The sequence below is a fragment of the Ursus americanus genome, chromosome 26, assembly GCF_024610735.1.
Source record: "Ursus americanus isolate L20-20 chromosome 26, mUrsAme1.1.p, whole genome shotgun sequence".
Taxonomy (NCBI): domain Eukaryota; kingdom Metazoa; phylum Chordata; class Mammalia; order Carnivora; family Ursidae; genus Ursus; species Ursus americanus.
Genome location: NC_142152.1, coordinates 11,437,819 through 11,580,862, shown reverse-complemented (window position 1 = coordinate 11,580,862; position 143,044 = coordinate 11,437,819). Strand labels below are relative to the sequence as shown.

Genomic DNA, 143,044 nt, shown 5'->3' with positions numbered 1-143,044 from the left:
CTGATGCCAAGAAGCTGGAAGGATGCAGTGCCTAGAGCATACCTATCATTTTCATCCTTTGTTTAAAGGGATAAGGAAGCATCCTGGAGCCTTTATGGTACCACTGTCAGCGTAATTTTACAGATGGAGAGAAACTCATTTCTAAAAGGAAGATTCATCTGCTTGGTGAAGGTATGTGTTATTCTTTCCATTATCTCAAGGGAGGTGTTAATAGGGGTGGTTGTCTTTACCTGGTTTCACCTGCCTGGGGAGGATGAATCAGCAGCAATTCTGGTGTTTTACTGTGAACACAGGTGAGGCTGACTGGGGGCAGGTACAAGAAAGCTCCCAAGAGCTTGGGGCCAGCTTTATTTATTTTTTTCTTTTAGTTCAGTGGCTAAGTTGGACTTTCTTTTATTCAGGGTTCTCATGGCTATTCAGATTATAGACTCCAGCTTCCAAATATGTGACATTTAAACAAAAAGAGAATTGCTACTGTTCCCCTTTGACTCTGTTTCCTTCAGCTGAAATATACAGATGATTATTTCCATATACAATTTTCATAACATACGTCAAAATCTCTGATTTTCTTCGGGGGAAATGTTATCCTTCAAATTTTACATGGATTGGGATAGATTTAATAATCAAAATATAACTGGGTTTTAGATATGCGTTTATTTTATTCCATGTCTAATGTGTGCCCTAAGGATATAGTAAAACTCAGAGCAGACTTTTGTTTTCTACCACCTCAACTCTGAGAGGTGAAGGAGTTTGGAATTTTCAGAGAAGCCAATGGAGTGAGGAAATGGAAGTTAAGAAGCTCCTGTTTTGTCCTGGCTAACAGAGGGGGGTTTACTTCAAGGAAATTCAGGCGCAAAATCCATAGGAATCAAGAAGGTTGGGTAATTCTGAAAAGAGTAGTATGACTTGGAATGGAGAAAGGGAACACAGAAGCTGCACGGAATATTTGGGAAATAGTATGGTGGTTTAAAGTTAAAATTTTAAATTTCATGGGTGCCGGGGTGACTCAGTTAATTAAGCCTCCAACACCTGGTTTCAGCTCAGGTCATGATCTCGTGGGTCATGGGATGGAGCCCCGGGCGTCAGGTTCCGCCCTCAGTGGGGCGTCTGCTTGAGGTTCTCTCTACCTCTCCCTCTCTCCTCCTCCCCCTCTCAAATTAATAAATAAATCTTTAAAATTTTTTTTTAAAAATGCCATCCTAATTGTATCTTAATAACAGGAGGAGGAGCATAAACCACTTACTGGCTGGGCTTCGATTTTCTCATCTGTAAAGTAATGACAATAATAAATATACCTATCTCTCAGGGTTGCTTTATGAAATAATACCCAATGTTTTATATATGAGTATATACATATGACTCAAGGTGTGCTAAGAAACATAATTCTGGCCGTAAGCATGAGGTTACCACCTAAGGGTGGATAATAAATTAGGAAAAGGGGATTGGTAATAATGGCGAATAACCTGCCCAAGGTGAGAATCTGTGTCTAGCTGAACTGGATATTTTGAAACTATGTTCCTTAATTTGTATAAGGTGGTTTTGTGCACTTGAAAGACTGAGTGAGCTTGCTGTGGTAGTGAAAACACCATGGGGAAAGGGTTGTGTTAGGGAAACCGTGACACAGAGAGAGAGCAAAAAACCAGACTCTTCTAGGAAGCTGACTTGGAAAGTTTCCCAAAGGCACAAAGAGGCAGGGAGCCCTACTTTGGGTTCCTACCGAATTACAAGTTCCCAGTCCTTTTTTTTTTTTTTAAGGTTTTATTATTTGAGAGAGAGAAAGAGAGAGAACGAGTTGGGGGGAAGGACAGAGGGAGAGGGAGAAGCAGACTTCCCGCTTGAGCAGGGAGCCAGATGTGGGGATTGATCCCAGGACCCTGGATCATGACCTGGGGTGAAGGCAGACACTTAACTGACTGAGCCACCCAGGTGCCCCAGTTCCCAGTCCTTCCAGTTCCTTGTACTTTTTTCTCTTGACAAAATCTTCTTTGAGAACCAATGAGAAAGTACATACCAAGGTTTGAGGGAACTGAGGCATATTATAAAGCCATTATAGAAGACAGTGCCAAGAATGCAATGGTTATAACAAATCACCTTATGTCACTGCCTAAAAGCTCCATGATTCCGTATTGCCTTCAGGAAAAAGGCCAAGTTCCTTACTACAGTATTCAAAGCCTTTTAAAGTGGCCCCAGTCTACTTCTCTCACCTTGTGTCCTGCTGCTCCCCCTCCCTCCTTCTGCTACCTTTCCTTATCATCACACATTACCTGTTTGTAGCCTCACCAAACTACTATGGCCCTAACCTCACCAAGTTCTTTTAAGTCTTCTTTTTAGCTTTTTGTGTGCTGTTCCCTCTGCCCAGAATGGCCCTTTCTTTGCCTGTTGAGATCATATTCAGTCTCTCAGACATGGTTCCAACATCACTGCTTCCATGAAGACCAAATATTAATTTCCTATTTGAAATCCTATTAAAAACACTTTATTCTTTCCCCTATTATGGAATACAGTCACCACTTGACTACAAACTCATTTAGCATAATGCTTGCTTCCCAGCTATTAACATTATGCCTGGCACATAGTGGACGCTCAGGAATGCTTTTTGATTGATTATACAAGCTGAACACACAGTTTCACTCATCCTTCCAGCTTACCCCAACCCCCCACTTTCATGACCTATTCACTCTAGGCCATTGCTTTCAAGGATTTTAATATTTGAGAAGCAAAACAAACAAAAAAACTTTTAGGAGAAGGAGTTTTGGTTAAAAATATTGTCTTAAGCTCAATATAGTCTTCTTATGCACCAATAATCTATTCCTTAGTCATGTCTCCATGCTGTGCCCACCAAAAGGAAGATTCTGTCTAAGGCATGGATGATTCAGCAAAAACAAGTACCCTAATATTCAATTTAACACCTCATTGCTCTCCAGGAAACGATCTGTAAACTTAGAGTTCAGTTTGTCACCTTATTCCTGGAAGTTTAGCAACAACTTCCTGACTTCAATTGGTTTTATATACTACTTTGTCTTTTTCTTTCATAGATTAATTGAATCCATAGTGGTTTGGGGTAGATGACTCTTCTACCAGTACGGTTTCTTAGTCCTCTCCAACTCAGTTAATACTTGAGATGCCTATATCAGACAGTCTTTCATTATAAAATTTAAAATAGTGCCCAAAATGTAAATGAAGAGGTAAAATGAGAATATTAAAGCTCAGGCATTCAATTTGATTCGATTCATACAATGTTTAGAGTACTTGCCCCATGCTTGCCTTCAAATAGTTTATAATCTGGGGGAAAGAAAAACCGGTGATCACAATAGAATGTAATAATTACACTTAGGAATGCTACTGGGGCCCAGAGAAAGGGCAGGCATGTCAGCCTAGGAAAGGTTGGAGAAAGGAGGGACACAATGTCAGCAAAGATTTTCCAAAGAAGTTGATACTTCAGCAGACTTTAAGAGTTGGTGGACATTAGAGAACATTGGGAAGGGTATTCCCTAGACAGGGGTACAGCATGTACAAAAGTACATGAGGCACAGGGAAACAGGTTTGGAAGCCTGGTGCATAGAGTAGGCAGCATAGATCCAAGAAATGTCCAGTATTTTCATGAGAAGGGTAAAGTTTTGACCCTTATGTCAGGGAGGCTGACTTCATAATTATGCCCAGCCCTGGTGGCAGTTATCATGTGATGAACTTAAAAATTGCTCCATCTTCTTCCTACTATGTATCAGCATCACATTTTCCACCACAGTGGTTGTATGGAGACATACAAATATGGAATCACATCCCAGCTCCGTCACTTACTAGCTGTGACATATCGGGCAAGGTATTTAACTTCTCTGTGCCTTTTCCCTCATTTGCAAAATGGGAATATGCCTACCTCACTGAGTTGTTGTGAGAATTGAAGGAGATAATCCACTTAGCACAGGATCTGATATACGTATTAAATATTCCATAAATGTTAGCTATGTTGATGAAATTGAGTCCAGAGAATCTAATAAAGATATAAGTGGGTGGTAATCAAGGTGTGGTAAATAACTGCAGCCCCGGAGAATCTCGGAAGTAGAAGAACTCTCGATAAGTTATCTAATATACACCAATGCATCTAAGAAGATCAGTGCTTAAATCAATAGCACTTGGCCCTGGCTGCCCCCAAGGGCCCTCAATATATCTGGGGAAAGATAGAGTTGGGAGAGAGAACAAAACAACATCACAAGCAGAAAGGGGGAACAAGAGATAAAGAGAGAAGGAAGCAGAATGATCGGACAAAGAGGATAAGAAATACACTTCAGTGGCACATCCACCATTAGTTGCTTATTCGTGGCTTAAATCTTTCAAAGCAGATGGTGACTTTATTTAAGATATAAAGAACCAAATGGAAGGTTTGGGAACTCTCAGAGGTCGTATATTCAATTGTCCCAGAGAGAGCTAGGTATAAAAAGATCTCAAGTGGAAGGAAGAAGGGCATCTCTGGGAATGTTTGGGAGTGATTTTTTTCTAAGGAGTTCTTTATCAAACTCTGGAGAATATTAGAAAATCTCTAGATAGGTTATTGTGTTTATTAAGACTGTTGATGGGGGTGCATGGGTGGCTCAGTCAGTTAAAGTGTCTGACTCTTGATTTTGGCTCAGGTCTAGGTCTCAGGGGTCGTGGGATGGAGCCCTGAGTAGGACTGTCTGCTCAGTGGGGAGTCGGCTGGAGATTCTCTCTTCCTCTCCCTCTGCCCCTCCCCCTGCTCCTGTGCGCACCCGTGCTCTCTCTCTCTCTCTCTTTCTCTCTCTTGTGCTCTCTCTCTCTCTCTCTTGTGCGCGTGCACTCTCTCTCTCTCTAATAAATAAATAAATAAATCTCAAAACAAACAAAAAAGACTGCTGATGTCATGAGGGGCTCAGAAACTGCTGAGAGACTTGGTCTAAGCAAAAACGTCAGGCCAAAGGTTTACAGATGAACTCTCTGAGAACCAAATTTTAGAGGAGTAGTCAAAGGCAAACTTCCTTGTATTATTCTGTGTAAAAACAGATGAACGCTGTCTAACTCTAGTCACAGGCTCAGTAGGATGAATTTTAGGGAGACCTACCCATCAGTAGTTTGAACAGAATGGTTTTCCATCCTGGAGGTTTCCAACAACCATTCATACCCCATTTGATTTTGACTTGATGCTCTTTGGTAGCATGGCTCTCTGTTAAGTATTTACTCCCAAGAGATGATTCTGTCCTAATTCTTCCTTTCCCACGTGTCTTTCATTTTTCAGTTTGTGTTCTAGTTTATTTTCGGAGCCTAAGCTATCATGACTGCCTGCTGTCTTTTTCTGTTTTTAGGCTTTCTTCCTTCTCCTTTGGTTACTGGTAGTTTAGCAGGGATAATGCTAAGCTGGGGCCAGATGTTAATTAAGCAAAATAAGTCAAGCAAATCAAAACTTCCAAATATTTGATTTCAGGTTAGTCACAGCAGCATTTTTTTAGATGTGATTTTATTTTGTTGGGAGTTACATAAACCCTCTGGTTGGGGCTGTCAGCTTTCTTCTGCGTGGCGTCATAGCAGAGCAATGGAAAGGGTACGCTGTCAAGATAGAGAACAAGGACATTAATAAGTAACAAGGCAGCAAGGCAGAACCACGTGCCAGAGGGTATGACCCAGCCCCCACCAAAAACCTGAGGAGATTTTTGGATGACAATATCTCTTTCTAGGGACATAGAAGATTTTTTCTTCCTACAAGAATGACAATTGGGTGTAAGAAAAAATTTGAAGGTTTACTCCTAGCCTAAGTTTCATTCCTAAACAACAGTAAAAAATATCTTCATGATGAACAAATAATTTTTAGTGTATGTTATGAGTAGGACAGTGGCCAGGCACCAGCTGAACGAAGAGGGAGAATGCGTGATTCGTAGTCAGAGGATTTACTGTCTCAAGAGGATGGGGCATGTACATTTAAATACATACCTTTAACAAACAAAAACTGCCACATACCACATACTGAATGTCAAATGAGTAATGTATAGGTAGCTGATTAGATGCTCCAGCTTGTCCTAGAGAGTCCCAGTTCATGCCTCTTGTTCCAGAATAATTATGCCCCTGGAACTCTCAAACATCACAGCTTGGATGATAAATTATATGTTCGACTTACATACAGACCTGTGGTCTAGAAATTAAGGGGAGAGAGGTTTTTATTAATGATTGGGGTAGTTGGTGGGGAGTTCATGGAGGTGATAGAACTTGAGTTGGGCCTTGAAGGAAGAAGAGGGCAGAGGAGGAGGAGAGCATTCCACAGGAGTATATCAAGAACAGAAAGACCACAACGGATGTGGGAATAAAGACAGTCATGGCACATCTCCAGGGGACACTATTCACGTTATGTTCTCTATGAATGGTGCCCCTTGGATTGTGTAACTTTTGGCTCTAAGTATGTCATATCTGGGGAGCAACTGGAAGATCACTTTGGCTGGAGAAGAGAATTTGTGTAGAGGATTTGTGTGAGAATAGAAGCAAGCATAGAACAGCTATTGGAGGCTATTAAATGCCAGAGTAAGACATTTAAATTTTATCCTGTAGTGGATTGGACTGAAGAGTTTTGAGCAGAGAATGATACAACAAAATGGTTTTGGAAAATTAGTATTTCCAACTAAAGTGTTCAGTGTATTAAAAGGAAAGAAAGGCGAAGAACTCGTTCTAAAAGTGTGGAAAATGCCCAACAGGGGGGTGATAATAGTCTACGGTAGTGCAGTAATAGGGGATATGAAGAGACAGACTTGAGAGAATTTGCAAAGGCAGAATTGATAGAGTGTGGTACTGGTAAGGAGAGGGAACTACCAAAAATGACTCAGGATTTAGAAACTGAGTACCAAGAAAGTGATGGTACCTTTGATGAATGTGGGGAAGTTGAGAGAAGTTAGCTTTTGAGGGGAATAGATGAGCTCCCCCCCAGATATGATGAATTTGAGACATTTGGAAATGTCCAAAAGGAAATATTAAGTTGGAGCCAAGACAGGTAGTAATGGCTAGAGATGTGGATTTAGGAATTGTATGGAGTACTGAATGTTCATAAATATCATAAGATCATAAATAGTAGATAGCCCAAGATTACGGCTGAGGTTACAATTACATTTTGTAGAGTAGGAAGGAATACAGCTTGTAAAGATAGCAGAAGAGAGATTCCAGAGGTGGAAGGAAAGAGGGCAAACTGTATAATCAAGAAGGCCGAGGAATAGAAAGTCTTAAGCTTGAGAAGTTAATCTACAGAGCCAAATGTTGGAAAGCAGTCAAGGAGGACTAAAACTGAGAAAATTCATAGTTTTTGGATGGTGACATGAGTTCTTTGGAAGGTATGATTTTTTTTGTAGTGGTAGAGGTGGGCTCCATGTTACAGGAGTTAAGGAATGAGAGATGGTGATTCAAGGGACATAGTGAATGAGGGTTGATCTTGTAAGAAATTTGTCAGTAAGGGAGGAAAAAAATATGATGAAAATTCAAGGAATAGCCAGGATTAAGGAAGACCTTTTTTAAAGGATATGATAAAGAATTTATGTTCTGGGGGCGCCTGGGTAGCGCAGTCGTTAAGGCGTCTGCCTTCGGCTCAGGGCGTGATCCCGGCGTACCGGGATCGAGTGCCACATCGGGCTCCTCTGCTATGAGCCTGCTTCTTCCTCTCCCACTCCCCCTGCTGTGTTCCCTCTCTTGCTGGCTGTCTCTCTGTCACATAAATAAATAAAATCTTTAAATAAAAAAAAAAAGAATTTATGTTCTGTGTTAGACTGTAGATAGATAGCACTTTATTTGCTTAGAATAAATCTTGATTTTTCAAATTGCTCATAGTACATTTTTTCCTCTGCGTTCCAAGCAAGAAGCTTAGTAGAACAAGGGAGGAAGAAAATACAGATAGGAAAAAGAACTGATAAAGGATTCAACAGTTAGTGATCAATAGGTGATTAAAATGAACCTAACCTCTTCCATGTAGCTGGGTCCCTTTCTGTTCAGGCAGAAACTATATGCGTTTATAGCTAGCACAGACATTCAGGATACAAGAGGATAAAATACTGAGGAGGTTTTTTGGGTTTTTTTGGTTTTTTTTGTTTTTTTTTTTGTGTGTGTGTGTGTGAGGGTTCTCTAAATCCCCCAATTCCCCCCAACCCAGTTAAAAAATCCTTTGGTGGCCTGTAAATTTTCCAGCCTGACATCCATGCTGCTTTCCACTTCCTTGACCACCATTCTAGTTTAGGCCCCAGTTACTTCTTACTTCTCACCCTGGCTACTTGTAATAGCCTGTCTCCTGTCTCTCTCCACTCCAGCTATCCTAGCCACTGCTACCAGATTAATTTTCCTAAAGCACAGTTCTGATCCGATCTGTGCCTGGCTTAAAAGCTTTCAACAAATTCGTATTGTGAATTGAATTAGGTACAGGCACCCCACCCTAGCTTTTCAAAGCCAGCCACAGTATACTTTCGGTTTATCTTTTCTGTCTTAAATTCCACGTTTCCTTATATTCAAACTGACTTACAGGCATGAAAAAGAGAGTGTCACTTGGTCCTTCTATCTGGAGTGGCCACATGAAATTTCCCTGTGAAAACAATGGGAGATTCTCACAGAAAGAAAGGTAGAAGAAGCTATGAGGGTCATATTTCACATCCTGTTAAATATGATCTTGCTGTCTGAACCCTTTACCCCAAATATTTTGTTTGTAATTTTTATATAGCATTTGCCAAATTCTGCATTCTATTAGTCATTTGTGTGCTTCTCCTGTCTCTATCCTATTGGAGTGAAAGCAACTTGAAAACAAAGACCTTATGGTCCTCATCTTTGATCCCCTCCAGCGTCTAGTACTATACCTTGCACTGGGAGCATTCAATACATTAAAAAAAAAAATCCCTGACTATATTGAAAAGAGGTTGTGGACCCTTAAATAACTCTGCTTTTGCCCACCACCTCTCAACATGCCCTTACCCCTCCTATGAGGATACACATGATTTCATTTTTCAATGTAACAACTGCATGTCCTTTACATAGCTATAATGACATTATATATTGGATTATAAGTAACTAGAACACAAGAACTTTTTATTGTTTAACCTAATGTGTATGTAATGCTAACAGTTTTGTGTATATAAGTTCTTAATAAATGTTTTATAATAATTTTAATGATAAAATCCATTTGTAGAAAGTTTATAAATCAAGGGTTTTTTTTTTAATTGCAGTGTAGTTGACATATAACCTTATATTATTTTCAGGTATACAACATGGTTCAATATTTGTGTATATTGTGAAATGATCACCCCATAAGTCTAGTTAACATCTATCACCGCATACAGTTACATAATTTCTTTTCGAGAATTTTTAAGATCTGCTCTCTTAGCAACTTTCAAATATGCAATACAGTATTGTTAGCTATAGTCACCAAGCTGTACATTACATTCCTATGACTTATTTATTTTATAACTAGAAGGTTTTATCTTTTAATTCTCTTTACCCATTTCACTCCCCCTTCCTCCACTCCTGCCCCCCCCCCACAACCACCAATCTGTTCTCTGTATCTTCGAGCTTGTTTTTGTTTGTTTGTTTGTTTGTTTTAGGTTCTGCATGTGAGATCATATTGTATTTGTCTCTGACTTATTTCACTTAGCATAATACCTTCAAGGTCCATCAATGCTGTTGCAAACGGCAAGATTTCAATTTTTTTAACGACTGAATATATTCCATTATGTATATATACCACATTTTCTTTATTCATTTATGTTGCTTCCATATATTGGCTATTATAAGTAATGCTGTGATGAACATGGGGGTGCATATCTTTTTGAATTATTGTTTTCATTTTCTTTAGATAGATAGCCAGACATGGAATTACTGGATCATATGGTATTTCTATTTTTATTTTTTTGAGGAACCTCCATACTATTTTCCACAGTGGCCGCACCAGTTAATGTTCCCACCAAGAGTGCACAAAGATTCCTTTTTCTCCACATCCTTGCCAACACTTGTCATTTCTTGTCTTTTTGATACTAGCCATTCTAACAGGTGTGAAGTAATATCTCATTGTGGTTTTAATTTGCATTTCCCTGATGATCAGTGTTGTTGAGCACCTTTTCATGTACTGTAGCCCATCTGTGTCTAGTGTTCCTAAACTAGGATGGAACTGTACATAAAATTATGTATTAAAATGTCCCTTTTTCCGTTAAGGAGGACATGTGACGTAATGAGCACCGGGTAATATATGACTGCTGAATCACTGAACTCTACCTCTGAAACTAATAATATACTATATGTTAATTAATTTAGTTCAAATTTTTTAAATGTTCATTTTTCCCTGGGGAGAGGGCCTATAACCTTCATCAGATATTCACAGGGGTCTGTTGTCCAGAAAAGAGTAAGAAGCATTCTTATTAAACAATATATTTATGGAAACATTTTTACTTTGTCCCCATCCTTTTCTTGCAAAGGAATTTTTAAAAGTCTCAGTAGATGTTCCACAACAATAGAACCAGCACAGATAGAGTCATTTAGAGTAATTCCTGATGCTGCTTCCAAACCTCTACTCTGTCCCCACTTACGCTAAGAGATTGCCTTTGGCCGGATTGAAGAACTGAATAATGTAATCCCAGATGTGGTGTATAAGGACATCACCATCTGTCACATGCATCTTCCTCTCCCCTCCTTTTAGTATTAGGAGGCCTCTGCTGTTCTCACAGGGGCTTTTTGCCCTGATGCTCACTATTAAAATTCCCAAGTGACCCCTTGTTTCTCATGCCAACACTCTGGCTGATCCCACAGTTTTGTTTAAGAGTTTAGGAGGAATAAGACCTCTTTTAACAGGGCCAGTCTCAAACATGAGGTCACTTTTCCTAGTGAACTTTAGAAAAAAGGAGTGGGAAGTAAACTTTTCACTTATTAAAAGCCTGGGACTCCTGGGTTGCTCAGTTAAGTGTCTAACTTTTGATCTCAGGGTCCTGGGATGGAGCCCCACAGCAGTCGCCCCACTCAGTGGGGGGGGGGGTCTGCTTGAGATTCTCTCCCTCTGCCCCTCTCCCTGCTCTCTCTCCCTCTCAAATAAATAAATAAAACTTTTTAAAAAAGCCTTCTTCTTGGCTAATTTTCTACAAAAGCTGTCTCTTGTTGATTATTAATGGTTTTTCTGTATTTTTCTCCTTTCTCTGTTATTCCCTTTGGGATTCGTTGCCCCCCAGTGACTTAATTTAGTTAATGTTCTAATTAGTGCAACTTCTACTCCAGCAGATTTCCTGAGCTTTCACATCAGTGCTTTTCCATATGATAAACTCCATTAACAAGTCTCTGAACAATCACAAAAAAGGAAGCAGTCGTTTAATGCAATGGGCTCTACCTTATTTGCCCCCATCTTTTGGTCCAACTTTCTTGGCTATCTTAGAGCTTCTTCAGCACATAATTCCATCAACAGAGAATTAGGGCTGAGTTGTGGCATCAAAGCTGATGGCCTAACAGACTCATTTCTGAGTAAGTACTGTCCATGTCATCAGTTAATTAAAAATATATTTTTATACCCAAGGAAGACACCATCCCTTAGAATGGCTTTTTTTTTTAATGTAATTTTTTCAGTAGTGATGTAGATTTGTCCTGATGCACTCATCATTTTCTTCTAATTTCCAATGCTTCTCCAGATACGATTAGGCATATAGTATAATCTAGGCTATGGAAAAAAAAAAAAAAACTAAGTGAACCACAACAGGCTATTTGATCTGACATTCTAGGCAATGGTTCTCAACCTTTGCTGTACATTGGTAGCAACTGGGGAGCTTTTTAAAAAATTGACATTTGTGTCCCATCCTCAGAGATTCTGATTTAATTGATCAGGGGTACAGCATAGGCAGTGGAGATTTTTAAAAACTAATATAGCAGCTCAAGGTTGAGGACCAGCCCTCTAAAGTAATCAATAGGACCAACACAATCAGCTTCAATTAATGAAGCTGAAACAGTGCTAGCTTCATGATGTCATAATACTGTGAAAAGACAGTAGAGGGCAGAGTTGACTTAAACTTATATAGAGATAACCAGTCTAGGAAATAGCAAGTAGTTAATAGTGTAATCTTAACTTTGTACTTTGTGGTTGTCTTGCCACAAAGCTTTCATTTACTGCTAAAGCTGAATTGCTTTTGTATATTGGAATTTATTAGGAGGCCCCTTAGTGATGCCCGATGAATAGGGTCATTGTGTAATTTGCACACTTTTGAAAGGGCAAGGGAATTAATGATTCTGTTGGAACGACAGGTGTAAGCCAGGATTGCCTGAGGTAAACTGGGACATACGGTCACCCTATGATTGCCATGTCTTTTGTGGGATCCAGGAGAAGAGCTAGAATCTGTAACACGGCTTTACTAATTAACCAGTAGTAACTATGTACCTCTGCTCATTACTCTTCAGTATTATTTTTATGTATGCCCATCTGTCATTGCTCAGCATTATACCAGACAACTTGAGCAACAGAAAGGAAACTGAAGACATGCTTTTAAGTATCAGGCATTATGCAATCTAGTTGGGAAGAGAAGGCTAATTAATACATGAAGCTGCTCTGTAAATAAAATGCAAGAACCTCCTCAAAATCCTCTCAGGAAGCAAAATATAAATAAAATAAATGATAAGTAAATTCGTAAAAAATACTATCCCTAATTACATATAGGCTGTCCTCAACTTAAAGCGATTCCACTTACAGTTTCCTGTTGTGGTGTTTAAACACCTCCAGCACTTCCAGCAGGCAAACACCAGTTGACTTCCTGAGCTGCCTGGGTTGGAACTTTAGAAATTCTCTTTGTGTGAGCATAGTTCCTCTCCCAGGTGCCTAGCTCCTGGATAGTTAACCCAAAAAGCCAATGACCCCCCAAATTGAGAATTAGGGAACTAATTTTAGCATATAAGGCATGATACAATTGGTGACAAGCAAATAATATAGAACCAGTAATCTTGTTGTCAACAGAAGGCTCCCTCCGGAAAAGCACAGCCCTGGCTTAGCTTGCTGGAACTCACAGGTATCTGATCCTACACTGAGATCTCTGAAGGCTGTTGCAGCCACACCCCACACTTTTTGAATGACAATAGCTACCATGTTGGCCTGTATTTAATTTACAGCCTCCTGCAACATTTTATTTTCCTACCAATTTTCAACTTGGGTCAAAGCTGTCCTTCGCCATTCTGTATTTAGAAAGCTTAATTCTTCCTCCTTTGCTGAATTATGTATGATTCTTTATTTGGTTTGATTTAACTATCTTCAAATACTTAATTCTGCATGTTTCCAAACTTGAGTGGTGACAATTATCAAGATTGACTAGGCAACATTGGGAAACTTAAATAAAACACAGGAGGAAAGAACACAAAGTTATGGGATTAATCGTGTCCTAAAATGGTTAGCTTTGAGTTGGATCCAGTGGCCAGTCTGATGGCTTGACAAATCTTCTCATTGGGCGTGGGATAAACTGGTGAGGGAGCAAGCACAGGTCAGGCAAATCCATCTCCCAACACTGGTGATGACTGAGATAACTAAGAAAAACAGATCGGCTGAGCCCAATCTGTATAACAAGAACAATTCTTTACTTACAGGCCACGTATTTATTTCATTATCTGAGTGTCGATGAAAATATTTAGGCATTGTTTTCCTTTAGGTTACTGCTATTTTGTTCTTGCCTTGGCCCTCTTGTCTATCAAAACTTGCTCACAGGAAAGGATGTAATATTTGCTATTTACATTTTACTGTATTTTTCCCAAATTGAAAATAACTTTGTTGTTTATTATGAAAATATTCTCTGCTTATAAAATATCCAAACATTATACAAAAATAGAGAAGGAAGTAAGAATTACTCTTAATTCCAACATCTAGAAATAACATTTTTAGGAGTATCCTTTTTGATATAAAATGCTTTCTTTAGTCAAATAGAAATTATTTGATGCCTACTTTTAAAAAAAATTTGGCAGTATGTCATGGCATCTTTCCCCATAAATAAATGTAAACCACATCATCACTTAACTGTCTACAAAGAATTTATATGTAGTGTGAGTGTGAGTGTGTGTGTGTGTGCGCACATGTGTATCTACACTATACCTGGTTTAACCAATTTCATTTTGATGGACGTTGATTTCTGATTTTTCATTTTAATGAACATTATTATAATGAACTTCCAGAATGTTCTTACTGTAGGTGTAAAATATCGAGAGCAAGAGCTGAAAGAGTCCTTGAGACTAGCTGGTTCAGTGCTATCGTTTTACAGAAGAAAAATTGAGGCATAGAGCAGATAAGGGGGAGTAGAATCTAAGTCTTTTGACTACGTCTACTGATTTTTCTGTTTCAACCTGCTAACTTCTTTCCAAAAAATTGCTGAGCTATTAAAATGTTATTAAGCGGCACTGACTTTTTCTTATTCCAGTAGCCAAAAGGCTGTACCTTAAAAGCGTACTCTTCCCAGGGTCATGTGCATTTTAACATTTGTTGTTAGTTATGAAATAAGTTTGCCAATTCCTATATAATCTTTGGAATGAGGACATTCCACGTGGTTTCAAGTACCTGAAATCATATGGGCAAGCTCCTACTTATCAATTTCTGGCAATATTTGGTAGAGGTAAGGACTGGGAGTTGAGAAAGGTTTAGCAGGGGTTGGGGTCAGATATGGGATACTGATGTTCAGGCACAGCTTTGAAACCCTTCCAAAGAGGGCTTATAGCTTTCACTTCTTTCGGTTTCTGCTATGGAAGGTCCAGAGTATATACTTCATTATGTGTATTTTGATGATTAAGATGATGATAGAATAGAATAAGCAACATGGAGTTGCTCCTTGCACGTGCTCAGCATAATTTGGGGCTAAATTCTTGACTTAATTATTGACTTAAAATGTTAGTCCAGGGGCACCTGGGTGGCTCAGTTGGTTAAGTGGCCGCCTTCAGCTCAGGTCATGGTCCTGGGGCCCTGGGATCGAGTCCTATGTCAGGCTCCCTGCTGAGCAGGGAGTCTGCTTCTTCCTCTTCCTCTGCCTCTCTCCCTGGCTCGTGCTCTCTCTCTCTTGCTCTCTCTCTCTCTCTCAAGTAAATAAATAAAATCTTTAAAAAATATATTAGTCTATACAACGGATAATCTACATTAAATATTGTGAGAATGTGTTAATTCAAAAACCATGAGACGGTGCTTCCTGGATAAACAACTCTTTAATGAGCAAAGGATTTGGAGTTCTATGTGATTTTTTTGGAAAATTACTTGAACTCTGAGTTTCTTGGTTTCTTTATCTAGCAATAAGGATAATGATAGCAATTTACTTCATGAAATTGAATAAAAATGATTATATGGCATTTGGTAAAAAGAAAATGATAAGTAATCCTTTAAAAATAGAATTTGCCTTACACAAAGGAAAATGAGGGAAAAATGATGTTTTTGATAAGAAGTAGTTATTCTACAAAATAAATCATGTTTGAGTTGAATCATAGTTTCTTGTAGACTTTAAAGCATCGAAGAAATATCCAAACGTTAAGCAGCTGCAGGAATATCCCACAGAATAGAAAATGAGATGAATTTGCAGAGGTAATGAAGTCTTTTATTGCAATAGCTTTCCAAACTTTATTGAAATTTTCCCAAAGGTCTTGGTTAATATTATGAAAAAAAATATTTTGAATTTGGAAGCTGCTCACTAACAAATAAAAGCAATTAAGACCATTTATGCTGGCAATAATCGTCACATACACAAAAAATTGTTTAATTGGTTGAACTGTAACTCTTGCTGTCATTCTTTATTAACCAACTCAATTTTTAACTTATATTTTCTCCCCTTGACTTGAGTTCCTGACTTGATAAATATCTAAAGGAAGAGAACAAAGCTTCAGGTGTAGGCACTCTCGATTATCCACATACAGATTATACACTTTGTGGAGTACTCAAGATAAGAATGTTAATGTCAAAACAACATCAGTCACTGTTTGTAATGCTTTTTGATCCACCTTCCAATGTTTTTAATCCTGTGCCCTCAAGCCTTTGGCATAATGGAGCGTGGCCTTGCTCCAAGGATGAGGTCTGAAAATGACACTGAGAGGTAAGGCAAATAGAGACAAAATTCCATGCTGAACAATCACCATTGTATTTGCCGTGCCTCATTATGAATGAGACATTGGAAGACAGCAGGCCTTTTCCCCTGTAGGTGAACTTGGTGGTAGGTGTGAACATAAAACCTACTTAATTGGCTCCATTTCTCACCCGTAGACAGTAAGTTAGGTATGAACGTGCCAAGGTGACTGAGGAGCTGGTGAAATTCAGGCACAAATATTGCCAATTATTTCTCAGGGAATGTGAATTCATTTAAATAACCTTACTCAAACATAAATAGGAAATTGGTTCTCCTGAAAAAGAATTCACAAATACATATATATATTTTTAAAGATTTTATTTATTTATTTGACAGAGAGAGAGACAGCCAGAGAGCGAGGGAACACAAGCAGGGGGAGTGGGAGAGGAAGAAGTAGGCTCCCAGCGGAGGAGCCTGATGTGGGACTCGATCCCAGGGATCCGGGATCACGCCCTGAGATGAAGGCAGACGCTTAACTACTGAGCCACCCAGGTGCCCCACAAATGCATATTTTTAAGCCAAATAGAAAGGACTTTGAATTACCTACTTCTTTGGTTGATCTCCACAATTGCAGCTCTCTTTTAGTTTCCATGATTTGTTTGCTCATTAGTTTATTTATTTACTAATCAGGCCTTTATGAAGTACATCTTGTAGTCAGAAATTGTGTTAGGTGCTGCAAAACTTAAAACTATATCCTGAAAGCAATGGGGAGCCACTGGATAATTTAAAGTAGTGGAGTGACATGATCAGATTTCCTTTTTAGAAAGTGTGCTTTGGCTACTGTGTGGAAGAGGAATTGAAGGAGAATGAAACTAGAGAATGGGAGAGCAGTTAGGAGGCTTACAGAAGCAGTTCACGTGAGAAAAGATGGGGCTTGTGTTACGGGCTCAATTATGTGCCCCCCAAATTCATATGTTGATATCCTAAACCCCAGTATATCAGAAAGTAAGCATATTTGGAGATAGGGCCTTTAAAGAGGTAATGAAGGTAAACTGAGGTCATATGAGTGGGCCTAATCCAGTATGATACTCTTCTTATCAGAGGAGATTAGGGGACGCCTGGGTGGCTCAGTCGGTTAAGCATCTGCCTTCAGCTCAGGTCGTGATGTTGGGGTCCTGGGATCAAGCCCGCATTGGGCTCCACACTCAGTGGGGAGTCTGCTTCATCCACTCTCTGTGTCCCTCCCCCTGCTCGTACTCTCTCTCTCAAAAAAATAAATAAATAAAATCTTTTTTAAAAAGAAGAGATTAGGACATAGGCACAGAAGAGAAACCATGTAAAGACAGGGAGAAGATGGCCATCTACAAGCCAGAGAAGCCTCAGAAGAAACAATCCTGCCCACACCTTGATCCCAGATTTCTAGCCTCCAGAATTGTGAGAACAAAAATTTTGGTTGTCTAGACCACCCAGTCTGTGGTAAGTGTTACAGAAGCCCTAGAAAACTCATACAGCCCTAGAGTGCAACTGTAGAAGAACATTGAGCACCTCCAGGCACGCCCCAAGATAAGTCTGCTATTATATCTGTACAAGCTGGCATCCCTTAGGTAACAGACAATCTAATCCTGAAAAGGGAGGAAAAGCTCAGGAACAGCTATGGAAGGAAAGACGCTCATTTATTCCAAAGTCTGGCTAGTGCTTCCGTGGACTAGTTTGGTATTTGCACACCTGCTGCAGGCTCTCAGTTCCTTACAGTGACCATTTTGTTTGAGGCATCTGAAGGAGACGTTTGATCCTTCATCCTCTATATTATAAATGGAAGGCTTTTCTAATTGGTCCTGCCTCTGCTTTGTCTTTGGGAGTTGTAGAGGGCATGGTTCCCCTAGATGTTTCCAGAAATGGAATGGAAATTTTAGCTTAGTTGCATGAACTACATCTCTTGGTGAAAGGGTAGGGGGGAACTAATGTTTTTTTGAGCTTTAGGCACTAGTTTGAAGTTTTCTATATGTTACCATCTGCTCTTGATTCTTCCATTGCTAGCAGGGATTTGAATGAATGGAACATCAGGTAGGTTCAGGTGTATTTGGTTTGGCTTTTCCTTTTGTAAGTAGCTTTCTGATATATATATGTTTATTTCTAAGTCAAAGTAGTTTTAAATTTCAAACAACTTCAGTTCTGTGATTCAGTAAAAGTCTTTTTTTAAAAAGATTTTATTAATGTATTTGACAGAGAGAGAGAGGGAGAGAGCAAGCACAAGCTGGGGGAGCAGCAAGCAGAGGTAGAGGGAGAGGCTGAGCAGGGAGCCCAATGTGGGGCTTGATCCCAGGGTCCTGGGATTATGACCTGAGCCAAAAGCAGACGCTTAACCAACTGAGCCACCCAGCTGCCCCTCAGTAAAAATAGTCTTAATTCAAGGCACAGCAAGTTAGTTTATTATAGTTTTTAGTTTTTTATTTAATTTTGTTTAAATTATTGGCTTTTATAGATAAAATCATAAACTTTAAACTGTCATTAAACTGTAAACTATATTTAAAAGTCTTCATCTTCTAAATTTAGGATTTTATAATTGAAAATTCATATTTTCTTCAATTCTGAGAAATTTTATTCTACTTTCTCATTATTTTTATCTCCTCTACTCTCTCTTCTCTTTCCTTGTATAACTTCTATTAGATGGATATTGGACCTTGAGGATCTTGCTTCCATGACTTTCAACCATTCTTAAAACTTTCCATCTTCTTGTTTTTGGCTCTGTCTTTGGGGAGAACTTCCGTTCCACTAATCTGCCTTTCAACTTAGTCAGTTCTGCTTATCAGCTAATAAATTTTCAATTTCAGGAACAACTTTTTAAATTTCCTTGTTTTCTTATTGCTTATTTCTCATGGATGCAATATCCTTTCAAATCTTACTGAATAAAATTTAAATTTATTTTAAATTTATCTCTGTTTCCTTTTATTAACTTTGTTTCCTCTGATATTACTTCTTTCTGTTAGTTAAGTCTAGTGCTTCTCTTTCATGATACTGGTTCCCCTACCCTGACAAAGTCTTTGGTGATTTGGGTTGTTTGATGATCTTTTATTTGAGAATTCATTTGCCTGCCCATTCTGTTTACCACAGCCTCTCTCCAGGGGTTGTGAAGGAAGGGCACACATGCTATCAGAAGAGAAAGAAGGTTCCCTGTCATTTCCTCCAGTTCCAGGATCTCTGCTCACTTCTTTATCCCACAGGCAAACATCTGATACTTAATGCCAGCAGGGAGAGGAGGCTCCTTAATGAATTATTGGGTCCTAGGGCCCCCCTCCTCCTCTTGTATCCTTTGACTCTTGCTTGGAACTTCCCTAAGCTATTCCTTCTCCTGAGCCTGTTTTGACTTTCTCTTATTTTATTCCTCTCTAGATCAGATCCTGTCTCTTTTTTTAAATTTTGGGATTTCCTAAAGATGCTTGGAAAGTTGCTCAGCCTTTGTCTTATTTCCCTGTGCTATTAAATTCTTATTCTAAGACGTATGTTTTTTGAGATTTGGGATGGAAGAAAAGGTAAATGCATGTGCTGGATCCATCTTGATCTAGTCTCTACCTATTGTCTTTATTAGCTCTATGATTATCAAATAGTACAAGTTCAATGTGAAAAATTCAGAGAATATAGAGGTAAAAAGTGAAAGTTCCCTCTATGTCAGATTCCCTCTATGTCAGATTCCTCTATTGTCCCTATTTACATCCTCTTGGCCTCACCTATTGATATCAGCTGGAGCTGGGTAGGTCATTCTGTGGAGTCCTTCCTCTCACTTTCTGGCCTACCAGCTAACAGGATCTAGTCTCAAATGCACACCTTCCCTTCTGGACCCAGAACTTCAGATTACCTATTGAGAGCTTGCTGGGTAGCTTGGAAGTGTATAGTGTCAACATGAATGGGGGTAAAGGAGGTGCAGCCCCTGGACCAAAGAGAATGTCCTTTAGATAATTCAGGAGGCATTACATACTCTTCTCAGAAAATCGCTGCAGAATTAATCCCTGTTGCCCACGACAATGACCTTGATTATGAACCCATATATTCAGCTTTTCCTTCTTATCTCTCCCCAATTTCTCATTCCCACTCCCTGGGATTTGCTATTTTCCCCTCTCCTTCTTTGACAGTGCCCTTTCCCTCTGTACTTCTAAACTTCCCCTCTCCCTCAGTTCTGATTTATCATTTCACTGTAACTCTATTAGCTGTAAAGCATTTGGGGATGCTGTCAGGATAACAGGCTCTGGAGCAAATGAGGTTGTATTGAATTATTTAGCTTTCAGCTAGAGTGGAGATAACTAAAGCAGCTGAGCTGTTTTGTAAAATCCTAGGGTAATCTGTCCACTGATTTGGTACTTTTATCATATTAATTTTTCTTGTGGTTGAAAATTATAAATTCTAAGGCTACAAAGAAATATGTGTCCAACTTTTCAGTTTGGTGCCACAGACTTATAGCTAAGGAATTAGCTGCTTCATGTAGTATACAAGCATGTAGCCGCAGAGTGGCAACCCTCCGGAATCATGAATTTATTTAGTAAGTTTATTCACACAAGGCTTTTAAAAAACATAAATAATTTCTCACCATTTTTCCTTTCAAAAATAGATCAAGGATTTCTACTTGAGATATATCATACTCTCAGCTTTTGAAGCTGGCCTGTTTTTCTTGAGTTTCCCTTGCCAGAATTTGGTTCTTAAATAATTTTTTAAATGAAAAAGGTCTTTCTGTATCTAACTCAGTAATAAACAAATGGATTCTTAAATGTTATCAGAAGGAGGGGGCATCATTACTAATCCAATGCTATCATCTTTCCTTTATTACTAGTGTCTCTTGAGAAATTGAGGTTAATAAGGGGTGGAGAGTTCTGTGGCTTTGTAATATCTGTGGAGTTTGCCCCACTTAACACATGTCAGTACGTAAATGCCCACTCTGGAGAAGTGTGGCTGCAGCAGGAAGTGAAATATCTTTGCATCTGTTCAATATATAAATGAAGCATGCACATCTGGCAATTAAATACCCTTTTCCTGGTGAATCCTGGAAAACAGCATAATTATACTCCGAAGCAAATATCTCTGGAGTAAGACTGCCCCGTTGTTAAGAATACCAGCCAGTATCAGTCAAAGTTGCAACTCTTTTCTACATCTTTGTGCTTTTAATCTCCACTGCCATCCATAATACCTGAGATCACCTGGGCTGATACCTGGGTGAGACACAGTCCCGGAAACGACCGATGGAGAAAGGAGATGAAAGCTACAGTGAAGGGTACCACTAAGTGTTATTGAAGAATAACCTTGTATCTTAAGAAAGTCAAGAAAATGGACAGCCTTGCAAGCTGCCCATTTTCTTCTGTGACTCTCACTCGGGTGACTCGGAGATGCCTTGTCTTTCCTCTTTGGCACCATTGTTCTAGTGTTTTCTCTGGCCTACTGCATCCCTCCCCATACAGACTCGAAGTGAGGAAGCCCCTGCTCGCCTGGAAAATGGGGCCGGATAGGAGGTGCGGGTGGGCTCGTGTGGCAGTTTGCCTGTTGATTACAGTCCTTGCAATATGCGAGCGCCGTGGGACTGTGGGCTGCGCCCGGTCAGCAGTGCGGGTCTGTCCAGACCACACCAGGTTTGCAGACAGAAACAGAGAGGCTGAGCCCGTGGGCTGGGGGCGGGGGCCTCCCAGCGTCTGTTCACACCGCCTGCCAAGTGAAGTCCGCCCCAGAGCGTGCTAACACACCAGCCCCAGCCCCGGGGAACAAGCTCTCCTTCCCAAACCCGCCGCAGCGGGGGCGCACGGCCGGGGCACCCGCCTCTCCCACCCTACGGTCTAAGCGTGTGTTTTAATATAGTTTAAAAACTGGAGAGTACACAGTGGGGACGCGGGGCGGGAAAGGCTGGAGGGCTCATTTTCGTGGCCAGGCTCAGTGCTCAGGGCATACGAATTAGGCCCGAGCTGCGGAGTGAAATCCTTTTCCCGCCGCAGGGAGCTCGCGGCAGCGCGCGGTTACGGGAGGTGAGCGAGGATGGGGGCGCTGCGGGCGGCTCGAGCTTCTGGCGTCCCGGGTCCAGGCGGCCAGCCAGGAGGCGGAGGCCGTCCGCAGGAGCCCGGGCGGAGGCCTGGCAGGTGCCCCCCAGCGCGGAGGCTGATTGGCAGGTGCGGGAGTGGGTGGGGAAGGCGGGGGCTGGGCCTGGCGCTGCGGGAGGCTGCGGCCCCGCCTCCCCGCCCCCGCCGCGGGACTATCTGGTCCCGGCAGCAGCGATGTCCCCCGGCAGGAATGTCCCTCCTCAGATAATGTTATTTATATCTCTGGGCGGGTCCGCGGCTCGGCAGCACCAGGCGCCCGGCGGCCGCTGTGCTAGGAGACCCGTGCTGCCCTCTTCTCCCTGCGCCGCCGCCGCCGCCGCCCCCGGGCTCCGGGTGGCCGCCGCTACAGCCCCAGCGCAGGTAAGTCCCGGGAGGGCCCAGCGGCAGGCGGGGGCTGGGTAAGGGTGCGGATGCGCGAGGCTGGAGCGCGCGGCGCGAGCGCAGAGGAGGCGCTGGGCCCAGGGGGCGCGTGACGCGCGTGGCCCAGGGGACGGGTGGGGGCTCAGCCCTGGGTGCGGGGCGTGGGGCCCGGGAGGCCCTGGCGGCTGCGGCAGCGAACATCCTGGGGCGCGGGAATCCGCGTGGGCTTTGGAGGCACTTGGCGAGTCGGGCGCTTTGCTTTGGAGAGCCGGATCCTGGAGCGTCGCCTCGGGGCTCTGGGAGGGCGAGGATGGGGGGCGGTGCATGTTTAAGTCCCGGGCCACCTCCTCCAGGACCCCGGCATGGGGGCAAAGGGAATTCTGCCTCCAGCCTGTCGGACCGTCGCGCTGTCCTCTCTGCCTCCGCCGCCCGGCTTCTCAGCCCGGGGCCGCTCAGATTTTCTTCTGGGGAACTTGTACGCGCGCTCCCGGGGCAGCCCAGCGTCCAGGCAGGGAGAACAGGACAGGTCAGCGGAGGGGGCCTGATTCCCGGACGCTGGGAACTACGCTGAGAGAGTGGCCGGGTGCAGACCCAAGGAGGAAAGATCAGAATGCCCGTGGCATACTCCAAGGACCTCCTGTCCTCCTCTCCCAAAGAGTTCAAGCTGCTACGGTCCACTCTACTCTCACCCGCCTCACCAGTTCCTCTTTCTCCAACAAAAGTTGGCCCTGAGAAATAGCAGAAAGTGGGAGAAACAACCGGAGCTTTAAAACCATCCCCAACTCCCACCAGCTCGCCCAGACTTCCCGAGGGTGGGGAAGTCGCTGTGGGCTTGAGTACTGTTTCCGTGACAACGAGCCCCAGGTAGGGCCTTGATTTATAGCCTATTAATATCCAAACCACTGTTTTCAGTGAGCAATTAGAGGCGCCAGGAGTTGGTAATAACGCGCTAAACTCGCTGAAGCGAAATGAAAATCCACTTTTTAGAAAAAAATTTAGATGCATCAAATTTGGGGAGGGGGAAGATAGTGACTATTTTTGTACCGGTAACTCCTGTGAATAACCTAGGCTGTCAGCTCCAGGTAGGAGGTAGATACGCAAAATTCATAGCCTTGAGGTAGTCCTGGTCTGTACTTTAGTTTCTAGGGAAAATGATTCAGGTGGTTCCTGAATGAGAATAGTTTACAAATCAAAATCTTCTGCTGGGAGCCCTGGGTTCGAGAAAGTCTTTGAAAACTCTTTTTTGTAAGTGCAAAATGTTTAAGCGTACTGAATGCCCAACACCCAACACAGCTGGGCTTGTACTTGCCTGGAGGCTTTGGGCTACTTAGGAAAAGGAATGTTGGGAGGCTCACATTGAAGAAGAGCCCACAGCCTCGAAACCAACTCAGGGGTGGATCGTTTATACAGAACTTTATCAAACTCTAGAGTAAAGCACAGCTGAAAAGCATGAATCCTACATTATGAAAACATGGCTTTTAGATCCCTTAGCTGTTGCTCTTAGCTTTATCAGTGGCCCAGTCACAAAGATTGGGGATGAGCCAGAGCTGTTAATCCTAAATTCTCAGAAGACTCAGTCCACTCGTGGAATTGAAAACACCCCAAAACTCCCAGGCATTCAGGACAGTCTTGCAGAACAGGCATATCGAGTTTTCATGAGTGGCTTGTCCAGCTGAGAGCTGGGATACCACCTTTTGCTCTGGTTGTTGCTTCTTCCATGTGTTCTGAAGGTGTCCTCTGGCCGAACACCTGCTAGGTGATTAGCTTTGGGGCGTGTAAAGGTAAGGCAGTAGGTGCGCTCCCGTGTGGGATCATATCTGACAAACTACAAATGACTATTTTAGTCATGAAAGTTTTGAACTAAAGTCAAAATCTGATGGCTCTGCCACAATTCTGGAAACAGACTATTTGGCTAAATAAAAGTAGTAATGCTTTCATTTTTTCCCATCTTTTATGTACTGGTACCTGGCTGGTAGCGGACACTCAGTTAATCTTTGTTGATTTAATGAGAGAATGAACAAATGAATGCTCAGAGGTGCTTTTTTGTTTTGGGTTTTTTTTTTTTTTAATCCTATTGTCACAGTAACTCTGCAAGGTAGTTCATATAACCAGCATTTTACAAGTCAGGAAACAGGCTCAAGGAAATTAAATAATTTGTCTCACGTCATACAGCTGATGAGAGGTGGGGCCAGGATTCAAACTCAGCTGTTAGGGTCCTACCCTCCTTTTAAGGTTAGACGTTCGGCAGGAAATAGAAGAGTACAAGTCGGAAAGATTTGGTTATGGGATGGTCTATTAGCTTCACAGTCTTTCACTCCCAAGACCTTGGGTTATAATTCTGCATATATCAGAGAAGCTTTAAAAAATATTGTCTGAAGATGGTATTGAGCACTTCTTTGCTCAGAAGTGTTTAGCCTGGCCCATTACGTTCAGGTCATTGTTTAAAGGACAGAACTGTAATTTTGGCAGTAGTCAGAGCATGGATTTTTTTTTTTTTTTTGAAAACAGATTTTCCTTTCAGTTGTGGAAGTGGCCAGGAGGGCTTGATGATGCATGGGGACAGTGTGATAGGACAGAGGATGACTATAAAAAATTGATGAGGCAAACGCTATTGGAGTGGGAAGGGACCATAGAGGTCACTGAGTCCAGCCCCTGTTTGTGTGGCAGCTTGCCTAAAGGGGAGACCGAAGTGCAGTTTACCTGGTCATCTCTGTGTAGACATGGTACGTGCCTTCCATGTTTCTTATCATTCTTGCCCATTTCATTCCTGTCTCTCTCTCAAGACCAATATCGGGTTTATTTCCTGAAGTTCTGCCTAACCAAACCACTGAAGTTTTCTTTCCTTTGGGCAGATTTTCGAGAGGATATATTTTAATCTTTGTACAATCTTACACACACACACACACCAGGTTTTGGAGATAGGCAGGTGAGAAGACATCAGTGAGCATTAAACTCTAAACTGTTCCATAATTTTCCCATTGCTTGTTAGGCATACAGATGTATGCATTTTTGTACAATAGGTATGTACATTACTATCTTCACTTTAATTATGTAGCATTTCTGGGACAGGGGGAAAGAAAGGACTTTGGGGGATTATTGGGACTGTCAGATACCTGTTTTAATCTAAACCCAATCACCAAATTGCTCCTGAAGTATGTTGTTTCAGATTTTAAAAGCAAATGCAAAATTATACTCTCTGTATAAGACTCGAAAGTGTAGGAAACATGACCAGCAGGAGGTTTAAAGTGATCTAAAGTATATTTCATTATTCATAATGTTTTTTTAAATAACGTCAGACCTGCAGATTGACGTTTATCAATTGACCCAGGAGGATCAAGAATGCAAATAACTGTATCTTTTGGGCTGATGAGAAATTTGATTTTATGATGAGGACTGGCAGGGACTGTTCATGGATATTGGGTTCTGAAACCACATGGATATTACTAGTCAGAAATTGCTGTGGAAAGAAGTATTTTATCTTAGAAGTAGTTTGTATTGACTCAGTTGTTTTTATAGACAGCTCTTTTGTTGCTCCTCTACTTCCAATGAGAAATCTGGGGAGAAGAGGAAAAAACACAGTGGTCTGGGGGCCTGAATCATCATGTTGCATTTGCTGGGTTTTCAGAAAGATGCTGCTTTTTTCTGCCAGCCCCAAGACGTGAAGGTCACCTGGTTTTGGAGATGGAGATGGTGATCGAGGGAAGGCGTAGGAGGCAGTCAGAATTCCCTGTCAGATCTGGCTCCAGTCACTGAATTGTCAACTCCCCTCGGTAAATATTTAGAAAATGTCATAGCATGTTTCCCTTTGTTGCTGTGCTTATTTCTTAATTCACAGCCAAGCAATCCAAGTTCTGCCATTTTCAGCCAGCCTTAGCTGAATAGCAAACCACCAGGGGATCCCCAGCATCACAGCTCACACAGTTTTAGAGGCGGTCATAGACAGAAAATGCTTCCTCAGTGGAGACTGCTGGCTAGCTTATGACATTCCTAGACCACCTTTCGTTTTTCTCTTTCCTTCTCCTGGTGGCAGGAAATCTTACAAAGCCGTCGTCTTCCTACCTCAGTGAGGCCTTCTCAGGCTTTGCTAGAATGTTTAATTTTTACACCATACCTGTGCAGATCTGGACAAGGGCATAATTACAAGGGCAATTAAAACCCATATATCATGTTCCCAGTGGGGGCAAAAGTGGGGCTTCCTTTCTTCCTTTCATGTGAATGCTGTAAATTTAGCAAATGAAAAGGTTTAGAGCTAGAAAAAAATAGACTTTGCATTGAACTGGGCTCTGATCATCCAGGATAGTTATGAAAGAATAACAGGGCACCTTGGCAGCTAAAGAACAAGAATTGCTTTGAATTATAGTCAATTCAGGAGTTTCCAGCATCATGAAGAGGAACAGAAACTTGAATAATCCTGAAAATGAATAAAGTTGAAAATCATTTCCCTTTGTATTAGGGTGTGCCTCATTTGAGAATTCATAGCACTTCCAATAAAACGAAGCACACTTTAAAGATATATATAACTTATGAGGCCTGGGGAGAGGTCTCTAGCTTCATTCTGTCCTTCTACTTAGTTCCTGCCTGTTTCCGGGAACCCCTAGGAGTGGTCAGTCAGCGGCATCTTCCAGCATATTTCCTCAGGTGTAGAAAGGTAAGAGAAGCCGCTTCCTAATATTGCCTCCAAGCCATAAGTCAGAGAAAGAGCTGGAAAGGCCTGAGAGAGCCATTTGCGAAATATTGAGAGAGAGCAAGCATTGGGCACCTACTGTGTGCATTACACCATTTTATGCTGAGGACTGGCAAAGGATCAGATGCAGACCACCTGGTCTGGTGGGGAAAGATTCTTGCAAAGAAGCAGTGATTCAGCAGGGCGCCTAAGAGAAAGCCCACGGGAGGCAGAGTGTGAATCAGGCTGGTGAGTGCCCAGGGTTTCTCTAATAGAGGAAGGGAGGACGGGTGGGGGTGAAGGCTTAGGCACATCGCCCACACAGATGTGCAAAAAAGGGTGATGGAATTAGGGAATGGGGAGCAGTTCTGTGTGGCTGGAATAAATGTAGGGCGCATACTAGGAATGGGCCAAAATAGGACTGGAAAGGTGGTTTGGGTTCAGTTTGAAAGACGCTTGAACCATTGGAGGTTCAAGCTGAAGATCCGTAAAGGTTTTTGAGCAGGGGAGGGACCGGATCAGATCCTTGTTTCGACAAACCTCACTGGTGGCAGGCGAGGGAAGGTGAACAACAGGTGAGCTAGCACAGGATGACGATCACACAGATGACGGGTAGTCCCTCAGCTTTCAGGGTGCCCGTGTATATGCATCATCAGATTTTATAGTGACCACGTGAAGAAACAGTACAATAGAGAATACGGTATTAGAAACAAACAATGCTTTGCCCAAGCTCCCTCTTGTAGTTTATGGCAGAACCTGACTTCGACCCAATTTCCTCGTTCTGAGGCTGGGGCTTTGTCCAGATCTTCTCCTCAATGGGGTAATTGAATATTCTGGGCCTTCTGGTTGAGACAGTGATTGCTTTCTTTCTTCAGAACTTTCAGGCTCTATTCATTGGTGAGAGGGAGGAGGAAACTTGTTACGGTATTTACTATTTAAGCACGAAATCTCAAGAGTAGCCCCCCAGCATGTACACAGATGTAGTCCCAAAGTAGGAATTAATGTCAGACGTGCATGTGGATTCCCAGCATGCTGCAGATAGATGATAGGTTTACATACCTGTCAACTGATGTGTTGGCTTTTTCACTCCTTTACCCCAAATTTACTGGGTATTATTATGCTTATGCCTCATTTTGGACTTTGAAAACCTCTTTTTGTCCAGTATCTTAGGTGTTTTGATTTGTACTTCAGTCTTCAACAAATATTTACTGAGCTTTCGTTTATTTGCCAGATGTATTCTAGGCCCAGGCGATAGAAGAGTGAAAATGGCAAAAAAATAAAAAATAAAAATTAAATTAAAAAAATAATATTAAGTTTGATGTCGTGGAGCATACACACTAGTTGGGTGAGACAGGAATAAGTAACAACAAACAGAAGAATATATAATTTGCTGTAAATAAAAAGCAGTGTGAAGAGAAAGAGAGGTGGTTCTATCTGAGGCAGGATGGTGGGGAAAGGCCTTTCTGATGAAGTTTCATTTGAGCAGGGAGCCAAACCAAGTGAGGGAGGGGAATGGCTGTGTTTGGGACAAGAGATTTAGATTGAGGGTGAGGGCCCTGAGGTGGGGTCACTGCTATGTCCAAGGAATGGGCAGGAAGCCAGCCTGACTAGAGAGGAGGGACAAGGGGTGAGTGCAGGATGTGACATTGGAGAGGAAATAGGGTCTGGATCATGCAGGCTTTGCAGCCATGCAAGTCTTTGGGTTTTAGCCATGCAATAGGAAGCCACCAGAAGTTGTGGCCAGAGGAGTGATTTGTTCAGATTTGTGTATTAGGAAGATCTTTCTGGCTGTCCTGTGGAAGACTGCCTGTAAGGAACAAGAGTGGAAACAGGGAGTAGAATGAAAGCTACTGTAGTAGTCCAGGTTAGAGATGATGGGCCAGCATGATGGTGGTGGGGTGGGAAATGCAGCTGGCTTCTGGAGTTGAAGATAGAGCTCATGGGATTTGGGAATAGAGGATGAGAGAAAAAGGATAAGTCAAGGATGACTCAGTTGGTTTTGGCCTGAACAACTTTAAGAATGAAAAAGCCATTTACCAAGACGGGATATATCTTGTCAGATGTACTGTGAGCTATTCTTTTTTATTTTTGTTGTTATCAAGGAGTTGATTTGGAATATTTTCAGGTAGACTTTTCATTGAAATATACCTGAAAGAAGGTGTTTTATGGTGGGTGACTCAGGACATCTATTTGTTTTGAAGTAGAGCCTTACATGTGCGGTTAGTTCTGTGTACTTTATAATGCTACTTTTAGGTCATTCTCACAGCATCTCTACTATGTGGTAGAGATTAAGATACAATACAAACAGGATTGAAATATATTTCATTTTATAAATAGAAATGTTTTAAATAGTTTCTTTACAGCCTAAACATCTTTTAACACTTTCTGGTTGTCATATTTAAAAAATTTTTTTAAATTATAAAATGAATTCATGAGCATGATTAAGAAGCATATCCACATTGTACAAGTGTATACTATGAAAAGTAAAAGTCTTCCTTCCCCTACCTCCAGTTCTCCTAAGAAGTTTCCAATGTCAACAGTTTCCTATATATCCTTCAAGAAAAATTCATTGCATATATAAACCTATGGCTATATTTTAAAGTCCTAGCTTTAACCTATGAAAAGCACATGTTTGGTTTCATTTTTGTGACTTAGTAGCCCTCAGGCCTGGAGTTCAGCTTTCTATCAATTAGGGGTCTCCTTCTTCCAAGCCATCCTGTACCCTGTGTTTGTCCTGTAATACCCATTCTCAAAAACCTGCAGTGGTTCCCCTCTGGGTAGAGGTGGAAATCCAAACTTACAAAGTTGACTCTTAAGAGCCATTGTAATCTAGCTCCAATCTCTTTCTATCTTTATCTCTTACCAATTCTCATTACAGACCTTTTATTTGAACCGAGTTTGTCTGCTTCTACTCATTCAGTCCTGAACGTTTCTCCCAGATTTGGAGAGGTTTCCATCAGTCTTCCTGGAACATTCCAGCCATTCTACAAACTTGCTAAAGGGCCAGTTACATAATCATAGACTTCCTTTATTACTATTATTTAACTTTATCTATTATTTGCTCCACATGTTCTCTTAAAGGCCAGAACTGATTTACGAATTACAGTCACAGGTCTTACATAAAGCCCTTCATAATGCTTTTTCACAAAGAAGTTCAACTAGTAATTTTTGGAATATATGCTTTGACAGTCTTCCCGTAACAGGGTGGTGCTGGTGCACAGGGATTATATTAATTAAAAACTCTCCGATGATGGCTGCCAGCAAAGTCACCTTCTTAGTGGGTTCCATGGGTGTCCATTCCCAAGGAATGGTAAATGGACTCTGCTCCTTTGGATGTAGAACTTTCTAAGGGGCCTGGTCTCATACTCTTGTCCCCTCTTCCGAGGGCATTGCAACTCAATGTCAGAAACAAGGTGTTTTCATTTGTTCTTAAATTACGAAGTATAGTTATTTAATGGACATGGCAAACCGTGTAATTTTTAAAAAATGTATAACAAAACTTACCATTTTAACTAGCTTTAAGTATTTGGTTCAGGGGGATAAGTACATGTACATTGTTGTGTAGCCACCATCACCATCCAGCTCTAGAACTTTTGTAATCTTCTAAAACTCAAACTCTGTATCCATTAAACATGAACTCCCCTCACCCCCCAGCACCTGGCAACCACCATGTCACTCTCTGTCTCTATGAATTTGACTACTCTACGTACCTCATGTAAATGGAATCACGCAGTATTTGTCCTTTTGTGTCTGGCTTATTTTAGCTAGCATAATGTTTTCAGGATTCATCCATGTTGCAGCATGTGTCAGAATTTCCTTTTTAAGGCTAAATAATATTCCATTGTATGTATTTTTCACGTTTTGTTTATCCATTCATCCATCTATGGACACTTGTGTCACTTCTATCCCTTGGTTATTATTATACAAATATCTCTTTATACTCTGCTTTCAGTTCTCCCAGGTATATACTCAGGACTGTAGACTCTGGTTTATTGCTGGATCATATGGTAATTCTATTTTTAATTTTTTGAGGAACAATCCATGCCATTTTAATAATTCTCCCAGGTCTCCAAAGGGAAGGGCAAATTTTATTAACATCCTCACCTTTGGAGCCAAACTGAACTTGAGAATTGTTTATTTGAGAACACCGTCTTGGGGGGATAGTTTGTCATCAAAGTTCTTGCATTTGTCCGTATATTAGTTCGCCTGTTTGAAAACTGTAGACTTTTAGAGGACAGGCAGGAGATGTTCAATTTGCTTTGTAAAACGTGTAACCCAAACTCAGGTGGGGAAGGGTGTAAATATTATGTGACGATGTATTTCAACCAAAATATCTCCTTGAGCTGGATGACAAGAGTCTGGGTTGCTTCCAGCTCCTTTTCTCTTGCTGTTTGCCCTTGGGCAAAGAGCTTTCTCTAAAATTTTTTTTCAGGAGTGTGTGTGTGTGTGTGTGTGTGTGTGTGTGTGTGTGTGTGTTGGCACCTTAATATTTATTTTATCCTTAAAAATGTCTTTGCAGAGTTCCTTGTAATGCCTAAGTGTTGCCTCCTCTTCATGGCCTTGGCTGACAGCCCCTCTCCCTCCCAGGTCCTGGGGTAGCACAGGGCACTTCCTCCTGCATGGTTTTTGTAGCATCTTTCTCCTTCCTTTCTTATAGGATGGATCATCTTGTTTTGCAACTATCAACTTGCCTTCTACATCATTAGACTATGCTTCTTATGATGGAGAGCTAGGTTTTTTTTGTTGTTGTTGTTAATTTTCAGCACCTACAGTCATGCTTGGTACACAGAGGGGAGTAGCTCAAAAATAGCTATTGATTAAAAAATTAAAGAGTGGGGGCGCCTGGGTGGCTCAGTCGTTAAGCATCTGCCTTCGGCTCACGTCATGATCCCAGGGTCCTGGGATCGAGCTCCGCATCGGGCTCCCTGCTCAGCGGAAGGCCTGCTTCTCCCTCTCCCACTCCCCCTGCTGGTGTTCCCTCTCTCGCTGTGTCTCTCTCTGTCCAATAAATAAATAAAATCTTAAAAAAAAATTAAAGAGTGAATGTTTGAAATTATATATAATTGATATATATATATGTATCTTGGATAGGAATATTATTATAATGAGTTATAATAATAAGTTAACATTTTTAAGTCTCTCAGCATAGAGACATATGCTGAGAACTTTTATATGTGTTTGTCATTTCTGTTGTTATCCTAATTTGACAGATGAAAAATATCAGGCTTAAAGAAGTTTACTTACCCAGAATTATACACTGAGAAGATCAAAGCTGAACTTGAACCCTGATGTATTTATTCTAGAGTGCTTACTTAGAATCACTGTACCCACCATATTTGGGTGGAGGTCAATATTCCATGGCTCTTAATTCTAACAGTTTCTTTTTTTCTCTTATCTTGCACCTTTAATGGCCTGAAATTAAAGAGGTAATTAGTTGTATACCTTTATATGTTGCTTTATATTTGCGATTTAACCTAATAGGCTTGAATCCCCTTATTAGCTTTTAATAAATAATTAATGTTCTGAATCATATTTTCAACATAGTTCTTTGACATCTGAGGATGAAGATGCTAATTAGTACTGTACAATATACCCACTGTCATAAGGCAGCTCTCCATAGCTGCGCTAAAATTGCTTTAGAAGAGGTCTGATATTGTTAAATGAGGTAGCCTCTTTCCAGACCCGGGTCCCAAGTTCTCTGCAATATTTGACTTTGTCAACCCTCTGGCTTTGAACATAAGCCCGCCCTTGGCTTCTGGGATCCAGGCTCTCCTTTTTCTCCTCCCAGCTTGCTTACATTGCAGGCTGGCTTGCTTTCTCTTTCTTGCCTTCTCTTTTCTTTCTTTTTTGTTCCTTCTTCTCTACCAGCTTTCCACTGTTGGGGTTGCCAGTACGTCTAAATCCTCATCTCTAGCCCAATCTCCCCCTTCAGTTCCAGATCTACTTTTAGCAGTCAGCTAGCTGTCTTCATTTGGTTGTAACAAGATGTCTCAAACTTCTTATGAAGCAATAGGACCTCTCAGTTCCCCTTTTACCCCCAAACCTGCTCTTCTACCTGTTTTCATACCTAGGTTCCTGTTGTCGCCATCGTCTCAAGTACGACCCCCAGCAACTTTGTTGGGTTTTCTTCTTTTCACACTTCTGCATCTAGTTGGCTGCCTGTTCGTTTTTCCTTCAAAATTTTCAGACTAGTTTCTTTCTTTCAATTTTCACTGTCTCATGTTTGAATAATTGGCCTTTAGTCTCTTTCTATCCCATCTTACACCCTGATCTCAGAATTATTTTTAAAAACATGAATGTGAGTCATTCAACTACTTTAAAGCCCTCAATGGTTCCCCGTTGCCCCAAAATAAAGTTTAAACAGACAGGCAGTCTTTTCCAACATCCCTCCTGGCTTCATTCCCTTTCTATTTACTTTACATCGGATGCTCGTGACTGTGTCAGCTCAGGGTGGTTTTCACATCCACAACTTTGCTCCTCTGTTTTCTAGGCCTGCAATGTCTTTCTCCCTTTCGGTAGCTGTGAACTCTCACACATGTATCTTTTAAGGCCCCACTCAAACAGAACAGATTCGAACAGAATCCCCTGTTCCCTAACACACGAAGACATCCAGTCTCTCCTATGAGCCCTGAAGCTGTCACTTTTCACATCATACCCTGGTTGGGTTGGTCGTGTACAGGTCCAGCTCTCCTCTAGATTATGGGTTCCTTGAAGAAGGAACATTCGTCTGGTGCCTGTGTGAGCACTGGTGCCTACCAGCCTCTGGCACATGTGCAGCACTCAAGAAATGTGGATTGAATTGACTGACAGGGCAAGTTTCAAGAATGTTCGGCACTGAAAATGATCCCCGAGATGGCGATCTATACAGCGGATTATGAAGAAGGGTTAACAGAAGACACTCGGTGTTGATGGCATAGGGGTAAGGAATGAAGAGGAATGTTTTAAACCTGGGTGGAGGCTGTCTTCCCACCTCTGTATTCTCCAATTGCTTTCCATTTATCAGACACAAAAGTAACAGCTGATTTTTAACTTACATCATCAGAATATGTCTATTGCTAGAAAAGTTTAGTTATTCATCCAGAATACAGTCACTCCCACCTCATTTTTTCAGTGAATGTTTGAGGCTGACCCTCAGAATGCAGCTATGAAAGGCTCTTTGAGTGGGTGTTTCAAACTGATATACACAAGATTTGTTTTATAATGGTGAAGAGTTAAGAAAAACATTTCAGAAAAAAGATGAAAAGTTCCCGTATAGAGGTGGTTTCCTTTTTCTGGGTGCACATAACCTTTTCTGTTTGTTGTCATTAAGGTATGTCAGAGTGGAAACTGCCTTGTAAAATATTACACCACTATCAGTTGGTTTGTTCTGCCCCCATTTTTGCCTTACCCGGACAAAAAGTGAGTTTCACCAGTGGCCAGACTCACCAGAATACTGCTTGCTCAGGCCTTTGAGAGCATTTTTGTTTCTTTTAACAAAACTCTCTGTTATGGACACACTCCCACTACAATCCAACTGCTCTCTTCTACTGTGTTCTATGCCCAGTGATTGATAGGAGGTGGGTTTTAGCTTCCAAAGGCAGTGAGTGGAGCTGCTAGGCTTTTATAAATATTTAGGTGGGTCTGAGATGAACTGATGAACGGAAGGTCCTCAAAAGGTCTTAGGAAGATGTGTCCAGGATAAAGAAGGGCAAAGGACGAAGTTAATTCTTCAGAGGGACCTGAAGGTAAAGAGACAAAGGAAGGGACTCAGCCAAGACAATTGAAGGCCCTAATGAGTTCTAAGGGGGCACAGTGAAGCCAGTGGTAAGCAGACAGCAATCAGCAAACTTGACCCAGAGGTGACAGCGAGAGTGGGGTCAACCAATAGCTGCCTCTAGAAGCTCTACAATGGCACAGAAGCTGGTGATCATTATCCCATCTCACGGATTACTAGGTGCCATAGCAAAGGTTACTAGCAAGCCGACTACTGGTTAGTAGCCCAGCTGCACACTTTTTGAGAGAACCATCCTTTTCATTTTGGGGGATGGTTTACTTTGTAGTATTTTAGCCATGCTAAGGTCTTGGTTTTGCACATTCCAAATCTAGGCTATTGCTTGTAGGGTCCGTGGATCAGGCTCTCCCTGTCTCTGCAAGGTACTATGTGCATCCTGTATGTGCTTTCTGCAGCCGTTGAGAAATCTTTTTGCCCAGACATCAGGCAGGAGGGTCCCTCACAGGGTGAAGTCATCAGAAGAATGGAAGCTGTTTACAGGTATGGAGAGTGAGATTCTATAGTAGAACCAAAGTGAGCTGCGGCTGGAGGAGGAAGTCAGTGCCCTCTGCAAGACAGAGCCCCATACCTGTGAGGACAAATGAGGTTGTTTGCATTCAAAGCTGTGTGAAGTCACTTTGCCCAGGAGACTGGAAAAATACTCGCCAGGCAGGTTGCTAGATGAGCTGGGTGGGTGCGTGGTAGAGCAGGTAACTCAGTACCGTGCCCTCAATGTAGCAACTCCATCAGCAGCCTCGGTTTAGCTGCTCTCCCTGCTTCTGACCCAGAAAACGCTCAGAAAATGACTGCAGTGAAATGCATCTTCAAGGTGAAGCTCTCGGTCCAGGTGGGGGAGGGGTGCGGAGTCGATCCCAGGGGTTCGATACTTACTTCCTAAGTGTGCTGGGAGTGAGCTTTGTTTATGCTCTGACCCAGAGGAAGTCACTTTACATCTCACCCTGTTTCCATCAGCAGAGTGCCTTCTGCTTGTTTTGCATAAGCCTTGTGCCCGCTCTGCTCTGCGAAAGAGGCACGAATGAACTGGGAGCTATAAAACTCCTGGCTTCATAATTCTTTGCAAACAGCAGAGTCTAGTGAGCAGTGGATTTGGTTGGCAAATGATCATTACAGTCTATGCTTGGTTTCTCTGCCTGTGAAATGGTGGGAATGCTTTCTCATTGAGATGTGAGGGAAGTCAAAACGAAATAGTGTTATGTATTTTCCTTTGTTAAAACCTGATGCTTAAAACATCAAAACATCTCAGAGAGAGACGTTCTATGAGTAAATTGTACTCAGAGGACCTTGAAGACATCGTCTAATAACCTAGAAATCTTCTCCAAAGAGTGCCTGGTTCAATGCTCCTATTTTATCAATAAGGGAGATCTGCAGGGGGGAGGTGATTTGCCTGAGGTTGTGAAGTTAGTTAACATGGGACTCTGACTGGAACCCAGGTCTCTCGGTACATGGCCCAGCCCTTCCTCCCTCCCTGCCTCTCCCCTCCTCCTCCTTCTCCAGCAGATTTTAAAAACTGGTTTTAAATAATTTTAACATGAACGTATACTCATGGTAAAAATTATTCAAACGGTACAAAAGAGTGTAAATGGCATTCCTAATCCCGTCACTGGGGGTAACCACTGTTAACAATTTCTCATGTCCTTCTGGAGATTCTCTAGGCACATTCAGACGTACACACATAGATATAGGTACATAAGTGTGTAGGTGTATATATATGCGTGTGGCTATGTTACATGTATCCACATGCATATATATGTGTGTATGTATGTTATGGTCGTTTATATTTCATTCTGTACTGCAACTTGCCTTTTTCACTTAATAATGAAGCACTTTGGGCATCTTTCTACATCAGGACATAGAGATTGATCTCTTTCCCTCTTAACAGCTGCGTAGCACCTTATGCTACTATTTTTCCATGATGGCTTTAAGATGTATAAGTAGCACCATGAAGTTTGAGTCCTCAATTCATGATGCTGTTGTAAGAATCTCTGTTTTATGTGCCCATCCACGAAGGGGAATGATTTCTGACAAGGTCACATGGTTTGTGCAGTCCGAGACCCCGCTTCTGTTTCCTGCTGCTACTCACTTACGGGCGCCTGTCAGATACCGGTTGCCATGCTAGAGATTCAAACGCCTTGACTCATTTCATTCTCGCAACAGTCCACTGAGTTAGATGTGATTTCCATCTTACTGGTGAGGAAGTTGAGGCTAGTCAAGCTACCTTTGCTTAAGGTCACATGGTCAATTAAGTGCCACACTTCAGATTTGAAGCCGCTTGACCCCAAAGTCTTTTTCTCACTGTCTGAAATCTAGGACACAAGGAAGAATGGTTATGGTGGGTTGGAAGCTCAGGGTTTTTCATAGCTTCCAAATGTTGTTGGTTTAGACCTAGCGAAGTGTCCACTCCATACACAGCAATGACATGGAGGGCCAAGTAGTGGTGGAGCAGAAGCAGAGTGATGCAGGGAGGAGGGACAAGAGATGGCCGCTATCTGGGAGGCATTGTTGTCTGTTATATGCTAGGCTGTGTGGCAGGTACAGAGGAGACTGACTACAACACAGCTCTCTGCTCTTGACAGGCTGATGGTTTTGCAGTGGGGTCAGACACTTGAGACAGAGTGCAGAGCAATGCACAGTGAGGCAGTGCCATCATGGGGCTACAAACTGCTTCAGGTCTCTAGGAAACTCAGACTGGTTTGGGCCAGGGACCCTGGGAAAAAAACCTTCGCAGAGGAGCAGCCATCTGAGCTGATCCTTGAGACAAGGATGTTTTTCACTGGCCAAGTAGGGGAGAGGGCATTCTATGGGGCAAATAGGAACGTGTGGGATAGGAGTCTGGTGTGGCTACACCAAAGGATGAATGAGAGCATACAGTGGTGGAGGGGACCAAGAGATGGGTTGGAGGTAGGTTGTAGCAGGCCTTGAATGCCATGGAAAGAGCTTATAGTTCATACGTCAGGTCCTGGGGGCACTATCAAAATTTTTGAATAGGGGAATGATGTGCTGTCAGGTGTGTTTTAGGATATCCTGCCGAAAAACAATGAAAGGCTCAAGCAGATCTACACCAGGGCAGTGGGAATGGAAGGGAGGAAGTTAATCCAAGCGATTCAGAGAAGTCAAAGTATCTGGACTTTCTGTCTGAGGTAGGACTGACCCACTGTCATTTTTCATGGGTTCTACCACATAGAGGACCAAAGATATAAAATTATCAGTATCCCATATTAAATATAATGTTTTTGCCATCAAAAGCATTTGAAGGGATTTTGGAATTGTTCTTAATTTTGATTTTATAGTCTTAATTGGCACCATTTTTTTTTTAAGTCTTAACACATTTTGAAGATCTGTAAAATTCACTTGTAGGTGCATTGTGCCCAGTGGCACTGAAGTGAGGGGAAGAGAGCTGTTGAATATGACTTACAGTTTTCCAGCTCAGGTATCTGGGAGGTTGGCATTGCTAATTTACTGCGATTTAAGTCTTAAAAGAAGGAGCAACTCTGAGGGTGGGGAAGGGGTACAAAGAAGGAGTTCAGTGTTGACCACGTCAAGTGGGAGGTGTCAGTGGCGTGTTTCAGTGGAGCTACTATAGCAGATGTGGAGCCCAGGAGGGGCTGGGCCTGGGGGCGTCGAACTGACCACCCCAGTCCACACAGAAAGCAGAGAGGATGGTATGAGGGAAGAGAACAAACTTTAACTTTGGGGAATCCTACATTTAGGGTATGGTTGGAGGTAGAGGACCTACAGAATGATTGTGGTGTAACAACATACTGTGAGTGAAGAACCAAGAGAATCCAAAACCAAGGGATCCAGCTTCAAGGAAAGGATGGTTAATAGCATCTAATGTGGGAGAAGGATGATGGGAAAGGATCAGAGGAAGCTGTTAGCTTTGTAAGAGACTCAAGTGACCCTCAAGAAAGCAATTTTAGTGGAGGGTCGAACTCAATTACCAGGAATTAGAGTGAAGCCATGGTGAGGAGGAGAAAGCAGTGAGTGCAGAGCTTGTCTGAGAACTCGATGGGAAAAGGATGGTTTGTGACAGATGTAAGGGAAGTTTTGTGTGATGGAGAGCCAGGTTTTTGGGCTGAGCGGGTGAGGAGCCCTTGAAAAGTAAGTTCACATGGAAAGGCAACAAGGGGTGAGAGGATTGGTGGTTGATGGAAGTCTCTGGGAGGCTGGAAAGCATCAGGTGGCAGGGGAGCCAATCAGCATGCCTGTGCCCTGGATGAACCGTTGTCACAAACTACAGCATTCAGACACCATGACAGGTGGCACAGTGGCATCCCACACTTCTGTGGGTCTTCAGGGTGACTCTGTGCTCCTCAAGGACAGGGATTTTATGTTAACTGTTCTCTGGGCCTTGAAGAGTGCCTGGCACAGAGGATGATGCATGAACGCATGTTTGTCAAGACCCTGGCAGACCTACCACACCTGTCCTGCAACATCTGAGGTAGGCTCCATCCTTTCTCTTTCCCTTTTTAATGGGACATGGGAGGTACGTGACACGCAGGTAAGCTTGGAAGCAGTTATAAAGCAAACATTCTTGCCTTCACACTTTTGCAGCCACTGTCATGCTCCTCCCCTTTTCTCCGTGCCCTGCCATCTTAGGTCCTGTTTCTCTGGAAAATGTGGACAAGTAAGTTTGTATTAGGACGACTCCTCGGCCTCTCATTGCCCAATTCTGGGGCACTTGGACTTTCTGTAAAAGCAGGGAAAGAATATATGATGATCCTTTAGGGGAAACAAAGAGGCTCATTCAATGACTTGGTGAAAGATGAGTCTCCTTGTTGATGGCGATAAGAGAGGATCTTGTTTCCTGAAAGCTCTCTGGGTGTGAATGCACTTTCTTTGCTTGGTTCATGTCACTGGGAGATTTCCTTCATGCCCAATGAATGAGGGGGCTCTTTGGTAGGAAGTCCAGCTCCTGTCATCCCAGACTCTATTTTGGGGAAGGATAGAAGCCCAAGGATCAGGCCATAGTTGTAATTATCTTAGATTCTAGCAATATGAAATATTTTAATAAGCAGGAAGTATCTGACTTATGTTTTTGGCAGTTGTACCTTTTGTCATTGAAATGAGGTGGAAGACTTACTCATAGTCTTTTCAGGGACACTTAAATTTTCCTCTTTTTCCTTTCTATTTACAAATGTAATACAAAGCTTTACTAACGTAAAATTTTGCAGAAGTACAGACCATAGAAAATGAAAGTTCTTCATCACCTCCCTTCATTATTCCCTAGATAATCGTTCACTACAATTAGATGCATATTCTTTCAACTTGAAAAAATATATGTATATTGATAAAACATGTGATTGCTCTTTATTTTTCAGAAAAAGATCTATACTATGAATACTATTTAATAGCTTACATTATTTTACTCATCAATACATAAGGTCATCTTTCCACACATACATACTTGTAGATTTTCCTCATTCAAAATTGTTCCACTGTATGGAAGAATCATACTTTATTCAACCAGTTTTCAAGTGACACTAAATCAGATTGGTGTGTGTGTCTATGTGTGTGCACGCGCGTGTGTGTATCTTTGCTCTACCCAAGAATATGGAGCTAGTTTTAAACTGCTAGGGTAGCTGGTGTGATCAAGCTAAGGGAGCTTGTAAAATGAGGCCAAGGTTCTTGGGGAATGGACAGCTGATCTCCATGACTCACTCCATTCTCTTCTGTAGCCCAGGGAAGTCACCTGTGCCTTCTCCCAAGCAGCACACAGGCACCAACCATTTGTTATGAAGTATACTTAGACCAAATTACACTGCCATTTTGTTTTTGCTTTCGGCCTTTTCCCTTCTTCCACTCCTCCCTCCCTCCCTCCCTCCCTCCCTCCCTCCCTCCCTCCCTTCCTTCCTTCCTTCCTTCCTTCCTTCCTTCCTTCCTTCCTTCCTTCCTTCCTTCCTTCCTTCCTTCGTCTCACTAACTTGGTGTCCAGTTGCAGCTTCCCCTCTAGTTCTCACTTCCAGTCACCTGTGACTGTTCTGGCTCTGCAAGCCTCCCCCTCCCCCAACAGGGCCTCCCACTGCTCCTGACTTTGATCTCATTTTATCCCCTGCTCGAGTTTCCAGTTTCTCTAGATGGGGCCCTTGTTAACATCTGCTGGCTTCCCCTGTAGTCTCATCTGCAAAATATATTAAATCTGCTTCCGCAGTAACACTTACCCTACCCTTTAAAGGATTTAAATACTAACCAGTCTTAACACAGCTGCCCCTTTGCCTTATGTTACCTGGCACTTATCCTAACCCTCTGTTCACTACCCTGTGAATAGTAAATTTCCATTCCTTGCCAGGAGACTTCATTTCTAGTGGAAACTCCTGCCCCGTGGTGTGGCAGAGAGAGACCTGCTTTGGCTACCACCAGACCTGGCTTTGAACTCAGGTTCCGACACTTACTAGCTGTGTGGCCTCAGCAGATAATTTCATCTTTTAGATCTTCATTTTCTTCATCAGTAAGATGTGGAATAGTGATACCCACCTTGCAGATAGGATTGTGCCATGGACTGGACCAAAGTATGTGTCACAGGTCTGGCACATGGTAGTTGAGCAAAAATGAGAGCTACTATTGTCATTATAGCTTGGTTTCTCTTTAGCTAACTTGTTCATTTTTAGCTACTCTCGTATGTTATAAAGGGTCAAAGAATAATGCATCGAATATCCTGTTGGAAAGGAATCCTATAATGATGTAAAATTTTGAATATAATATTTTTTGCCAAGTAATGTTTCTTATTCTTGGCAATAGTAAATAAAATAAAACAAAAATTCGGGGTAAAATTTTAGATGTCTCTTTGAGGTCCCTTGTGCTAGAGATAATTTGTATTTTCCAGAGAAAAGCTGTTTTCATTTACACCAAACGTCTCTCAGAATCTGGATTATTTTTTTCTCTGAGGTGTAGCCAGTAAGTGGAAGGACACTCTTTGTAGTTTGATCATTGCCACAATGTGCAGCAAAGGGTTTCTAAGCAAAGACTTTTCTCCATTCATTTGAGGGTTTGTCATAGATGATAATGGTGTCATAGATGATAATGGTCCACTATCAAATCTGTGGACCCCAGTTGCCCTCAGAAGGCATGCTGCATTTTTGGGTTTCATATTCAGCATTCTGGAGTTACTTGTTTGGAGTCTAGCCTTTGTTTACTGGTTTCTGGTGCTAATCCCACAAGGAGATGCACTGGACCATATGGACAAATGATAAGGAAATTAGAACACGGACTCAAATTTTCTTTGAGTCCCAAAGGAAAACTAAGAACTTTGTTCCCTGCACACAGAAGTGGTGAACTTGTCCAAGCTCCCACAGCATATCAACTACTGCCACCGCTTGCTTTTCATCTCCTAGGACTTGTGGCCTCTCAACAATGGCTCTCCCATACTTGGGGCCAAGTTTCCCTCCTCTGTGCCCATAAGGCAACACATTCTTGAGGACTCCTGCCCTTTAGGCAGAGCCCTCTCTTTGAAGGTGTTTTGAACTCCTGTATGAATGGGAATAAACCCTGGGAACCCTCTATTACCCTGGATCGAGGGATTAGAAAACCAAAGGCGTTCTCTCTGCAAAGTTTGCTCCTTCTAATCCTTTTGGGGAAGGTTGGGTAGTATGATCTCCTTCTTTCCGAATGAAAGAAGGCTTTGTGAGTAAGAGAAATGACTTGCCTAGAGCATCCAGTTATTAGCAGGACTAAATTTTCCCTCCCCAGCCCGGCAGCTCTTGCTCCCTTGCTGGACTTGGCTAAGCCTCTTGAGGGGCATCCTGCTGAGCTTGCTTAGCAGATGGCTCAGAGGCAGGTCTGCAGCGTCGAGAAAGTTGGATGGTCTGGTGCTAAAGGAAAGAACTTGGCCGTGGCTCTGCCTCCCATCCACCAGATCTTCCCTCTCTGGTGGCAGACTGTGGAGAGCCCAGGTGAGGATGTTCAAGAAGGGCTCTTGGCCCAACCTTGTAACATGAGCATCAGAAAGCTCCTCTCTCATGAGGGAAGCTGCCTTATAAAGCAACAATACTCCTGTCTCCTCCCAAAGCAGGATGCCTAGAGAGACAGCCTCCCGGGCTTTACTGGATTTTGCCTGCTTACACTGGTGGCAGCTACAGACCCCAACATTAGCACATGGCTTCCTTTTCTTCCCTCCCCTGAATCAGGCAAGGTGGCTCTGAAGCCAGCTGGGCTGAGTGTGTCTTGCCATCTGCCAGGCCGCACTCCTTGGGCCGGAGCCTGGGCTTCGGACAGTGCTTCCGCAGCTCTGTGCAGCGCCCCAGCCCTTTGAGACTCTCAGTGGCCCTGTGTGGGAGTCCTACCAGGGTCCTGCTCCAGCCCTGCAGGGCAGTATTGCCGGGAGGAGACAGGAAGGGGTAGGGCTCAAGCAGCTCTCTCTGAGGCAGTGGGTAGTGGTGGTGAAGGAGCTCCCGAATTGCCTCCCCTGCTGGGGCGCACTCACGGCAGTCCCCTGGTTTCTTGTCCTGTTTTGTGTTTGTGTGTGTGTTGGGGGGGTGGGGGTTGTGGGTTTTGTGGTCCCAGTGGCTACAAGAGGAATTGTGTGGAAAATCCAAGTTGAAGGCCACTTACTAAGAAGAACTCACATTTCTCTTCAGCCAATTATGTTATGTTAGACTACAAGGGGCAACGATGTCTTGTGATGAAAATATTTTATCAAATATAATCTCTCTCTCTTTTTTTATCTCCTCAAACCATGAAGAATAACATTTTAGAATGTTATTTTCATATTTCATAAAGAATAGTATTTAGAGTAAGTTCCTCTTTGGTGATAGGCCAGGGTCTCTACGTTAGTGCACCCCTACTGAACTGCCCAGACTTTTCTTCTTCTCCTAGGCACCTCGTTGGCTGGCTGGCTGGCTGTCCTGTCCCTCTCTCTCTCTCTCTCTCTCTGTCACACACTTGGATTTCTCGTGCGTGCGTGCACGCGCGCACAGACACACACGTGTTCTTTCCCTCTTTTTTAGCTTTTTCCAAGCTGCCGATGATTTTGGGGTTTATTCATTCCTCAAAGTGTTCTGCTGGTTGGGAAGCCCTTTGCCTGTTTAGAGGACCATCAGGGTTTCCCTTGTCTTCTGTAGAGCCTACTGGTTCCAGGCGTCCCTGCTGTCATTTAACCACAGCGTGGTTGTGAGAGGCTCCTGCTTTCTGGCGAGTTGCCACAAATTAAGGGCAAGGGCCCCAAGGATGATCACAGTCAGGCACCACTTCCTGAAAGGGATCATCACGGAGCCAGGCCCATCTGAGGGGCATCAGCAGCCCTTCTCTGCCAGCCCCTCTCTGTTCACAGAGAACTCATTCGTAGGCAAGTTTCTGGGCTGAGGTAGCACCATTTTGTTCACCAGGAAATAATACCGAGTTTCTCGGTTTTCCCCTTAATGAAGGGCAAGTCCTTGACCTGGAGCAGGGAGTGAGTCTCCTAGCATCCTGGAAGATGGGATGGAAATTTGAGGTTTCTTCCCACCCATGTGGCTTTCTGGGCCTGGTCAAGCTAGTGGAAATTCTATAGGACCAGCTGAGGCATAACTGATCTAGGGAGTCCAGTGTTGTACCCTTTGGGAGAGGGAGACAGAGCCATATCCAATCAAAGATCTGGAATGCTATTGAATGTTTTTGCCCAATGGTAAATATTAAATTCTGTTAAATTCCCACTGTGTGAGAGATCTCAAACTCTTTTGAGTCTTCAATTCTTCTCTCTTTCTCGCTGTTTTCCTAGAGCCTAGAGACAAACTCAGGTTTCTCCCATTAGGTAAAACTGTCCTTTGTCCCTGCATCTCTGTCTACCTACTGTTGAAGTCCCATCAAATATTTTGAAGGAATGGGCTATACATTATTTTGCCCTCTTTTATTCAACTCCCCACTTCAATTGGGCTTATGCCGCCATGACTTGACAGAAACTGTTCTCAGTGTTGTCACCACTTGTGAATGACTAAAGCTCTGTGGGGTTTTAGAGGCTGTTGTTCACTCCCTGCTTCTGGAATTTTCTCCCCTGAGGCTTCCAGATGTGGTAATCTCCTGACTTGCCTTGTTCTTTGTTGGCTCCTTTTTTTTAACATGCCCCAGGGAAGGGGTTGCTGAGGGTCCATCCTCAGCCTCATCCAGCCTCTTTTGGAACAATCTTGCCCATTTCTGGTGTTTTTGCTGCCACCTATTTATGCTGATGACTTTAAATATTCCTAGACTATTTCCCCTGGACTTGGACACCCACCCCCCAAGCTAAGCATTTCCACTTGGACACCCACCCCCCAAGCTAAGCATATCCCACAGGATATCTGAGACTCCTGCTGCCGTCCTTCACATGCTCTTCCCCATTCTTCGCCTGTCAAAATTGTATCTGTCCCATAGGTATCAATTTAAAGGCCACTTGTCTGGAAGACTTCCCATATCTCACAGGCCAGGTGAGACCTCCCTGTTAACCTTTGTTTAATATGCGTACTTCTCGTCTACAGTACTTTGCAATTTGTAAATTATAAATTATTTATAATAATTCAGGGACTATTTGTGTTCCCCACTAGCTGACAGCACAATGAGAGCAGAGAGCCTCTCCGTTTTGCTTCATGGTTGCATACCCAACTTATAACACCATAGCTATCACAGAGTATTTCTGACCCACTGAAATCATCATTCCTTCTCCTAAACCTCCTTCTCTTGTAATTGCCATCTTGGTTGATAGAACCACCATCCACCATCACCCAACCTGGAGAAGTTATTCTGGATGCTTTCCTTCTTCTAACTTGCCATTCCCACTGTCCCACCAATATCTTAGTTTGTAACCTGATCGCTCCTCACCATCTTGACTACCAAAACCCTAGTTTATGCCCGTATCATCTCTTGTTTCAACTACTATAGTCCTATCTTTTTTTTTTTTTAAGATTTTTTTTTAAATTTATTTATTCGACAGAGATAGAGACAGCCAGCAAGAGAGGGAACACAGGCAGGGGGAGTGGGAGAGGAAGAAGCAGGCTCATAGCGGAGGAGCCTGATGTGGGGCTCGATCCCATAACGCCGGGATCACGCCCTGAGCCGAAGGCAGATGCTTAACCACTGTGCCACCCAGGCGCCCCACTATAGTCCTATCTTAATCATTTTCCCTGCTTGTAACTGTGTTCCTTCCCCTTTAAATTGATTCCTTCATACACCTGCCAAAGGGAGCTTCCTAGAAGGCAAATCTAGCCACTCTGTCCACTCTCCACTGCTCAGCTTCCTCAGCACGGTACAAAAGGCTGACTGGGATGTGGCCCTTGTCTGTCTCTCAGCTCTCATCATGTTCCCGGCAGGTTCCCATGAACAGACTGTTCCTTCCTTCCTTCCCTTCGTGCCTTGTGTATGCTTTACTCTTACTTTAAATGCCCCTGCTTACCATGCCTGCCTCTTCTCTATCTTCCTCAACTATACCTGGAAAACTCCTGTTCTTCCTACAGGTTCAACTTTGAGTCCTACCTACCCACCTTGGCAGAAGGTCACCTCTGTTATTCTCTGGGAAGGCCCTGGGTATTTCTCTCTCTCCACATTAGGACCTAGCCTGTTTTTATGACTGTCATCTCCTGAGGACAGGGACAAGGTTCGATCATCTTTGTAACCCCCATGTCTAGCAAAGTCCCTGGCATATATGATGCTTTTTTTTTTTTTTTAAGTAGGCTTCATGCCCAGCATGGTGCCCAACATTGGCTTGAACTCATAATCCTGACATTAATACCTGAGCTGAGATCAAGAGTCAGGCACTTAACTGCCTGAGCCACCTAGCCACCCCATGTTTATCATGCTTTTTGAAGAAAAGAATGAGCTCAAAACAATGGCATTGAGGGACAGACTTGTACTACTACTATTACTGATATTAATAGGTATTTCCTGTGCTCCTTCCAAGTGTTAAGCATTGTTCTAGGTATTCTACATATATGAAGCTTCATATATATAAACCTTCACATCCACCCTGTAAATTCAGTAATGTTAGTGTCCTCGCTTTATAGATGAAGAAACCAAGGCCCCAGGCTGCACAGCTAATTAGTGGCAGAGCTGGGACTTGAACCTCAGCAGTCTGCTCCAGAGCCCTGGCTCTTAATCCTGTCCCTGGATGGCCTTTCCACTAGTGAGATCACATACAAGGACTTTTTTTTTTTTTTAAGATTTTATTTATTTATTTGACAGAGAGGCAGCGAGAGAGGGGACACAAGCAGGGGGAGTGGGAGAAGGAGAAGCAGGCTTCCCACTGAGCAGGGAGCCTGATGCAGAGCTCGATCCCAGAACGCTGGGATCATGATCTGAGCTGAAGGCAGATGCTTAACAACTGAGCCACCCAGGCACCCCACATACAAGGACTTTTAAAAACTTTACATCTAACTCTTTGTGTTGCCTGCTAAGTCTGGTAGGGTTCTCTGTCCTTGGAGGGGGAGGGGGGAATCCAAAAGTGGTCAGCAGGGCAAGCAGAGGGTCTCTCTGGACATTTTTATGGGAAGTAGATTATTACCAGGGCAGTGTGTCAGGTTCATGAAGAGTATGACATGTAGGTAGATAGAAAAATGACCAGATCAGGGCCAGCTGAGTCCAATGTCTCAAAGACCACATTTAATCATCTGGTTCTCTGCCATGTTGTTGAATGAGGGTGAAAGCACATTAAACTCTAGCTGTCATTAGTCCCTCAGAACAGAATCCGACAGGAGGACGGGAGAGTTGGGGAGGAAGCAGAAAGGATGATGGCATCCTTAGGAAAGGAGGCCATTGAGGAAAAGGGAAAGCTGGGGGCACCATTAAAAAAAAACAACAACTACGGGGCGCCTGGGTGGCACAGCGGTTAAGTATCTGCCTTCGGCTCAGGGCGTGATCCCGGCATTCTGGGATCGAGCCCCACATCAGGCTCCTCTGCTATGAGCCTGCTTCTTCCTCTCCCACTCCCCCTGCTTGTGTTCCCTCTCTCTCTAGCTGTCTCTCTCTCTGTCAAATAAATAAATAAAATCTTTAAATAACAACAACAACAACAACAACAACAAAACCTTCATTTACTTACATTTTCATACAGACTGGTAGCCTAAAGAATGAAAAGAAAATACAAAGTGCTGGTGTTCTAACCGGCTGGCTTCTCCCAACTATCGGAACCTTCACTTAGGGGAGGGGACGCCAGCGCCTTGGCCCAGGCTATGGTGACAGCTCAGGCCTGGGCTCTGAATGCAGCCTGGTTTGTGGATGGGCCCTGGGTGAGGGACCTGAAGCCTGGAGATGTTTGCCTGTGTCGTGTCTGTATTGGTGTGGTGGGGGGAAGGTATATAAGAAAAAGCAGACTGTTTTGAAAATAAATCTGAGGTTAGGGGTGCCTGGGTGGCTCAGTCGGTTAAGTGTCTGCCTTCGGCTCAAGTCGTGATCTCAGGGTCCTGGGATCGAGGCCCAACCTGCTCATCAGGGAGCCTGCTTCCCCCTCTTCCTCTGCCCCTCCCCCTGCCCCTACGTGTGCTTTCTCTCATACTCTCTTTCAAATAAATAAAATCAAGAAAAGAAAAGAAAAGATGAAAGGAAAGGAAGGAAGAGAAAGAAAGAAAGAAAAGAAAGAAAGAAAGAAAGAAAGAAAGAAAGAAAGAAAGAAAGAAACCTGAAGTTGAATCAATTTGTTCTGAAATCCTACTGGAGAACTCTAAGGTGGGATTCTAAAGAAGTCATTTATAAGTGTGCGTGGACAGGGTCTGGGGGACCCTTTCCTGCTGTCATATGCAGTGACACATGGTGTCTGACACCTAGTAGGCATTCAGACATTAAATCCTTCTCCCAGGCCTCTTGGTGGGAGAGAAAGCAGGGGTCAGCAAACTTTTTCTGTAAATACTTTTGATTTTGTGGGTCTCGTACATTCTGTCACATTCTTGTTTGTTTTACAGTCCTTTAAAAATGTAGAATCTACTCTTAGCTCAGAGACTGTACAAAAACAGGCTAACAGCTATTGTTTGATGTCTCCTGGTCTAGTGTCATAACCTAGCTTCAGGCTCTGCCGTGTGCAGAGGGAGTGCTCTGTCTTTGAGTAGTAGAGCCCTCATGGCATGAGCTGGATTAGTACTCTAGACCAGGGGTTTGCAAATCACCACACCATCAGTCAAAACTGGAACTCAGGCTTCTAGTTAGTGCTGAAGGTGAGCAGGAGGTTATTGACCACAAAACCCCTCTTCCAGACCCCCTGATTACAGTGGCAACAAAGGGGAGTTTTGGTTAATGAAAACAGCAAAGGTCCCACTTTTCCTGAGGGTGACTTCATACTTGGAATGGCTCTAATCTTAGTGACTGAGATGGGAATCCCTGACATTGGAGGGCAAATGACTTGAAATGAGCAAGATTCCATTCAATAGGTGAAAAAGCAGAGTTCTGCTCGTAAAGAGGAGACACATATATATGACCGTGCCTGGACTGAGTTAGGTCCAAGGGTCTAAGTTTTGATAAGATGGGGCCCAAACTTCCAATTATATTGATTGCCCTATCTCTTTCCAAGGAACTAAATTAATTTAGATATTGCTGTGACACTCATTTGTCACTTACAGAGCAGAGTTTTAGAGGTATTGAGAGCTAAGAGAATAACGGGCTAACCCGCCTTTTGCCTAATCCCTCACTCAATGAATGGAGTAACTGGCTTGTGTTGTTTCCCTTCTCGTGTGAGTCTTCAGGTCCATGGTCAACTTATTTGAAGCCATTAGAAAATAGGTTTTGAATTCAGAATCTTTCAGATCTAACATTACACAGCGTTTGGGGCAGCATCCAATAGTCAAACATGTTATTATTTTTGCAGCAAACTGATATTTACATCAAGGAGGATAAGTGAAGGCCATAAATTAGCCTAACCTCAGCATAATGCCACCAAATGAATTACAAATCTCTTTATGTGCTCAGAGCTTTTTGAATTTCAGAATTGTTGCATAAGGGTTTATGATCCATATGTTTCTTAAATTAGACTAGAAGCCCTGTGAGTGTAGACTGTATTTTCCACAATGCCTACCTAGCATGGTGCATGTACATTGCAGGTGCTCATTAAAAATCAGTTGTTTCTTTCTTGATTAACAGTATTGCGTGGCTATTAAACAACTAGCCCTTATTTTTCCATTTTTCTAATTTCAAAATGTATTTTCAAAAATGTTGGCATTCTCCTATAAGCTCTAGTCAAACCAAAAGCTGCTGTGATGGATCATAGGTTAGAAAGTGGTAAATATAGTTAAAGCCACTGGACTCTGCGCATCTTGGCAGGTGAGTGGATGAGGAACTGGCTAATCTGTGAAGGTATCTTGCAGCTTTGTAATTCAGTAACTGTAATATGCACAATAATTAGCTTATTAACAATAGTGATGAAATATCGGAGAAGGTTTATCGTGGCATAGTCTTAACTACTTATTTAAACCATGAACTAAAAATGACTAAGTGCTATACTAACAATATTGAAAATGTTGCCGACAAGGAGGTCATCCTCTGTGAACATCTGGCTAGCTCTTTACGCAGGGCTTAGTCTCATTGGGAAGCTCCCAGTTCTAGAGAAAGGAGGGGAGTTGGGAGTAGGTATTAACAAGAGTAAAGAAAATAAATGTGATTTTAAAATGGAATCCACAATGAAAGGCTGTGAAGGTATTTGTATTGTGGTATTAAAAAACAGGAGGATGCATGTGTGGAGGCAGGGAGCCTATGGGAAATCTCTGCTGTCCTCTTAATTTTATTATAAACCTAAAATTGCTCTTAAAAAGCCTTGGGGGGAAAAAAGGCAAGAGGAGTGAAAGTGACTTCTTTAAGTATGTGCCTATAATTCTTCTTTGTACTGAAGGTAAAATTGGAGGAACCATCATTTAGTTGTTATTTTTTTTTTGAAGGAGATTTGAGGGCGCGCTTGGGTGGCTTGGTCATTTAAGCATCTGCCTTTGGCTCAGGTCCTGATCTCAGGGTTGTGGGATCCCAGCCTCTCATCAGGCTCTCTGCTCAGCGGGGAGTCTGCTTCTCCCTCTCCCCCTGCTGCTCCCCCTTACTTGTGTGTGTGCGCGCACACTCTCTCTCTCTTTCTCTGTCAAATAAATGAAGTCTTTTTTAAAAAATAAAACAAATAAAAATAAAAAGGTATTTGAATGGCAAGTAAAAGAATGAAAGCAAAACCTAAAACATATGTGCTGTGAGTCACCAGAAGCCATCACCCAAAAGTGTCATGGAAGCCTCCATGACTTAAGAGTGGCCTTAAATATCTTGACCAGTATAAATGTGAGGACACAGGTGAGAGGGATGAAAGCACTTGGAAGGAAAAGGATATGTATGATCACTGGTCAGGCACGGAGGACCAGGTGGAGGGGTGAGGGCTCTGAGGACCAGGTGGAGGGGAGAGAGTGATGTGCAGTGCCTCCCTTTGTCTCAGCCATGGAGAGCATAGCAGTAAGGAAAATAAGGTACCCTTCTTTTCAAGAGCTGGTCTGTGCTGGTTGATACAACAGTAGAGGGTGGGACCGCGCCTTGGGCATGAACTTCATAGTGAGTTGCAAATGGTTTATTTAGAATCTGACCTAAAAAGGAAGGGAATATAATAGGTCAGTATTTCCCACAAGCTGGCCAGTTATCTCATGGAGGTAAATGCTATCATCATAGATTCTGTTCTTGTTGTTTGGGCTGAAGAGTTTGGTAGTTGCTCCCAACCCCAGATTTCTACTTGAGTTGATGTTCTGACTCAAAGCCAGTGTGGCTTGAAGCTGTTGTAGCCAGTCTGGCAAGGAACCTGAAGAGTAGATGAATAGCTTTTTCCCTACTCATCCAGCTACTCCCCAGTGCCCACTGGACACAGGTTGGAAAAGTCTGCCCTAGATGCCCACATTAGGGTCCTCTTAGCAAGACCCTATCCTGGGAAAAGGGCTCTCTGCAGATATGTTCTGCCCATCTTCTTTGATGTGGGCAGAACACACCTCATGTGGCCAGGATGTTTTTTTAGGACTGATGACCAGCAGCCAACTTGGGCTCTCTTCACAGGCCTGTTGGACCACTATTTCCTCATGAATTTCTGTGTTAACTTTCTGAGGCTTTGAGGACTGGATGCCTGTCTCAAAATTAGTTAGGCTTAAGGTTGCAAAGCCTATGAAAAACTAGAGAGATCACACTCTGAAGTGGTTCTACACGTAGACAAGTGGCTTTTATGGCTGTTAAGTAATGTAGGGATGTAGGCTCTACTCATGGATGATTCGTTCTTGGTAGCTTAGTAGGTTGGCTGCAAACCAGCCTGGACTTAGAGGTCCATGGTTTTGGCAAGTGCTTCTCTCTCCAAACACACAGGTTCCTCTGCTCTGAGGCTATGGCTGGAGTGCTTGATGTCCCTTTCACTTTATCAGCAAAATGCTAGAGGAGATTGGAATCTAATTGTTGAATTGACCTCTTGCTGCCAGCATTCAAGAATGTGAAGGACCAGTGAGACAAAGGCCATTTCTGACATGTTTAGATCCAATTTAAACAAGCCATACGTGTGTATGGTTCACACAGTGTCTGAACATATTCAGTTACATCATCTCCCTTTCATTGTCTTATTGTAACAAGATCATGAGTTTTTGTCAAGATAGAGGATACTTCCTTTCCCCCACGATACGTTTCCATGAGCCCTGGAGGTGCTTAGTAAATATTAATCGAATTAATCAGCTGTTACAACACAGGTGCGCACATTTATCTGCCTTGTGTTTTCATCCAGCTACAAATATAACGTGTGCATTCAGCCGCCCTTGCAGAATCATAGGCTCTACACCTCCCCCACCTCTGTACCTGCATAGGCTTTCTGCAGCTGTGCGTCATCTAGACCCCTTTAGCCAAACATGCTCTGCAGAGCACGAGGCCTGCTAACATACACATGGCCTTTGTGGTACATGCACCCAAGCTTTGAAGGTCCTTACAACTCCCTCTTTGTCTCCCACCCTCAGTGTTTTCTGATGTTTCCAAAGGCTTAAGGAGAATGAGGTCCATTCCCCACTCCACTTCTGGGGCAGGGTTTTTAATTACCATGTAGGCTTTGTTCTGTTGAGATCAGGCTTCTCTGTGTAGGGAGAAGGGAATTCCAGTCATCCTGATGCATTATAATCAAGTTACTGACCACAAGTCCGGAGTAACAGTTCTCTGCTTTCATTCTGATCACAGCAGGTGATACAGGAACGTAGCATCTCGTATTTCGCTAGGTGCTTTAGGCTGTTAGGGTTGCAACATTGCTTTACGGTGATGGTTTTCAATATTTTAAGAACCACGAAGCCATTAAAAACTTTATCTCAACTCCATGGTCTACCTATTTTATACATAAAATGCAGAGTGTTTTTGTTTTGTTTTTTTTTTTTAGAAATCAATATTGGCCCAGAATACCTAACTACAAAATATATTCAACAAACAACATGCACACAATAAAAACCAAAATGAGGTGCACCTGGCTGGCTCAGTTGGTGGAACGTGCAACTCTTGATCTTGGGGCCGTAAGTTCAAGCCCCATGCTGGGTGTAGAGATCACTTAAAAAAAAAAATCTTAAAAGTACATACATACCCAAATGATAAACTTTAAAAAGAGTAAAAAGTAGTTTGACTCAAAAATGAAGGCAGTAGATAAACCTATCATCCAGGTGATCCTTTTACAATGTTAGATACATGGATGGGAAGCTCTGATCTCTAAAAGAATAATGAAGTCATGCTGTCAAAAGCTCCTGCTGCCTCCTAAGACTAGTGTCACAATCTTTTCATCTCCAGAATCCTACAGTTTGGTAAAACTTTAAGAGCACAGCACAGTGCTCAGAAAATATTTGTGAAACAAATGGATGCGAATTATTCACAGAGCAGCAACTTTTGTTCTCTTCAATTTCAATTGACAGAGAGGAGGGGAGTGGCAGCTATTTTAGTTGAAGGGCTCAGACTGACAGCTTGGAAGTAGGTGGGCAGTTCCCAAAGACCCATGACACTTGGCCCTGAAGTCCATGCCTGTGCTGTGTTCATGAGCTTCACGTGTGTGTCTGTAATACAGACTCCAAGAAGACTGCGCCGAGTTACCGATATTTGGCGGGCTAAACATCTACTTCTGTTCAAAGGCAAACACTTATTAAGTGGCTATTTTCTGATAAGGGTGTCTACATGCAGTGGGTGTAGCAAACTGTGTAGGGCCCCACAAGAGATAAGGAAGGGGAGGGGGCCAGTTCTGCCATGCCCAGATAATGGGTGGGGGCTCAAGGGTTTCTTTCACACAGGCGGTCCTGGGCTGGCTTGCTTACAGATTACTTTGGGTCTTTCATTTTCCCATGTGTTGCTTGTTTTCCATGTATGTCTAGCCATCTGTCTCTCTCTTTAACAAAGTGGTATTGTTTATTACACATAGTGAAAGCAACAGTTCAAGGACCCGGGACTTGCAGGTCTCATTTCTGGGTGGGGCAGTGGCCCGAAATACTCAGGCCTGTTAGGAACAGCAGCTCCTCTCCATTCTAGAGTAGCACCCTGTGGTCGCAAAGGGAACCAACAGGAGCCAGGTGGCTTTCTAAACAGCAATGTCTTAGATTAGGGGGGATCTCTGGGACACAGTTTGCATGTGTTTTGGAAATGGTTGGCTATTTTTGGAAGAAATAGGATGGGGAAATGGGAGAAGAGTGAATCTGACTCTTATAAACAGGCGGTGCTTCTGGGGAACCCTAGCATCTTCATGTTTCTTTTGAACTGACCCTCTGCTAAATGTCAATGTGAATTAGTGGACTGTTAACAAAGTTGAAATGTGTCATTAGCAGCAATTCATCGAAGAGTTATGCTGTCGGACTTGGGCAGGAGTGTGGAGGTCCCACTTCACCCCTTGCTTCTCATGGTTCTGTGGCCTGGGGCAAGTTCCTCAACCTCGTAAGCTTCAGTTTCTTGAGCAGTAAAATGAAGAAAGTGAAACTCACTCACAGGATTCTATTGATAATGAAATGAGCTATGTGTACCATGTAGCAGAGAGCCTGCCACATACTAAGTCCTCACAAGTACGATTATTTTGATTGTTGTTGCTGCTGTTTTCTGTGGTGACATTCTACAAATGTCTGTTGTTGAAGATACAACAATGCCTGTCGTGTGTTGGGACCCGATCCCTTCACAAGTGAGTAGCCAGTTGTTTGGTTTCCTGGAATGCACGGAGAGTGTGTGGACGGGAATAGCTGTGGACAGTTCACACCTGAAGGCATTCATTCTCTGGTGATCAAGGGACTCTGCAGAAATCAAGGAAGACTGGGTGTTCCAGGCCATGATGTTTACAGTGGGGTCTTGCTGAGCCTCGCGTGCCGAGCACAGCCATCAGCTGTTCTGATGAGGATTCTCCACTCAGTTTGGAGGCACTGTTTGGAGGATAGGTGCACTCTACTATTGTTGGATCTCCATGGCAGCCTTTTTCATTGGGATCTTCTAAAGGACGAGCAGACATCACTTTTCTAATTCAAAATAATCCAATAAAACGTATTAGGTTGGCTGAAAAGAAATACACCTAATTAATAGTGGTTCCGCCTAGGCTAAACAGCTCTGTTCTGGGATGGGAGGCTAGCAGTGGTGATGGAGTGGTTTGGTCAAGGCACCTGAGCATATGTACGTTAAGAAAAGAAGGTCAATGTTGCTACTCTGTGAGCCTGCCACTGACTGTGGAGGGGAAGCTGCCAAGACGAGCCAGGCAGCATTCCCCTTAATGCACCCCCACTCTTCTCTCAGAGCCCAGCTCAGGTTGGCTTGACAACTGAGCACCTTCATCCGGAGAAGGCAGCCACTGGAACAAGCCTGAAGCCTATAATAACTCTGAGCAGAAAGTCACTCCCACCCCTTTTTTCTAGAATGAGGAGCTAGAGATTGTGATGAGGCTGTGGCCAAGTAGAAATGAGAAAGTGAGGAAGTTACTGCTTTGTTTGTTGTGAAGAATTCTGGCAAACATTCAGACACCGATGTGTTGTATCCCCCCAATGGAGTAAAAACATTGCCCCCTCTGTTGGAGGAAAGAAGGGGAGGGGGTGTCACTTGACAAATCTTGAGCTGCAACAGCGCAACCACTCTGCATCTTTCCCCTGAGTATCTCTTCTACACACGTGTCTGGGAGTTCGTGGGAGACGGTTGCTTTCTTAGGCCAGCTCCTGGCACCATGAAAGCCCTGAGAAGTACAAAAGCATAGCCTGCTTGTTTTACTCGGAAATCTGTCATCCAGCATTTAGAGGATCTACACAGATACCCCAAAAGGGTAAGATGGCCAGTACCCATGTAGATACCACGAAAACACTGGGTAACATTTCTGATAATTAAAAAAAAAAATCCCTCAATTTTGGTGCACCTGGGGGGCTCAGTCTATTGATTTCAGCTCAGCTCATGATCTCAGGGTCATGAGATCGAGCCCCATGTGGGGCTCGGCACTGGGCATGGAGTCTGCTTGAAGTTCTCTCTCTGTGTCTCTCTCCCTCTACCCTCTACCCCACTCTCACACGCATACAAGTTCTCTTTCTCTCTCTCTGTCAATTAAAAAAAAAAAATCCCTCAATTTCTACACGTCCCCAGCTTTTAAGTGCCACAAGCAGAGGGGGGAACTAGTTGCTGTTTTATTACCGGAGCACAAAGAGGGCTAACAATTCACTCTTCTGAGCTGTGGAAGCAGCCAGAGACCGGGCACAGTACTGTTGGCATACACGTGTTCAGGGCTGCACTCTGTGCCAGGCACTCTGTTAAGGACCCTACGTATGTTATTTCACTCGATCCAAACAGCAGTGCTGTAAAGTGATGACTATTATTAACTCCACTTTATACATAAAGGGAGGCTTAGAGTTGAAACAAATGGCGTAAAGCCACACAGCCAGGGAGCAGCTAAGTCTAGAGTCCTTCCTGGCATGTCAGTCCAGATGCCCCTAACCGTTAGCCTACACTGCCTGGTTCACTTCCCCAGATAAAAGTCACCTTAGTCTACTATTTCTGGCACTGAATCCCTTGGGGGTCACCCTCTGGTTCTTTCTGGAAGCTGGCTCAAGTCCTTGCTGAATGGAGGAGTATTGCCACCATGTACTAGGGAACATTGAGGCGTGGCAAGCTTTTCGGCGTTGCTTACAGACAATTTTAGCAATGACCACTCACTTCTCTGCACCTTTCAGATGACCTACCCTGGCTTATGTGTCCACTGGCCTGGCCGCACACACATGCCTCCCTAGGAACTGCCGGCACTTGGCAGCTCCTGCCGCCCCTGGCCCTAGCCAAGCTATTTGGAGTCAGGCCTCTTTAAGAGAGGAATGTGGTAGCAGTTACTTTGCAAGCAGCTCAGCCTGATTACAGGGTGAGGCGCTGATGTGCTGTCATTGGAAGCTTCTGGGTAGCCCATTTACAGTGCTCAGAACTGGGGTACCCTTGCCCCAGGTGCTTTCAGATGATAACATTTGCCGCGCTCTTTAATAGATATGAGAGAGTGTTATCAAACTGGGGCACTTTAGAAACCCTTCTGCAAGAAACTCTTTTCAGTTGTACACATTGGAATTTCCCTTCTGTAAATAGATAGATGTGTGTGGTATTAAGGAGGGACCCTAAAAATAGAGTGGGACTTACAAGGGGAACTGGGGAATTAGATGTGAATGGTTTCCTTCTGACTCTGCCACTCTGTCCTGCGAAAGTTATTGTACCTTGCTTCCCTGTCTTCTCTCCGTCTCTGATGATTTGGGGGAAAGGTGCTTGGAGATCCCTGGAGGAAATGTGGGTCTGATGCAGGCTAGAAACCGGGCATATTCCTGTTCTGAAATCTCAAGGTTAAATTAACTGTGACCCTGCGGGGCCTCTTTGGCCTCCCAACATAGATCATCTTTCTTTCCTGTTGCCTTTCTTGATGTTCTTGTTGCCTGGTGTTGAGCTGGTTGTGGAAGAATCTGTCTCAGATGATTTAAACACTGTTTATAAGCACCCTCCTCCTTTGATGTCCACATTCCTTCCTGCAGAGGGCTCAGGTCGGGCAGGGTCTCTGAGCCAGACTGCCCGGGTTTGAATCCTGGCTCCATCCCTTACTGGCTGAGGGACGGTGATCACTGATCCCTCTAAAGCCTAGGTCTCCTCACCTATAAAATGGGGAGGAGAGTGGCTGCCTCACAGCTTTGCTCTGTGGATTCGGTGTGATGGTGTTTCTAAGTCCAGTGCCTGGTGCCAGGTATGCTGTCAATGAATATTTGATGACAACAGCTTTACAGCTGGAGAAATTCACTCCCTCTTATCCAGGTGAGAAAACTAGAGCACAGAAAGGAGAAAGCAGTTTCTCCAGTTGTGCCAAGGAGGAATGTTTAAAATTACCTATGAGCAACTTTAGGACAAGGAACATCTCATTGTGAGCACTTACGTAGCATCCATTCAGGAAATTTTTGGTTAGCTAACTTGATGTGCATAGTGGCACTGTCTCGTTATTTTTTGTTTGCAGTGGACCAAAAAAAAAAAAATGGAGATGGCAGCAAAATGTCAAGGCCATATACAACTCCCTGGTAATACATTTCTTCCCTAGAGAAAGATGATCTCTAGCCCAGTGGTTAGCACATAGATAAAGCAAGGACCTAAGTAGGTGTGTACAGATGAATTCCCAGATGTGTGAAGGAATGGTGAAGAAAGGGCTCTGTGGGTCATGGCTAAGCCAGGTGAAGTGTGTGAATGGGTATTCTCCTTCAAGTCCCATGGAGGCTTCTTGGAATAGCCTTTGTTCTTTTGAGGAGCTGATCCCCTCCAAGAGTGAGTACAGCTTTCTTAATTTGCCCTACAAGGTCTGGAGTCACATCTTAAACAATTTCTGGGTTATGTATATGGCCATGTATATGAGGCAGTCATATTATCTTTGTAACTTTCAAGGCTCTTCCTTTTTTAGTGTGAATAAAGGATATTTTGAGACCTTTAAACCATGAATTTAAACAAATGCCATAGAAAATCTCCCTTCTGTATTGCAGTAGACTTGAATAAGCATGTTAGCCTTGTAGGGTATTCTCAATATCCAGAAAGTCTAGAAGTGGCCCATGCTCTTGGAGAGATCCTAAGGTGGAAATATGCCATTAGCAGTCTCTCTCTCTTTCTGTCTCTCTTATGAGAAGGCCGAGCTTTTCTTCTGGATGGGTATACCATGGAGCAGAGCATGAACCAAACTCTCAGAAGACCTAAGTTCAAGCCTTGACTTTGCCAGCCAAGTGTGAGCAAGGAACTTGATCTCTAAGTCTTAGTTTGTTTAACTGAAACTGAGATGAATAATGCCTCCCCCACCTGTCTCACAGGGTTGTCAGGAGGATCAAAGAGAAATTACATGAGAAAACTTTCAGATAAACGTTGTTTACCCCAACAATAAAATCATCACTCCCTGTGATCAGCACCTAACTAAATGCCATCTCTTCCATGAAAACGTCGGTTTCTCCAGCATTCAGTATTCTGTTCTGCCTCTGAAGTCCCATGGTATTTTATTTATGCCTCCCTTTTGACACTTACCTAATTCTGTCTTGTTATATCATTACTTATATCCATATCTTGGGCAACCTGAGGGCAGAATCCATGCCTGCACCATATTTATATCCTCCATTCTAGTGCCTTGCTTGAGAAAAACCTCTCATTTCAAAATAAATTGTAATAATTATCCTACATCATTATTATCGAAGCAGTTCATAACGGTGGACCTGTACATAGTAGGTACCTACTCAACAAATATGTTTTTAGTATTTTTATTTATGTTTATAATTTTAGTTTTAATATTTTGTTTTTAGGTTTATTGAGCTATAGTTTACATACAGTAAAATTCACTCTTTTCAGTGTACATTTCTGTAAGTTTTAACAAACGCATGCAGAATATAACCACCACCAAAATCACCCCTGAGAATTCCCTGATGCCCCTTTGTTGTCAGCCCTTTCCCCAGCCCTAACCCCTGGCAGCCACTGATTGGTTTTCTGTCCTTATAGTTTTGCCTTTTCTAGAATGTCTCATAAATTGAATCATGCAGTATGTAACCTTTTGAGTCCAGCTTCTTCCATTTAGCATAATGCATTTGTGATTCATTCATGTTCTATGTATATGAATTCTTTCTTTTTTATCACTGAATATATTCCATTGTCTACCATAGTTGGTTTATTTGTTTACCAGTTAATGAGCTTTTAGATTGTTTCTAGTTTTTGGACATTATGAATAAAGAAGCTTTTGTGTGAACCTGTGAGTAGAATCACTGGGTCTTATGGTAAATGTGTGTTTAATTTTATAAGTAGCTGCCAAACTCTTTTTCAAAGTGTCTGTACTATTTTGTAGTCCCACCAAAAATGTTTGAGAGATTAGTTGCTCTGTATACCAACCAGCACTTGTTATTGTCAGCTTTTATTTAAACAAACAAACAAAAGCCATTCTACTGGTGCAGCCACTGTGGAAGACAGTATGAAGGTTCCTTCAAAAAATTAAAACGAGTGGGGCTCCTGGGTGGCTCAGTCAGTTAAGCCTTGGATTCTTGATTTCGGCTTAGGTCTTAATCTCAGGGTCGTGTGAGTCCAAGCCCCACATTGAAAAAAAATTAAAATGAGAAATACCATGTGACCCAGTAATTCCACTAGGGGTATTTACTCAAAGAAAATGGAAACAAATTTGAAAAGACATATGCACCCCTAAGTCTGTTACAGCATTATTTACAATACCCAAGATATGGAGGCAACCCAAGTGCCCATTGATATATGAATGGGTAAAGATGTGGTGCGTTTATACAATGGAATACCACTCAGCCATAAAGAATGAGATCTTGCCATTAGCAGCAACATGGATGGACCTAGAGGATATTGTGCTAAGTGAAATAAATGAGACAGAGAAAGACAAATACCATATGATTTCACTTAAATGTGGACTCTAAAAAACAAAACAAATAAAGCAAAAACAGACCCATAAATAAAGGAGAACAAACTGACGGTTGCCAGAGGGAAGGAGGCTAGGAAGATTAGCAAAATGGGTGAAGGGGAGTGTGAGGTACAGGCTTCCAGTCATGGAATGAATAAGTCATGGAGATAAAAGGTACAGCATAGGGAATATAGTCAATGGTATTTTAATAGCAGTGAAAAAATTCTAATAGGTGTATAGTAGTTTCTTTTGTGGTTTTAATTTATATTTCCCTAAAGACAAATGAAATTGAGCATCTTTTCATGTGCTTTTTTGCCTTCCATAATTTTTTATGAAGCATCTGTACAAATCTTTTGCTCATTTTTAATTGAGGTCTTGTTTTTTAAATTTTTTTTTAAGATTTTATTTATTTACTTGACAGAGATAGAGACAGCCAGCGAGAGAGGGAACACAAGCAGGGAGAGTGGGAGAGGAAGAAGCAGGCTCATAGCGGAGGAGCCTGATGTGGGGCTCGATCCCACAACGCCAGGATCACGCCCTGAGCCGAAGGCAGATGCTTAACCGCTGTGCCACCCAGGCGCCCCTGAGGTCTTGTTTTTTAATTGAGAGTTCCTTTTATATTCTAGATATAAGTCCTTTTCAGATACTTGTTTTACAAATAATTTCTCCCAGTCTGAAACTTATATTTTTACTCTCTTAACACTGTCTTTTGCAGAGCAGACATTTTTACTTGTGGTGGCCAAATTTATTGGTATTTTTCTTTTAGAATACCTGATGTTTTTATGGATTATACTTTGGGCATTTAAAATATTAACCCAACATTACAAAGATTTTCTTCTGTTTTTTTTTTTTTCTGGAAGTTTCAGGTTTTACATATAGGTCTACAATCCATTTTGAGTTAACTTCTGTTTGTAGTATGAGGTATGGGTCAAGGTTCATTCTCTTTTTCATATGATGTCCAGTTGGTTAGCACCATTTGTTAAAAAGACTATCCTTCTCTATTAAATGGTTTTTGCACCTTTGTTGAAAATCATTTGCCCATATATATGTCAGTCTATTTCTAGACTTTATTCCATTGAACTATATGTCTATCCTTTTGCCATACGAAGCTACCTTTATGACTGTAGCTTTGTGGTAAATCTTAAAGTTAGGTAATGTGAGTCCTCAAGTTTTGTTATTTTTTTCAAAATATTTCTATTTTCTTTACCTTGCCATAGAAATTTTAGAATCAGCTTGTTGATTTCTATTTAAAAAAAAATTCTATGGGGATTTTGACTGGTATTGCATTGATTTCTAGATCCATTTGAGGAAAACTGACATCTTAGTAATTTTGAATCTTTCAATCCATGGGCATGGTATATCTCTCCATTTATTTAGATCTTTAATTTCTTTCATTAGTGTTTTGTTTTTTCAGCCTAAGATTTTGCACATATTTTGTTCTGTTTGTACCTAAATATTTCATAGCTTTGTAAAGAGCTTTGTTCAATAAAAATTTGTGGATTAATGAATAAACAATCTCTACTTACTTATGAATGCTTGCCTTGATGCTGTGGTCAAATACAAGATGCTAGAATTGGGTTGGAAATTCATCAAAGCCCTTGGTTATGGCCAGGACAGCAGTGAGACTAAGAGATCTGAGTATAACGTTAGAAGGCAGGAAATATGGGCTTCATTCTGACCCTCTCTCCACATTCTTTAACCTTGGACAGCTCCTTCTCTCTGCCCAGGATCTGCCTCCTAGCAAAAGTTTTACGTTGAATTAAGTCTGTACTTTTCAGGAACTCTATAGGCAGAGCTGGCCGTCCCAAAGATACAATACACAATTGATTGTCTTGCATGGTTTGGATGTGCTGCTCATTTTACCCACTGGCCTGGTTTGGTTCCTAAACTGTCTCTTTCATACCCCTCCTTTGGGTAAGATATTATATTTCTATAAGGCCCTTAGTGAGATGTGTTCCCTGGGAGGGATAGTCTGGCACCTTGGGAGGCTAGATATATCTGTCTCACCCAGTTAACCTGTACCAAATGGTACCTACCAAGTGCAAGGATCTCCAAGGTGAAGATGGGATCCTTCCCTTCAAGGAGTTTACAATGATAGGGAATTAAGCTGTCAAAGTCAATTTTGTTTTGAAGTAGAGATAGAAGTAGGTCTGAAGAAGTAGTTCCTCTTGGATCATTCAACTCATTGGAGGCACCTGGGATCAAGGGATGTTGGGAGAGCACGGGTGCTTAAGACAGGGGTGGCAAGGGAAAGAGAGTTCTAAAAGGGGCAATAGGGTAATGACAATAGACTGCACCTACTGTACACTTTCCTTTTTGCTATGAGAGCATGCATATTGAGCAGACCCACAAATCTGATACAAGGAAACACCGTATATTATTTGTAAATAATAATACCTTGGGGCTGTATCATAATATGGACTGTTTACATCATTTTTGTATAAATTCATTTAATCTGTACAACAGCTTTGTGTGGTAAGTGGTGGGTATGCTAATTAGCGTACCCTAACTACTCAAAGAACTATAAAATAAAATTTTCTTTTTTTCTCACATCATCTGTGAGTAAATGGGTGTAAACCGAGGCAGAAGCTTTACTTCCCCATAGTTATCCAGGGAGTCAGACCCCTTCCATCTTGGCCCAGTAGTCTAAGTTCTAGGAGTTTAGGGAAGGATAAGACAATTATGGGAAGATTTGTATGGCTAAGGCATTGAAGTGGTACATGTCACATCTGCTCATTTAATCACACACACCCAACCACAAAGGTGATAGGAAGATGCCTCCAAGCTGTGTAGAGAGAGAGTAGAAATCCAACATTGGTAGACCCAAGCAGCCTCCACCACAGAAGCATGGGGTGTTTCCCTGGGGAAATAGGGACAGAGTAGTTAAGGGACTTATAGAAGAATACATTACTGCAGGAGTTAGGATTTCAACTGTTTTGATAGAACAGGAGCAACAACAATAATAATAACAATAATTACAATAATAGTATTTAACAGTTGTGAGTGTGGGTATGTATTCAATGGGGCAATATGCACAAAGGTCTTAATAAATTCCAGGTTCCCTTCCTAGCCCTGGGCTTTCCTACACAGTCCTATCAAGAGCCAGGCATTTTTCCTGAGGACCATGGGCAGCAGAGTGACTACATGATCTAGCCGCTGGTGCTTCCCTATTAGCAGAACCTGGGGAAGGGGCTTCATAGATTCTCATGGCTGAGAGGTGCTCTGTCTGTTGGCCCGGGAGATTAGGCACATTGGGACCTGGCTCTGCCAGGCCTGATGTGGCCGTACTTGTTTCTGCTGTAAGACTAGAGCTGCCCCTTGCAGGCAGCTTCTCGTATGTCTCCAGAGGGCATTCCCACTATATCAGGCTTGTGTCCTGGCCAAGGAGGGGAAAATCCTCTAGCCAATATCCATTCCCTGAGGAGTCTTTGTGGACCTGAGCAACCTTTAAAAAGGTTAATTTTTATTTAATTATTTTAAAAGCTCCACCATGAATGAATAATTAAACTGGCACCCATAACTTATATATTATTTATAGGTTCAACTTTTAAAATAGTTCTTTTCATTTGCATGGCAGAGATGTATGGATAGAAACCACTCTGTGACTGACATTTCTGTGACACAAGAAAGAATAAATAAGACTTCTCAGCTAAGTAGGGTAGGGCTCCCTGTCTAGAGGAGTTCTGGGTGAGAAGCTGCTATTTTCATCGGTGTTTTGGGTGAGGAAATTGAGGCGTGGTTGAGTCAGAGCTACTCTGAAGGGTGTCAAGATTTGTAGCAGCTTGGGCCCTGTTGCCACTGTCCATCCCTCACGTCACCACAGTTCAGAAAGGAGGAGACGGCAGAAATGTGTGGGTGAGGGGCGCCTGGGTAGCGCAGTCGTTAAGCGTCTGCCTTCGGCTCAGGGCATGATCCCAGCGATCTGGGATCGAGCCCATCAGGCTCCTCCGCTGGGAGCCTGCTGCTTCCTCTCCCACTCCCCCTGCTTGTGTTCCCTCTCTCACTGGCTGTCTCTCTGTCAAATAAATAAATAAAATCTTTTTAAAAAATGTGTGGGTGAGGCTGCAGGGGCCACAGTGACAGACATCAGGACCTTTGATGCCCAGCTTGAATCCATGGCACTGCTGCCTCATGCAGTGTTTCCAGCCCCCTAGCCACTTTCATCTCCAGATTAGCCTCCAAATGGTGTGTCCTCAGCAGGAGTCACTCTTATGCTCTTTAGGAGCTGTGTTCTGTGTTTCTCAGTTCTCATCTATTTGTTCAATAGTTTGTAGCCTCATTTCACACACCTGACAGTATGCTAGGCTATTGAGACAAAAAGAACGAATAAGGATGTCTCTGGTTTCCAGTAGAGTAGAGTCTATTGGGAAAGAAGAGAAATAGATTATTATCCTACAATGTAGTTAAGCACTTTGATGAACATGAGCACTGAGTGTGATGGAAACCTAGAAGAATCACCCTAGCCTCCCACAGCTGCAAGGGATGGTGGTAGAGATGGGGAAGTTTCTTCTTTTGTTGTTATTTGTTTGTTTGTTTGTTTGTTTGTTTTATTAAGTGGGCTCCACACCCAATGCAGGGCTCAAATTCATGACCCTGAGATCAAGACCTGAGCTGAGATCAAGAGTTGGATGCTCAACTGACTGAACCATCCAGGCACCCCATTAGGGAAGTTTGTTGAAGGAAGTGATGGCTAAGATAAGTTCTGAAGGACAAGGAATTATTTCAAGGGGCACTTGGGTGGCACAGTTGGTTAAGTGTCTGACTCTCAGTTTCAGTTCAAGTCATATTCTCAGGGTCCTGGGGTCGAGCCCCAATGTCAGGCTCCACACTCAATGCAGAGTCTACTTGAAATTCTCTCTTTCTCTCTCTCTCCCCCTGCCCTTCCTGCTCATGCTCTCTCTCTCTCAAATAAATAAAATCTAAAAAAGAAAAGAAACTCCAAAAAAGAGGGAGGGTTTTCTGTGCTTAGCATGTGCAAAGAGCATGACCAGAGAGAGCCACGTTCTGATTAAAGTTCATTATGGTGGGGATGTGAGACTGGGAAAGTTGGGAGGAAGATTTGGATGGATGATGTTCAGTTAAGTGATAAATCATGAAGGGCTTTGACTACAATTTATTATGGGTTTTAAACTTTCTTCTGAGACAGAGAAGAGCTATTAAAGTATGGAAGTGACATCATCATATTTGTATTCTAAGATGGTCTTTCTGACTACAATATAGAGGATGGGTTGCAATGGTAGGCAAAATGGCAAATATAGATCCAAAGAAATCAGCAGGAAACCATTAGACTTGAGATCATGGTGGCCAGAAGTGAGGAGAAGTAGAAACAGAGAATAGAAACTTGAGAGACATTGAGGAGACTGTCTTGGTGAGAAACTGGGAAAGAAAGAGGCATAGAACATGACCCCAGCTTTTGGTTTGGATCATTGGGATATTGGTGGACAAGAAACATGACAGGAGAAACTGGGAAAGGGATGGTCATAGAGTCAGTTAAGGATCATGTTGAGTGTGAGAAGACTGTGGGTCTTCCAGGTGGATGTTCAGAAGGCAGTTGGATGTGATGGATGGGAGTTGAGGAGATAGATTAGAAGCCACTAACTTGAGATAGTAATTCAGTTCATGAGTGTGAAGGGGATAGCCTAGAAGAGTGTGTAGAGAGAGGAAGAAGGGGAAGGGGGCCCAAGGTAGAACTCTGGGGAACATCACCATTCAAGAGACAGGTAGAAGAATTGCCCACAGAGCAGGCCATGGGGGAAGGACCAGAAAGTTAAAAGAGAACAAGGAGCATGTCCTGGAAGACAAAGGATGCGATTTCAGGAAATTTTTGAATGGCCGACAGAACTTAATGCTGCTGAGAAGTCAAGATAAGACCTGAAAAGCATCTATGATTTTAATCAACAAGGAAGGGAGGTTTCAGTGACCTTTGGAGAGAATAGTTTCATGAAGTGATTGGGGAAACCAGATTTCAACAAATTGAAGAGTGAGTTTGGTATGGGATGAGGAAGCTCTCTTGAATGTAAATATACTGTATCTATTTTTACCCTAGGAGCAGAGGTCATCATACATCTCAGTTTATCATCTCATTTTCGAGGCAAGGCCCCTTTTCTGGTTGGTTGGTGGCTGATTGATTTGATTTTCTTTTATTTTTTTACAAGTCTTTTTTTTTTTTATTTAAGTATAGTTGACCCACAATGTTGTATTAGCTTTGGATGCACAACTCAGTGATTTGACAAGTTTATACGTTATGCTATCTATGTTCACCATAAGTATAGCCACCATCTGTCTCATTTCATCGCTGTCACAATATCACTGACTGCATTCCCCATGCTCTGCTCTTCATTCCGTGACCTACTCATTCCATAATTGGAGGCCTACCCCCCCACTTCAACCATCCTGCCCAAGCCCCCATCTCTCTCCCCTCTGGCTACCATCAGTTTGTTCTCTGTCTTTATAGTTCTGAGTCTGGTTTTTGTTTGTTTATTTTTTTAGATTCCATTTATGAATTGAATCATATGGTATTTGTCTTTCTCGGTCTGACTTATTTCATTTAGCATAATACCCTCTAGGTCCACCCATGTTGTTGCAAATGGCACAATCTCATCCTTTTTATGGCTGTGTAATATTCCTCTGTGTGTGTGTGTGTGTGTGTGTGTGTGTGTGTGTGTGTGTGTGTGTGACATTTCCTTATCCATTTGCCCATTGATAGACATTTAGGTTGCTTCCGTGTCTTGGCTATAGTAAATAATGTTGCAGTAAACATAGGGATGCGTATATCTTTTCGAGTTATTGTTTTTGTTTTCCCTGGGTAAATACCCAATAGTGGAATTGCTGGATCATATGATATTTCTAGTTTTAATTTTTTGAAGAAACTCCATACTGTTTTCTACAGTGGCTGTACCAATTTACATTCCTACCAACAGTGCACAAGATTCCTTTTTCTCCACATCCTCCCTAACACTTGTTTCTTGTCTTCTTGATTTCAGCATTCTAACAGGTGTGAGGTGGTATCTCATGGTGGCTTTGATTTGCACTTTCCTAATGATGAGTGACGTTGAGCATCTTTTCATGTGGCTGTTGGCCATCTGTATGTCTTCTTTGGAAAAATGTCTACTTGGGTCCTCTGGCCATTTTTAACCAGATTGTTTGGTTTTTGGGTGCTGGTTTTCTTTTTTCTTTTCTTTTTTTTTTTTTTTTCATTTTCCTTCTCCATTCCCCTCATTACAACCTAGAGGTGGCCATTTTCAGAGTTTAAGAGTTATTAAGTTGTTAAGTTGTTTAAGAGTTTTTTTCTCATTTATAGTGTGCTCTTATATTGTTTTATATGTATGTATTTTAAAATTATGTCAGTGGTGTGTATTAGATCTCCTTCTGTTTCTTATTTATTTTATCCAGCACTGTGTTTTTAAGGTCTTCCAGTGCTACCACATGTCCTCCATGTGTACATTCACCACATTTTACTGTTCATCCCCCAGTGACTGACACACAGGTTATCTCCACCTGCCCACCCCCACCCATAATCAGTATTGCAGTGAGCATCCTTGCATATGTACCCTTTCAGACCTGCATGAGAATTTCTTTGGTCTCTAGGCCCAGGAACAGAGTTACAGATATGTAACCTGCCTGAGAACTGGCAGACCACCCTCTGGAATGGCTAGGCCAGACCACTCTCCTACCAGCAGTGCCCAAGTCTCCTGCTCTGCACATTACCACCTATCCAGTTGAATGGCCATTCACATTATCCAATTTGATAATGTTTGCCTATAGGATCTCACATTATCCAGTTCGATAATGTTTGCCTATAGGAGCTCCTTCTTGCTTTAATCTGCATTTCTTGGGTAACTAGTAACCTTGAGTGTCTCTTCATAGGCTTTTATTCTTTTGTATTTTCTCTTTGTAAGTCACCTGTTTGTATCCTTGGCACATTTGTCAAGAAGTTTGGCTCTGAGAGAGGAGAGAAAATATGGTGAGGAGTTTTATTTAAGATGGGAAAGATTTGAGCATGTTAAAATGAAAATGGAAGGGAGAAAAAGCTAAAGATTCATCTTCCTCCCAAGGTTGGCAGAATCAACAAAAGGCAAGACAGTGAGGATCTGGCCTCACCTGAAAATAGCCATGAGACTCAGGAGGATGTGGGGCTGACCAGAGGGAGTCTGTGCACGTATCACCGTCAGCTTTCCCTGAGCCCATCTCTATTGTCTTCTCCACTTGGATGTAGAGGTGGTGGAGAATCCATGGGGTGGAATAGGAGGGGAGAGGTGACCTCACTCAGAATCTAGGAAAATGTTGTATGTTGTGATTCTAAATGTTTGGTAATTGTTTCAAATTTCCAGGTGGGAAGAAAGATGCCTACATTTCAGCATATGGAACGTGGCACAAATACAGTTGTAGAGGCACCTGACACAGTGGTGGGGTTTGGGGGACATGCATACCCTCTTGTTTGGAGCAGAGTTAGCGTAAAAGAAAGTATGAGCTCAGCATTGGACAGTGTAGGGCTTTGGTAGACTGTGTGTGATAGACTTGTTATAGAATAGAGGCATGTTGTCATGAGAAGGGCCATGCAGGACGGATTGAAGGGGCCAAGCCTGGACAGAGATGGACCATTACACAAGTCCAGGTGGGAAGTCATAAGGGCCTGAAGTGAAGTGGAAGCTTTAGAACATAAAGGAATGATGAAAGGAAGACACTTTAAAGGGCATAATGACTGGCTTTGATGATGAATAAATATTGAATAAGTGCCCAATACACCTAAGTGGGATAACTGAATGAGTAGATCAAGTAATATGGAGTGACAGAAGGGTTTAAAGAGGCTCCAGAGTTTGAGCTTAGTTCCCTAGGAGGAAGAGAATATTGAGTGCCTATATGTCCCAAGCACAATGCTAGACACTGGAATATAATAATCAATAAGACTGACGTGACTGCTGCCTGCGAGGAACACCTGTAGTCTAGGCAGGGAGAAGCAAAAACAAAAACTGACAGATCTATGAGTAATTACTATTATGATGAGTGCTAGGAAGGGGACAGGCAGGGTGCCCAGACTGAAGCTGACAAAGGATTTACCTGAGATAGGGTACTTGGGAGGACTTCTACAAGTGGATGATATCTAAGAGGAGACCTGGGGGCGCCTGGATGGATCAGTCAGTTAAGCGTCTGCCTTCAGCTCAGGTCATGATCCCAGGGTCCTGGGATCAAATCCCACGTTGAGCTCTCTGCTCAGTGGGGAGTCTGCTTCTCCCTCTCCCTCTGACTGCCACACTGCCTGTTTGTGCACGCATACTCTCTCTCTCTGTCAAATAAACAAAATTTAAAAAAAAAATAAGAGGATACCTAAAGGACCAAATATACAGAGACACTCCAGAAAGTGTCCCAGGCCAAGGGCACAGCATGCACAAGAGCCTGAACTGGGGAAGAAATGGCAAGTTGGAAGAACTGAAAGGCTTGTAGGTTGCAGGTAGTGAGTATGGGGAGATGTCCTTGGAGAGGGAGGCAGAAGCCAAACCATGCTGGGCATTAGGGCCATGATAAGGGGTTGACTTTTATTCTAAGTTCCAGTTGTACCTAGGACGTATAACTTTTTATAATAAACTTGATAAAATTTAAGTTTAGTGGTAAGTGAACATTTTTATTGTACAGATTTTCAAACATATACTGAAAGAATAGTATCATGAGCCCCACATGTGTAGATCATCCCACGTCAATAGTTATTAGGGGTTTTCTACTTCATTTGCTTCCCACTTTGTTTAGCATATTTAAGCAAATCCCAGATAACCTGTCCTGTCCCCCCCACCCAACTACATTCTTCAGCATCTCTGAAAAAGGTTTATTTTCTTAGAAAACCACAGCGCTATCACCACACCTAACATAATTGACTATAATTTCTGGTTATCATCCAATATTGAGTCTATAGTTCAGATATCCCTGGTTGTCTCAAAAATGTGTTTTGATAGTCGTTTGATTCAAGATCCAAACAAGGTACACATTACATTAGTTATTATATCTCCTAGGTCTCTCTTGATCTACAGAAGCCCCTACTCTTTGCCTCCTTTTGTATTCATTTGTTTTAATGCCATTGACTTGCTGAAGAAATGGAGTTAGTTGTCTGCAGAATGTCCCAACTTGTGGGTCTGTCTCTTGCTTCCTCCTATTGTCATTTAACTTGTCTTTTGGTCACTTATAATTCCTATAAGGGGAACTTAACTCTAAAGATTGATCAGATTGGGGTTCAACCTTTTTGGCAAGAATGGCATTGGTTGTGATATCCTTCATACTGCCTCACATCAGGAGACACCCAGTATGTATTGTTAGGGATACTAAGATTCGTCAGTGAATTCAAGTGTTGGGAACTTAATTCCGTTGTGTAGTTCTCCATTAACCTATCTAATTATTTTATTTTTTGATGATATTTTTCTGAAGCAATTATTTCATTAGAAATACCTCAACAATTATTTCAAATCAATTATTTCAACTTATTCTTAACCACCTCCAACATCGAGACCTTACTACCTCCTTGACAGTTTTCATCAGAGAAGAGAGAGGTCACTGTTGGTATTGTAGAAAAGTCTTCATGGAAGAAGATAAATTGGGCATTCAACTTTTAATTCAACTACCATAGAATATTACTTATTCAGGGGGTGGGGGAGGTGGGAATGGCTATTCTGAAAGGAAGTGAATTGAGAAAGATAAAAGGTAGGACTGGGTCGTAATAGTTTTCCGTAAATGTAGATATTGAGTCCAAGAATCCCAATAGAGGATAGTCTTTGAAAACAATGTATATTAAGAATATCATCTCTCCTGTCTCCTTTAAACATTCCCAGTGGACCTTTGCCTCTGTGTAGGACGTGAGGTGCTGATAGATGCTATTAAGATAGAGGGCTGAGGTGGCAACCCCTCCCTATATCAATGCTGAGCTGCACCTGTTCCCCAACAAAATCCATATAAGAACTGTTGGGGTCGTGACCCCACCATGCCCCTACTCCCATCCCAGCAGCTGCAGCTTAACTGGAGCCAGTTTTTAGTAGGAGATTTTTCCATGATGAGAGTGGACAAGTTGTGACATGTGGACCTGAAGTCCCTGCCTGGTGACAGAAATCAGACCAGAAGGGTCTGGGTAAGCAGTGGGCTAGAATGGCCAGGGTATTGCAAATGCGTGGGGATCCTTGATGGTGGCAACCATGGATAGGAATCTGGACACTTGAAGAACACCTAACTATACTCTGCCGCTCATGGACTGGCAGCCAGGGCTGTTCGGGATGGAAACTGCAGAATGTGGAAAAGCAAAGTGTGCTGTGGGGAGGGGAAGCAGCTTGGTCCAGGCGCTGCTGCTGATGTCCATCTGCTGGAAAGATCACCCACAGGTGGCATGCTTACCTCACTGGGCCTCATGGTCACCTATGGTCCTGAAACTCCCCTGTTCTGTCCTGGGAGCCATGTGCTCAGGCTTAGCCATATTGAGATGGAGCTGTAACTTCTAGGTGGTGATATCTGGTAGACAGATGGAGGTGCCAGACTAGAGGGGGTGGGCAGGAGGTTAGGGTTTGAGATAGAGTTAGTGTACTCTGTACGGGGCGTCTCATTGGTTCTCGTGCTATTTTAGTATGTATTTGTTCTTTAAGGTATCTGTGAATATGCAGTGAGATTACTACCAGAGGGAGTAGGAGGATGTTCTGTTTTAGTAAATGCACTGGAAGAAAAGTTACCAGGGAAACTTCAGGATTTAATCTCCTGACCTGGGTTGCCATAGTACCAAAACATGTTAAAAGCATGTTTGGGGGTAGCATAAAGGGGCAGGACAAAATAGAAAACAGAGGAAGAGTCCTACCTTACAGCTAGAGAGAAAATTAAAGGTAGGATGGGTCTAAATTCTCTGTTGAAGGAAGACTGCATCGAAGCCTTTGCAGCAGCCTGTGACCTGTGACCCTGCGAAGGAAGAGCAGCAGCATCCTGTATCCGCCCCCCCCCCCGCCCCTTCCCAATCCTGAAGTAGAGCTCTGGGCTCTGTTGCTTCTCATCCATGCCACCCAGGGAAGAGGAGGCGGGGTGGGGAAGAAAAGAGCAGTGCATCCCTCTTCTGCTCTGTGCAGTGCTGCAGGAGGGCTGAAGCGAGTTCTCGCTGGACTCTAGCAGCACCCTGCAGGCTGGAGAGGAGCTGCTGCTGCTGCCATCTCTGCCACCGCTTCCTGGGTTCCTGGCTGCCCCAGGGATTAACTGGGCATAGCACATGAGGTTGAGATTCTGAGGCCTAACACCTGATCTCAGAAGCGGATGAGGTCCTGGGCACACTGTGAAGGGTGGAGCTATGGGTTTCAGCAGTAAAATTGTGAAATCCATTTACCAAGCAGGCAGCCCTATGACTGAGTGCCTTGTGTGATCAGATGAGCTTTTCTGTCCTGAGCTGCGGGCCAGTCTTCTAGGAACCCATCCTGATCAAAATATAACCTGGCATTAAGGGGTGGCAGAAGCTCAGCAGGTGAGGGTAAGCCTCTGGCCTGTGCATTTGGAGACAGGCCTGACCCATTGCGACAGGCAGGTAGTTGGACAGGGAAGGTGGGCTTTCCTGGGCACAGAGACACACAGGCCAGAAAGGACCCACCTATGCTTTGACAAGAGTCTCATGGCCTGGGAGAAGGACTTCTCAGGAGCCTGAGGGTGAATTAGGGAGTGAAAGGACAAGAAACTACTTCTTTTGCCCTTTCTCCTGGGTTTGCTGGCAAGGGAGTGAGGTGCAGGTTAAGGTCGAATGTTGGCCACATACTTGCTGTTTTCCATACTTATGGAAGACCACTCTAGATACATAGATGACTTGTATCCTTAAAAATGTGACTGGATTACCTGAGCTCCAGGTTCCCCTCAGATATCAACTTAAGTATCATTTCCATGACTCCCCATCTGATTAGGTGTCCCCACCATGAGCCCCCACCATACACTGCTCTTTTCAGCCATGTTGGTTTCTTTATTGCCGGGCCTTCAAAGGGCTATTATGACAGTAATGTAAATTGACATGGCTGACACTGGGAAAGCTGAGTCAAGTTTGGTTGTAGGCATTGTTTGGGGGTTTGTTTTTGCTTTTGTTTTGTTTTCCTGAAATAACCATCTGTAGCTTTCCTGTTTTCAGATTTTCTTTTCTTCTGTCTCTCACACCTGATTCTCCAAGATTCCCCCCTTGCTGACCCACTGAGCACACCACCACCCTCCTCCCTTGGCTCCGACGGAAAACTGTCTGGGCAGGCCGCTGGGGTGGGCACAGCTATGAGGCAGGAGAAAGAGGGCTTCCCTTTAGTTTCTGAATCTTCTTTCTTTGGAGGTTGTCTTCAGGGACCTGACGTTCCAAAAACAAAAACCCTAGACTTGTGTATTTAGACACACACATGTGCTTTATCACGTCCCCAGCCAAGCCACTGCCCCGCCGCTGCCTTCTCTGAGCCACGGCTGCAGGAAGCATGGCGTTTTTAAGCAGGATGAATTGCTGTCTAGTGGCTGCTCTTCTGTACCCAGGGCCATCAATCTTGTCTTGAATGCTGGGCCTGCTGGTGTGCGTGCTCAGGCTCATCTTTCTGGGGCAGACTTATTTACGGAGCCATGGCAAAGGTAATCTCACCCCCCCCCCCCCGCCCCAGCCTGTGGACTGGGCCTCTCTCTGCCGCTCTTAAAAATAGCCCAAGACAAGAAGGAGAGCCAGGGTCCAGTTACCTCCTGCAAGCAGGATCTGATCTAACCTCACCTCCTGCGTCCGGCAGCTCGGCCCTCCTTAGGGGCTACTGGACAGGCTTGCGGCCCAGCAGGAGGTGGTCAAGCTATCAGTCTCTCTCCTGTCCGGAACTGGGAGCCAGTAGTACCTCCCCTTCAGGGGAGCTGTGGGGAGCATGGGGTGGAGGGAGTCCTTCCGAGCTCTTTGCCCAACCAGTTGAGTGAGAAATCTCAGCCCTGGAAGTAGTGTGTCCATTTGTGGAATTCAACAGGCTATCTAAGGGATGAGGGTGTTCCTGGGCACAGGCCTGGCAGTATGGGGCATTGTGGGGTGATGACTGGCTTCCCCACCTTACACCTCCCCTTCACTGAGAAGCAAACACCTTTACCAGGTTCTGGAAGCTGAGGAATGCCCTCTGTCCCCATGCACCTGTTCTGCTTAAATCTAATCTGCTTCCTTGAAATCTGCGTAGTAGAGGGGGATAAAGGGGCTACGGTTTGGCCTTTACATTAGCCGTAGTAATAATTCCCTAGACGACCTTGGAGAGGCCTCATCCAGTGTGAGCCCTTGGTTTTCTTCCTTGGCAATTAAGATGGATAATTCTGGCTCTGGCTCCTGTCTTACCTCAAAGGGATGTGGTGGGATTGATTAATCAGCCTGGGGAAAAAGAGAGTCTGAAGTGATTCTGTGTCTGAAAAATAAGGGCGATAGCACTGCGTTTACACTTAGACTGGTGAGCTTGCATTATTTCTTCAAGCATGCCTGTTTGGGTGTGTGAGTGTGTGTGTTAGATGTGTGTGTCCATGTGTGGGATGTAGTGCATGTGTGTGTGTTGGGGTGTGTGTGTATGAATGTGGGAGTGTGATGTATGTGTGCACACATTCATGGAGGGAGTGGTTTACCTCACAGCTCACTGGTTGTCCACACTTGTCATTTTTCTGCCTCGTGGCCTCCCCACCTCCACCCCCTTTTGTTCTCTTGGATCCAAAGGCTCTGGGCTCCCTGTTGGGTCTTACAGCCTTGATCTTTGAATCCCTTTAGCTCCTGGGGAGATGCGTGAAAGGCAGGTATTGGTGAGGAAATTAAGGCAGAAGGAAAACTAGTCATGTTCCAAAGGCCCAAGACATTCAGAACCTAGCCCTGCCCCTCTGGCTCCTGTCCCCTTTCTCTCCCTGACCTTGCCCTCACCCTCTAGTTACATTGTCAGGTTCCCAAATTTTGCCATGTTCTTTCTCACCTTCAGAACTCTGTGCCTGCTCTTTATCCCCTTTGTTTAGACTTGTCCCTTTCCATTTATCCCCTCACAGATGCCTCTAAGCTTCCTTTAGGAACCAGCTTACACTTCCCTGCCCCTGACATCCAGCCCCGGCCATGAGTCCCCCACCATTTCTTGCTCTTTCCCAGAGGTGGCACGCATCATACCTTACTGGAGTTGCTTATTTAATTGGGTGTCTTGCTGCCAGAGTATAAACTCCATGAGGACAGGGCCCTTCCTATCTTGCTCCTAACTGCCTAGCACAGTGCCTGCCCTTTGGTTGGGCTTTGGTACATATTTGAATTAATCACAAATGAATGAGCAAACATGATAAACGACAGGCGAGTGAGATCACAGATACCCCTGATGCCCATGTGCATTGCATAGATGAACACACATGGCTCCACCGTCCGGGAGATCCCCTCACCACCATCCCCCCAGGCTCATCTGGGCTCCTTGGTCTGATTTGGGATTCAACAGAAGACCTTGTCCACATACCTGGTTGCATTTCAGAGAAGGCAAAACCAAGAGCTCAGTTTTCTAAATATTTGCTGCTGGGAAAGCACTGGGAGGAATCATGGGCAGCGTCTGAAAGGAGTCCATTTTCCCCAGCACAGCTGCTGGGGCTGGTGGCATCCGTGGCATCTCTGATTCATCTCTCTCCCCACGTTTGAGCGGGACTCAGCCAACTTCCAGCTTCTCACCTATCCTTCCTATCCCCACCCCCCCTCCAGGTTTGGTCCTGGCCCCAGTCCAAAGGATGGAGCTGCTCTTCTGCCCACCCCCCCAGGCCCCACGCCATCCCCCACCCTGCCCAGCCCCCTGGCTCCCAGAGGAGCCGCCCCTCTCCCAGCTCCAGAGCTCCCAAAGCTGTGGTGGCTGCAGGTTTGGAGGAAGCCGGCTTGCTGTGACTGACGACTCCACCTGCTGGCCGTCCTGACCTTTGTGCATGCAGCTCTCCATCCTTGCCACCACTGTCGCCGTTCCTGTGGCTGCTGCCGCTGCTGCCGCTGCAATATTTTATAACCCAGAGAGCCCGGGTGGGAAGCATGGCCCGGCAGCTGGCATGCTGTGCCGCTCCTGCAAGGACCTACCCCTGTTGGATGCTCCGAATAAGTTTCCCCTGAGAAAAAGTCCAAGGGAGGGGAGTTAATCCTCTGACTGTGTTGCTGTCCCCCCTAGGGACCCTTCCATGAAGACTGAGGCAGGCGAAACTGCTGAGAGCCTGCTGACATGACATCGGCCACGGAGTTTGAAAACGTGGGCAACCAGCCACCGTACAGCCGGATCAATGCCCGCTGGGCTGCCCCGGACGATGAGCTGGATAATGACAACAGCTCAGCCAGGCTCTTTGAGAGGTCCCGGATCAAGGCCTTGGCAGGTACCATTTGGGGCTGTGGGGGTTAGAGGAGTTTGTCTCACAGTCCCAAGGTTCAGTCCCCTCCCTGCCTGTGGTCAGTCCTCTGTGTGCACTGGTTTGAGCCCTGGCAAGGACATGATGGAGACACGATTGTGTGGCTCAGAGAGACCTGGCTGGCTTGGGAGGGAGCAGAGGCAGCCGCTGCTCCCACGCATCCCTCACTTCATCCCAGGTGGGAGGTGGTGCCAGGTAGGCCCTGCCCTCTGCCTCTGTCCTGAATGACCTGTGGCCAAAGTCAGAACGATGAGAAAGTCTGGGTGACAGAGTGTCCGAGGGGCTAGACGGCCAGGTAGAGGTGCATGGGGCTTCATGATGTACCTCAATCTCCTGCCCGGTCCTGGGTGGAGAAATTATCATCATCCTTGCTTTGGTCCCAAAAGAAAAGAGTGATTTGATAGGAAATTGAGAACAGATAACATTCTCCCCACAGTGGCTCAGGAAGCCGGATTTTCTAGACTAAACCTCTTATCCTTAAACTGGAATTAGATTTTTATTTAGCAAGTTCATAATAGATTTCTCTCTCTCTCTCTCTCTCTCTCTCTCTCTCTCTTTCTGTGTGTGTGTGAGAGAGAGAGAGAGAGAGAGAGAACTTAAATCTCTAGGAGAAATGGTTTTTCTTCCACCCTGCTGGCTGAGATCTGATTCTTGGGATTTTTTTCCCCCACCAACCCCTGTGACCATTGCCTCCCTGGAGCCTGGCCCAGGGTAGCTATACTCTGGTGCTAAGTCCTTGGCCAAAAGAAAGTTTGAGTTCTGTGGGGTAGTGTGTGGGTAGAAGTGGTAGGTTAGATTCCATCACCTGCTCCACCAGCCATTAACCCAAATCTGATTTGTTTCGCCATCATCAATTGTCCCCATCTTACTTAGTAAGAAGGACCCAGCCTCTTCCATAAGCACTTTCTAGAGCTATTCTCCAGTGCCCCATCACTCAGTGGCCCTATCCAAATTACCTGTAGTACTCTTCTACCTTCTCTCCGTCCTCTGTGCTCCCAGATGCCTTGGTCTCCAGTTAACCTTGAGTCATGAGCAGGGCCCTAGGCCTCTCTGAGACCATAATGGCCTTTCACATTAGGAGTGTCTGGGCTTCCCATTCTATAAAAGAAATGGGGCGTCTCATTCCCTTTTCATGATGGAGAATCCATTTAGGTCTCAGCCTTCAGCTTTTGTGTCCTTGTTCTTTGTAGGAAACTCCCTTTCTTGTTCCTTTATCCCCTCCTTCCCATTCCCTACCCTTAAAAAGTCCTTCCTTGATTTCCCTTGAGGACAGATAACAACACCAATCCCTTGCTTTGCTTATGTAATCTTAACCTCTTTAAATAAGCAAACTTGGAACCCTTGTCTTTGCCAGTCTGGTTTTACCCTCTTTATATCTCTGAGCCTACTGAGCCTGACTGTGGTGACCCTGCTGATAGAGGGGGAGGGAGAGGGGTACCGTATTCCATAAGTCTTGTCAAAGAGCAGTATAAGGAGTGGGGACTGTCTTTTGTGCAGGGATCCTTTAATATGTTTGACAGATACCCTGTTTTTTAAGAAACCAAGGTAAATTCCATTTTAACAGTGATTTATTGTACTCCTACTATGTGTAAAGCTAAAACCCTTGACCAGACATGAAAATGGAGAAGAAACCATGGAGATGAATTCAAAATAGTATCTGTCTCTAAGGAGTTTATGATCTATTAGGGAAAATGAACAATGTTCATAATTAATTAGCACAAGTAGGATTAGAGAAGAACCATAGGAAAGCCACATAATTAAATGGCAACGAGAGAGCAAAGGAGGGAGCACGGGGAGATCAGGGACTCGTGTGTGGAGAAGGGCCTCAGAAGCAAAGGGTGACACACAGGTGGGACACAGCTCTGTCTGGCTGGACTGTGTGAATGGTAGCCACCATGTCTGATGAGCAGGTTGGGAAACTGGTGGAAGTAAGTTGATCAGGTTGATGGGGAAAGAGCCTCCACCTGCCTTGCCTGTGTCTCACCAAGAGGTTGCAGCTCATCTACTGAGAATCTCTATGCCGCCCCCCACCCTGGGGCAGGGGACCACGGAGTGTAGAACTGCATGCCTGGACCTTAATGATGTAGAACATCTGGCCGACAGGTAACCATGGAAGTTTGGGGTCCATTCAAGATTTTGAAAAACAAACCAAAGCAGCCTACTGACTTTCCTTAGAGTCCACTCTGAGTGACCTGTGGGAGAAGCCAAAGCTTTGGGAAGGTCCAAAGTAGAGAGGTCAGATGGACCTGTTCTCTGGTGGGTAGGCAGAGCAGAGAAAGGGGCTGCCAGGCTTCACCAGTTTTAACTTCTTGACCTTTTTCTCTTCAGTATTATCTTTGGAGCTGCCTTGGCAGCCTAGGCAGGGGCCAGTATTTCCACAGAGGCTGAGGAAGTGGAAGTGCCTCTGGTTCCTCTCATTTCAGCCACTCCCCCACACCTAAGAGCATTACAGCAAGGAAGGCATTCTTGCAAGATATCGGTCATCTGCTATGTAGGTGTATGTGGCAAGGTCGGAGAGATTGGTCTGGCCTTTTCTTTCCAAAATTGAAGATCCTGAGGTGAGGAGAAAAATGTCAAAAGACCCAGGTTCCACCTCCAATGCTACTGTCATGAAGCATGGTTGAATCAATTTCCTGTTTTATAAAATGCACATGGTGGTACTTTCCCAAGGGTATGTGAAGGTCAAATAAGATAAAGTTTATGAAAGTTTTTTATTAGTAATAAAATACTAGGTGAATGTTAGTATTTACAGGAAATCTTAATAGTATCTTTCTGTCCTTTCCCTTAACTTCAGACATTCAGGATCATTAGCTCAGTCATTGTCCCGGTTATCTCAGCCTGTTCCTAGGCCAATTTCTTCCTTCTTAACCCCACCCTCCTTTGTCTTAGAAGGCCTGGGTTGGAAAAAGGAGCCAGGGACCAGGAAAATTCATCTAATGCTTGTGGTTGAAGGTCTTGGCTCAGTCCCCAGAGACCCAGTGCCCACAGGGATGAGGCCCCATGTTTTGTAGATCTTTCTCTTCAAGGCTGCCCAGCCAGGATCCTGGCCACGTCTCTGCCATCAGCTGGGTGACCCAGAAGGCCCAAGAAACCAAAGGATGATGAGGCTTGTTAGATGCTCTTCCTCGTGTGGCAGCTTCTCTGGGTCCTTCTCCACTTAGTGACCTGTGGTTAGAAGACTTGTATTGGTTAACTGGACTCCCATTTTTTTCTGCCTCTTAAGTCAACTTCCTCTCAGTTCCAAAAGAAATACTCCCTATTCTGCCTTTCAGACCATTCCCAGCTCTTCCTCCCTGAACTGAAATAAACAAGCCATCTGGTTATTCTGTGTGGAAACTGCCACATCGATATACAAATACCTGACCTCTTTCCAAATGAATCACTGGATTTAGCATTGTGGATCAGCCTGATGGAAATGAACGGGGAGGTGGGCAAGAAAATGCCGCAGTTGCAGGGGGATGGATTTGACCTCAGCAGTGCCCAGGGGAGCGGTGGGGGTCCAGTAGTCCCTGGGCAGAAGTTCGAACTCAGCATCAGCATCTTAGAGCTGGCAGCACCTCATGAGGCTAAGTGCTGCGTAGCCCTGAGGCTTCTTCCTGAACAGGGGTTGTTCTCTGCTTTGATGAGTGCCTCTAGCACCTTCCTACTTTTTGAAAGATTAGGGGAAGGGAAGCTATTGAAAAGTTCAAGTTCTATCCCCCCCCTAAGAGGTTCCAGTCTTCATGTCTCAGTAGAAAGGCTTCCAGTGTCTCCTAGAGCCACCCTCATTTTCACTAACACCCCATTGCCTGTCCTTCCCCTTTTTCGGACTGGGAGCCATTCGGTAAACATTCATGGCTGTCTGGATGAGGGATGAGGCGCTGCAGGCTGCGGGGAATTTATCAGCCTGAAAAGCCCGTCCTCTGTGCTCTCTCCTCCTCGCAGAGGAGGCCTCTGCTTGCCTGCCTGCCTGCCTGCCCCCATGCACTGATTCGGGTGAGGACCCTGCCTCAGGGCAGATGTGGCCCAGTGGGAGAGGAGAAATGCAACAGAAAGATGCCCCCCAAAAGAGAAACCTTGTGCATTAGCCTCCCCCTGCCTTGCCTACACACTCAGATTGGCATCTAGGCATCCCAGGTGCCACCCACTGCAGGATTTCCAGCTCCTCAGCACAGAGGCATCTAGAAGGTTGCAGTGCGGAGAGCAGTCCAGGGCCTCTTGTGAAGATCTGTGAGAAGGAGAGGGCCCAACACGTCTTTCGTCCTCCTCTGTGGCTCATTGAACGCAGAGCCATCCTTTTCAAACAAAGGGCACAAATTGGTGTAGCCCTCTGGTTTTGCCTTTAAATTAGAATCCAAGTGATGTTTCAAACTAGAGATGCCTTTCCTCTGCATTCTGTCTTTGTAGCCTTCTTACTAGACAAGAGATGAGGTCGCATGGTGAGGTTGGTTGAGGACAATCCAGAGAACACAACAGGGCAGCAGGTGCACAGCGGGCTGTGTCCCTGCTCTCTGAAGCACAGAGTTGCTGCTACTTTGAACCTTGAACATCTTCCAGACCCACTTTCCTCAGGCCCCAAGGTTAAGTTCTGTGACCGGCAGATATTCCATCAGAGCCTTAGGACAGTGGCCCTCAGACCCTGCCGCTCCCTGCCCACCGACGTTGGCTCCCTGGAAACTCCACAGAGAGAGGGTGGTATGGGCTCCTTCCTGACTTTAGTAGCAAAGGGTGGTGCTTGGCCTTTCCCTGCAGCAGGATGACACTGACCCAGGTGCCCCAGGGGTGCCCCAGTTGCCTGAGAAGGGCTTTGTGTCCAGACGGTAAATGATTTCTTTCAGAGAGCAGGATTTCACCACAGTGCGTGTGGAGGGGGGTGGGGCACAGGTGCGGGGATTCAGCAGCTTCTTGGCAGCCTATTAAGTTGACAAGTTCACATGCAGCTGCCGGAGACCAAGGCATCAGGTGTTAATGGTCTGAATGTCTCTCTTAAGCTACCTGTGAGAACAAAGATTGTGTCATTAATGAGGGGTTTTTAAAATGTTTTCTTCTCAGATTTCAAAACATGAGTTGGAGTTCTATGGAGAGACTATATTTTGGGAAAATATACTATTCATAGAAATATGTATAATCATCAGCAATCATTTTAGTATACTGTCAGAAGAAAAAATAATTGGCTCAGCAGCTTTTTCTGGGAGGTCAGCCATTGTGAGTTTCCCCTCCTTCCCTGAGACGCCACTGCTCAGATAAACCTGCTGGTGACCTGTGCAGACAAACCGATGAGAGGCCAGCATGCCCCCCCGTGCTGTGCGGGCCAGGGCAGTCTCCTCTGCCCAGGACGTAACACCTTCTCCCACTGGCCTCCCCCCCCTCAAGAAAAGCTGTTCTTGCTCTCTGAGAATGCTTTGCAGAACCAAGGCTGTCCCCATTTCTGGGTGACTGCTATCTATCATTGTGAAGATGCTTTTCAAATATTAATACACCGAGGTTAATAATAAGACTCTTCCCTCCCCATGCCGTGCAGTCTGAGTGAGCCATGGTAATAGCCTCCTCCATCTTTGGGACATTCCTGTGGGCTGTCAGCTTTGTTCCCAAGGGCAGGCTATGACACCAGACTTTGACTGTGCTTATGGTTCCCAGAGCAGCTGGCATCCATTTCCCCCTTCTCCAACTGGGCGCCCCCTGCATGCTGCTGGGCTGAAGAGGCGCCAGGAGTGTTGTTTCCAAGCATCTGTAGCAATTGTTCATTTTCCTTTTTTATCGTGTCACTGAGAGAGAATGACAAGGAAGCTGGTAGCAGCTGAGTCTCTGGGAGCATTTTGCCTCCAAACCCTTTGGCTTTCAGACTCTGGAAACCAGATCAATAGGCGATCTCATTTTACAGTCCAGTGAGAAGGAAGTGGATCAAATAATCACACATGTGTCTCTGTACATATAGACGTATGTACATGATGTCAAATTATGAATTCCATAAAGATTTACCGTGAACTACGAGTTTCTGACATAACCTACAGCTTGTAACTCATCCAAGGAGGAGTGGGGCTTGTTGGAGTGTATATCACAGGGGCCTTATAGACCATGAGTATCTTCAGGGTCCTGGCAAGAAGCAGCAGGAAATCAAAAAGTGTGGCTGAGGGGTTTAATGAAGAGACTGTTTGCAAAGGAGTGGCAGGGTCGAAGGGTCAAAGTGTGGGAGTCTATAGCAGGGAGAGCTGTAGGTTCCTAGGATAGGAGCTGTGGCCTTCAGTAGAGGGCCAGAAGGGTAGAGCCACTTCCACACCCACTAAAAGGCTCTTGTAGGGAAGTGGTATGGTTACATTTGGGTTTTTTAATATCACTCTGATCTCAGTGGGGGGAACAGGTTATGGGGAGGCTATGCAAGTCTGGGAGGAGAAGATGACAGCATGAGCCAGCGTGGGGGCCATCAACAGGGAGTGGTGAGCCATCTTCATTCTTTTGGCCTCTTGCTGCTATCATGGGCTTTCCTGAGCTAGGTAACCTTGGCCAAGTCACTTTTCTGCTCTTCACCCATAAAACAAGTTTCCTCACCTGTAAACAAGGGGCTTGAGCCAGACGATGCACAAGGCATTTCCAGCTCTGGCAGCCCAGGAAAAAGCCACCTGTTAGAGTAGTGCTGACCGTATGCCTCCACCCTGAACCCTGGAGCTTTGGTTCCTGGCTCAGGGAAAGGGAATAATCGATCCTTTTTAGCAAATCAGTAGATTCTCCAGAAATTCTCTTGATTCAATAAAGGCTAGGCTGAAACCGAGTCCTGGACCATCTCGACTTCTGTGGCCTCGTGTTCTCAGTGAGTGTCATCTCTCCTTGCAGCCCCCACCTGCATGCATGGTAGTGCTTGGTGCTCTTTATCCAGATGATCTCACTGACCCCCGCCCACTCTGAAGTAAGCAGGGAAGAGCTATCCCCACACCTCTTCATAGATGCGGGAGAATGCCCAGCAGGAAGCGCCAGGACAGAATCCCAGGGACTTAAAATCATCCTGGTGCCATAAGGGCTACCGCACATGGGCTTTCTTGAATATCCTTCAGACCTGCATTATTACCTCCTTTGCATCCCACCCAGGACACCCCTTTCCATTTTCTTTCCCCCAGCAGCCTTTTGAGCCCCTTTGAGCCCCTTTATTCAAAACCCTGAATTCCTTTTCACTTCTGTCTTACAGCCTCTGAATACGATCACCTCCTGGGGGCCAGCTGACCCTTGTTCTGCCCTTGTCCGGCCCGGCTCTGGCCATTTCGTTTCCGCAGATCAAGTGTCAGTTGGGGCTGTGACACCTTGAGCAGAGACTTCTGCAGCTGCCTCCAGGCTGGCGTCCGGGTCTCTCCTCGCCCAATCCCACTTACACAGGGCACTTAGAAGCATTGTCCACCAAGAAACTTTTAGTGAGGTGTTGCTTTACTTACGAACCTCCAGGCTTTTCTTTACCTGGAGTATAAGGCTCAAATTCCCTAGACTGTCCTTCAACTTCTTTGCTCTGGGTCAGTTCACTGCTTCTCACCCTCACCCCCTAGATGTGCAAACCTGTAACTGTGTGTGCATGCGCGTGCACACACACACACACTTGCCAGTGTCCACCTTGAGGCCTTTGAACAAGACCCTCCCTCCTTCCTTGTCATTCTAAAACCATGATCATCTTCAAAACTCACATCCAAACTAGCCTTCTTCAAAAACATTTTTTTAAAAGATTTTATTTATTTATTTGACAGAGATAGAGACAGCCAGCGAGAGAGGGAACACAAGCAGGGGGAGTGGGAGAGGAAGAAGAGGCTCATAGCGGAAGAGCCTGATGTGGGGCTCGATCCCATAACGCCGGGATCACGCCCTGAGCTGAAGGCCGACGCTTAACCGCTGTGCCACCCAGGCGCCGCTCCAAAACATTTTTAAAAAATCTAAACTGGTCTATAATAACTTGCTTTCTTTTCCTACTGTATGTAAAGACCCTATTTTAAAAACAATAGGATGCATACTTTTATATCTTTAAACATTTTTATTGCCCAAAAATACGTAGTAAAGATTAGAAAAATAGATTAAAAAGGGAAAACTAGGGACAAATTGTTAGTGACCCATACAGATATTTTAATGCCTATTGATAACATAACTATGTATAAATGTGTGGATATTAAAACATTTTCTATAATATCATAATCTTAGAATTTTTCTTACAAAGCAGTATACTGTGGGTATCTTTTCATGTCCGTAAACAGGCAGATTATCATTTTCATGGCCATATAGTCTTCCTTTGTATTAATGTACCCCAGTCTAGTTGACCAGCATCTTAGTGTTCAACTCTGCTCACTTTTAAAGTCAGTCTTATGTGCTTTATTCTTGCCTTTGCAGGAGGGTAGTAAGCATCCTAGAGTTCTCTCTTAGAATCAACCCTAGCTAGATTTTAGATCCTGTTCTAGCCATTCACAATACTAGTGTGAAGAAAGTTGGTTGGTTAAAAGAAAATTTCCTGTCCAAACTAAACTGTAGGGTAGAATTTGTGCCACCAACATCGTTTATGATGTGTCCCTGAGGGTCTGCCCCTATGCTAGGCTTTATAGGATTGCCATCTATATCTTCAAGGTTTGTCACAAGTTCATGGGAGTTCAAGTATCGCTTACTCAGGTTCTGGAAGCTCTTGGCTTCCTGGCATGAGAAGGAGAGAAGTCTGAAGCTGTAAACCTACAAAGGGCTCAAGGTTAAATGATTGGTTTCAGGCCCAGGCTAGTGGTCCATGGGCCTCCCATGGTGCCTCTTCTCCCTCTTGTCTTTCTGATCACCCAGCTTTACTCATACCTTAGGGCTGGGTGCTGGTAAAAATGCAGGCTTCCTCAAAAAAAGCAAAAACTAAAATAAAACCTTTGTAACTTTTCATCAGTCATTTATTCCTCAGGGTTTATGAGCTTTATATCCTATTTTTCTTCATGACATCTGTTGTTTCTTGTTATGAAAGGAATACATGTTCATTGCAGCAATTTTAGAAACTATAGATAAGCAAAAAGAAAAGTCACCCACAGTCTTACTGCTCAGCTATAACAGCATCCAGCTGAAGCTTTCATTTTTAAATGCATATTAAAAATTACAAAACTGGGCTCACGTTATGCATATAATTTTATAATCTGAACTTTCCCCTAAAACGTATTCTAGTATCCTTTGTACAACCTTATTAATATCTTTATAAATGTACCAAAATGATCATATAATCCTCTGTTTTGAATATTTAGGTTGCTATTCTCTATTCTTGAGAGCAGATTTTTAACAGACAAAAGACAGAGAGAGATGAAGACTCAAGGAATTTTATAGGAAGCTATGGCAGGAATGAGATGGGCCTAGACCTGGGTGATTAAGGTAGATAAGATATTTCAGCCTTACCATTTGACTTAAGAACAGCCAATGTATAATAAGCTTTTATTTTTAAAACATCCCCACCTGGGACCTCTGATAACAAACTTGCCAGATGCCCATGATGTCAGGAAGTGAAGCAGGTACAGAGTAGGTGGGGCCAGTGGCAAGTGTGCTGTGGCCAAGGGAGGAGGGAAGTTGAAGGAAGAGCCAAGAGGAAGCCTAGAGAAGGTACAACACAGGAGAGGGAAGAGCCTTGACCCCAAGGGGAGAGATGTGTGCTTTGAAACAACCATAGGGGATAGTCAGAGGGCAAGACCTTGGAGAGTAGCTCCGTGGTGGTCAGGGAGGCAGAGGGAAAGTCTCCCTCCTGGGCTCTGTTCTCAGGGGGTGTAGGGAGTGTTCCTCACCTCGTAAACCTTCTCCCTCTCTCCCTTCCACCTCTCTTGTAGCTCAGGTGGTTAACCATGCTTGTGATTTTTGTCTGGTGAAAAGTCCTGTGGCAGGACACCCAAGGGAACTGGGCTATCTTGGAGAGGGGAGGAGAAAAAAAGTTTTATATTTTCTTTAGAAAAGGAAAAATGTATTTATATATTGAATAAATAATATGTACATCCAGGGGGTAACACTCAAAAGATACATAAAATGAGTATTATTCCCACCTCAGTCTCCCCAGATACCCAGTTCTTTTCCTATAACCAGTGTTATCAGTTTCTCATGCAACTTTCCAGGAATATTTTATGCATATGTTACCAAATGGTCTATATAATTTTTCCCAGCTTTTTTTTTTTTACTATACGTTGTTCTAGAACGTGTTTTCCCCCCACCCAAGATATATTGAAGATTGTTTTATATTAATATATAAACAACCTCTTTTTTTTTTTTTACAGTAATTAAGTGTTCCATTGTATGGACATATGATTTTAATTTAACCAGTCCCCTATTGGTGAACATTTTCATTACTTCCAATCTTTGTCTGTTTTTAAAAATGCAATGAATAACTTTATAAATAGATTATTTCCCAAATATATAAGTTTATCTGTAGGACATATTCCTAGAAGTGGAATTACTGGGTCCAAAAGTATGTGCGTATGTATTTCTGACCAGTCTTGCCAAAAATGCCTCTACACCTTCACTAGCAACATATGAGTGTTTTCTTTCCCCACACCATTAACCAAACACCGTATTTTATCAGACTTTTCGATCTGTGCCTACGCGATAAGTGAAAGGGTCTTGATGTACTGCCATTGCACTTTTTGACTTTAAGTATGAAAAATTTCAAACATACAAAAAAGCAGAGATAAAAGTATAATGAATCAACACCTTGACTTAACAACTGTTCATTTTTTGCCATATTTGCTTATCCATTTAGGGTGTTGAAGTATTTTTAGAATTGAAGATCATCAACAACATTTTACCCCTAATATTTTAATATGGACAAGAACATTTCCCACCTAACCATAATACCACTATTGCACCTAGCTTTACCTCTAGCTTAAAGCTATATGCTGGCAAAAATGCAGGCTGAATAAAATTCACATCAACTCTAATATAATCTAATACCCACTTAATATTCAAATTTTCCCAGTTGTCTCAAAAATGTCTTTTATGATTAATGTGCTCATACTAATTAAGGACCATTTATTAAATTGTGCGTATATGTTTATACTTTTAATTTGTACTTCTGTGAATAGCTTGGATAATTTTCTACACATCTAAGAGACTTTACAGTTTTTTTGTTAACTTTTTGTTCACATACGTATGTCCATTTTGCTAGTGGATTGTTGGTCCTTTTCCTCATTAATTTGTATATGTTCCTCATATCCTAAGTGAATTGGCCCTTTGTGATATGAGTTACAAATATCTTCAGACATTTGTTTGCCTTTGCTGACAGTATTCTAACGCACACAAGTTTTTTTTTTTTTATTTTAAATCGGTGGAGCAGAAATTTTGCCTGAAGTTTTTTTTTAATGTAGTTGAACTTTCAATCTTTTATACCTTTTGAATTTTGTGCCTTATACCATCATTATAAAAAAAAAATTCAACCATGATTTGTTTTGGTATTTTTATCGTTTCATTTTTACATTTCAGTTTTTATCCAAATGAAATTATCCTGGAGGGTGAGGTATATATTTAAATTTTCCTGGATGGCATCTAGGTTTGTCCACACCCTTTATCCAATAATCCTTCTTTCTTTATATTTGAAATACCATGTTTACCAGATATCAAATGCCTATCTGTGCTTGGGACTGTTTCTGTTCCATCGATGTGTCTATTCATATGCTAGTAGCACACAGTTTTATCATGGTACCTTTATGCTGTGCTTTACTATCTGATAGAAAAAGCACCTGGGAAGGTCTGTTATCTTCTTTTGGGAATTTTCCTAGCTATTTTTGTTTTCCCAATGAATTTTCTCATAGCTTCTCTAGTTTCCCCCAAATTACATAATTTAAATATATCTAAAATAATATTCAATATATAGATTAATTTAGAGTAAGCTGACAACTTCATGATATTGAATTTTCCTATTCAAGAATCGGATGTGCCTTTCTACACGTGTTCAAATCTTTTGTGAGCCTCAGGAGGCTTTTCAGTTTCTCTTTATGTAGATTTTACACTCTTCTTTTTAAGCTGAAACACTTTTTTTTTTTAATTATCATTGAGGGCCTTAGAAACTAGTATTTCAGAAAAGGATCCTGCCATCCCTTCAGTGACATCTTTTGCCTCTAGGTTTAAATCTAAACCTAGCCTTTCATTCAGGGCTTTCCATATTCAGCTAAAAACCTATTTTCCACATGTTTCCTGCTTACCTGTAGCTACCCAGCAGCCCCCGAACAAGCTCCATTTTTCCATGCCTTTCTGTCTAGGAACATCTTGCCTCCCTGGCTCCCCTCCTCCTCTGCCTGTCCAAAGTGGTTTTCTTCATGAACCCCCCCCCCATTTGACTACTCCAATTAGAATGACCTCTTTCCTCTTTCGCCCATGACCATTTACTGGATGTGCCATTTATCTGGTAATTAATCCAGTATCACCTTGTGACAGCTTTTGTATTATTAAAATGAACTGCCTTTTATCTCTTGTGTGGTTGCAAAGTTAACTGCTTGTGGGTTTTTGTCTTGTTTCCTCAACCAGATCATGAGGACCTTGGGGAGAATGAGCCTGCCTTGTGCCCCCCAAGCATCCAGGACAGGACCCTACACGTTGTAATAGCAGTAGTAGTGATGCTAACAGTGATGAGGACGTTTATGGCTAGCTTTCTGCATGCCAGGCACTGTTCTAAACACTTTCCATGTATAAACTCACTTATAAGCAGATAAATGTTTGAATTTTGGTATTGTGGGTTTATTTGACCTCAAACCAAAGCTTTGAAAAGGAGTGTAAAAGAAAGATCACCCAGTCACAATATCCAGACACTTGTTCTAGCTGGGTGGTGAGAGAAGAAGGTGAGTTTTCTAGGAGAAGCCCTGACATGTAGGGGAGGACTGAGGATGGCCAAAGCCTGGGAAGGAAGGAAAGAGGAAGAGGAAGAGGCAGGAATGGAGATGCCCTAAGCTTGAGGGCAGCAGAAGCACCAGGGTTTTCTGAAGCTCTGGTTTTGAGTCAGTCCATGCTCCCTTTCCTGCACTGGCAGGGTTAGAGGTCTGGAAATAGGGTCTGGACCCCTAGCTGGACCTTGCTGAGGCCTCCATTCCACTGATGGTCCCTGCAAAATGGCCCAGGTCCCCTAGGGATAGTAGGCCCACTGCATGGCCACTGCCCCAGCCTGTCCACACCACCCAGTTTCCCAGCCCAACTGGCCCTGGGCCACCCGCCTCTCCTGCATTTGGAAGGTTCCTGATGAACGCCTGGGCCATGCTAGGAGTGAATGTGCTGAGCAGGCCGGTGTGAAACAGCCAGAGCAAACAGCTAATGGAAATTAATCCCCACCCCTGGGCCTTTTCCCTCCTCAGGATCATCATTAGCTTCTCGGAATCTTTCCTGTGTCTCAACACTGCAAAATATTTCAGGGTGCTGGGGATTCTGGGCAATTTCATCCTAGCCTTCAAGTAAAAGGCAGCCAGGAAGCTGCCTTCCTGAGCTCTTAACCCTGCGGCTCCAACATTTTGGGGTCCAAGAGGCTTCATTTGTATGTTGAAAACTGGGGAGATCTAAGGGTAAGTTAGGACACATCTGAACCAGCGTATGTGCCAGCCCAGCATCCAAGAATTAAATCCCATGCCCCCAGCTAAAAGCACTTCCTTACCCTTTGTCAAGCATAAATAAATGGGTTTCAGCACCCATGTAATGAAATTTTTAGTTTCTTAAAAACAGGAAAAGGAGAAAGGAAGAAAGCACTCTAGGTTTTGGATACGCTGATCTCTAAAGGGGCTCAAACTTTCAGCACCTTGGTCAAAGCTCCACCATCAGTCAGAAGGGCTTGCCCCTTCTTTAAACAGGTCTACTTTCTAGGGAAGGCTCCATGCTGTTGTGGCTGGTTCTGTTGAGTCCAAACACACCCCAGAATAAACGCCGTTGCCTCCTTCCCGGTACATCATTGAAACTTCGGTTACATCTTACCGAGCAGTCCTTGAAATCAGGGAAGTGGCTTAATTTGCTGCCAACAAGAGTAAGGGGAGTTTTTACCCTGAAACTTTGCCCAGAGGCCCAGTGTGAATGGATTGCCATTTTAATTTTATATTCGAGACTTACAGAGCCAGTAGTAGTATTTTTCCTCTTTGTGGAAGTCTTATTTAAGTGGCTGCCATTGAATTCTTTAGATGAGAGACCAGCACTCGTCTTCTTTATAATAGAGTAGGCCTGCCTCAAGGAGAGTGCTGTCTTTCATGTCCTTGAGTCCCACGTTCCCCCCCCCCCCCCCCCGAGCCTGGCACCTCGCAGCTGTACGGTAAACATTGGCTGAATGAATAAGTGAATAAAATGTCTGAGTTCCTAACCCTAAAATAGCAGAGCAAGAGGAAGGACTCTGATGCTGTGAGCCTCAGGAACCACCAAAATTATACCCTGGAGGTCACACTGGCTGGGCTTCTCTTTTTGTTGTTGTTAAATCAGATATTTAATAATTTAAAAAGCCAACCCTGCCACGGTTTGGGCTCAGCCGAACGGACATGTAATCTGCTCCCAGGGCGCTAACTCCCCTCCTGGCTGCTCTGAGGCTGCACTCGCTGTGCCCGACACCCACACACCCTCCCCAGGGATCCTCCATGGCCCTAGGCTCAGTCCCACTGCCAGGTCAGCTCCTGCACCAAAGTGCCTGCAGCCTCTTGCCACAAACTGTTCACTGAAGCCAACAGAACAAGCGTTCGCCCCTCCTCCCCTCCTCTCCCTTTGTGTCTCTTTTCTGCCACTCTCCTCTCTCTCTTAACCTTCCACCCCTCCCCCACTTTCTGCCATCCCAGCTTCTGCCCTCTCTCCAGCATCTTGTTCAGGCCTCCCAGCCCTACCTGGGCAGGTGACCAGCACCTAGCTTGCAGAGATGCGAAGAGGTACCTCTCCTGAGCTGGCACAGCATGGGCGAGAAGCCTGGTTTGGCTGATGCTGATTTAGAGTGGGGGTCCCATGTCAGCTTCTCAGGTCTGAAGATAGAGAACTCCTGCCTGCCATTCTGGGGGTGAGAGATCCGGCATAGTGCAATGGATAGCCTCCAGCCCATGCCTCCCTTACCCCTAATCTCATGTGGATCACACTTTCCACTTGCCTTGTTCATCATTCTTCTCTACCTACCAGGAGCTCCTTGAGGGCAGGCAGTTGGTTTTAATTTTATGTATTATCAGCCTATCCCAAGCCTGCCACCAATAGGAGCTGAATAAATGTGCAGTTGACTACAATACAGCTCTGGAGCACCTACTGTGTACCAGGCTCTGGGCCTTAGGGATATGGATGTGAACAAGACAAGACTTCACTGGCTCAAGATACCTACACTCTTGCAGGGGAGATGGGCTTTCAACTCCTATAAATGTGAAGCAGGCCCTAAATAACAAATGCATATGCAGGGGTGAGGGCACCCACAGGGACGCCTAACCTAGCCAAGGGGTCAGGAAAAGCTTTTTGGAGAAGCACTGACTCCTACAGGACACTGTCCTACAGGACAAATAGGAGTTGGGTAGAGGGGGTGGGGGAGGGGAAGGGCAAGAGAGACCATTCTAGGCAGAGGGAATGTTGGTTGGATGGGTAGATGGGTGAACCTGGCATTGAAATCCGAGCTTGCCAGTACAATGGGACAGCATTCTGCCAGGCACAGGAAACAGGTGGCTGAATTAGGGGTGAATAGCCACTGTGCATAGAAGGTGGTGATAGAAGTTATCTCTTCATTGCCCCAGTCATGACACGTGGACCCATGTTGCCCAAAGACTACACTCTGATCACAAATGTTCCTAGGAAGGCAGTGGAATAGATAGTTCAGCCTCTCCTGCCAAGGATCGGGGGACCCTGGAATTAAGGGAAAACGCTTCAGCCCTGTGGCACATTGCACATTGACACGGCCAACTTTGGGCACCTCACCCAAGTCTCTTCTCCCCACTCAGATGAGCGGGAAGTTGTTCAGAAGAAGACCTTCACGAAATGGGTGAACTCAAACCTGGCTCGCGTGCCCTGCCGCATCACTGACCTCTACAAGGACCTGCGGGACGGGCGGATGCTTATTAAGTTGCTGGAGGTGCTCTCCGGAGAGATGCTGGTAAAGCCCCTTGCCCCGAACCCCAAGGCTGGTGCTGTGCCCCCTTTTTAGAAAACACATGGCCTGGGAGTGGTTCTAGTTCCCACAGCCTTCAAGGTTTCTCCCTGTTCTTTAGGGAGGTTTCATTACTTACTGATGTGAGATGTCCGTGTGGCTTACTGAGTTCTCTGACCTCTTCTCAGAATGTATTGCCTCTTGGCCATTCCAGCCTCTTCATGCTTCTCCCAGAAGCCATACAGAGCTCTTGATTTCTCCACTGGGGGCCTAGGCATCTGTGACTGGCCTGCAGTGGGCCCACCCTCAGCCCCCTCGCGCAGGCTAAAATGGATTCTGTTACCCGGCTGGAGAAATGACATCCTTCTTGGAACCAAGAGAGGAGTGTGGAAGATATTTTCCTGTGTGTTCTATCACTCTTCCAAGTGGAAATGTAGTATAGGCCCTCTCCATGTGACCCACCTGGCAGTAACGTTGCCTCTGAGTGAGAACCAGGTTAAGGTTCAAGTTTTGCTCAGTCACTTCCATCATAACCTTGGGTCTGTCATTCAGGACCTTCTTTTCCTTGTTTCCCCTAAATATAAAATGATACCTGTACCTGATGAGGTACGAAGATCCTCGGGCTTTGAATGAAAAGGTACCATATTCTCCCATTGCTTTTTCAACTGCCTCTTACCCTGTATTGAAAGGCCACCAGAAAGAGTTACCACTGGGAACCCTTCACATGATGTGGTTACTCCTCAGTGGTGGTCCCCTTAAGTTTTGGCTGGGGCCATTCAGAGGTGAGGAGGGAGGAGGTTTGATGGTGGGATGGCCCCCATTATCAACCACCAAACAAAAAGCCATTCTTATCACCAGTAGTTAACAGTTCTTAGACCTGTGCCTGGCACATAGTAAGTGCTCAATTAACTATTTGCTGTCTCAGTGCTTTTGAATATCATTTATTACCCCCTCAGAAGTCTTTGTTGAGACCCAGGAATAGTACTGATGCAGCCCAATTACAGAGCTCTAGGTGCTCAAGGAAAGGGGAGCATCTAAACTTTGCAGAAAGGATGGGATTGAAAAATGTCAAGGAGTGAACATGAGAGTTGGAGATTGGCCAGGAGGGTGGAGGGTAGACACGGATGACAGGAGTTGGTCTAGGCTGCAATCACCTCTGGGGTGATTGTGAGGTCCCTCCATGCCCATGAGGCCAATGCCCTCCCTCAGCCAAAGCCCACGAAGGGGAAGATGCGCATCCACTGCCTGGAGAATGTGGACAAGGCCCTACAGTTCCTCAAGGAACAGCGCGTGCACCTGGAAAACATGGGCTCCCATGACATCGTGGATGGCAACCATCGCCTGGTCCTGGGCCTCATCTGGACCATCATCCTTCGCTTCCAGGTGGGTTTCCTGGGGGAGCAGAGGGAGTGGAGGGAGCCTCCCTGGGCCAGGGAGGTGAATGAAGTGTGAGTGTTTGTGCACATTCTGGGAGGCTAGAAACCTGTCCCGTGGGGCAGTGTTTATAGGAAGAAGTAACCGTCCTCTGCATTGACTAATTGCTGAAGTTCAGGGTGAGCTGTTCAGTCAACAGTGTAGTCTGTTGAGGAAGAAGATAGAAATTAGTAGCTGGGGTGAGGTCTGGCCTGGAGATCTGCTTTTGTCCTTTTCCCCCAATGTGTGTAACTTTTTGGTTCTATAAAATCGTTTGATTCAGAAGTTGCAAAAACAATACAGAAGATTGAGATTATGTTTTTCAGTCAGAAACTTTTCTCTTCCCACCCTGAAATTCAAGGTCCATGATTTGTAAGGAAGTTTAGAAAGTGCAAAGGAAGGAAAGCAGGGCCTTCCACCTGCTGGCTGGGGGACAGAAAGAATCTAGTCCTGAGGCAGGGAGGGCAGGGAAGGAGACAGCACACAACTCACAGACTGAAGATCTCATCCGAGGGGTCTTGGGTATCCAATTTCACTCTGTGGGTGTGTACAATGAAACAATAGTGGCTGCAGAATTGGGAAGAATGTACTAATCAAAACACAATACCTTTCAATATTCATGTTGTCCCTTGCAGGGCATTGTTCCTCAGAGGAGGGTTTGGGGCATCTTGTCTATTCTCAGTATCCCATTAGTTATCAAGTTAGAGCTGTCTCTTCTGACATGAGGAGGCCATCCTTGGCCCAATAGCTGACTAAGGTGGGGAAACAGGCCACGGGGACCCAGGGCCTTACACTGTGGTGTTGCTGCAGGGCTGGCAAGGCAGATGGATGGCCAAGAAATTTTAAGAAAGAGGGAGGGAGCTTGCCAGGGAGAGAGGAAGGCACGGATGCAGATGCAAATCTCATTTCTCCCTCTCTCTTTCCTGCACCCCTAGATTCAGGACATTGTTGTGGAAACTCAGGAAGGTCGTGAGACGCGCTCTGCCAAGGATGCATTGCTGTTGTGGTGTCAGATGAAGACAGCAGGGTATGCCCTGGGAACCAGTTCACTACTCCATTCCCCCTGCCCTCCTGCTTCCCCCAAGTACTGCCATAGCCAAGGAACACACATACCATCTCCCAGAACTATAGCAGCCTCAGCGTAGCCAATACAAAATGTATCCTGACCTGATTCTTGGAGGCCTGGGATTCAGGATTCCTTTCCAGAGTTGCCTGGGTCAGACTCTGGTGTCTGTTGGGTGTGTGAGTCTCTTGGGCCCACCTTATGGAGGAACCTCTTCATGTAGTTTAACTGCTGTCTGTCGTTGAAGGGGCTCGAGAAGGGATGGATCGGTTTCTCTCCTGTGTATTGGTCCCTCAGTTCATACACTTTTGGGGACTCCAAAATAATCTGTTTCTTAGGTCTTAATGTTTCTCTTGGATGCAGCTACCCCCAGGTCAATGTCACGAACTTTACCTCTAGCTGGAAGGATGGCCTGGCCTTTAACGCCCTGATACACAAGCACCGGTAAGGGGGAAGAGAGGGCTGAGGGCAGAACCCCTGGGCTTTCTGGATACAGGGCGTACAATGTATAGGTCCCTGTTCAAGCCTTCTCTCACCTTCAGCTTCCCTGCCTCCCTGAAATTCCAGGCAGGCCCTCTCCCCTTCCCCATGTTCTGTTGCTCACAGCTGCTCCTCCCCTGCTTCTGTCTCCTCCTTTCACTTCTGCCCAGCTGTCTGTCCAGTATCTTAGCTTCATGCCGGGGCTGCCCTGTAGGTGGGGATGCTGTGGCCACCGCCTTTTAGCAGTCTGGCCTTGTCCCCAGGCCTGACCTGATCGACTTTGATAAGCTGAAGGACTCGAACGCACGGCACAACCTAGAACATGCATTCAAGGTGGCTGAGCGTCAGCTGGGCATCATCCCGCTCCTCGACCCTGAAGGTAAGCTGCACCTGCTCCAGCCCTTCACTGCTGCAAGGGAGAGAGCGTTCCTGCCGAAGGGAGCCCCAGCCTGACGGGGCACTGGGAGGAGGCTAGGCCCGGTGCCGGGCAAGCCATGGACACAGCGAGGGGCCAGTGGCTGGGCCAGCACTCTGCTCCGGGCCTGCTCTTCAGATCCAGGGTGGTTCCTGACCCTCACCTGGGCTAACAGGGTCCCATCTGTAGTCTCTGGATCCTTCTTTTTCACTCCTTTCACTCCATTTGCAGTTCTAATATGAATTTCATCCTCTCGCAAAAATCGCAAACACTCTCATTCTCACCCCTGTGGTTGTCACTTGGTGCCTAGAGTTGAATTTCGTGCTGGAGGAACAGGGAGATGAACCCTCTGAGCCTGACATTTCCACCTCCCAGTTGGGCCCTCAGCACGCACCCTTTCCCCTTACAGATGTCTTCACAGAAAACCCTGATGAGAAATCCATCATTACCTATGTGGTGGCGTTTTACCACTACTTCTCCAAGATGAAGGTGCTCGCGGTGGAGGGCAAGCGCGTCGGCAAGGTATGGAGCTGTTTCACAGAGTGCCACCTTGTTTCCCTGTTTGCCACACTGTGATGCTCCCTTCCTATCCCAAGAGCTCTGTGTCTGAGCCCCAGCTGCAGGGGGGCAGACGGATCACTCCCCACCAACTTCCCCTGAAGCCAAGCACTGCCACGTTAATGGCTCCCAAGCTTAATTCCAAAGCAAGCTGATGGGCTGTCCTGAAAAATGTCCTAGCCTACAGCTCTGAGCCCCACTTCCCCATCTCATGAACATTTCCACGGGACACGATGAGCTTTTATGTACTGGCCTATTGTGGTTCTGGGCCTCTTCACTCCGTGGAGTATCAGGAACCCATCCCACCGTACAGACCCTCCTGCCGGATTCCTTTCCCCTGCTGGCCCACAGCTCCCCAAGGGTAGAGACCATTTCTCTTTCGTCCTCGTGTGCCTGATGTTTAGCAAAGACAGTGCCTAGAAGCTCTGGATTCCTAATAATGCATTTTAAAATGAACAAGACGTTGGCCCTTCTGGTGGCTGATGTCCTGGCCCAGCAAGCTTACCAGTCTTTTCTAGGGTTAGGGGAAGGGTGGAGCTGGCCCTGAACCCTAGCAGAGCTAGCTCCCTGCTGATGTTGCCATTCCTCTTCCAGTCCACTCCTCCTGTCTTAGCAATGCCTTGGGGCTCAGGGAACAAACCCAACACGGAATGCTCCAAGGCTGGAGAGGGGGACCGCCTTCATTTTGGTCCCCATTGATGGCCTCATTGGTGTCATTGCTCTTCTGATAAGGATAAGTGATAAAGTGATTCCCTAGGTCATTGACCATGCCATTGAGACGGAGAAGATGATTGAAAAGTACAGTGGGCTGGCCTCAGACCTGCTCACCTGGATTGAGCAGACCATCGTGGTCCTAAATAGCCGCAAGTTTGCCAATTCCCTGACAGGCGTCCAGCAACAACTACAGGCCTTCAGCACCTACCGCACCGTGGAGAAGCCACCTAAGTAAGGGCCTGGGCTCTGGGAGGGTGGGCATCTGAGGCTAGGAAACTGATTGCCAAAGGTAGAGGCAGGCTCTGGGTCTTGAGAAGTATATCCGGGAGGTATAACCTAGAGGTGAGAGAGCTTCACACTTCTCATCCACTTCATCCCCACCTTGGTTTCCTGCTCCCAAGCCATCAGCCTGCAGGAAAGGGGCATTGAGGAGTAACCCTTGACACAGAGCTAGAGAAAGAGAAAGTGCTGGAAAGTTCCTCTCTCCTCTGTGCGCTGAGCTGTGCATTTGTTATCTGGTAATAACCTCTGTATTCTCAGCCCCAGAGCTCTCTGTCTGGGGTCTTGTTGATGACCAGCTACATCCCATTCCTCTCCCATCTGTCACTGCTCATCAACAGAGCATTTGGGGACCTCTCAGGACCTCCGCTTCACCCCAGTGTGTGTAGGGTCTGTGCACATGTGTGCACACGTCTGCACAGCCACACCCATGTGTGTGCATACGCATACAGACACGCCCGTAAAAACATGCACAGGTGGACACACAAACAGAGGGGGCATTCTGGCTCACCTGCCCTCAGCTTCTCCAGCTCTTCTGAGATAGATCTCTAGCTCATTGGTGGTACTCTTGGCCTTGTTCCTCCCCCTCACGTCCCACACTCTTCATTCGTGACTCCAGGGAAAGGTGAAACATGGAGTCTAGAATGTACTATAAACAAGTATCCGGTTTCTGGCCTGACACTAACCCACTTTTAAAGTCCTAAATTCAGTACAGAAAACCTCCCCTGGGCTTCTCTCAGGCCGTGCACCACAGGGGTGATATCTCTTGGCCAAGCAGATGGTGCTCTGGGCCCCAGCTCTCTTGAAATGACTGTGAGTGGTCGACTCTGTCAGGTTGGCCTCAGGATGGGGAGGGACCTGGTTGACAGCCCGTCCTCGACGACTACATGGAGGATGCAGAAGTAGGCAGACACTGGTGTACGTGCGGGAATGTAAAGTACACAGTTCCCTTGAGCGAGCCCCCGGGCTCCAGACATTCACCCTGCTGCCGGTTCTCGTCTACACCTGCTATCCTCCTGGAGCCCAGCCTTTTTTCTCCCCTCTGGTTATTACCAGAAGCAGTGGGCCTTTCAGACTTGTCCAGAGGACTGGCTCATTAGTACTCAGGTGAAAGTTTCTTTCAAGACAATATGTTCTTACGTGGCTAATGCTACTTCTAGGGTTTTATTGGCTCGCTCAGTAAAAAACCAACTAAAGAGCTAGTCAGAAGCCTTCATCATTTGCAGAACGGGGAAGACCTTTCTTTGTGTCAGTTGGTAAAACTCTTGGTATCTGCAGGAATTACTAGAATACTCCAGTTAGCCATTCCCCTCTGGAAGCAAATGATAAGCAAACACTATTTTGGCTGTTGTGTTTTTTCTGGTTTGTATTTTAAAGACTCAATCCCTAGTAGATCACAGTTGGGGAGTATGATAGACGTTTTAACAAGTAAGTTAATGTATATATCCTCTTTACTTTTTTTGTTTTTAAGGAAAATACATTTCACTATCCAAGCTCCAAGATGCCAGGGTTCCATGTTGACTTTAGCAAAACATTTGGCAATGGGGACCTCAACGCTAATCTCCCTACCTCTGTTTTCACAACAGGTTCCAGGAGAAGGGGAATCTGGAGGTCCTACTTTTTACCATCCAGTCCCGGATGAGAGCCAACAATCAGAAAGTGTATACCCCTCACGACGGGAAACTAGTATCTGACATCAACCGGGTACAGCAGTGTTTTCCATATACATTTGCCGGCGGGTTGGCTTAGTTTCTGACAAGGGAATGCTTACTGGGCAGGGTTAAACCAAGCCACTTTCTGTGGTGTTATTAACTACACATGCTGGCTATTTGGGGCTACTCTCTGAAACTATTTCTATCCATTAGTTCAGCCCCCTGCTCAGATGATCAGAGTCCATTTTTGGAACCAGTTTTATGGCTTAGTCTCCATAGATTCTTGAGTTTCTCTGACCGCAGAATGAATATTAACTACTTTTAACAGAAGGGAAATGTCTTCCGATATTTCAGAGATTTAGAGGCCTACCACAACTTGGACATTCTAACAAAATGAAAGTAGCCATTTAGTCAGTGAGAATGCACTGAACACCCGCAGAGACAAGTAACATTATATTAGGCCAAGAGTCTAAGGCAGGTTTAGGGGAGGAGGGAACTGCAAGGTCAGGAACAGTGCTCCCCAAATCTTTGGTAATCAAAAGATTTGCTGAACTTTAGGCTCTGCCTAGATTCCTGAAATCACTTAGTGTTGGGTTAAAGAGATGGAACCCCCAAACCCAGATGTTCCCCTGTGCCCCAAGAATTCTCCTCTGTCCCCCACACAGGCCTGGGAAAGCCTGGAGGAGGCTGAGTATCAGCGGGAGCTGGCCCTGAGAAATGAGCTCATTCGGCAAGAGAAGCTGGAGCAGGTGGCCCGGCGTTTTGACCGCAAGGCCGCCATGAGAGAGACGTGGCTCAATGAAAACCAGCGCCTCGTGGCTCAGGTAGTGGGAGACGTGCTGGGCATGGCAGGTGGCAGAAGCTTTCCAGAGCCCCCAGCAGTCAGCTGGGCTGGAGACCCAGCTGGCCTCTCAGTGGCAGCAGGATAAGCCTTTCTACAGGCCTTCCAGCCCTGCTCCCCATGACTGGGTAGGTCTGGATTCACATTTGAGGAAGAACTCTCCATGGACCCTGGCCTCTAGGGCCACGTCCAATTTCACTAGCTGAAAATTGACCCCAGGGTTGACGCTCCAGGAGAGTACCTGTTGCTTCCCACTTAGAGTTTGGACTCAAATGTTGTCCAGGCAGGGCAAAGCCAGCGTTCTGAGACTCAGAGGGCATGTGTGCATCCTTGATAGCATGGGGGTGTGCTGTCTGTTTCCAGCTGCGGGGCTCCTAAGTGAGGAGCAGCCCCTTCCCGCCCAGAATTGGGCAGGTCCCTCCCAGGCAGGGTGGCAGGCGCCAGCAGGCCGCAAAAGAGCTCTGTGAGTGATTCACACTCAGCATACCTGCACATAGGGCACAGTGAATAAAATTATGAGCTGCTTTTAAAGGTTCTTGTAAGACAGTCTTTGGAACTTGGCTCTGATAAGATCAGCTGAAAAAGACAGCCGAACAAGCTCCTAGGGAGTGGGCTTTCCCATCAAGCAGTTGTTCTGAGGGACCCGCCATCTCTCTCTGTTCGAAGGGACTTGCCAAGGGGAGCCCAGTTAAGTTGCCCACTTTTCTCCCTGGGGGCCAGGATAACTTTGGCTATGACCTGGCAGCCGTGGAGGCCGCCAAGAAGAAGCACGAGGCCATCGAGACTGACACGGCTGCTTACGAGGAGCGGGTGAAGGCCCTGGAGGACCTGGCCCAGGAGCTGGAAAAGGAGAATTACCACGACCAGAAGCGCATCACTGCCCGCAAGGACAACGTCCTGCGCCTGTGGAGCTACCTGCAGGAGCTGCTGAGGTCCCGGCGCCAGAGACTCGAGACGACACTGGCCCTGCAGAAGCTCTTCCAGGACATGCTGCACAGCATTGACTGGATGGACGAAATCAAGGTGAGCCCTGGAGGCTGCCCATCCCCCGTGCCCCCAGGCCAACCCTAGCTCCGCCCCTGCAGTTAGCCCTGCTTCCTTAGATGCCTCCCAGCCAAGCACGATCCTGAGCCAGAAGGGAGAAACTGAGGCAGTACGGTGTCTGGCTGCATCCACCTATCGACTACTTGGTTCCCTCTGCTCCAGACAAGTCACCAGCCCAGGTCCACTGTATTTTGGGTGATCAAGACATCTTAGGTTCATGGTAGCAGAGGTGCCAACCTAGAGAACCTAGAAATAATAGACGGGAACCAGGAGCCTGGAGAATCAGGCTCTGAGTAATCAGTTTGAGTCTGGTTAGAATCCAGACTCAATCCTATGTTAGAATCCCAACGGGACAACCAAGAAGTCTGAATCTCCTCTCCCTCCACTGCAGTGGGTCTCACCAAGGATGCCCAGCAGACCGACCATGGAGCTTTCTAAAAATACGCATGCCCAGGCCCCAAAACTTGAGACAGATGCAGGAGATCGAGTGTGAGGCTTGAGCTTCTGAAAATCTCTCTGTGCCTGATTCTGAAAGTCACTCCCAGTAGGAAGTCCTGCTCTCTAGCATCCGTGCTGAGCAGCAACCATTTTCCAGCTGCATCTGACTCCCCGGCCCAGATACCATGGACACTCCTTTTGGAGGGGTGTCCTTCTCCTAGCAGGTATGTGTCTTCACCTCTCCTCGTCCCCCCTACCTGCTCTGTCCTCTTTGCCAGGCTCACCTCTTGTCTGCCGAGTTCGGGAAGCACTTGCTAGAGGTCGAGGACTTGCTACAGAAGCACAGGCTGATGGAGGCTGACATCGCCATCCAAGGGGACAAAGTGAAGGCCATCACCGCAGCCACCCTGCAGTTCACTGAGGAGAAAGGTGAGGCCGCAGGCATCTCTCCATCCTCTGGCTCAGCGTTCTAGCACCCCAGCTTGGATAAGTCTCCTAGCTTTAGAATTCTGCTTCTTCCATCAACTAATGGTACAAGAAAGAAGCTTGAAGGATAGCAGAATTCTCCAGCGAGCAGGCAGCTGCTTGGGTAATCTATAATCAGAAGGTGTTTATAAGCACCAACAAGGCATCATCTGCCTTTCATTCACTCTGCTAGTTCAGGATATGACAGAGATAATTTAGGTTTCTAGCTTTGGGTCTTTTTTTTTTTTTTAATAAAGTTTTATTTATTTAAGTAATCTTTACACCCAATGTGGGGCTCAAACTCATGACCTGGAGATCAAGAGTCCCACACTCCTCCAGTTGAGCCAGCCAGGCGCCTCTCTAGCTTTGGGTCTTAAATAAAAGATCCTGTTGCCTCCTTGAAGAGTCATCTTAAAATTTGTGTCTGGGCCTTTTTATTTTATTTTATATTTATTTTATTCTATTTTTAAGATTATTTATTTGAGAGAGAGAGAGGAGGGACAGATGGAAAGGGAAAGGGTTTTAAGCAGATTTTGTGCAGAGCTCATAGCCTGACATGGGGCTCAATCTCACAACCCTGAGATCATGATCTGAGCCGAAACCAAGAGTCAGATGCTAAACTGACTGACCCACCCAGGCACCCCTGTTTCTGGGTCTTTTAAAAAAATAATTTCTTGTTGTGTCTTTCTACTGAGAGCTGACCCAACTTATTCGTGAAGTGTTCGTGGTAACTGATTATAAAGAACCTGGCCTGCCGTCTGAGCAGCTGTGTTCCCCTGTATGCAATCCCAAAGCCCCAGTGAGATGGCAGGTCCTAGGTCGCATGGTTCTGGCCTGGCAACTGACCTGAAGCTTACCCACAAGCAAAGCCCTTACCTCTTTTGTCTTCCCTTCTCTCATTCCTCCCAGGATACCAGCCTTGTGACCCCCAGGTTATCCGGGACCGTGTCAGCCACCTGGAGCAGTGCTTTGAGGAGCTGAGCAACATGGCAGCTGGGAGGAAGGCCCAGCTGGAGCAGTCTAAGCGGCTCTGGAAGTTCTTCTGGGAGATGGATGAGGCCGAGAGCTGGATCAAGGAGAAGGAGCAGATCTACTCTTCCCTGGACTATGGCAAGGACCTGACGAGTGTGCTCATCTTACAGCGCAAGCACAAGGCCTTTGAGGATGAGCTCCGAGGGCTGGACACCCACCTGGAGCAGATCTTCCACGAGGCAGAGGGCATGGTCGCACGTAAGCAGTTTGGGCACCCACAGATTGAGGCCCGAATCAAAGAGGTGGCTGACCAGTGGAACCAGCTGAAGGAGCTGGCTGCCTTTCGCAAGAAGAACCTCCAGGATGCTGAGAATTTCTTCCAGTTCCAGGGTGATGCTGATGACCTGAAGGCCTGGATGCAAGATGCCCACCGGCTGCTCTCAGGCGAAGACGTGGGGCAGGATGAGGGGGCCACACGGGCCCTGGGGAAAAAGCACAAGGATTTCCTGGAGGAACTGGAGGAGAGCCGAGGGGTGATGGAGCATCTGGAACAGCAGGCCCAGGGCTTCCCCCAAGAGTTTCGGGATTCCCCAGATGTGACCAACCGGCTGCAGGCCCTCCGGGAGCTCTACCAGCAGGTGGTGGCCCAGGCAGACCTGCGTCGGCAGAGGCTACAGGACGCCCTGGACCTGTACACAGTGTTTGGGGAGACAGACGCCTGTGAGCTGTGGATGGGGGAGAAGGAGAAGTGGCTAGCCCAGATGGAGATCCCAGACACGCTGGAGGACCTGGAGGTGGCACAGCACAGGTCAGAACCTGCTTTGTCTTCCTCACTTCTCTCCACTATGGCCTGCACTGAGCTGCCGCCGAGGGTGGGAACCTCAAGATCAGCAAGGTTTTCTTTGAGAAGTGATGGGATGCCCTTTATGGTTGAGGCCATGCACCAGAGTCATGGGTTTTAATCAGGCTCTGTGGCTTTGGGTCCTTTACCCTGTGGGGCCTTCCTTAAAATAAAACAAAGGGGACCTTTCTAGTCTAGTTATTCAATTCCTTTTCAGCCACAGTGGTCTTTGTTCAAATGAATTGTAGACAGAACCCGACATAGAACACAGAGGAGAGCGGAACCGTTTAGCGAAGAGGGAGATGAGAAGTCAGAACCCCACCAGCTCTAGCTTTCCATGATAGTCCTTCAGCCACAGAACCGCAAAGGACCCCAGGGACTAGTTTGCAAAGCACCAGGCTGCAAGGCCACTCTTCTTTCCGGTACTCTGATTGCGTCTGTGCTCGGGCATGGGAGGGAACATGCCCTCCGTCCATGTGGCCCTCTTAAGTACAGAACTAGAGAGTTGAAGAGTATGAGAGGTCACTCCCTAGAGCATGCGGAGGTGGGCGCAGGCTGCCGGAGGGAGGAGTCCACTTTCAGAACTACACCCCTTCCCCTGCCAGCGCTGCCTTCTCCTACCCAGGGACAGAGCACCTAGCTGGGGAGGGTATCCTTCAGGGCAAGGTGTCAAGGCAATGGAATTAGGGCTCAAGGGCAGCAGCTGTGGCCATGGAGGTATGACAGGTGTTCTCTGAGGTGATCACCACCCTGCCATATACACCTCTTCGTTCCCGTGTGCCTTTTCACTGAGCCAGTGGCCTAAGGAGTAAGCAACCAGCTCTTTACTAGCTTGGTCCAAGAAATGCTAAACCATGAAATTGGACCCATGAACCAGAAAATAGGTATGTCAGCATATCTTCTTCCTTTCTGCCCCCTTACCTGGTCAAATGTATTCAGGAGATGGAAGGAGAAAGCAAGAGCTCCACATTCCAGAGACTGGGCGGTAGGTAAAGTGCCGGTGCTTTGGCCCCAGTCACCTTCTCTGTGCATATCAGGTTTGACATCCTGGACCAGGAGATGAAGACCTTGATGACACAGATTGACGGCGTGAACCTCGCTGCCAACAGCCTGGTAGACAGCGGCCACCCTCGCAGTGGGGAAGTGAAGCAGTACCAGGACCATCTGAATGACAGGTGGGGCATGGGTAGGGCTGGGGGCTGAGGGCTCCTTCTCTGGGCAACTGACACACCCCTGGGGCGTGGCCTGCCAGTTCCTCCCCTCCGAACTTCTGTCTTTCTCATCCCTGGTCTCCTTCTGATTCTGGAGCAGTAGCAGCAAGGGGAAAGGGCCTGCGTGGTGGACAGAGTGGTGAATGCCACCAGGGCTGGGGGGCATATCACGGGGGGAAGGAGGAGCCGTTCTGAGTGCACGGGTAGTTAGAATCAGGCCATATGCTACTCATGCCACATTTCCCCAGACATTCATAGGCCGGGAAAATTACTTTCTGAGAGCTCTTAAGTACTGTCCATAAAAGAAAGCCCCAGCCTGTGCCAAAATGCAGCATCGACAGTGAGGCTGGCTTGAATGAAGAGGAGAATTAGCAGGAAGCCTTGAGCACGCTTTGTGGCTGGAACAAAGAACAGGCCCCGAGGAGCCTTTGGAGAGGGGGTGCTTTCAGTCCAGGCGTAATTGCCATGAGTTCCTCAAGGATCTCTGAGGACAGCACATGCCTTTGTTCCTGTTTGTTACCCGGGGCCCTGCACACACAATACCACGTGTTCACCAGCTCCCCGCTGCCCCAGCCCCTTTCCCCACACTTGTGTCTGAGCTTTGCTCTGCCTGAAGTGATCTGGGAGGTGGAGTTAGGCAAGACCCCATTGTGTGGGGGGAAAAAGGGGGATCAGCATAGTCGAGACTCTGGTGGGGGCCCAGCGGGAGGCAGGATGGTGATGAGGATATCTCGGAGTCCCTAGAACGGAGCTGATTATCTCCATCCAAAGATGGGGACTGAGTTCAGGAGATTCCTCTGTAATCCGAGGTTTGTACAGAAGGGAAAGATGCCTCTTTGTTCTTCTTTAGGCTTGGAGGTAATGAAGGGTGGTGTTTGCGTGTGTGTGAGTGTGCATGTGACTGTGTGCATGTGCAAGACAGGAAAAACTTGTCACCTATATATCTGTTGCCTTAATGAGCTATAGTCAGAGAATGATCTTTATAGATCTCTAAGCCTTGTACCATCCTAAGTGAAATACATCAAGGCACTTGCCATCCTTAGGTGAGAGAGAACCGGAGGCATGAAATGGTAAGATGGTTTTCTTGAGAGGTGAAACGTACCTGAGAAATCATCAAGTCTAGCCGAATACCCCCAGACCGCTGTGTCTCATACAGACACTTCCAGTGGTGGGGAACTCACCTCTTCACCATGCACCCCATTCCATAGGAGGCAACTCCTTTTGGTTAAAAGGTTTTACCTCCTATTGAATGGAAATCTCCCTTCTTGCAATTTGTACACCTTGGTTCTGGCCCTGCCCTTTAGAGAGATCGAAACTAATTCTGATTCTTCTTCTATGTGAATGCTCTTCAAATATTTTTTACAGCAGCCATCATTCTTCACCTTTGCCCACAGTCCTGCCTCTGAGCCTCTGCTGTTCTCTCCACCAGCGTGCATTCTCCTCCAACTCTATGTTCCAAGTCCGGCCCCTCCTTTAGGCCAGTTCAGGTTCCTCTTTTTCCCTCTGTCCAAGATGCAAAACTTTCTTTCCTTCCTTTGTATGGTTTAGAGCTTTACATTCTACCTTGTATTATAATTACTTTTATCCTGAAGAACTTTCCTCCTAGACTGTAAACAAATAAAGAGCAATATCTTTACTGCCCACAGTTCTTTGAGCACCAAGCACATATGTCCGAGCTTTCCTCTGTCTAGAATATTCTTTTCCCAGATATCCACATGACTTACTCTCTTACATTATTCAGATCTCAACTCACATGTCAGCTTATTGGAGCAGTCTTCACTGACCGTTTGAAAACATCACTACCTCCTTCCCACCCAGCCCCCATGCCTCTATCTCATGACCTTGCTTAATTTTTTCATTGCACTTGTCACCACTTGGATGAATTATGGACTTATTTATTTGTCTCTGGCCACTCAAAAGAGACCAAGCACTTTGCTTTGTTCGTTGCTACCTGCCTAAAGCCTAGAACAGTGCCTGGCACAAGGCACATGATAGTTGCATGATAAATGCTTAGTGAATGAGTGAACAGGGATGAAACTGGAATATCTTCTGCCAAGCTTGGAACAGAGGAGTCATTCAAACACTTACTGAATATGTGGTTATCTTCCACCGTGTGCATTCCAGTTGACCAACATTTTTTTTTTTTTAATAATCTTGGGCCAGAACCAAACCTGAAGTTCTGACATGGCCTGGCCAGGGCTGACTAGAGTGGCTCTGTCAACTTCTTCCATCTTGGAGACAGTGCAACAGGGGGAACCAGACTTAATTCCCAGCCCATCCTCTCTGTGGCCTCTGCTGGTAGCTGCAGTGAGACCACACCAAGACCTAGAAAATCACCATGGGGCTTCTCACATGGAGGCACAGTATTCTCCAGAACTCAAGGACTTCTCTTTCTAGGAGGGAAGCTGCGAAACCTTTGGGCTCTCGCACTTCGCTCTCCTGGTATTCCCAGGTCTCCCCCGTCTATCTCCCACTTCTCTTTGCAGACCTATCTAGCAGCCTTGGGAGGACCCAAATTCACTCTCTCCAGGCCATTTGCCTAGTCCTTCAGCCTCCTTCCCCCAGGTGCGGGGGGTACAGAGAAGGGTGAGATACTCAGGGCCCCATCCTTAAGTAGATCTCTATAGTGGCAGAGAGGTGCTCATTGAGATCCTGCTCAGATGGCCACCATGAAACCTGTCCCCTCACCCTTGTCACCCTCACATCTCCTTAATCCCCTCTGCCTGGTATGTGCTATGTACATAGCACTTTATACTACAGTTATTTTGTGAGCTTGTCTTAATTCTTTCTAAAGCATACACTCCATAAGGCAAAGTCTGGCTATGACTATATCCTCCCAACAGCTCACATAATGCTGTTACCTGTGGGTGTTCAGGAAAGATGGGCTCAGCAAATGAGCAGTCAGCACACTCTTATGTGCTTACATGTTACTTACATATTACATATCGCTCAGAATGAGTCAGCTTGGGTCCAAGGAAAGGGTCCCTGGTGGTCTCGGCCCAGGCTGATGCACAGCTCTTGAGAAGAGGCTGATTGGAAGCTGCCAACCAACCCCAGACTCCGGGGCATGTTGCCAGACTTTTGCATATTTCCCATTTCCATGCCAGCACTACATCTGAAGGTTAAGGTTATGCTGTCTGTTTTAGTTATAACCCCAGCTTCTCCCTTCCCCCTCCTACTCCTCCTTCATAAGGCCTCTTTTCTTTCAGAGCCAAGGTGACATTTTTAGGCCTTGGGTACTTTGAACATGGTCTCGGGCATTTGTATGGTTCCTCTAGGGACCCTGGGACCCTATGTCCTGAAATTGTCTATAAATCGATAAATGTAAGCTTTCCCATTATTTTCAGCATTTCAAAAAATCTGGGGAAGTTCTATGTTTGCCCAAAAATCGACTACATACGGAGCCGAGCTAAGAGTCATTTTTGTTCCTTTATTGCTGGTTGGAATCACATCACTGCTCACCCCCTGCTGATGGAAAGATCTGATCGGCAGTTTATATTGTCTTGGGTAAAATTGGGTAAATGAATTTTTCTCATCACAGTGTGTTGGGTAGATGATTTTTTCAGGGTGCAAGATCTATGGGAATCTGGGTAGGGAGGCCCTGTGGGAAGTGTTAAGAAAGAGGGTGTCTCTGTGTCCTGCTTGGCAGGTGGCAGGCATTCCAGACCATAGTGTCAGACCGGCGGGAGGCAGTGAACTCAGCCCTGCGGGTGCGTAACTACTGCGTGGAGTGTGAAGAGACTAGCAAGTGGATCGAGGACAAGATGCAGGTGGTGCAGTCCACAAAGGACCTGGGCCAGGACCTGGCGGGCATCATTGCCATCCAGCGAAAGCTGTCAGGGCTGGAGCGCGATGTGGCCGCCATCCGGGACCGTGTGGGTGCCCTGGAGCATGAGTCGCAGCAGCTGATGGCCTCACACCCCGAGCAGGGAGAGGACATTGGGCAGCGGCAGGCATGTGTGCAGAAGCTGTGGCAGGAGCTGCAGGAAGCCCTGCTAGAGCAGGAAGCCTCGTTGGGTGAAGCCAGCCAGCTCCAGGCCTTCCTGCAGAATCTGGATGACTTCCAGGCCTGGCTATCCATGGCCCAGAAGGCCGTGGCCTCCGAGGACATGCCCGAGTCCCTCCCGGAGGCCGAGCAGCTCCTACAGCAGCATGTGGCCATCAAAGACGACATCGACAGGCACCAAGAGAGCTTCCAGAATGTCAAGGTATCCGGGGAGAATGTGATCCGTGATCAGACAGACCCCGAGTACCTGCTTCTGGGCCAGAGGCTGGCGGGCCTGGATGCTGGCTGGGATGCCCTGTGCCGGATGTGGGAGAGCCGCAACCACTCCCTCGCCCAGTGCCTCGGCTTCCAGGAGTTCCAGAGAGACGCCAAGCAAGCTGAAGCCATCCTCAGCAATCAGGTAGGGAGAGGCATTCAGGGCTTGGGGCAGGGGTGGCGGGGTTATCTCTTAGGGCAACAGCACTGGTGAGTCTATGAATGTCCTCAGAGACCAAATTCTGCCTTTTGAAAATTTTAAATAGTTAACATACAGTGCAATATTTGTTTCAGGAGTAGAATTCAGTGATTCATCACTTACATACAACATCCAGTGCTCATGAGAGCAAGTGCCCTCTTTAATTCCCATCACCCATCTAGCCCATCCCCCCCCATCAACCCTCAGTTTGTTCTTATCGGTAAGGGTCTCTCATGGCTTGTTTCTCTTTTTTTTTCTTTTCCTCCTTCCCATACGTTCATCTGTTTTCTTAAATTCCACATATGAGTGAGATCATATGGTATTTATCTTTTTCTGACTGACTTATTTTGTTTAGCATAATAGACTCTAGTTCCATCCACATTGTTACAAATGGCTAGATTTCATTGTTTTTGATGGCTGAGTAGTATTCTATTATCTATACATACCACATCTTGATCCATTCATCCATCGATGGACATCTGGGCTCTTTCCATAGTTTGGCTATTGTGGACATTGTTGCTATAAACATTGGGGTGTAGGTGCCCCTTCAAATCTGTATTTTTATATCCTTGGGGTAAATACCTAGTAATGCAATTGCTGGATCATAGTGTAGTTCTATTTTTAACTTTTGAGAAACGTCCAAACTGTTCTCCAGAGTGACTGCACCAGTTTGCATTCCCACCATCAGTGCAAGAGGATTCCCCTTTCTCTTCAAATTCTGCATTCTGGGGACTCTTTCTAGCCACTAACTGGGGAGAAATCCCCTTTGCTCCTTATCACATGCCTTTTCCAGCCCTGTTTCCTAAACTGTGCCCTATTCTTGGGTCAGTTATAGGTTGGAGAGGTGAATTTTCCCCTGAGCCATTACCCTTCCATGTAGCTTTAGGTGCACTGTTCATTGGGTGCCCCTGGGGTGGGGGAGGGCAAGGCCTAGGGTGCCTCTTCCTTGCACAACTCCAGGGAGCACCATTCATGCTGTAGCCTAGATGGCTACACAGGGTGCTTCTGCTTGGCAGGTGCCCTCACTGCCGTCCCAGCTTGATTTCCTGCCTTGTCTGGAAACTTGCTTCAACAGGAATATACTCTGGCTCATTTGGAGCCCCCAGACTCCCTAGAAGCTGCAGAGGTTGGGATCCGGAAGTTTGAGGATTTCTTGGTGTCTATGGAGAACAACCAGGATAAGGTCTTGAGTCCTGTGGACTCTGGAAACAAGCTGGTAGCTGAAGAAAACCTCTACTCAGACAAGATCCTGGAGAAGGTGCAGCTGATTGAGGACAGGTACTCTCTGCCCCCAAGGTCACGGGGCCGGAGCCAGGTAGGGCTGGTGGTGTCATGCAAGGCGCCCAGGCTCAGTGCTGTGCTGACGACAGCTTTCGGCTTCCCTTCCAGGCACAGGAAAAACAAGGAGAAGGCTGAGGAGGCTTCCGTCATTCTGAAAGACAACTTGGAGCTCCAGCACTTCCTCCAGAACTGCCAAGAGGTGAGGCTGCAGCAAAGCAGGCCACTTTGCAGGAGATTCCCTTCTAGAAGCAAAGTGCCCTAGAGGTAGAAAGTTCGCAGGGTGGGGGGTTGGGGGGGGGGAACACCTGGCTGGCTCAGTCGGAGGAGTGTGCGGCTCTTGATCTTGGGGTCATGAGTTTGAGCTCCATGTTGGGCGTAGAGATCACTAAAAAAAATAATAATAATAAACTTAGAAAGGAAGGAAAGAAAGTCCACAGGGATCCTTTCTAAGTTGGGAGTCTGGAATTTGATGAGGGGGACTCTGGGTATTTGATAGCTTAGGTCATCCTCTAGAATCTTTGGTTCTATAATTTTTTCCCCCAAATCTACAATTTTAATTTGCTTACTCCAGGGCAGGATTTCTCAAAGAGTGGCCTGAGGGCTGTCTATATAAAGAGTCCCCTAGGGCCCTGGTCAAGGCCGGCTTCAAGGACATGCCGCCCGGGCATTCATCAAGGGCCTGTGCTCAGAAGGGCCCCATGCTTGGTTTAATGTTCTGTGGTTGCCATCTTGAAATTCTTAATAATTTTGAGTATTTCCATTTTGCACTGGACCCTGAAAATTATGGAGCCAGTCCTGGCCCTTGTTAAATGCAAAGTCCTGGGCCCCACTCAGGCCCAGATGAATCAGAACCCCAACGGGTGAGAAAGAGAGCAGTGTTTTCAACAAGCCTCCCAGTTGGAGAGCTGACTCGGAAGAGCTTGCTCAGCCTGCGGTGAGCTGTGCAAGGAAGTTTTTTAACCTGCACTCCTGAGCCCTCCATGAGGGGTACTTCTGTGTGGAATGGTGCTTTCTCTGACTTCTTTCTCTCTCCCATCCTCATACCCCTTCCCACTCAGCCCAAACAACTTTGTTTTCATCTGCCTCTGCCCTTGGCATCAACCAGGCTTGGTATGCTGCCAGAACATCTTGGAAACATTGGGTGCTCATCACAGTTCTTCCCTCATTGTTAATTATAGGACCTGCCCTTGGCTTCTTCCTCAGATAACATTTTCTCTGTGTTTATTAATGATTTCTCACCCTACTGCCAAAGGGTGGGTTTATCTATCCATCCAGTAAACGCTCACTTCCTACAGCAGGCCAGGCCCTGTCCTAGGTCCTGGAAATATGGAGAGAAGCATAAATATCCCTGGTGTCACACTGCATACACTCGACTAGGGAAGACACTCGGGGGCTGATATTTCAGCCCTGAGACAACACAGGTTAAGTTGCTTGTGCTGAGAGTTAGGGACCCAGAGTTTTGCAAAGTAGTACTCTGCTGTATTCATACTTCCTCTCCTTGGCCTTCCTCTGCAGCCAGAGGTGGGCAGCAGGTCTTGCCCTGAGCCCCTGGCCAAAGAGCTCCACTCAGAGACTGCTGGACTCCCTCTTTCTGTCCACAGCTCACTCTCTGGATCAATGACAAGCTGCTAACATCTCAGGATGTCTCCTATGATGACGCGAGAAACCTGCAAAACAAGTGGGCGAAGCACCAGGCATTTATGGCAGACCTGGCTTCCCACCAAGGGTGGCTAGATAGCATCGATGCGGTAAGTGAGGCGAGTGGTGAGTGCTGGGGGCTCTCTGCTCAGATGTGTGTGCCTGAATGGGGCTTCACGCGGGGCATAGACACCGTCTGAAGCTTACTGGATGGTATAGAACCTGGAAGTGTAAACTTCTCTAAATAGAAGTCCAACCTTCAGAGCTCCTGATTTATCCAGTCCTCTTAGGCCTGGTCAGAATTGGTGTATCCTCTGGGGGACCCGAGTCTGGAGACAGTCCAGGACCCTGAGGATGCTGGAGTGAATGCCTCAGCCAGTTATGTCGGTGTGCCTTCCTTTATCTTCACCAGGGCCCCAGCACTGTCCTGCCCAAGGGCAGGGGGATATGTGAGATGAGCAGAGTGGTCCAGGGGACCACGGACCCTCATCGTTTGGATGGGCAAGACCACCAGGGAGTGGTCATTCACACCCTTTATAGTTGGGGGACTCTAAGAGGATGACCCCCTTATAACAGGCCTGCTCCAGGGCCCATGTCAAAATGCAGCTGGCTTTTGATCTGGGAATCCGTTACCTTTGCTCCTCTCTGCTGTGGCTGTCCAGGAAGAAGGAGGCATAGGGTCCACACAAGGCAGCCTCCATAGTGGTCGAAGGTGCAGACTCTGAGCCAGACTGTCTGACTCCTGAACCTCCCTGTGCCTCGGTTTCTTCATCTGAAAAATGAGGACAATAACAGTAGCTACCCGAGGGTATTGTGAACATTAAAGTTCTTAGCATAGTACTTGGTACTTAGGGGGCATTCAGTAAATATTGATTGTTGTTAGCAACATATATTCCTAGGCCCAAGTCACATCATACTGTACCCACCCGAAAGGGTAAATTTATGCAGGTAAAAACCGGGTAACACAAACCCAGTAACTAAAAGATATCACCAAAGGCTAGTGCACAGCCTCTGGGAAGACAATCGAGAGAGTGGAGTTCTTTCCATGCTGGCTGTACCTGGATGGATCTTGAATCTTTTTTTTTTAATTAAAAGATAACATAACATCAGCTGATCCTGTTCTGCAACAACTCCCCATGCTACGGTCTCCCTGAGTCCTTTGCCCCAAACGCACCCCTCCCTGCCACACCTTCTCCTGCAAATAAGCCTGGGGGTGCAGAGTCTTTCAGTAGAGCCTCACCTGAGTTCTAGGCAGAGTCTTTGCCTCCCTGACCTCCCCTCAGTTAATTCCCAGCAACCACACAGAGCAGGGCTGCTCCAAGGCTGCTGGGCCTCAGAGGATGAGCCCTCCTGCTTCCCCACGCAGGAAGGAAAGCAGCTGATGGAGGAGAAGACCCAGTATACAACCCTGGTGTCCCAGAGGCTGGAAGACTTGCACCGGCTCTGGGATGAGCTTCAGGCCACCACACAGGAGAGGGCCCAGCACCTCTCAGCTGCCAGGAGCTCCTACCTGCGCTCACAGACCCATGCTGACCTCAACAAGTGGATCAGCGCTATGGAGGACCAGCTGCGGTCTGATGACCCGGGCAAGGACCTGACCAGCGTCAACCGGATGCTGGCTAAGCTGAAGGCACGTGAATGGGTTGTAGACTGGGAATGTTGGAATAGGAGATCTTGGGGAGCAAAAAGTACTCCTCCTGTTCCTCTTATCTGGGCTTGAGCAAAAATGTCTCCTGGTTCATAACGCATATCCTCCCACTTTGCAGTGGGTAAGACAGGGATCCTGGGTTTTAAAAAAGCATGCACGTGAAGTATAGGACAGGCACTTGCGGGGCGGGAAGGATGAGTGGGGGCATCCAGGGAGACTTCCTGGGGAAGGCTGGGACTTTAAGGATGGATAGGATACGGATGATGAAGAGGACGTGGGGCTACCCATGTGCCAAGGTTGTTACCGACACCGTCCCCTTGTGTCCCAGCGTGTGGAGGACCAAGTGAATGTGCGGAAGGAGGAGCTGGGGGAGCTGCTTGCGCAGGTGCCCTCGCTGGGAGAGGAGGCAGGAGACACAGACGTGAGCATCGAGAGGCGGTTCCTGGACCTCCTGGAGCCCCTGGAGAAGAGGAAGAAGCAGCTGGAATCATCCCGAGCCAAGCTGCAGATCAGCAGGGACTTGGAGGATGAGACAGTGAGTTGGCCGCAGACCTCACCCCAGGGGCTGAGCCAGCAGCTGCTGTCAGGATAACTGGCTACCGCCCAGGGTGGTTCCTAGCAGATGTCTGGTACTCTCACCTCCTGATCTCAGAGCTGTTGTGATGATTACATTAAATATGAAAGTAAAGCCAGTGCCTTTTGAATCGTAACTCAGTCATACTTTGGGACAGACAGACTTGGGTTCACGATCCAGCTATGTTACCTTCCCCCTGTATGACCAGAAGCAAGTTATTTGGAAACTCAATTCAAAATATCTAAGTGTCCCCATCTGTGAAATGGGGACAAAACCCTGACGGGGAGTGGGGCATTGGGAAGAACCAGGGAGACATGGCAGGAGAGAGCTCTGTCTGACCCAGGGTGAGGGCTTGGCGGAGGGTGGCCACAATTGTCATCAGCTGTCCCCCCGCCTCTGGTCTCTACAGCTCTGGGTGGAAGAGAGGCTGCCTCTGGCCCAGTCAGCCGACTATGGCACGAATCTGCAAACTGTACAGCTGTTAATGAAGAAGAATCAGGTGAGTCCTGCTTCACCTGCTTAGTCCCCCCACCTGCCCCCTCCCTGCCCCTGCCCTGCCCAGGGTAATGCCCAGCCCTGACCCGCAGAAGGCCAGCAACAGCAGATTTTGTTCTTGTTGGTAGCTGTGGGGCCACCAGATCCCATAAAAAGAGCTGCTTTGGTGATGGCAGAGAGAATTCTGGGAAGTCCATGGCAGGGCCAGTGCTGGTAGGGAGTGTCCAGATGCTTTGGGATTTGGGGCCATTCAGACCCATCAGAGCATAGGTGAGTGCAGGACCTATGTGCTTTATAGCTCCTGTATCCCGTGGCCTCCCTGAAAGGAAGCCCATAGCTCCTGGTTTCTTTCCCAAGACAGATTTGCCCCTCTTCCAGGACTGAGCCTGGCCTGTTGGGATCCTCAGGGCAAGTAAGCCCCATTTCTTCTGCCACATGAGGATACTCATGGGAAGCCACTAAACTTGGTCCCTGAGCCTATCAGAGCAACATCTATTTGCTGTTCTGCTCTTTCTTAAGCCTGATGGGTCATTTCTGAGGCCCTGGTCAGACTCCTGGAAGTGAGCAAATGCAATACTTCCTCCTGTATCAGGAGTACAAGTATCCTCTTGTATCTTCCAAGAAGGCCAGCTGCATGGGCTCATGGTGCTTCTCTGTCCAGCCAGGGGCTGGCCACAGACCCTGCTCTTGGGCAGAGAGTCGCTCCTCCTGCCTGCTCTACTCTCTGGGTCAGGAAGTAGGGGCAGCCACAGCCAAGAGCAACAAGAGCCTGGGAACTGGTCCCAGAGAAGAGCAGTATGTCCCAGAATGCCAGTCAGCATTGCAGCTCCTTGGGGAAGAAAGGCCATGGCAGCCAGCACATCCTCAAAATAACAGCAGCTGACATGTGCTCACAGAGCCCAGCAACCGGGCAAGGGTCTGAGTTACATTCAAAGAGGTATCTGAAAAGTTTCTGGGGAACCTTTCCTCCCAGTTGACATGACCTAGTCATATAAGGCTCCAGTGGGCACAGGCAGGGTCTGGGCTAGAAGGCAGTAGGTAGGGGGTCAATTAATGCCACAACTTGCAGTTAAAGGAAGGAGACTGGTAGAAGACAGTATCCTGGGACCTCAGTTTCCTCAACTGTAAAATGAGCTGACATCAGTCCTTCCAACACTAAAGACTTTGACTCTGTCTGGCCTTGGTGGGATTGCCAAAAGACTCTCAACTCCCCTGGATGAAGGTTGCTATTTCAGGAAAAGGGCAAGACAAATATGGGTGGGATTCCCCTAACCAAGAAGGGGAAGATAGTCTCTTGGGAGAGCATGGCTGCCCTAGTCAAGACTACTCTAGGCTAGACCAGCCACAGCTTAAATCTCATATTATCATTCCCTCTATTGCGGTGGTTCTCAAACTTCAGCATGCGCCAGACTCCCCCGGAGGGCTTGTTAAAACACAGTTGACCAGGCTGCATCTCAGGTCTACTGAATCAAGCTCTGGGAGTAGAGCCTGATAACTTGCATATCTATCAAGATCCTAGGTGACGCTGATGCTGTTGGTGTGGGATCCCATTTTGAGAACCGCTGCTCTAATGGTTATCCATTGCAACTAGAAACAGTCCTGCAAGGTACCACGTGAATGGTTCTCGACTTTGGCCGCACAGTAGAATCACCTAGCGGAACTTTTAAACCTATGGATGCCAAGTTCCTACCTCAAATCAATTAATTAAGATCCCTGGGGATAGGGCCCTGGCCGTGTATGTTTTCCTAGGTTATTCAGTGTGCAACCAGGGTTGAGAACCACTGTCCCACCTGATCTGGCTCCTGCCTACTCTAAAGCTCACTTCTCATCAATCTGACCCTCCTTCATAGTATTCTAGCTGTTCTGGCCTGCAGATAGTCCTGGCCGGCTTCCAACCTGGGGACTTTACACTTTCTTTTCTCTCTTGCCAGCAACTTTCATCCCCCAAACCTTTATGCGGTCACTTCCTTCTCACCGCTCATGCCTCACTCAGATGTCATCTCCCCAGGAAGCCCCTTCTGGACTCCCCCAGCTCAAGTAGCCACCAACACGCTCCTGCAGACGTTCTCGATCTCAGTGGAGTATTTTCCTCATAGCACCCGTTATCCACATTTATTCAGTTATTTCCATGCTTACCATCTGCTCCCTCTACGACTGTGTAAGCTTTATGAAGGCAGGGGTTTTGTTGATCTTGTTTCCACATTGTCCCTAGAGCCTAGAATGAAGCCAGGGACCTAGGAAATAACTTCATAACTCTGTGTTGGACACATGACACAGGAAGAATACATCATAAGGAAGTACACTGCATGGGGGCCTAGAAAGGAACTGCTTAAAAAGAGAGAGAGGATCCCTTGCAGAGGTCATAAGATCTCAGGGAAAGAAAGAGGCACACTTTGCTGACACCATGGGTTGTTTGAATTCAGTTGCACGGACCACGAAACATTGTCAGGTTGAGATTCGGAGTCTAAAGGGAAGAAGGCATTTCAGCAAGTTAGGTGACTTGTGAATCTTGCTGGTCCTGTGTATTTTCAGTGCTGACGGTCACTGTACCACTTGTGTGCTGCTCTTGACCCTGCACTCCAGATGGTCTTAAGGGCCGAGGGGAAACTGTAGCAAGGGAGGAGGTGAGGTGTAAGGAGCCGAGAGCCCACCTGCAAGAAGCAGCTCGGTCCGGGCCTCCAGGACCCAGGAAGTGAGCGACACTCAGATAATGGCCCACCGAAGACAAAGTCGACCCATCACCAGAGAGAGAGGAAAATGCCCTTTTGGTGACCAAATGCTTAAACAGCAAATAATACAGAGTTCACAAAAGATTTGAGAAGTAGAAATGGCGGGGGGGCCCGGGGGGAACCCAAATCCTAAAATCTGAGCAAGGAGCCACCGTCACCTGTTGTCTCACACAGAGCCAGGGGCGCTAAAATAAGTCATCAGAGGCCATGTAGAAATCATTCTCCGTTCCCCCAGCATGCGCGGCTAGGAAGCAAGCTCTGCTGAGACCCAGGAACAGCAGGGAGCATGGAGAGCCGCGTGCAGAGACCCGCGCAGCCAGCCACTGCCCCAAGCTACTTAGCGGCTGCTCGCAGCCTGCAGGGGGTGGACGCAGGGTGCTGTGCGGTGCCGCGCGCCAGCCCGGCTCACGGGCCCCGCTCCGCACTAGCTTCCCTGAGCGGGAGCCTGCCCCAGGTGCCAGAGCGGGCCCTGGATGACCTGCTGCATGCGGGCCCGGCCCCCCTACCTCACCTCCGAGCCCTTCCCACCTGGCCACAGACGCTGCAGAACGAGATCCTGGGCCACGCGCCGCGGGTGGAGGACGTGCTGCAGAGAGGGCAGCGGCTGGTGGAGGCGGCCGAGATCGACTGCCAGGACATCCAGGAACGCCTGGGGCACCTGCAGGGCTCATGGGACACACTGCAGGAGGCGGCGGCCGGGCGGCTGCAGCGCCTGCGGGACGCCAGTGAGGCACAGCAGTACTACCTGGACGCAAGCGAGGCCGAGGCCTGGATCAGCGAGCAAGAGCTCTACATCATCTCCGACGAGACGCCCAAGGTTGGCTGGGGGTGGGGGTGGCGCCAAGCTGGGAGCCAAGGCCGAGAGGAAGAGCTGGGGTGGGGCAGTCAGTGGGCAGTCACACGTCGTAAGTCCCGGTGTGTGAGGACACCCGCTGCAACGTGCGTCACGCAGTCAGGTGCCCCGTTTGCCAACCTAGATTTGATCGAACCCAAGATCTCCCCACCTTTTTCGTGCCATGGATTTTGTAATGAGGGACTGCCGGGAGGGAGGGAGAGTTGAGGTGAGGCATCTCTAAGGTGTTCATGGGGTCAGAAGATTGGAGCTGGGCCTGGGAGGGTAGGTATCAGAAAAGAATCAAGAGGAAGGTAGGGTACTGCTGGGGAACAAGTAGCAGGAAGGAATCGTGCACCATTCTCTTGTGAGGGCGCCATGAGCCTGGCTGCACCCCCCCACCCCCCACCCCAGTCTCAGGCGCCTCCAGGAGCAGGTGCCCTGACAGTCGCTGCCTCCTAGGACGAAGAGAGCGCCATCGTGATGCTGAAGCGGCACTTGAGGCAGCAGCACACGGTGGAGGAGTACGGACGGAACATCAAGCAGCTGGCCGCCAGGGCCCAGAGCCTGCTGTCTGCGGGCCACCCAGAGGGGTGCGTGTGCCACTGGAGGGACTTGGTCGGCTCCTGGGCATCAGGCCAGGGACCCCACCAACCGGGATCCCTTCAGGTCCAAGTGGGAAAACAGCAACAGTTTGGGGGATAACTGGGTTTGAGACCACTGCTTTCTCATCTGCTGACCGGCCCAGTTCTATCTCATGCCTTGGTTTTGCGTAAGGAACTTCAAACAGGGCCAACTAAGGTCTGGTTTGCAAAAAGATCAGAAAATGGAATAGCGAAACTACCTCTTGGTGAACCAAGAGCTCCAATCTTTAGAAGAATGAGATTATGCTAAGAGACACTGAAGAGTAACTTTGTTTTTCTCTTTATGGTCCGGAAGGTACTTCAGGATCTCCCAGTGTCTCAGCAAAAACATTATATAGGCATGAAGGTAGAAAACTTATACCCGCCTAGTCGGTTCCACACAGATGGGAGCCCCCGGGCCAGACACGCCAAGCTGCACCTCCCAGGCACGGCTGTGTCCTCAGCTGCCTGCAGGGCATCCAGAGCTGTGGGGCTTCAGCAGCCCCCCAGTATCTCCCAAGGAGCCCGAAGGATTGAGCCCCTTGTACTACAGGCCCGATCCCTGGGGGGGGGCCTCTGGAGCTGGGCTCACAGTGCTGCTCTATCAGCCTCCTTGGGAGAATAATGGAGGAGTTCCCTTCTGTCTGCCTGAGGTTCCCAGAGTGAGAGATGATGGCAGGAGGCACCCTGTCCAGACAGGACACACTGCGGTCATCACCTGAGGCATTCTGGTCTGAGGGGTGGTTCTTTTCCTCCCCAGCACTTCCTGGGACAAGCCGCAGCCATTTCTCCTAACTTCCGTTCCCCAGCTATCCCTGCCCCTCTGAGCTGGCTGCTCTGGGCCCTCTGCCTTCGTCTCTGAGTGCTTTCTGGTTTTGAACTCCAGGGAGCAGATCATCCGACTGCAAGGGCAAGTGGACAAGCAATACGCAGGGCTGAAGGACGTAGCGGAAGAACGCAGGCGGAAGCTAGAGAACATGTATCACCTGTTCCAGCTGAAGAGGGAGGCGGATGACTTGGAGCAGTGGATTTCAGAAAAGGAGCTGGTGGCCTCGTCCCCTGAGATGGGGCAAGACTTTGACCATGTCACTGTGAGTGCTGTCTCTGTCTTCCTTGAATGCCACAGACGCAGGAACAGTCATGCCAGACAGACAGACAGACACACACACACTGCTACATAGAGATGGAGACACACTGGCGTGAGCTCAGGCTGCCCTGGGAAGGTGTGGCCCCAGGTCATTGTGGTTCCCGCCTGGTGAAAGTCTGTGGCTGGGGTGATGACACCACCCCACCCCTCCCCCCCGCCCCCCGATAACCCCATTTCTGTTTCCCCCACATCCAGCTGCTCCGGGACAAGTTCCGGGACTTTGCCCGGGAGACGGGGGCGATTGGGCAGGAGCGGGTGGACAACGTGAACATCATCATTGAGCGGCTCATCGACGCAGGCCACAGCGAAGCGGCCACCATTGCAGAGTGGAAGGATGGGCTGAACGAAATGTGGGCGGACCTGCTGGAGCTCATCGACACGCGCATGCAGCTGCTGGCCGCCTCCTATGATCTGCACCGCTACTTCTACACGGGCACGGAGATCCTGGGCCTCATCGACGAGAAGCACCGAGAGCTGCCTGAGGACGTGGGGCTGGACGCCAGCACGGCTGAGTCTTTCCACCGGGTGCACACGGCCTTCGAGCGGGAGCTCCACCTGCTGGGCTTACAGGTGCTTTCTGTCCCCTGCTGCTCCCCTACCCCCCCCCCCCACCCCCACAGCTCCTGGGACCTGCCATCCACCTCTTCCCCGTGACCAACTTCCCAGGGGCCTGGGGATGTCAACCTCTGGAATGGACACCAGGAAATTTCGCATCTTTAGAAAGGCAACAGCTCGGGGCAAAAAGGCTGGGAGCTGTGGCTTTCAATCATTCTTTAGCTTCAGAAGTAGTTCTTCAGTCTGAAACCTCACAAAAACCCAGGGCACAAAATACCTTAAAATGCTCTGTCTCTGGTTGTGCAGCAGTGTTACTCGTGAACACGCACGGTGCATTCCTAGCACCAAGGGCTGGGATCGGCATTACATTTAGTCACTGACGCCTCATAGCTGCCCTCTGAGCTAGGTTCTAACATCTGCTCTTTATAGGTGAGGAAAGCAAGGCACAGAGAGTAAACAAGTTCCCCGGAACATGTGGAGAAACAGTGGAGCCAGGATTCAGATCCTGGCATCCTGGCTCTAGACTCCATGCCCTGAGCCCCTGGGCTGTTCAGTCTTTCTACGTAGGAGCTGGGGGGCCCCCAGGATCTGCTCAGACCCCCACTTCCCCTCACTGCAGTGGCCTCCGAGGCACCTCTGCAGGCCCGTTGGGCTCCACAGAACTTGATGTGATGGAAAGGGTGAGGGCAAGGGGCCCCCGTTGACGGAGCCTCAGCAGCTTTCCAGAGGCCCCAGGAGGGACGGGCTGGCTGTGGAGTCCTGCACCCACCCAGTGGGGTTCAGGGATAGGGAACCAAGGTGGGTCGGGCCCTGGTTCACTCAGAAGAGGACCTCCTAGGATTTTGTCCTACAGCCGAAGTTGGGGCCTGCCCTGCGGCCCTTGTACTTTGAGGGGTGCCAGAGCCCCTGAGGTGGGCACAGTCCACTGAAGTCTCAGGAATGAGGCCTCATTGCACTGGGACCGGCCTCAAGCAGGGATCTGGTAGAGCCCCTTCCTTGGACAGGCAGCATATAGAGTGGTTAAGAACGGGGACTCCAGTGCACCCCTCTTCCAGTGTGAACGACCTCAGGCACTCACTCAGGCTCCCTGTGCCTCAGTTTCTTCATCTGGGATCACAATAGTACCTCGTTCATAGGGTGTCTATGAAATATGCCTGGCACATGGTTACTCTAATTACAGTACTTCTGGGAAGATGAAAGGGCATAGAGTCCCATTTACTCCCATATCCTCATCAAAGCCCAAAGGATGGCTTGGGTCCATAGAAGACAAAACAAGGAGACTTCTCCCCCAGCATTGGTGGGAGGCTGAAGATCTTGCCTTCCAGAAGAGCCCTGGGAAGAGAGATCCAGAGGAGACAAACCCCTGGCCCATCAGAAGCCCAGGACACGTCTTTCTGGATAACAACGTCCAGTTTTGCCCAACCACAGGTCCAGCAGTTCCAGGACGTGGCCAGCCGCCTGCAGAAGGCATACGCTGGGGAGAAAGCAGAGACCATCCAGAACAAGGAGCAGGAGGTGTCCACCGCGTGGCAAGCATTGCTCGACGCCTGTGCCGGCCGCCGCACCCAGCTGGTAGACACGGCAGACAAATTCCGCTTCTTCAGCATGGCCCGAGACCTCCTGTCCTGGATGGAGAGCATCATCCGTCAGATCGAGACCCAGGAGAAGCCTAGGTAAGGGGGACATCCTCAGGACAGCCCCACTCCTGAGCCACTTTGTCCCCGAGGCTGGCAGACCCAGGCACTGCCCTGGGACTCCTCCTTGGAGGAACTGTCTTGAACTGTGGGGGCACCTGAGGCTGGGTCCAGGCAGAAATGGAGTGGCTTATCTTCTCCTGGGGGGACCGACCATTTCAGAGTAAAGGGAGCCCTGAGAGTGGTGAGAAGGACCTCCGACATTCAGATCTGATGGCAGGGCAGTGACCACAGCTGTCAGGGAAAGTAAGCGCTTCACCCATGCAAAGCTGGGCAGGTCCGAGCTTGTGCACTCTTCCCCCAGTGCCAGAATGTGGAGGCCACTCCCCCCAAGGTCAAGAAGGAGCTCCCTGTCCGTGCGAGGTTGGGAAGGTGCTCGTGGCAGTGAGACCCTCGGCAGGGAGCCACTCTCCAAGGACTGTCTTGTTGGCAGTGGTCGCTGGCCCATCTCTGTCCCTCTGCCCTGGAGGGCCCGTCCTGAAGGCCAAGTCTTTATAGTTTACATCTTTATTCAGAATGCAATTCGCATAGCATACCATTCGGCCACTTAACGTGTCCCACTCAGGAGTTTGCACACGATCACTGGGTACGGCCCTCACTGCAATCTAAGTTTAGAAGACTCATCACCCCAGAAAGAAGCCCTGTACCCATTAGCAGTCATCACCCCACAATTCCCTCCTCTCCCCAGCCCCTGGCCACCACGAATCTGCTTTCTGTCTGTCTAGATTTGCCTGTCCTAGACTCATCATAGACGGGAACTCATAAAATACGTGGTCCTTTGTGACTGGCTCCTTTCACTTAGAGCAAACCTTTTAAGGTTCATCCATGTTGTAGCAAGTATCAGAACTTCATTCCTTTTTATTGTCAAATAATATTCCCAGGCTTCTTTTGGGGTCCCTGAACCCCCAGCCCATCCCCTGCCAAGTGACCAGCGGAAGACACTAGGGCATCAGCGTTTCCGTGGGGCTGGGCTGGCAGAGGACTCCCTGGCTGGCCAGAGAGAGAGGAGGAAGTGAGGTCGGACTCCCAGGCAGGTGGGAGTCAGCCCTCTCTGGTCTGGACTTGGCATCAGACAGGCCAAGAGTGTCCTTCTTCCCCAAACTGCCTCCCGACCCTTGACCCCCCCCCACCTCCCCAGGGACGTCTCCTCAGTGGAACTGCTCATGAAGTATCATCAGGGCATCAAGGCAGAGATCGACACCCGGAGCAAGAACTTTAGCGCCTGCCTGGAGCTGGGGAAGTCCCTGCTGGAGAGGCAGCACCAGGCCTCGGAGGAGGTGAGAGGACACAGGGTGAAGAGGAGCCCCTCCCGGTCCTTGCCTGCATTCTTGCCCGGCCAGACAGCTTCTTGGGAGGGAGCGGTGGGCCATGGTTTCCCTGAGGAGACTCTTTCACTCATGGAGCCTCAGGGCTGTGTGCAGGCCCAGGGATTAGAGCCCCACCAGCCCCACCCAAGGCTGGCAGCTTAGAAAGGAGAGCAGGCTCAAAATCCACCCAACCACCCGCATATGTGCAGGCTTTGGCCTTGGCAACACCCATGTCCAAGGAGAGGCACATGTGCCTCAGAGAGGTTAAGTAACTTGCCCAGGGTTGCACAGCTGCCAAGTGGCAGGGCCAAGACAGAGTGAGGTCCTTGTGACCAAACCCAGCATGCTTTGCAGGACCCTGCAGCACACCACCTCAGACAAGAGGAAGGCTTACCAAAAGCCTGAGCTCTTCTGCCTCCCTTCCCACAGATTAGTGAGAAACTGAAGCAGGTGCTATCCAGGAGGAAGGAGATGGATGAGAAGTGGGAGGACCGCCAGGAACAGCTCCGCATGTGTGAGTGCACCTGCGACCCAGAACTTGGGGAGGGGGGCAGACTCCTGCCGAGGTGGGAGCAGGGAGGGGTGATTTTCACTGCCTAGAGAAGAGCCCCCAGAACACCACGCATCAGCAAAGTTCTGGGGCCAAGGGCCTCGGGGGTCCACACCAAAGTGCCGCATGGACACGCTGCTGGCAGCCCACCTCTAACTAGCCAGCATGCCTTCTCCCTGCCTGCCCTCTGTCCCGCCTGGGCCTGGGCAGAACCTGAGTGGCTCAGCTTCTACTGGGAGGACACCACCGCCTTGTGCCAGGCTGGTGTCCCTGTAGCCTGGGGGAGGGGTCAGGTTAAGGCTCTATCTAGTGCCTTCCGTATGTTTGATCTGAGGCATGTCAGATGCAGATAGAGCTCTGTCTTCTGCAGCTGGAGATCAAGGAGGGGTGGAAAATCCATCACTCAGGTAGGAGCTACACGCAAGCCAGGAAGGCCTGATGGCCCCATGGTTGCTTGTGCACGATTATGTGAGACAGCCAAGGGCTGGGAAGAGAGCGTTCAGGGCAAAAGGCTGCTCCTCAAAAGGAGACATCTAAATTATATTTTGTTTTCAAACTAGTGTGTGTTCTAATTCATGTGTTTTCCAATATAACTATGGATGGAGATGAGGAAATGCCCCCCCCCCTTATGGTGTGGGATGGAGTGGTCTCAGGCAGCAGGTCACCACTGAGCAGGGACCCCTGCGAAGGCCTCCCGCCTGACCACCAGCTCCTTGTCTGTGGAGGGCCCACTGCTGAGTGCTAACAGGCTCTTGGGCCCTGTGGGTGGCTCTGTGGCTTGTTCCCCGTGGCAGTACTGGAAGTGTGCCAGTTCTCGAGGGACGCCTCTGTGGCCGAAGCATGGTTGATCGCCCAGGAGCCCTACCTGGCCAGCCGGGACTTTGGACACACGGTGGATGGTGTGGAGAAGCTCATCAGGAGGCATGAGGCTTTTGAGAAATCCACAGCCACCTGGGCAGAGCGCTTTGCCGCCCTGGAGAAGCCCACCACGGTGAGCTGGGAACGGGCGCTGGGAGGCCCTGCAGCCAGGCCTTGGGGGGCGGGGGGATCTCAAGTCAAGAACTCTGAGCCTGTTATTAAGCACCATCGGACAGTGTAAAAGGCTTGGTGAGGGATAGAGTGGGAAGGAAATAGGAGACGTAGAAAGTACTTCTGAATGCAGAAAACAAAAGGGGTAATTTCTAAAAGAACAAACAGCGGGTGTGTGGGGAGCCATCTTTAGGGAAGTCTAACAGCGATCCGGCTCTTCTCTGTAGCTACTCTGATACCCTCGGCCTTTTCTTCCCCTTAGCTTGAGCTAAAAGAACGCCAGACCCCAGAGAGACCCGAGGAGGAGAGTGGGTAAGTGTGGGAAGGGCCAGGCAGTGGATTTAGCAGGAGCGGTCTGCCAAGGAGGATGGGTGGGAAGGGGGAGGGAGATCAGAAACAGGCCCCCTGATGTCTTAATAATACCTCTTGCACCTGGGCCACTAGCCAGAGAAATCTGGAGTGTCTACAGCCTAAAGGCTGTCCCCCCATATCCACGGGAGGACTGAAGGCCCGGTGCAGACAGAAACGCTCCCCTGCTCTGGGAGCCACCTGAACATGTGCCCCAGAGACAGATCTACCTACAACCGTGTCCATTTCTGAAATAACCGCCATAAAGTTTCGGATTAAGCTGTTCTTGCTAAGTGCCTGTTGCCAGGAGGCCTGGACCGGGAGATGGTTGCCATGTTCCTGCTGAGGAGAGTGGGAAGCCAGGCCCTGGGGGGAGGCACCGGCCTCGGGTGGTTTCTAAAGAAGGGCTGCGTCTTCCATAGGCCTCAAGAGGAAGAAGGCGAGACAGCAGGGGAGGCTCCCCGAGGTCCCCATCGTGCAGCCACCGAGAGAACGTCCCCGGTCAGTTTCCTGTCCTATTTGTCCGGTTCCTGGGAGTCCTTGCTGCCAGAACCCTCTCATCCCTACTAGGCTCAGCCAGGGCAGAACGCAAGGACAGGCATGCCCCACCCAGGCTTCCAGACTCCTCCTTCAGATCAGTCTTCTTTTTCACTTAGGTTTCCTTCACTTCTAGAATAATTCCCCTCCTTCCTTCCACCCAGAAGAAACTGACATGCCAGCCCACTGACATGATCTTACTAGTTTGATTTTATCTAGTCTAATAAATTTTATTGTATAAACACATCACCATCTACATTAGAAACACTTGATCCAGGGAAGATTTATTTTTATGTACCATTCTTCTCCCATTTTCCCTCTCATTCCATCCTCAACACAGTATGCCCCCCCCCACACACATTCACACACGCACACACACTCTCACACATGCACAAACAGACCATCTTACCTCGCCTTCCCCAGCCACGGGCATTCAGGGCAGTGAAGGGGGCTGCCCAACCCACTAGGAGATCCCTCCCTCCTACACAGAGCCCCCTCCCCTTTGCTCCCCCCCCCCCCCCAGGCCTGATGCCTGTGGGTCAGTTTGGCTGTGGAGCTGGCTCTGAAGCAGGAGCAGAGGTGCCCTGCAGGAGTGAAGAAGCGCCCCAGGGCTTTCTGGGTCACAGGGCCAGTCCCCCCCAACTTGTAGAAAAGGAGGGTGCATCAGAGTCCTGGCTGATGGAAGTGTTGGGAGAGTCCAAGACAGACCAGCTGCCGAAGGTGTGGGGCACATGGCTTCAGGAAGGAATAGGTCCATTAGCTGAAAAGACCCAGGGTGTGCGTGCAGGGAGCCCAGGAGGCCGCAACCCCGATTTTGGAGGAATGCCCTGGGGAGTCCCTAAGAAGACAAGACTTCAGCATGTGCCTTGCATGGCTCACTTATGCATGTACCCCACCTGTCCTGCTGCCCGATGAAGCTTGCCTGAACCTTTAGAGAGATTGGTATTCTAGGTGGAAATTTCTGATACACCAACCACCCCAGAAAAATGCACATACAATGAGTATTTCCCATGCAGAATCCCTGTCAGGTCTGTATTTCAGCCCTTCTCACAGTTTTGAGTCACACACACACACACTCCCTCTCTGAGCTCCCTCTGCTGCCTCCAGCCTGGCCAGGCCTCCCTTTCTGAGCTGCACCAGCCCTTCATGTCCAGCAGAGGGCATTCCTGGGCTCCCGATGGAGGGCCTCTCCCAGAAGTGCCCTCTGAAGCGCCAGTCATCGCATGTGGGGTCTCTGGTGGCCTTCGTCCCAGCCCCTTTTTCCCAGAGACAGCCCCTACTGGAAGGAGAGAGAACTCTGGGGGCTGGCCTGAACTGTGGACGCTGGGGCTGGGACTGTCCCACACCGCCCGCGCTTCGGCTGCACATCCCTGTGTGTCTCCGTGCAGTGGTGTCCGGGTCTGTGGGCTCCTTTGTGACCACCTGTGCGACTCTGTGGTTTGTGTCATGTACGTCTGTGCAGATGTAATTACGTGTGCATCAGAGCTGCCTCCGTCCAGCACCTGAATGTTACTGGGTTTGGGGGAATAAAATCTGCTTGGACCTGAGTATCTGGAAGGAGGGAATGAGCCTACATTTGAGACCCTTCCCAGAGAGCCGGCCCCTGCGCCAGAGGGGAAAACGCCTGTGTTTGGTACAGGAAGAAACCAGATGGCAAATCCAGTGAATACCAGGCCCGAGGCCTCATGGAAACAAATTTCCTGCCACTTCTCCTTTCTGAGCCCTTTGCTGGGCTTTATGAGGATCTCCAAAACTCCAAGGGAGGGCATGATCTCCAATTGGTCTTTGATCTGAGAAGAGACGAGGATGGGTCCCATGCAGGCTGGGACACCTTTACAGAAACCACAGGCCTCTCCGGGGAAGGGCTGGTGGTGTGCTGTCCCTTCTCTCCGGCCTGGCGTGGGGCGTGGTGGCTCTCCTGCTGTCTGTCCCATGTGTGTGGTGTGGTGTGGGCACCCTGTAGAATGGATCCGTGTGGTGTTGCTTTATGTGGAACCCGTCACTAGTGCATGCTGGCTTCCTGCTTGGGGGAGCGGATGGGAGTGGACCAGGCCCCTGAACCCCCGCCTAGATGGCTACAGTCCACCTGCCCCAGCCCGTCCTCCCCTTCCCGGGTGCGTGTGTGCCGTTCCACGTCCGTCTTTTCCTCAAGCACATCATCGTACAATGAATTGCCTCCCTCACCACCTTTCCACATTAGAGCACAATCTGGTAAAATAATCCATTCATACAGGTAAGTGTGTGTGTGTGAGGCCAAGCATAAAAACCGGTATCACAAAAGCCAAAATTTGGAGTGAAATTCAGGATGTTGGGTTCTAGTCTGTAATTCTGCTGGGGCCTTCCTGCATGATTTTAGACAAACCACCTAAACATCCTGGTCTCCTCACCTTTATAAAGCCCTCTCTTAGGGATTATAGAAAGTCCAGAACATCCTTGTGTGTCAAAAATGTACCTAAGTAAACACAGAGGCTGGGAGAGGTGGGTTACCCCACTTTCCTCTGGTCTCATCCTTAGTTCTAAGGAGCCTGTTCGCTTGTCAGGTTCTAGCTGGTGTGAGGCTGGAGATGGGAAAGAAGAGGAAAAGGGCTGGGGTATTTGCCTTGGTCCTTGTTTGGTGAAGAGAGGCAGGGCTGTGCCTCAGCTCCTGCCAAGGTCTGTGCCCTGAAGATGGCCCCAGGATGCTGGATGGGGGCCTGGTGGCAGGCTGAGCCATTCCCCTTCCTCTTAGTGCCTGGGGCACTGTCACCCTGATAACCTTGTCTTGTGTGTCTCCCCTTCATCCTGGGTGTGGCTCTGGAAAGGGCTTGAGGGTCTTGTTAAGCATCCTCATCTTCCAGACCCTGGGTGCCTCAGAATCCCCAGTGTAACATCTGTGGGGCGGTGTCACGATTGATTTCACAGAGGAAGAATGGTATCGCAGAGGATCCAAGTCGCTCCGGGCGTAAGGGTCCCCAGCCAACTGTGCTGGGGGGTCTTCTGTGCACTGCCTCTGTTTCTTGGCTTTGGGGTGGGAATTGGGGCATCTCTCCCAGCCGGGCAGCTGTGACCATGCGAGGGACATCCCTGAAAGGGACTGGTGTTCTTAGGCACTGTGACAAGAGTCAGTCTTCAGGCTCACGGTGTGGGTGGTCATGCCCTGCCTGCCTCAGGGATGTGAGGCTACTCCAGAAAGCGGCTGCTGGGTGCTGTTCGTTATCAGGCCCCTTCATCAGGTGGTCAGGGAAAACTCTCTCCCAAGGGCAGCTCACAGACGTCACTCTTACCGTGACCTTCCGAGACTGCCGGCAGCTGGCTGCCCCGGAGAGGACTGGGCATCTCATCAGGGATTGGGGCGGGGGGTGGGGGGAGTCGAGCCGCCTAGGGCCCTTGCCTCCCCCTTCCATAGTCTCAGAGCTTGCTGTGGCTTCAGGGAAGTAACCGGCACTTGCGAATGTGAGGGACGTGCCTCAGGCGCTGAGCGGGCAGCAGTCGCAGCCAGGATACCTTCGAGACAGCGCGGGCCGGCTCCCCTCAGAGCAGCCTCCCTGGCGGGCAGCCCGCAGCTTCACCCAGCGGCCGGAGGCCGGGCCCCGCTGTCCTTGGATGGAGGGGACGTGGGTGTGGGGGCAGCAGCTGTGTTTCTTCTTGCCCGAGCAAGCCTTCCCGATCCTTTCTACCCGCCCCGTGAGGCCCAACGGAGCTGCTGCTTCAGGTGTTTTTCAGCCCATGCAAATCCTATTTGTTCGTAATGAACAGAAGGGGCTTGGAAAGGACTCCGTTTTCCCCTAACCCTGGGCGTGGCGCTGTCTCCCCAGGATGCCAGACTCAGCTGTGGTGGGGGTGGGGTCCGCCTGCAGTCTGGCACTGCACCCTGAGACTCCAGGCTCCTTCTGGACCTGTGTCCACCAGCTCCCTGGGGGGGGGGGGGGCACAGGATCCTCCTGGCCCTGCTGCTCCAAAGGCTGCCCCTAAATTCTTTCTTCCAAGCTGTGTTTCAGAGCATCCCAGATATTGATGGACTCAGGACAGAACCCAATTAACATTGGAGGCACCCCAGAAATGGGGTTTGAAGCTGTCAACCTAACCATTGGGCGTTGGGTCTGGATGGGGGAGTGGGCATCTTCTCTCTCATCTTTCTGAGTGGCTGGCTCAGAGTCACCATGGGATGGAGCGGCCACCAGCTTCTCCAGGGCAGGGAGCAGAAGAGCCCACACTGATGGCAGGAATGGTGAAGACTGCTCCCAAGGAAGCCTCACTCTCCTCCCACCCATGATGGAGGTGGATCAGGTCTCCCCATCCCTGTCTGAGGGAACCCTGCACATTCCCGTCTCCTTTCCCCTCACTTCCCCTGGTGTCACCCCACCCACATCATCTTACCTGGTGTCCCCCAGTTGTCATCTCAGAGGAATGGCTGGCCCCAGGGTCCAGTGTGGAGCCACTCTGCGCCTCATCCCACCTCTCATGAGAGCCCTCCACCCCAGCTGCTCCTGCCTTCTCCTCTCTGTAGGCATTTGTCTCTGCTTGCCCTGACCTGCCATCTCTTCATTTCTTCTTTCAACTCAACAAACCATCTTTTTCTTCTCTTATAAACAACTGTTTTCTGAACTGTCTTCCCATCCTGCCTGCCCACAGTCCTTCCCACCCCTTTCCCAGAGGACAAGCACCCAGACATCAGACACTGGGAGAGCATGCAGTTCTCGGCTGCAGAAGTGGCCGGCTTCCCCCACCTCCGTTTCAAAGCCCTGTTGATTGTCTCAGGCATCCAGCCATAGGTCTCCTCCAGCCCCTTCGGGTGTTCTCTGACTCATCCCACGCTAGCAGGGCTCGGCTCAAGAACTGCGCTGGGGAGGTGCTCTCCTCTGGAGCAGCAGTCCCCGCCCCTCCTGCCGCAGGATTCCGTAGGAACAGAGCTTGGGACCAGACAGATCAGCTTTCTAGACTTTCCACTCACTAGATGTGTGGCTGAGCAAGTTGCTCGTTCTCCCTGACCCCCCCCCCTTTGCTGAATCTATAAAATAGGGGTGGTGACGATACCTGCCTCACAGGGTGAGTATTGGGAGAGAACATAGCTAGAGCTCCTGGCATTTAGGAGATTATTTTGGTCTTCATTTTTCCCTTCATTTTTTTTCTCTGTCCCTCACTGCAGTCCTTCATCTTTTAAAAGAAGCATTCTCCATATGAATTCTAACATCCATTGCCAAAGCCCTCCCCAACCAACCTCCCTGGAGTGCCTGGCCCTTGATCCACCTACACCGTCCAGGCTCAGTCCTTGCTGTGAGGTCACAGGGCGAACCCATCACATCATAAGGTGGGATGGTCTCTTCCCGGGGTGCGCCCTCACGCCCTGGTTCTCGCTTACCAGCCGCTCCTTTAGAGAGAAGCCCCCTCACTTGTGTTTCCTTGCTTGTAAATACATCTGGGTTCACTGAGCATCTTCTAGAACCTCCAAAACACCCTGTGGTCCTAGGCCAGGTGATTTTTCTCATGGGAGCTGGAAAGTTTGTCATCTCTGTCTTCTACATCACCAGCTGGCTGGGTTTGGAAGTACACCTTCCATTCGGTCAGTCCAGAGCAGAAATGTGTCTATCCATCTTGCCCCCCTTCTTCTCCCTTTCTTGAACCTCCTTTGTGGCCCTCTGCCCACTACGCCTGCCCAGGCCAGCTTCCTAGCAAGGCAGGACCCTAAAAAGTCAAGCTTACAAGACTCTGAAAAGATGTGGCCATCTCCTGCCCATCAGGAACTGAGGCCTCTCCCTTTTGGACCACAATCCTGTGAGATCCTAAAATCCTCTCCTGTCCGTGCCTTTTTTTCCCCTGGTGTCCCCCAACCAGCAGCCAATGCTGCCTGTCCCCTGCCCTCCTCTGACCTCACAATCCCAGCAGCCAGCACACACACCCTCCTCTCAGATGCTACTTCACACCCACCTGTTCCCCAAACCAGAGAACCTGGCTCACGCTGCAGACAGCACCTCCCTCAGTTCCAGCCCCCAGCCCGGTCCATTCTCCCTCAGGCTGTCACTTGTGATCATCTAGGCTGCCCAGGCTCTCCAGCCCCCCTGTCAGCTCCTCTGAGTGGTGTCTCCAGGCTAGGCGGCCTCAGCAGCGTAGGTGTCACCTGTGCCTCTTCCTCGTGAGCCAGGCGCTGAGGCCTCGGGCCTCCTATCTTACAACGTGGAGATTGGAAGGGAATCTTAGATCGTCTCCCCTCTCCAGGGCCCTTTGGCAGAACCTGCCTGTCTGTACAGCCGCACAAGTAGCCAGCTCTGGGTGCCAGCTCCTCACTTAGCTTCCCCTCCTGGTGTTCTGCTCCCCACAGATCCCTCCCTTGTAGGGCGAGGCAGACTTTCATACCCAAGCATGGCACAGTTCCAGGGGCAGCAGGACCACAGTCACCACCTCCTGTCCCTCCCCCAGCTTGCTTTTAGAAGACAGCGCAAAGCACATTTACCCCTGGGACCTAGGAAGGAAGATCCTTCTAGCCAAACCAAGTCCCATCTTTCTCATCTGTGGCTCCTCCCTTAGCCCCAAGGAGCAGCTCTGCCAGCCCTGGGAGGGGGGTCAGCAGCTTCTAAATACTTCTCTCACCCTCATTCTGGGCTCTTCCTCAGGCCTTGGCCTTCAGGGCAGACAGGACAGAGTGGCTTCTAAATGGTCTCCACATGAACAGTCAAGAGCATGGAAGAAATCTTTGCATACATTGGAAAACCCCCGTTTTCTAAAACAAACCCACGACCTGGCCACTTAACTCTTGACCTTGCAGGCCATGGCCTCTGAATGTCCCTGCTAGGGAGTGGGGGTCAGGCACTCAGCAGGAGGAAGCAGAAGAAAGGTTAGGATTAAGTTGGGAGGCAGTCCTGGAAAAATCTCCCTTTATTTTCAGAGGACAGCTCCAGAAAGTAAGGAGAATGGCAGTGTGGGAAGAATATGTGGACACAGTCCCTGGGAAAACCAGTCCCTGGAGAGCAGAAGCTGAGCAAGAGAGGCAAACATGGCTGTGAGGGTCTTCTCTGACACCCCCCCCCCCACGGCAGGTGCGGGGAAAGCTCTGGCCCATGACCAAGAAGAGCAGTACAGCCAGATGGAGAGGTGGGGGATGAAAGGAGGCTTCACTTTCTGCATTAATAACCCCCCCCAAGCTTTCTACCCAAGTCAGAAGGGTGGCCTGATTGGGTCCACAGAAAAAGCCCAAACCCAGGCACCCAGGCTCCCAGCATCATCCTGCGGATCCCACCCTTCCTCCCTGCTAGAGGACCATCTAGGTCCTTGCGGCCAGGGCTAGCTCGCTGCTGACGCTTGAAGATGCCAGTACACAGACGAGTAAGTCCCACACGTGGGGCTCGAAGACAGGAAAGATGAAGACCTAACGATGTGATCTAAAAACAAAAACCCTTGCCTTCTAGTTCTGGAGTGCATGCTCTCCATCACTTCTGATATGTGTGGCCTTGGGTAAGTCACTTAACCTTTCTGAGCATAGATTTCCTTGTAGATTGAAGGTGTTAAGACTAGGTTAGTGGTTTTCAAACTTTTCAGTCCTATTATCCTTTCTTTAAGAGAGATCTCACTGGAACCCCAACTTAAAACTCGGTATTGGACAGTCCTAATTTGATGGGATCCAAAAATGACTGGCTTTACCTTCCTTCCAGCCAATAGCGTCAGACATCTGCTTTGAGCCTCTCCTTCCATTGCTTTACTACCGCCTCAGGCAGTCCTTGGTTCCTTTCAGCTGTTAAAGAGCCTACCCAGTGTGTCTCAGTTGCAAGCTTCAATCCGCTCTCCGATGTCCACCTTCTCCCATCCTCCATTTCTCTATTTCAGGTTTGACCCACAGTCTGAAGGACCCACAATGGGGAGCACAGGGTCTCTGCTCTTCTCTGGCTTCTCCAGGCCTCCACCTTCAGCTGTGGAGCAAGCAGCAGGGAGCAGCAAAGGGGGGCGGGGTCTCCTGCCTGGCTGGCTCTGGTCCTCCTGGGCGCAAGCCCTTGGTGTTTCAGGCGTCCAGACGTGGCGGCTGTAGGGCCTGTAGGACCCTTCCTACTTGGTCCTGCGAGGTCTCCAGCAGTCAGGCCTTTGAGACAGGGCTCTGAGGAGCTGGCTCCAACTAGGCTGCCTTCCTTGGTGCACCAATTTGTCCCTGACCTAGCGGAGGGAGGCTGGCTGCCCCCTGCTGCTCCCACCCATCCTGCCCTCTTCTGCAGTAGGCGCAAAGGCAGATCACGAAGGCCTCTGCAGTTGGGGACCAGGAGGTCTGCTCCCCCTCGCGTGGACATCTGCCTCCACTGGAGGCCCCTCACTGGTCTGGGCAGGCGCCAGAGCACCCCACGCCCCACGGGGAAGTGCAGGGAGGTAAAAGCTACAGCCTTTCCCCGGAGCAGTGACTCCTGCGGAAATTCTCAACTTTGGCTGCTCATTAGTGTGAAAAGGTTATTCAGAAATAGCAATGTCCTGACCAGACTCCAGAGTGTATTTTGTTAAAGCTCCTGAGGTGGTGATAAAAGGCAGCAGGGTTAGGAAACCACTGCCCTACTCCAACCAATCCCAGTCCAATGATGGGGGCAGGACCAGGGAGCCCTGCACCGTGACCCCAGAGGATCTAGGTTCTCCCTCTGTAAGGTGGTATGGGAGACTTAGGTCCTGTCCCCTTGGCTTTGGGGCCTTAGGCACAGGTGCCAGCAGAGTTCCCATTCAATACCCTACTAGACATTTTTCACACCTGAGTTAGCAGCACAATCTTTCATAGGAAATCTTGCCGGAGCCCACGTTTAACTCAGTTGGAGTTGGAGTCCCTGCTGCAGCCAGGGGAGGGGCCGGAGCCAGGCAGTGATCCAGGGCTTGGCCAGCAGCATTGGAAAGCTCCAGCACTGAAACCATCACCCAGGCCCTCAGCTGAACCTCAGTCACTGTGTTAGAGGGGGAGGGAGTGGGGATGGAGGCGGAGGCATGGGAGAGTCCAGGCAAGCACACTAGGTGGCCCCGCAGGTCCAGGGAGAGCCAGAAAGGAACCAGGCTCCGGCGGGGGGGGGGGGGGGGGGGGGTCAGACTTCCCAGTCCTGCCGGAGCAGCCACCCCTGGGTCCAACCCCCTAGCAAGGTGTGCTCCTCCCATATGCCCCTGAGCAGGGGGAAGAAGAGAGGCAGTGGCTTCCGGACCTGCAGCCACCACCCCCTCCCGGGCCACAGGAGAAATCCAGTGGGGATGAGAGGCCCGCCACCGAGCCTCTCTTTAAGGTCCTGGACACGCCTCTGAGCGAGGGTGATGAGCCTACCACGCTGCCAGCCCAGCGGGATCACGGCTGCAGTGTGCAGATGGAAGGCTACCTGGGACGCAAGCACGACCTGGAGGGGCCCAACAAGAAGGCATCCAACAGGTATGTGAGGGAGGGCCCCCCCCCCCCCCGTGGGCTGGGTGCGTGTCTCCTAGGGACTTCTCCCTCTACAGAGCCTTGGCAACATGGGTATGTGGTAGCGGCGAGGGTGCCTTCTGTCTGGTCTGAGAGCTCCCGGGCACCCCTCTGCACCAGCCCAGGGGCTACTTGGCATAATGGGGAAAGTCCCGAGTTCAAATCCTATGCCCTTGTACAAATTACTCAGCCTTTGTTTCGCCATTTGTAAAATGGGATGGTGAGAACCTGCCTCTTTGGTACAGATCCCAAGCCTGGCACAGAGTAGGCTCTCCGTGAATACAGGCTGTTGTTCTTATCCCAGGGCTGGGTAACAGGTAGGTAGGTCTTGGCAGTAACATCATATCCTTGACCAAGTCCCACTTTTTAATCAATCTGGGCCTGTTTCACCAGCTGTAAAATAGGAGAGAAGGACGGAGTTGGCATCCGTGCCTTCTGGAAGTCCCTCCCAGTGCTGTCATACAGCAACTCTGTGACCCTGAGGAACTCATTCGAAGGCTATGTCCTGTTCCTGTTCCTGACGCAGTCTGTCCAGGGCTGCTTCTACCCAAGGTCCCTGGGGGCCTCTGTTTTCAGGCAGCATTCCAGGGTCATAGGGACACAGGGCAGCATCAAGAGGTTGAAGCCAGCCATATTCTCAGGGCCAAGTGGCAGCATACAGAGCCTGGGCTGGTTGGGGATTGGGGGCGGAGGGGTGGGACATGTCAAAGCTCATTCAAATCCCAAAAATGAATTCAGGGGTCCAGCCACCCTGAAGAAGTTTATTATTTATACAGAGTCCACCAGAAAGGGGGAAACTAGCATTTACTGAGCACCTACTATGAGCAAGGCATTGTTAAGACTAATAACATCTTCACAACCACCCTGTGATATCGACGTTTCTATTTCCCAGATAGAGAAATGGAATTTCAGAGAAGTCATTTATTCCAGGCAGGATTTTACGCCAGGACCCAGCTCCTTCTTAGCAACTGCCTTACTTGGGTTCCAAGCTCAAAGGTGGTGGTAAGGGCTACAGGAAAGACTGGAGCTTCCCTGGAGGATCTTTCTCTGGGTGTCAGAAACCTGGGCCCCATAAAACAGCTCTGCAGCCAGCCTGTCCAGTACAGGTCAAGTTCTCTCTTTGAATTTGTAGTCTTTCCTCCCTATGAGCCCAACAAGCTCTCCACCTTCCTGCCCTCCAAAGGAAGGGAGGAGGAGGAAAAGCTTACTGTTGCCCTGTTCCCCAGCATTCTTTCCTGTGAAGGGTAAAAAGGCACCATGCTTCCCATTGGTTGGTAAGGAGTTCAGGTTAGCCTACACACGAGCTTATAAACTTGTCACTGAACATCAGTTGTCTTGATTTGCATAAATGTGTTTCTTTAAAAATTGCTGGCACGGTATACTGGGCAGATCTCAACAAGATGAAAAATAACCAGAACAAAACGCTGCTTTGCTCACTTCAGTTCCGGTGGGAGAATCACATATGCTCGTGGGTGCAGAAGGGCTTTGAAAGTTCAGTTTATACTGTTGGTCTTAGACTGACTAATCCTACTTTTAGAAATGCATCTCACGGTGAGATCAGAGTTACAGAGATTTATGCATGAATGTTTATCACGTTGCTGTTCAAATCGCACTGCTTAAATTTCCAGTAATTACAAGGCCCACCAGTAAAGGGATTATTTATACACAGGATGGGATACCATACAGCAATTCAAAATTATTTTTAGGAAAGATTTGAAGGATATGTGAAAATATTCATGATATAGTGTTAATCTTTTTTTTAGATTTATTTATTTTGAAAGAGCAAGCGGGCATGAGTGGGAGGGGCAGAAGGAGGGGGAGAGAGAACCTCCAGGAGACTCCTTGCTGAGCATGGAGCCCAACGTGAGGCTTGATCATGACATGAGCCAAAACCAAGAGTTGGATGTTCAACCAACTGAGCCACCCAGGCACCCTGATAATAGTGTTAATCTTAAAAGCAGGCTATGAAAATGAATATACAACATAACCCAATTTTCATTATATATGTGAATAGAAGAAAATGTGAATATGTGACTAGAAAGACCAGAAGAAAATACATAAAATGTTAACAATAGCTAACTTTTGGTAGTGGAATTACATGCAGATGATTTTCATTTCCTTTTTTAACTGCAAAATGTGTTACTATTTACTGGGGCAAAAATGGCTTAAAAAAAAATGGTAGGGGTGCCTGGGTGGCTGCGTTAAGCGTCTGCCTTCAACTCAGGTCATGATCCCAGGGTCCTGGGATCAAGCCCCACATTGGGGTCCCTGCTCCACTGGGAGCCTGCTTCTTCCTCTCCCACTCCCCCTGCTTGTGTTCCCTCTCTCACTGTGTCTCTGTCAAATAAATAAAAAGGGTAAAGCTGTAAGAACTGATTGTAGAGGCGTCGTACCAGATGTGAGTGACCCGCCGGCCGGTATCTTCGCAGGTCCTGGAGCAACCTGTACTGCGTGCTCCGGAACAGTGAGCTGACCTTCTACAAGGACGCCAAGAACCTGGCACTGGGGGTGCCCTACCATGGGGAGGAACCCCTGGCCCTGAGACACGCCATCTGTGAGATTGCTGCCAACTACAAGAAGAAGAAGCACGTGTTCAAGCTGAGGTGAGGCCCTTCCAGTCCGGGGCCCCTTCCCTGGCAGCTCAGTGTGGCATTTGGGGCCGGACGGGAGCCTGGAGGAGACCAGCTCCACGCCTCAGTTGCCCCTTGGGGTCTTTTCAAATCAAAGAGGCTTTGAGTCCAGATTTTCACCTCTCAGCAAGTGCTGTGCCACCTGGGAGGGTTCTGGTCCCGGGGAGGCTGCGGGTTCTGGCTCCTCCCCAGGCAGAAGGGGCCGCCTAGCAGGAAACCCTTTCTTGTCTCAGGCTGAGCAATGGCAGTGAGTGGCTCTTCCACGGCAAGGACGAGGTGAGTGCGTGGCAGCCTAGGCCAGACCCCTGCTGGCAAAGGAGCAGAGGTCTCCCTCACAGCAGAGCCCTAGGGGCTCTCCCCCACCGGTGGCCCATGACCCTCCCACCCTGCAGGAGGAGATGCTGTCCTGGCTGCAGGGCGTGAGTGCCGCCATCACCGAATCCCAGAGCATCCGCGTCAAGGCACAGAGCCTGCCCCTGCCCTCTGTCACTGGCCCCGACGCCAGCCTCGGCAAGAAGGACAAGGAGAAGAGATTCAGCTTCTTCCCCAAAAAGAAGTAGCCCCTCTGGCGCCCCGCCAGCGGGACCGGGCAATGTAGGGACTGGCGGGGCGCCCGCGGCCTCAGCCTGGGCCCGGTCCTCCCCGCAGCCCACCGCCAGGCCCCTCGCTGCCTGCACCTGCCTGCTCCGACCGCGACTGACCGCCGGTGGCCTGGGCCCGCTGCACCTCGATCCCTGCCTCCGCCTGCCGGCTGATGCCTGCCTCCGCTCCCGTGCCGCCCAGGCTCCCCCGCCAAGGACGGGGGGTGGGGGGTGGAGGGTAGGAGGGGCACCCTGGGGCGGAAACGGTTTCCCAGGCACCCGCCCTCCCCTCCCAACCCCTTCTCCCGACTGAGGGCCCTCCACCCCCAGGCCCCACAGAAGCTAGAGAAGACAGAGATTCCTGAGATGCTGCCCACTCCCAAAGCAGGTCTTGCTTGGGGCCTCCTCCCACTGGGTCACGGCCAGGTAAAGGGACGAGGACACTGGAAATGCCTGACCTGCCCCGTAGGGGCATGGGGAAAGAGCTTCAGGTAGGCGCCCAGGGCTCTAGCTCTCGGCAAGGGGCTGCTGGGGACCCTGGGGACCCAAGGGGCCTCTTCCCCACTGGGCTTCCTCAGAACTGGGACTCTCACCTCAGGGGCCACCCCATCCCTTCTCCACTCTTCCTCTCACCAAAAAAAAGGGGGAGGTTACCTCCCAAGGTCGGGGGGTCTTAAATGCAAGGTTCTCCTGTCTCCAGTGCCCTCTGCCACCACCACGGTGGTAAAAGGAGGTAAGAGCTCTTAAGCTGGTCCTCTTAAAACAGCAGTTCAAGCAGCATAGGGCTCAGAGGTGAAGGAGGCAGACCTTGACACTGCCCAAGGCTCTGCCTCTCCAACTCCCAGCCAAACCAGCACTATCCAACTCAGACCCAGAGTCCCTTAGGGACAGTACAGGTCCCCAGATAGAAGACGGCTACCCCAGCACCCACAGCAAACATCCCAAAGCCAAAGGCCCAATGTGTCCTGTCTAGCTACTATCTGAGGGTACTGGCTGGACAGACAGCAAAGTAAGTTCATGACCTATCCCTCTGGAGGGGCAAACGGTCACACAACCCCTGGACAGCTGGGACAAGTGCGGGGGCCTGGGCCATGAAGGTACGGCACGCCTTGCTTGGCTTCTTCTGAAGGTCCTGGTCTCGGGTCTTGGGGAAGTCCCATGGGTGCAAAGGCCACCAAACATCTAACACCCCCTTCCCCAGGCGCAAAGGAGCCCTGCCCCTTATTTCCCCAGGGATAGCCTTCCCCATGCTGTTAAGGTCAGACATCTGGAGGCGAGAGGGCTCTCGTTCCAACAAGGATCTCGCCCACCGCTCTGAAAGCAATACAGCCCCAGCCCAGCATCTTAACTAGGTTTAGGTCCAAAAGAGGGGTCCAACTGGGGGCAGCAGGTGTTTCCCCCTGAAGAGACCATAAAAGTCCCTGGGGCCTACAGCTGCTGTTCCATCACCTTCCCTATGAGGAGCCTTAGACACGCCTAGATGATTCCTCTGGAAGGGGGTGAGGTCCAGGTAGCAACCAACCACAGGGGTAGGCATCCAGAGGTATTGGGCCTTCCCGGGAGCCCCTAGTGCAGGCACAGCTGAGATCAATACCACCATGTCAAGGGGAAGCTAACTTCAGACAAGAACAGCAAGAGGAAGTTCTCCAATGGAGCCTGACATCCCCAGATTGGGTGGTCCCACCTTTGCAGCCAGGGTCTTCACTGGGCCCCAATACGTCTAATCCTACATCCCTCTTTACATCTACAGGGAAGCTAGTATATACCATTCACCAGCCTCCCTCTCTATCTGGGGAAACCAAGGCAGGAGGCAGTGAGGTGACTACACTCACCTGGCAATGAAGAAGGCCTCTGGTCCATCTGAGGGCATGTCCTGCTCCAAGGCAAATAGCACATTCCTTACTGAAGAGCAGGTAGTGGCAAGAATCTTAACTCCCTCCCAGGGCCAGGCTTTAGGGAGACAAGGGGGGCCCCCTCTGCCTTCCATGTGTGCCAAAGTAGCAACTGAGGTGAGACATTTCCAGCAAGTAACTCCAGTCCAAAGAATGAAAGGGCCCCAAAGGAAGAGGTAGGATTTCACCAGCCCAGGTCCTCCAGACTGGGCAATGGCAGCCAGCTGCATGTGACCCGCCAGCTATGGCCAGCGCCCCAGGCATCCCTCCCATGTCCCACAGGCCCCAAGACACTCAACCAATGGCACTGAAGCTACAGGAGCCCGGCTTTGGGAGACTGCCACACGAGGCGAAGCTCTTGGCACCCTGGCAAGGGTTTCCTCTCCTTACATTTTCTACTGCGCCATCTTTAACAGTACTCCCAAACTAGGCTGACACAGCTCCAGTCCACACCAGCGTAACAGGCTTCCTCCCCAGGGCAGCTCAGAGGAAGCGCCTTCTGGGCATGGTCAGGTGGTCTTCCTTCCCTCTCCCCCTCCCCTTCCTCCCCTGGCCTCAACTGACTGGCTGAGGTGGGGGAATGGAGGGTCCTCAGGCTTCCCCCCAGCCCCCACAACTAGCACCCATAACAGGAAGCTGGTGGAAGGCTCAGCGTCCCCACCACACCACTTCTCTTTCCTGCCTATCGGAGGGCAACTAGGGTCCCAAGGTTGGTCCTGGCTCTCTCTCCCTGCCCTTTAGGGGGAGGGGGCAAGGATCCAGAGGCCCATCTGGCCTGGTCCCTTGGACAAGCAAGCTCAGGGAGGACACAAGGGAGGAGGCAGCTCCACAGGACTGCAATCCTGTCGGGCACAGACCACGCAATCTGGCACTCGCCCTGGGGCCAACCGGGCCTTGTCCTCCACCTGCTCAAATGTGCTTCCACGAACCAGAAAAAAACCCATTTACTAGTTTTTCTAATAAATCAATAATGCTCCACCTTTCTCTCAGTTACTTGACTAGTTTTGTTTCCCTTCGAATTGGACCAAGGAGGGGTAGTTGAGTGAGCAAGGGCATGGAGACCGGGGGGGGGGGGGGGGGGAAGGGGGGCAGAGTCTCTGGTTTGTCCCTACAGAGTCTTACGCCCATACCCAGCTGCTGTGCCGTGCCCGAGACCCTGACAGAACCTCGCTCACTCACGCATTCAACCACCTCCGGGTCTGCTGCAAGCTCTTCCCCACAGAGCTCCAGACGACAGAGATTTTGGCCTTCACTGGACGTCAGAATCACAGTGCTGTGCCTGAGATTCATCTCCAGGGGGCGATTTCTCTTGGTCTACGTGGATGGAACTGGCATCATCATTTTTCAAAAGGCGCCACTGACGACTGTCATCAGTAGCAAGTGAGAACCGGTGAGCTGGTTCAAGGCTCCCCGTCAAGCCTAGATGGCTAAGGATCACCCGGGGAAAGTGTTCACTACAACTTTCCAGGCCCTACCCCCGAAAGGTCTGAGTCAGGGAGTTGGAGCAGTGCCTCACCCATTTTCTTCAATCTGTAGATGAGGGAAAAAAGCAAGAGTTCAGGTGACCCAGCAAATTAACGGCAGAGCTAGGACCAGAACCTGGGTGTCCTGACTCTCACTCCAGTACCTTTTTGGCTACTGAGCATCATACCCCAGGCCTGGTAGGAGCCAACTGTCCTCAGCAACAGTGGCAGTGGCCACAGAACGTTCAGGACAGCGAGTAGCTCTGCCCTGTCTGCTTCTGCCTAGGAGAGGCCTCCCCTGGCCTCCACTCCTCCCCTGACCTCTTTAGACTCTGCACAACT

At 47.2% G+C, this 143,044-nt stretch overlaps 1 protein-coding gene across 4 annotated transcripts; it reads left to right on the top strand.

Annotated features, from left to right (window-relative positions):
• The first annotated feature begins 22,257 nt into the window (after positions 1 to 22,257).
• SPTB (spectrin beta, erythrocytic) lies at positions 22,258 to 142,217 on the top strand. 4 transcript variants are annotated; one of them, XM_087856003.1, is made up of 37 exons: positions 22,273 to 22,411; positions 26,037 to 26,181; positions 76,708 to 76,906; positions 92,782 to 92,933; positions 94,137 to 94,310; positions 95,276 to 95,367; positions 95,767 to 95,847; positions 96,147 to 96,262; positions 96,708 to 96,820; positions 97,614 to 97,801; positions 99,436 to 99,553; positions 100,167 to 100,325; positions 101,063 to 101,365; positions 102,103 to 102,253; positions 103,199 to 104,069; positions 105,140 to 105,277; positions 108,963 to 109,719; positions 110,849 to 111,051; positions 111,163 to 111,253; positions 112,656 to 112,802; positions 114,059 to 114,322; positions 114,669 to 114,875; positions 115,324 to 115,413; positions 118,677 to 118,955; positions 119,433 to 119,563; positions 120,480 to 120,684; positions 120,936 to 121,310; positions 122,724 to 122,968; positions 124,128 to 124,266; positions 124,726 to 124,810; positions 125,641 to 125,837; positions 126,138 to 126,187; positions 126,646 to 126,724; positions 135,856 to 136,103; positions 138,566 to 138,739; positions 139,000 to 139,042; positions 139,159 to 142,217. In XM_087856003.1, exons 3-37 carry the CDS (start codon positions 76,759 to 76,761, stop codon positions 139,324 to 139,326), a joined length of 6,981 nt encoding a protein of 2,326 aa, XP_087712129.1. In that variant the 5' UTR covers positions 22,273 to 22,411; positions 26,037 to 26,181; positions 76,708 to 76,758; the 3' UTR covers positions 139,327 to 142,217. The 4 variants fall into 4 exon arrangements, with proteins under 4 accessions (XP_087712128.1, XP_087712130.1, XP_045666507.2 ...); XM_087856002.1 differs by lacking the exon at positions 26,037 to 26,181 and having other exon boundaries at positions 22,258 to 22,411; XM_087856004.1 differs by lacking the exons at positions 26,037 to 26,181; positions 139,000 to 139,042; positions 139,159 to 142,217 and having other exon boundaries at positions 22,258 to 22,411; positions 138,566 to 138,831.
• The last annotated feature ends 827 nt before the right edge of the window (positions 142,218 to 143,044 follow it).

Coding starts and splice junctions, on each gene's coding strand:
- SPTB (XM_087856002.1), top strand. CDS start 76,759: ATGACATCGGCCACGGAGTTTGAAAACGTGGGCAACCAGCCACCGTAC. Junction 94,311..95,275: donor CCATCATCCTTCGCTTCCAG/GTGGGTTTCCTG, acceptor CTGCACCCCTAG/ATTCAGGACATTGTTGTGGA. Junction 126,725..135,855: donor CCACCGAGAGAACGTCCCCG/GTCAGTTTCCTG, acceptor GCCCCTGAGCAG/GGGGAAGAAGAGAGGCAGTG.